This window comes from Leptosomus discolor, chromosome 13 (genome assembly GCF_034619465.1).
Source record: "Leptosomus discolor isolate bLepDis1 chromosome 13, bLepDis1.hap2, whole genome shotgun sequence".
NCBI lineage: Eukaryota > Metazoa > Chordata > Aves > Leptosomiformes > Leptosomidae > Leptosomus > Leptosomus discolor.
In genome coordinates this window covers 22,682,408-22,819,742 of record NC_141403.1, presented here as the reverse complement: position 1 = coordinate 22,819,742, position 137,335 = coordinate 22,682,408, and the positions used below count along the sequence as shown (strand labels likewise).

The window sequence follows — 137,335 nt, the reverse complement described above, 5'->3', positions numbered from 1 at the left end:
AATATAGTAATATCTGCTATTAGTATAGCTGAAAAACAGAGGAAAAAAATTAATACCTTGACAAGTTCTATTTATATAATCTTAAATGGTTTTAAATTATATTAGTTATGCCACTCGTGTATTTGAAGGCAAAATTAAGCTGATACAAAAAAAAATCTCTGCAAAAATAAAAAGCTTCCTCAGAATGACACAGTCTAATAAAGATGTCTCTTCCTTAGTCATTTAAAACATATTTAGGATTTTTCTTTTGATTTTGATAAAATATTTCATAATGGGTTTACTTAAAAAAAAAAAAATTGAGCCCATGAAGTGTGGAATGAATTTTTCACAGCAAAGCAGAAGTGGAATTATCTGCAAAAGCAGGGTCAGAACAGCTTGAAAAAAAGTCTTCATTGTCATGTGGTTCAGAGCTGTCAAAACAACTATTATATTAAACATCTAGTGACAGATCTAATTATTTTTGTGGAATTTCTCAGTCCAAAAATAATCTGTCACTGTAAACATTTTCTGCTAAACTTTTTTACAGTTATGTATTCTATTTGAGGTGTTACAGAAATGGCAATCAAAATTCATCTAAAAATTTACGGAGATTTCTCACTTTTAAAGAAGTCACCTTTCAGATAAGATTTTGCAGTTCTAAGGAAGGCAGAGTTCAGATTGTTACGTTCAGCAAAATTATGTGACAATGTTTTAAAATTCCCACAGAAATTGGCAATCCAGGAGACTCCAGGAGTGTGCCGAGGATAACTTCTTAAGCGAGGTAACCAACAGCCCTGCCAGAGGGGATGCGATACTGGACCTGTTGGTCACCAACGCAAGTGAGCTAACCAATTATGCCAAGATTGGAGGCAGCCTGGGCTGCGGTGATCATGCACTGGTGGAGTTCACAGTCCTGAGGGATATGAGGCAGACAAAGAGTAAAGTCATGATGCTGAATCTCAAGAAAGCAAATTCCAGCTCTTCAAGGAGTTAGGCAATAGGACCCCTGGGAAACTGCCCTCAGGGACAATGGCGTAGAACAGAGCTGGCAGATCTTCAAGGATGCTTCCCACAGAGCGCAAGACCTCTTGATCCCCAGGTGTAAGAAATCAGGAAAAGGAAAGCAAGAGACCATCATGGCTGGGTTGAGACCTGCTGGGCAAACTAAAGAGCAAGAAGTAAATGCACAGACAGTGGAAACAGGGACAGGTACCCTGGGAAACGCATAGGGATGCTGCCCAGTTGTGTAGGGATGGGGTCAGGAAGGCCAAGATGTGTCTGGAGCTGAACTTGGCAAGGGAGGCAAAGAATAATAACATAGGCTTCTACAGGTAAGTCAGACAGAAAAGGAAGGTCAAAGAAAGTGTAATCCTCTGATGAACACAACTGGCAAACTGGTAACAAGAGACAAGGAGAAGGCTGAGGTACTCAACAACATTTTTGCCTCAGTTTTCACTGGCAACCTCTTTTCCCACACCTCGTGAGTAGATGGACATCAAGGCAGGGACTGGGAGAGCAAAGTCTCTCCCACTGTAAGAGAAGATCAGGTTCATGACCATCTGGGGAACGTGAACTTACATAAGTCTATGGGACCTGATCGGATGCATCCCAGAGTCCTGAGGGAACTGGCTGATGTAGTCGCCAAGCCACTTTCCATGATATTTGAAAAGCCATGGCAGTCAGGTGAAGTCCCTGGCGACTGGAAATAGGAAAATATTGCACCCATTTTTAAAAAGGGTGAAAGGAGGACCCTGGGAGCTACCAACCTGTCAGTCTCACCTCTGTGCCTGCGAAGATGATGGAACAGATCCTCCTAGAAGCTGTGCTGAGGCACATGGAGGACAGGGAGGTGATTTGAGACAGCCAGCATGTCTTCACCAAGGGCAAGTCCTGCCTGACCAACCTAGTGGCCTTCTAGTCAAAGCAGTCCAAAAGGTTATTAAGTCAGAAGTGAATTTGCACATTTTTCTGGTTGATTATCGTACTAGTACAAACATCATTGTTTAAAACAAAGTACTTGAAGCATCTGTCAGTACATATCTAATACACGAGTCACAAACCAAATGTGAAAATGCATCGCTCTGCTTTATGTCAGAGAATGGGTTTAATCCATGATACCACATCATCTCAGATTCTTATAAGCAGCTTCGAAATCGAGTTGCTTCATGAAAGTGACAGTGGTCTGAGAAATACTGAACGTGTGAGTGAAATAAGAAAGAAGGAGGTACACATAAGCTTTCCACCAGACTACCCTTACAAAAGGTGTTACAGAGGTGATTCAAGCTCAAAAAACTTTCTGATACTGTTAAAGCATGCAAGCCAGCTTTAGGAAATTCACCCATGCCCAAATGTAACTGGCTCTTTTAAAACTAACATGGGGACAAGAAGAGTTTTCCTTTTTATTATTTTCCCTTGATCATGCTAGTACTGAAGAGAAAAAACCTGTTAGTTACACGTTTATGCCTGTCATTCAAGCAACTGTTGAGAGGTCTAATACAAGAGAGGTTTTGTTCTGATGGAAAACTTACTGCTTAGTGGGAATGACCTGACCACATTAATCCATAGAAAAAGCTCACAAGAATGTTTTTTTGGCAGAAGCATTAATCAATGTAACATTCTTTTTGCTCATGGAGCAGTCAGAAAAAGCATTTCTAAGCACTCCCTTCTTCTTAATCACAGTATTGATGTTCTCTTGTGTCACCCAAGGATTGTAATTAGTGCCTCAGAAAAGCAATTTTCTTGATGAGGCAATTTCCTAGTTTCCAGAAAAGTGCTCCTTTGACAAAGTAGGAGCAGCAGAGATACAGCAACACGTCCACCGTAAAGCAGAAGCACTCTAAGGAAACACATTAACCTCAGTATATACAAAAGCTGAAGCCAAGCTCAGCACTAGCAGCCAAGCTGAGCACTAGCACCACTCCAAACCTGCACGACTGCTGTGAACACAGACAATGTACGCCAAGCTTAGGCTGGAATGCCTCAGGGGCAGCGCTTTTGGTTTCCCAGCTGGCTGGCTAGAAAAGTTAACGTGGGTCATCACTGACGACTGGGATGAAGAAAGATGAAGTAAAGCAATCTCTGGGTATGGGCTGTTGTCCTAGGTTACAGTGTAAGATGTGCCCAAAAAAAGTATTCCATTACCATCTTCAGGAGCTGTTGAGACCAGGTGGGGCGGTGCTCCCTGCCTCCCCCCTCTGGACTATCTCCTGTTACTGGGCACAACAATGCCTTATCGCCTGACCCATCGGTAACTCGCTCCTGGGCTATCTCCTGTTCATGGCCCATCAAGGAACTGCCTCGCGACTCCCCATCCCAGGGTGAGATGCTCCGCCCGGGGGGAGGAGCCAAGCAGTCCATGCTAAATAAAAACTGAGATCTCCAACAGCCTAGCAGCCTTCTGCCACTGGATTCCCAGAGGAGTTTCCCCCCCCCTCACTGGAGTTCCAGAGGACAAGAGCTACCTACCTACCACTGGACCTTCGGAGGAAGACCAGACTCTTTTACCTGATCGCTGCTTCAACAGAACTACATCCATCGCTTCAGGAGGACTGCAGCCATCATCTTATCGGACTGCTACTGCCACCCTAACAGGGTGTCATGTTGTATTCCTGACTCTGCCAGTGTAAACCAGGAAGTTGTTTTTTTTTTTCCCCTGCCTTGTGTTATGTATATATATATATATATTAGTAAAGAACTGTTATTCCTATTCCCCATATCTTTGCCTGAAGGCCCGTTAATTTCAAAATTATAATAATTTGGAGGGAAGGGGGTTGCATTTTCCATCTCAAGGGAGGCTCCTGCCTTCCTCCGCAGACACCTGTCTTTCAAACCAAGACAGCTGTGTAGAGGACTACTCCAATAGAGTATCTTGGCCTTGGATCCATGTTGGCTAGCAAGTTAGCCTTGGTTTAATACACAAGGAAGAGCTCTAGTCCCTTTTCTGTCATATGTATGAAACAGATCTACATATGTTTCCAATAGAAAATGAATACCAGCTGGGAGCAGTAGTGCTATTCTTGAATACTGTAGCAATCTTAATGGGGGGAAAAATGGTATTTAAGCTATGATTTCTGTTCTTCTCCAGGAACATTATGTTCCTAATGTCAAGTCTAAACCTCCCCTGACTAATGCAGCTTTGAGCCATTCCCATGCATCCTGGCACTGGATTCCCAGGAGAAGAGCTCAGCACCTCCCTCTCCACGTCCCCTCCTCAAGAAGCTGGAGAGAGAACTGAGGTCTCGTTTTCGCCAAACTAAACAAGCCCAAATCCCTCAGCCACTCCACACAGGACACATCTGCCAACCCCTTCACCAGCTTGGTTGCCCTCTTCTGGATGCATTCAAGTACTTTCAACATCCTTCTCAAATGGTGGGGCCCAGCACCGTACACAATACTCATGGTGAGGCCGCACCAAGGCTAAATCCAGTGGGACAATCCACTCTCTTGACCGGCTGGTCATGCTGTGTTTTATGCCCCCAGGATGCGGGATGACAGAGTGCTGGAAAAGGCTGCCCAGAGAGATTGTGGAGTCTCCTTCTCTGGAGACATTCAAAACCCACCTGGACGTGTTTCTGTGTGACCTGCTCTGGGTGGTCCTGCTCTGGCAGGGGGATTGGTCTAGATGGTCTTTCCAGGTCCCTTCCAACCCCTGACATTCTGTGATTCTGTGACCATACTGCCACTGGGGAATAGAAGAGCGGTGTCTTTCATACAGCAAGGTAAGGTAATGGTTATGGGGAAAAGGGCATATATTCAAAATTAGTGCCACATACATCAGCATTAATAAACACATTCTGAGGATTAGTATATGCAGAAGGCTTGACCTGGCTGGTGAAGTGATCCTAGCTCACTCTTTCCTGAGCATACTATACCATGTCCTTCTGCAGTCCGAACTGTTGGCTCCTGTATAAAGCTCTACACACCAGGGATGACAGGCACTTGGAATGTTTTCTTGGGAATACCCTGATGGCCTTCTGCCAGGAAGGTAGGATTTCTTTTGGTGAGCTGAGAAACTAGACCTGAGAGCTGAAAGTGTGTGTATGAAAGGAGGGGAATCCTGCCATAGAATCATAGAATTACTTTGGTTGGAAAAGACCTTTAAGATCATCAGGTCCAACCATTATCCTAACACTATCAAGCCCACCACTAAACCATGTCCCTCAGCACCACATCTGTACGTCTTTTGAACACCTCCAGGGGTGGTGACTCCACCACTTCCCTGGGCAGCCTGGTCCAATGTCTAACCACTCTTTCAGGAAAGAAATTTTTCCTGATATCTAACCTAAATCTCCCCTGGCACAACATGAGGCCATTACCTCTTGTCTTCTCATTAGTTACTTGGGAGAAGAGACCAACACCAGCCTCACTACAACTTCTTTTTAGGTAGTTGCAGAGAGCAATAAGGTCTCCCCTCAGCCTCCTCTTCACTAGGCTAAACAATCCCAGTTCCCTCAGCTGCTCCACACAAGACCTGTTTCCAGACCCCTCACCAGCTTCATTGCCCTTCTCTGGACCCTCTCCAGAACCTCAACGTCTTCCAAAACTGGACACAGCACTCAGGGTGTGGTCCGACCAGTGCTGAGTACAGGGGCACGATCACCTCCCTGCTCCTGCTGGCCACCCCGTGGCTGACACAGGCCAGGATGCTGTTGGCCTTCTTGCCCACCTGGGCACACTGCTGGCTCATGTCCAGCTGGCGGTCAACCAGCACCCCCAGGTCCCTCTCTGCTGGGCAGCTCTCCAGCCACTCCTCCCCAGCCTGCAGCGCTGCTGGGGGTTGTTGTGACCCAAGGGCAGGACCTGGCACTTGGCCTTGTTGAACCTCATACAATTGACCTCAGCCCATCGATCCAGCCTGTCCAGATCCCTCTGCAGAGCCTTCCTGCCCTCCAGCAGATCAACACTCCCACTTAATTTCGTGTCTTCTGCAAACTTGCTGAGGGCGCACTCGATCCCCTCATCCAGGTCATTGATAAAGATATTAAACAAGACCGACCCCAAAACTGAGCCCTGGGGAACACTGCTTGTTACCAGTCGCCAACTGGATTTAACTCCATTTACCACAACTCTCTGGGCCAGTTTCTAACCATCCAGCCAGTTTCTAACCCAGTGAAGAGTACACCTGTCTAAGCCGTGAGCTGCCAGCTTGTCCAATGGGATGCTGTGGGAGACCGTGTCAAATGTCTCACTGAAGTCCAGGTGAACAACATCCACAGCCTTTCCCTCATCCACTAGACAGGTCACCTGATCATAGAGGGAGATCAGGTTGGTCAAACAGGACCTGCCTTTCATGAACCCATGCTGGCTGGGCTTGGTTCCTTGCACTTTCCATGTGAGCGCACCCAAGATGAACCGCTCCATAATCTTGCCCTGTACCAAGGTCAGGCTGACAGGCCTGTAGTTCCCTGGATCCTCCTTCCAGCCCTTCTTGTAGATGGGCATCACATGGGCAAGCCTCCAGTCTTCCAGGACCTCTCCCGTTAACCAGGATTGCTGATAAATGATGGAGAGTGGCTTGGCAAGTTCCTCTGCCAGCTCCCTCAGCCCTCTCAGGTGGATTTCATCCAGCCTCATAGACTTGTGAGTGTCCAATTGGCAGAGCAGGTCATTAACTACTACCTCCTGGATTATGACGGAATCCTCCTGGTCTCCATCCCTGTCCTCCAGCTCAGGGGCTAATTACCTTGACAGTATGTAGTCTGATTATGAAAGACTGAGGCAAAGAAGGCATTAAGTACTTCAACCTTTCCCTCATCCATTCCTCCAGCCATTCCAGATTCAAACATGATTTGACTTTGGTCGGTTAGCTCTTAGTTAGACCTCAGCTAGCTCCTCAGAGATTGGATTAGATGACCTCCAGAAGTCCCTTTCAACAACTTTGTCTCTGATTCTTATGCAGTATCAAACAAATGTTCACTCATCCATAGTCCCACAGTTCACAACCCAGTTACACAGATAAGAGTCAAATTTGATTTCTTTGAATGACATGTTGGGTGCAACACTGACACTTTCAGGATTTGAGATGAATGCATCAACATTTCAGAACAGCAAGTAATTAAATGGTAAATGCACACAAATGTGAAGGATCAGGTTTTGCAAATAACAGCATGCAGTAGCTCTAACAAGGGCAATGTTGGAAGGTTTTGTGTTCCACACTATTCTTGACAGAGGCATTGCAGTCCAACCAACTCATCTGTATTGGATGGAAGTGCCGGTTCTGTGTGGCCAAAGGACACGTTTTGTGAGGCAGAAGCAATACCACTCAGATCCATAACAGTATCAAATAAAATTCACTGAAAGCCTGCTCTCTTCCAGCCTTCCCTTATGTAACTGTTGAGCATAGCGGGGCATTATATTGGTAAGGAAACTTGAACCCCAGGTGTGCTTAGGATTTCAGAGTTAGAATATTGACAACTCCTTAGGTATACATAGTTTTGTTTCTAGATAGACAAAAGGACATTGCTGACCGAGCTTCACTTTATGTATTGTTTGAACATGAAATCAAATTTGTAAAGGCTCTGAAACAAAAATTTCTCCATCTTCCTGTGAAGCACAATGTCTGGGGTAAAGGTGGGGTTTCCAGTTTTACCTGCTAAAACCATGACACACGCAAATAGTGGTAGAAGACTATCTTCTGCCATTTGCTATGACAGGTATGATGACATATGCAATAGTCATTATCTTGTATCAAAGCAGGACCTGATATGAACTGATACCAGTAGATAAAGATACATCTTTTAAATATAGAGCTCCAATGCTCCAAAATTATAATCTGAAACAAATTTAATTACCATTAAAAAATACACTCCAATTTATAAAGCAAACAATGGCAAGAAACCCCAAAATTACAATCGAACAAAATTATGCAAAGCAGCAACTTTGCAATATGGACGTGTTCCTGTGTGATCTACTCTAAGTGATCCTGCCCTGGCAGGGGGGTTGGACTAGATGATCTTTTCGAGGTCCCTTCCAACCCCTAACGTTCTGTGGTTCTGTGATTCTGTGAATACATGCTGTGTGCCCCAAGACCAAACTTCTCTGATTTTCTCCTAGGGTGAATGTTGTAGCTTCCAAGACCCACTCTTCTGCTGTAGTTGAGGAGTCAGATCCAATGCCAAAAGCCAGTGTTTATATGTCACTCCATATTTCTGCTTGGTTTTGCTGAAATCGCTAATAACTAGCATTGAAGCTTCCTCTGTCTCTAGACCCATGAGGTATGAAGCTCAGAGGTCCAAAGCTCTGGGAAGCTCCTCAGAATGTGAGTAGAGCCTGAAGTAGATGTGAAGGGGAAAGAACACAAAAGCTTCTTGTGGTATGTTCAGTCCACCAACACTTCTAAAAAAATGAAAATGCAGCTGAGATTTGAAATTTAGTTATAATCTCACTGGCTTTATCAGGGATTAGAGCTCATGTGGAGCGCTATCTAAAACCTCTTGGGCTGTTCACTCTTCATCTTGCCCGAGTCTGCTGTGCTGACCACAACTTTGTATTTGTTTGTGTTTCTAACCAATGGACACCACTGCTTCCTCTCAGCTGCTGTGTGCCAGTTGTGTTGTGCACATCATTTTGCAAAAGCCTGTGATCTGCTTCAGCGTGATCTACCTCTTGGCTTGATCAATGGAGAAGCCATCAAATCTCACTCCAAACCAGAATCCTTAACAATAGCTTTCAATACTGATTTATGAGTTGAGTTTTTCCAACAGAGGTGGCTGTTCATGGCTTCTGTATGCTTTGTGTATCAACAAAGGTGACAAGGGATGACACTCCCCCCACCATTGATTTAACGGACCGTTAGCTAATTAGCTATTGCACGGGCATACCACAAAAACATTCTAATTCTGCCATTGCAGCACCTTATTTGTTAGCATATGCTTCGGACATCTGCACTATCTTTTTAACTCTCTCCAAATCCATACACAGAAAATAGTGTTTATTTAACTCCATTAAATATTTAATTCCATTACACTACAAATTGCAGAAAGCCATGTCAGGTATGGAAACATCCTAACAACAGGATGAAGTAGAAATGGTAATTTTGACTGGGATGACAGAGCTTTCAGGGAAAACTAATTCATCCAATACAAAACAGCTCAGATTAAGTTTCCTTGGTTTCTGTGTAGGAAATCAAGCTGGCTAGCATTAGTGACTACCAAATCTTCAAAAACCATTGCGCAGTAAAACAAAAGCCCAAAAGATGGCTTGAATCTTTGCATCAAAAGAATATTATAATGAGATGCTATATATTGTTATATATATAAAGTTTAAACTATAGTGTGGTTAATAATTATAACATTTCTCTATAGACTTTGACAAATATGGGCCTTTCTATTCTAAGGATGGAAATATTGGCTTATAAAGTCAATGGAAATTCTGTCATTGACTGCAGTGGGGCTAGAACTATACAAAAAGCGTCATAGTTTTCAGAGAGAGACTCAGGAGATCTACAGCTTCTGTTGCTGCTTTTAGTAATTTGTGGTCTATAAATGACATGAATTTTCAGCAGCACACTGTTCCCTTTTTAACTTTGATTTTGGAGCAGAAATGCAAATTCTCGGAATTCTTGTATGGAAAGTCTTCTCTAAATGTGCTAAATAAATGATTCTCTAAATCACTTGCCAAAGTGGTGTGATTCCACCAAAGTGAAACAATTTATTGCCAAACTTCTCATTATGATATACTATTAAAATGTTTCTATAAAGTCACATTAGCAGAACAACTTGACTTGTTTAAAAATATATGCAGTAAGTGGACACTTTTTGGAAAGTACACACAAAAATCTTCAAACAGCACTCCAAAGAGTGACAATTTAAGGCACGTGATTAATTTGCAACCTTTGTTACATAAATCTCCATATATTTGTAAAACATAATTTCTATACTTCAATAATTACCTTCACAGCTCAGAGAGACAGAATTCGTCTGAATGCAGGCAACACTTTTTTAACATTGATAGGTCATACTGCAGCACAATAAACATTGTTAAAAAGAACCTTATCCATGGAGCAAAATGTATAGAAAGGACATAAAATATTTCTGCATTTCATCTTTTTACAACCAGGTAGGCCGTAGTTACTTGTTCAATAAATAGTGACTATGGAATTCCCAACTTGCTTATCTTTGACAGAGCATGTCACAGAAATATTTTGAGACAGTTTTCAGCCAGGGAAGCAAGAACTGAACTGGCTTCACCAGAGGTAAACTGGTTTACCAACTGGTAATTCCAATCTAATTCACGCAGTAAAAAAGAAGCTGATACATACAACCAGATCCTCAGCAGCTCTAAGTCTACGTTGCTGTGATGGAAACTAGTGGTGCTTGACTGACTAAAGTGTGCTGAAGAAGCAACCAAACACTTGCACCCACAGGACATGTACTGAAATGTGAAAGCACACAGAAGGAGTACGGGGGGGCCAAAAATAGTGAGACAGGTGATGAACTCTTATAACTTGCTTTTTGTATATACCCTAGTAGACATTGGAAGCAATTGCCTTGGAAAAAAATAAGGAATTATAATCCACTATATTCTAGCAAAGAATATGTTCTCGATATAGAAATTGGCGACATTAAACATTTTTTTGGTCACATTTCAAATTGAGAAACTCTGCCAAACAAAATCCTGCCGTAGAGGCAATGATACTAGAAAGCATCTTCCAGAGGCATAAGAGCTTCAGAGATTACGCAAGCTATTCCAGGGAAAGGTCTCTTCACTGACAGAATTGTCCATCCTTCATCTGCTCAGCTACGGTGACACAACATACAGAAAATGCCTAAAGCCTTTGAAAGTAAATGGAGAGTTAAGCACTTTTTATATAGCGTCTTTCCATTTTTTCTGTTGTTAAAAATGGCATAATGTTCCTCTCTGTTCTGCAAAAACTCCTACAGCCCACAGCCCTCTCAAAAGCATACAGGATCCTGATGACTTCTCACAGAGACTGCTGTATTTGTAAACACTGTGGTGTCTATCGATCCTCTCTTGTTTAGCATAAAAGTATACAAGAACATTAAAATCTTATAACCTGTGGTTTTCAAAATTGCATACCCTTGTGTGTGCAACACTTATCTGGTGCACTGCCATCTGCTGATGACGATTTACAAATGTTTTCTTGAGGTAGCCTGTACACAAATAGATCAGGAATGCTCTAACAAGTGTGCAGAAAACACAGTGCACAGCGTGGTGGTTCTTCTGACTGCAACACAGCAATGACCCCTGTACATCAGCAATAAGAAATGGAAGTTTCATTTCAAAGCCAACACTTGATGAGCATCTTGCCAACTTTGGTGTTGGTACTTCAGCATGATGCTGTGAGACTGAAGGTTAGATTTTAGCACTTCACCTGTGCTAATATTTGGGATCAGTCATGGTCCTGTTAGATATCTATGCCAATGGCTAAAATACTTGTTCCAATTACAATATCTGGAACAACATTAATATGCTCTACTTCACCAAAATAGTATGTTCATATGTACTCAGTTCACAAAAAAAAATGTATTTGCATTATTGAATTATAAAATTAGCATCCCTACTGGTGACAGCCTTATGTCTCATGACCCTCATTAACAAGACTAGCTCTGGATGATGAACCTTGCCAATTAGAGACACAGATTTGAATCAGTGCCCAGGATGTCTGCAGCTCAGCAGCTGCTTGTGGGTTGATATCGAAAGAGTCAGTACTCCGAATCTAGTCTCTAAAGGTGTATATTATGTATCTATCTAGGTTTGTACGTGACTTTTTTCATCACATCTCTGCACTTTGCACTGGCCTAACAGCTAGTTTTAGCTGAGAGGACAAAGATAGGGAAAAGTTGTGGGCAAGAATTCTCACACATTACTCCACTCTTTTTGGGTGTCTGGGTAAATCTCAAATTTGACACTGACACAGAATCACCTAGAACCTTTTCAAAATCTGGGTAGGTAAAGTGAAACAACCACTAATTCCTATAAAGTAAAATTTACTAAATAAAGCCTCCATTGGATCCAGTCTTGAGCAATTCAGATACCTCCCTGAAAGTGACGTTTACAAATGAAGGCTCACGTACAAATGAAGGCTCATTTACAAAGGGTTTACGCTATTTCAAATAGAAATAAAGTACATATCAGGATCACAGAAGCAGCTAAGCATTCTTCCTCTATTGATGTCACAGAATCTTTGCAGTTTATACCACCGAAGATTTCAAGCCATAACTTCAGGACTGGAATCATCCAAGGCACAACACAGGCCAGAGAACTACATGCCGCCATGTCGTGTTTAACATCCATGAGAGGTGTCAGCATTTTCACTTTAATTTAGTTTAGAGTTGGCTTTCACTGATGTCTCCAGATGTCTTCAAGGTGATGTAGATCAGATTCATATGCAGCAGGTGTCTAGTGCAATCTTAACTACTATCATTTAACAGAAAACTGGGGACAAAAACAAGAAAGGAAGTTCCTAACACAAATAAGTCTATACATACACAGTAGCCAAACTACCTCTGTACAATACTTTGAACCACGAACATCCTGAGTCATTGTGGCACATAAACCACATGGCAAAACACAGGATAGCATCTGAGAGAGCATTATCCTGATCAGCTATTGAAAGTGATACATAAATTAACAAGATAATCTAACAGAGTATTTGGAAGGTGTCTTCCAAAGCAGCAGTAAAAATGACAAATATTTATACTTCTGTCTGAGTAAGGCTATTTAAAACAGAGCAGCTTAATTACGAATATGAAATTAGTTGCTTGTGACCACACAAACTAAAATTCTGAGCTAATTCTGCATGTTCTTTCATTCCAGTGCTATTGAGTCGAGGAAACGAAGGTGAAGGAAGAAAATGTCCTTCCTGGAGTCCTTGATTAAATTTCAAGATGCCAGGATTTTCCTCTTTCTGGAAAGATTTCCACCAGAGTCAGTGTCCCACAACTACTCAGTGACACAAATATTCAAGAGCAGGAAAATATTTATCTTTAGCTTGCACTTATAAAAGGCACTGATCCACTTCAATCAGAGTAGACTTAGCAGGCAAAAGGCTAACAATTGGCTTCTCCTACATTAATTTCTTACATCATAAATATTGAATTCCATTATTGAAGCAGCAAATGTAGCCTATTTCTTTAAATGTACTTATGGCATAATGGCATAATAAACCATTTCCATCCAAAAATTACAACAACTGTTTACCATTCAAAAAGATTCTTGGTTTAGCCCTCCAAAAATAATATTGATTTTTTTGTAACAGTCTACATGAAAAAATAACAAGGGGGCATATTTCCCCTTCACTGTGCACCCGTTCATTACGAATGAGAACCTAAAAATGTAAGTGCAGCAGAAAAGCTCCAGTGTTTCTGACATCATGGGATCCTACTTCCTTTCCATGTGACACCATTCTAGAGCAGATCCCATGAACCAAAGTACAGGTTACTCTCTATTTTTACAGAAGCCCTTTGTTCAAGTTATTCTCTCTCATCTTCTCCTTTCAAGTAAGTCCTGGCTCACAACTGTGTTTCCTCTTGTTCCAAGGAGTGAGGAGGGATATGGCAAGATGCTGGAAGAGATGCTAGCTTCTGAAGCTTAGGGTGTTGCAGAGGTTTTGGCCTGTGAAAAGAACGTCGGCTTTGTACGCGTCTGGCTGCAGCAGATCTGTAATTTCCTTGTACATCAAGCAACATTTTCTTCTCTTGTGGCTCCTTCATATATGAGTCTTCCAGCCCTTCAAACATAAGCAGAGAATTCTCTTCTTGTGAATTCTCTGACTTATAGCTAACTTCAGAACAATAACCTGAGTTTACTCTCTCTTTGTTATTTATATCTGTACCTGCTTCCCAGAAAAGATCAGGTACATTTGGGTCACAAGAAGGTATATACTCAGAGACAGTAGAAAGAGATATATTCCCGCTGTTTTCCAATGAAGAATAGTTTTGTGTCCAAGGCATTTGAAGACAAGATGGGAAGAAGTGGAGGGGAGTCACTGAAACACTTTGGTTTTGGTTTAGTTGGTCATCTGAAGAGGAGTATTCTGTCATTTCAACATCATGGTCCATATCACCTAGAGAGCACAATTAAATAGAAACATTTGTAATACACACTTTCTATACTAGTATACTGGCTATTGGGCTGTGCTTCTGGCTATTTTTGTGAAATGAAAGTGAGTGGTATAAGATAGCTTTTTTAATGGGGAACGGTACCTTGTCCCAGTTTCTGTCTTGAACAACCCAAAGTGAGTTTATTAAACTTCTTATCCTTGCTGAGTATCAGGCAAAACTTAGCTCAGCGTTTGTGATGAACAACTGCCTGTTTCAGAGATTTAGGATATGGAGCCATCATCTGGTCATTAAGGTGTATCTTTATCTTGAGACATTCGGTCCTGATGCTCAGTAAGGAAATCTCAGCAACTTTTGAAAGAAATTGTGCTCTTTCAGTTAAGTAGCAGCGAGTATCATCAGGGAGCCAATTTCTTATTGGCCAGAGCCTATGATCACTTTTGTGTATACTTTAGACTATGTAGAGCAACTTCGCATTTCCACCCCTGGCTTCCAGTTTACATGTTTTTTAAAAACTTTTAAGTGAAATTTCAGTATTGTTCTCCTATTAGGAGAATTTTGTTAGGGAGATAATTCAGAGGACTGTTTCAGAGAGTAATCAAGGTCTAAGCTTATGAGCTGGGGAAATCTAATTTCCCAAAACACATCTTAAGAAACACAGTAGTCAAAACCCAGTGATTAGCAAAGATATCTGCACAAGAACTTATACATACCAGTTCCTAATAACAAAGTCAATTCTAAATAAGGCAAAAGAATGGAGGAAAAGAATAAAGGTTCACAAGAAGATGTTCAGCAAGTCATATACCTATATTTTATGACAGCGTTCTCAGTGGGAAAAAAGGTGAAGGGAATTTCAATGTGGATAAGTGTCAAAGAAGGTTTCCTATTGGAATGCTGCTCATTATTCAGGTTTTAAATCAGGCTATTGGAATTTAATTCACAGTTCTTTAATTAATCCAGTGTTCATTTAAAACATCATTTAAAAAATAATCAAATATCTATTAATAAGGAACCGAGTACTAGAACCAACCACAGACCTACAGGCCACTCCAGTAAAGGAAGCGATGTGCTTCCTGTAATTGCAATCGAACTAGCACATCTACAGGGACAGAAGCCAGAAGAGAAGAAAAATGAAAATTCCTTTTCTATTTCTTTTCAAAAGGTTATGAAGTTCTTCTCAAATCAAAATCATCAACATTGAATCTTCTCCTGAGGTCTTTGTCCGAATAAAGTTTCATCAACTAACTACAGAAGTACTTTCAACTTCCCACTTTCCTGTATTTGTTGATGCACAGAGGACATAAGATCATACATTCGTGATCATGGATTCCACAAAAGCGAATTCATGATGAAACGTGACTATTGCATTTCATTGCATAATCCCCACAGTGCCCTATGTTCTATTCAGTTATGATGCCTGAACTGTGACCTGACCCACCTCATTTACAGCACTGACTGCCTTGATTATAGAAGTGAAGGCTGCTTTTTATGGCATGGAAAATTTCCACAAAGCAAGAATTAAAGGGCAACTACGATATTCATTTAAACCCAGAGTCAATTTAATTTTAAGCCTCTAACACATTAGAAGCAACAAGTTATTTATTGAATCAGAAAGCTAAGTGTTTTTTCTGGTTTCAAAATAAGGTATGGATTAAGATAAACTTACAGTTTAAGGATAAAGTTCTAACCAAAACTGGAACTCTGCTTCTCCACAGACTAGCTGTTTTGTAATTATCTCTACCTGGGCAAGGGAACTCGGATGCACTGTAGTCCAGTGCAGAGCCACAGAGGTGATGGAGGGGGTGGAACATCTCCCTCACGATGAAAGGCTGAGGGAGCTGGGTCTCTTGAGCTTGGAGAAGAGGAGACTGAGGGGTGACCTCATCAAGGTTTATAAATACGTTAAGGGCGAGTGTCAGGAGGATGGAGCCGGGCTCTTCTCGGTGATGGCCAGTGACAGGACAAGGGGCAACGGGTGCAGGCTGGAGCACAGGAGGTTCCACATGAACATAAGGAAAAACTTTTTCCTTGTGAGGGTGACAGAGCCCTGGAACAGGCTGCCCAGAGAGGTGGTGGAATGTCCTTCTCTGGAGACATTCAAACCCCACCTGGACACGTTCCTGTGTGACTTACTCCAGGTGGTCCTGCTCTGGCAGGGGGCTGGACTAGATGATCTTTCCAGGTTCCTTCCAAGCCCTAACACTCTGTGATTCTGTGATTCATTTTTAAACCCTTTCTTATGTAATTTAATGATGACATCAGCAGTGTCACTGAGAACTATTATTGTAGCTGTGGGATCATTTTCCCTTCCTGGGCACTGGATAAATAACCTGGGCAAATGCTCAGAACTGCCTCAAGGCTTCTTAGCAATAGTGCCAAAACCCATACTCTAATCATGCTGAGAATGAGAGACAGCCCAGCGCGCTGCTGGTCTAGCCCTGCTGCTACTATTGTACAGACGAATGCAGTAGAATCCAATGCGTTAAATGACTCATCTGACCCCTTATGGGCAAACCATATCTGTTGGAATCAGCAATTGGTTGTCTTTCTGGGGCTTCAGACTACTTATCTGACATCTGCAGACAATAGTGACAGTGTTACTCGGAAAGACCAATCAGTGTTTAAGAGGGTTGAATCAGAATTACCTGGTTCCTGTTAGGAAATTCAGATACAAGTTTTATCATCTAGAACTGACTAACCAAGAAACCTGGAGCCTCTTGAAAATGGGTGCACAATATTCTGGTATTTGGAATACTATTTTCTTGGCAGTTAAATTATTCAAGCCAAAACAAAAAGCAGGACTCCAAATAATCGGACAGCTCTTCTGCAGAAGGAAAATAGAAAGATGTTTTGTTATTCAAGCTGGAGGAAAATAGAAGATATTTAGTTGTACAGAAAAATCAGGAAGGGAAGAGATGCTCTGGGAGAAGAAAAATCACAAAAGTCAGTTTACTTGTCAGTAGTCAGGGTTGATAGAAAGGCTGAGTGAAAATAAAGGTGATAATATCTTTTAAAATATTACATATGTGTTGATTCTGGAAGAAAAGATCTGGGTCGGTCCTCTGGGCCGTCTGCTAGCAGGAAGGAATCTATTGATTTATTGCTGAGTCGGAATGGAGTAAGTCGTCTGAAGTTGGTTGGAGAATATGGGATCTGCACTCGGGCCCTTTGTGATGGTACCACAGTATCTTCATTATATAACCATGGTGAGAACTTCATGTAGATGCTTTGATCATCATCGGCTGAAAACACTGGGTTATCAATTCCTAAGAAAAGTTCACGAGTGACAGATACAATTAATCAAAATAATTTCTTGTTAATACACCAAGATGCTTTATAAAAGGAGAATGGCTATAATGGAAAAATATAGGCCAATACACAGACCACTATACGCAGATAGGTTGCTCTTTCTGCTTTGGTTGTTGCTAGTCATTATCGATTTCTATTAAAGAGGAAAATTGGATATTATATCCGATACAAAGTTTGTTTGGGATATCTGGAGACAAAAAAATAAAATCAATAGAAGAAGAAATCTTCTACTGAAGAAAAAGTATTTTAAGCAAAATAAAGCACAATATAAAATAACTGCAGAAAATTCAAATCAAACTCATAAAAAAACCAAAAGATGGGGGGAAAAAATGCAAAAGCATAAACTGGACAACTCTGTAAAGGAATGAGATGTGTGTGGTGTGAGGGAGCTAAAGCAGGCCACAGAACAGTCAAAACTAATTTACAGGAGCCTTTTAATATAGATGTCAAGTTTGTAGTGTTTGAACAGAAAAAGAAATTTTAAAAACTAGTCTAGGTCTGCATCTTGCCATCCACTTATTTCTGGATTGATTTCTGGATTGATTTCTGGATGTCTTTATATGTTCTCAAACATAGAATTTGGCATGGAACAGTGAAAAGGCTGTATCATCACGTCTGCCAAAAGAGTACAGACACAAGTGTTTTTCTTCACTGTCTGGACCATGTTAGATACGAAGCATACAGTGGCATGCTGAAAATTCGAACACAGAAGTCCTGAAGAGAAATACTAAATTTTAAGACTTGTAAATCATATCATGTAATTTCTGTTAGATATAGTGATATACTTTCAATCTAATATTTTGGAGACTTTCAGGGCTAGAAATCAAGTCCAGTGAATGCTCCAGGAATGCTGCAAATCTGCCCTTTTCAGTGACTTCTATGAACGTGTAAGGATCTGAGGGAGCTGTGAATTTAAGAGGAGAAATCCTGCCTGAAAGAAAAAGTATGACATTTATCACGACAAAGTGCTTCAAATGCACGTAGAAAACAGTTCCAAGGGACTAGTATTGACTGGTCTTGTAAGGTAGGACAATTCTAAAATAACATGCTCTGTTGCCAGGAATAATTAGTGCTTTTAAGTCTGCTTTAGGCAGTCATGCTCACAACTTCTATCAGTAGCAAATTTGATGCTCTCCATACCTCCAGATGTCCAAAACTTCTTATCTGTTAACATTAATACTAAGCAAATATATTTTCTAATAGAACAAAAACAAAAACAAAAAAGCAGGCTAAATTAAGAGCGTTTCTAGTATTTTTTTAAGCATTTGAGATAAAAAAAATCTCCGTAGGTAATTGATGTTTTTACCAGTAGGAGCATCTGCGAAATTTTGCTTCGTCACATTAGCCAGGAAATCAACTCCTTTGCCTAGATGCAAAGTCTCGTAATCATTATTTTCTTCTGATTCAGAAAACTCCAAATCTGGAAAAAAAAGGAAAGTCCCATTTGATTAGAGATTTGTATCAGTTCTGACAGAAAATGCTATTTCATGCTGTTTGGATGCTGGCACAGTTATCAAAGATACATCTTTAACAAGGCACTAGAAAGTGCAAAATCTAATCAACAGCTGTAGCAATGAAATGCAAATGTGAACCTATATAGAGTTTGCAGCTTAGGTACCAATTAGCCCCGGAAACTCAGCACAGATCTCCGGCTTGCGTGACGATCTGGTGCTATGACAGACAGAGATTTCACGCTCTGGCTGAGCTTTCGGTGAACAGAATGGTCTGCTTTCCTGGGACTGAGACAAACCAACGTATGATATGGCACCACTGCTCCTGCTGTGTTTTGTGTCCTAAGTGCTCACACGTTGACAAATGTCACCCTGTTACAGTGACCAATCGCATTTTCATCAGCCGACAGAGGTCAGCATTAGTATCCTGACTGTCTTCAGACCTGGTGAGGTCATTGCCACTTCTACTGCAGTACAATCAGTTTTACAACAGCTGCTAAAACACTTGTTAAACTGTCTTCCAACGAAGCTTTTTCTTTTAACTAGAGGATGACCTCTATACACAGTGTTCTTTAACAAGACAGTATTGAATGACCCCCTTACAAGTATTCAGAAAGGTCTTCCCATGCAAAAAGGTTCTAGAATATTACACTTACTCAGCCAGCCTGTATTGCCCCTGTCAGTCAAAGAAAAATAATGCTCAGGAAACGATTCAGAGAACATACATAAAGAAAAATATCTTTGCTTGGAGCTATTGAGAAAAGATGAATCCCTCTATACTTTACTTAAATTCTCTTTGAGATCAAGGGGTTGCATGCATAAACAGAGGAAAGAACACAAATAAGAGTTAGTTCAGTGGCTTTTGAACCATGTTTTGATTTTTAGGTGACACATATTCGTTTATAACTACATAACAAACATAGTAGTGTCCATCATGTCTTGCCACGACTGACATCAATGCCAAAAGATGGCTCAAACATGAGATTAAAGAACTTTGGACTTTACATGCAAAACCAACTAGGGATGCTCCCAAGGCCAGTCAGGTTCAGATTACACTTTCAAGGCTGTTACATTTTCAAGGTGTGTTAGATTTGTGCATGAAGGGTGAATCAGTGCTGCAACTAGCCCTGAACTGTGTGTTCCTTTCGAAGCTACACTCTCCTGGAGTTCTGATGTGCTTGCTTAGTGTCAACTTGGATTCAGAACCTTCTGAACAAATGGACCTTAACTCAGATCAGAATGTGATCTCAGCTACTGAATTTCATATGGCATGGTGTCCTCGGCAGACACGTGATGAAAAAGAAAAATGGTAGCAAAAGTTGCTCTGTGCAGCTTATCCAAAAGGAAGCTGAAAGTTCATCTATGTTGTAGCCACTGCATTGTTTTGATTTCAAAATTTAAATGTGGTATTTTACAAATGTGAGTGAAAAGGCCAATTAAAATTTGGTTTGTCATCCAGCTGCCTAGGAGAAGAATTTATATGTCATCAAGACACTGCACTTAAGTATGGAGCAGACCCCCACTCCAAGTTCTGAATTATGAAGAGAAGTCCCTTTCTAAAACCAGCTTCACTGTTGCATATCGGGAAATTTTTCAGTGATGCTTTACTGACAACGTAGCTGGTAAAATGCAGTTAATGAAACTGGTCTAAGAGACTTTTTACCTTTTTCTTTCAAAGTAAAGTCCTGTACTGGATTTTCTGAAGGTATTTTTCCATTTGGTATTACGCTGCTGTTTCGCTGAAAGAAAACAAACAGAGTTACCAAAACCATCATCAGATAGCAAGGGCAGCGACATCCTTTGAAATCATGACTTCCGCAGCATAACCCTGAAATCTGTTGTAATCTTTGCTTGAGGCTCAAGATGGATGTCATTAGTGTCCCCCCTGCACTCGTACTCACTACAGGAAAAGAAAGGAACTTTAGGTCTGCGTATGCTGTATGTTCCCTCTTAGTTGCATGCAAATTTTGTGGAATGCCCTTTGCTATAGTGTTACCCTGCTACACCTACCCTGCAACATCTCCCCACAGTGCTGTAGCATGGCTCAAGGTCTGTTGTTTTTCAAGTGATCAGAAATCTCTCACCCAGAAGAAGGGTCCCAAAGCATAGAGAAAAGCAGCATGTAAGAAGATGCCCCTTGAGTTATCTCATAGTTTAATCTTTTCTTGCTTAAGGCCTCAAGTTCATGAAGTTCTATAGGACAGAGAAAGATGCAGGATGTAGGACTCTTCAGAGTCCTCCCTGACCTCCCCACCCCTTAGTCTGTATAAGAGGTGGCTACATCTGGGTCCCTGTGAAAGTATTTTACCCTTTTTTGGCCCCGGTCTCGCTTGTGGATTTTATTGAGCTTCTTGGAATGGTTTATTCCTAGTTTGGTACTCTTGAAAGATTCTAAGCGCTTCCTCATTGTCCTATGGAATATCTCCTTGTCTTGTTTGTCATCTTCACTGTGCATGATCTCATGTCGACTGTACAGGTGTTTGTGCTGTGGCCAGGAAGGGAAGACAATATTCATTTACTTAGAAATACAGCTGGAGCCCTGAATCAATGCATTCAATGAGTGTCAGGCAAATGTCAACAACTCCATACAAAAGAATGAACGAAAGACTAGTCTGAAGGCATTAATGAAACCCCTATTTTTCTTTCTCTTTCTTTGCCATGAAACAGGTATAAGTCCAGGAATTTTAAGTACATGGCTGCCATTCAAAGTAAGCCTCTACCTATAAGTGTCTGAATCACTTCAGTTGATACACTCCACTTAATCCTGCTTCAGAACCTATACTGGACCCAGTTCTGCATTCCACTGGCCCCAATGAAATCAAAGGCACTGGTTCTGTTAAAGAGGCATGCTCACAAATGAGGCAGAAGATAGACAAAGAGCCTATCTTCCTCAAGGGTGCAGATTTTGCAGATGGGTTTTTCCTTTTGAGTTTCACTCCCAATTTTTGGTTCCTAATGTCTCCTAGTTTTAGATGGGAAAACAGTCCCATGCTAGCCTTCTGCTCTCACCTCCTGCCGGGGTTTGTACAGGTACTGTTGCAGGGTGTGATGAGCAACTGTATCTTCTGTGTCCCGGATGCTTTTCCTCCTCTGCTCTAAAGCTTGCATGTCAAGGCAAACTGGTCCAGCTTTTTCTCTCCTGAAGAGGAATACAATATACAAACAGCAGTTTTAAAAATCAGTAATTGCTGAAGAGGGAGAAAAAACAGGAAAATGGGGAACGAGAAGGAGAAATGAAGTTTTTTAAAAAAAAGGGAAGGCCAAAATTGTGAAAATGAGTGAGTAAATACCTCATTGAAAAAATTCCCTCATGGGAAAAGATTACTGTTTTTTGTCTTTCAGGTGGGTGTAGCATTAATTTCTCAGTTTACATGACACACTGTCTGTTTGGTGAAAGAGTCATGAAAGAGTTAAGGAAGAAGGATTTTTTTTTATCTTGCCTCTCTCCCGACTTCTTCTGGAGCAGGCACAGAAATGACATCTATCCATGTCTATAGCAGTTAGTGAACAAAAGACACATGGAACAGCCCTAATGTGGATATCTGCTTCATCTTACCAGCCTTTACTGCAAAAATTTGTTTGTGTGTAAAATGCAGCAATACAACTGTATCTATACCCATTTTACATGGGAGAAAGGATTAACTGAAGTTCCAAAAAGTAGTAAAGGAAGCCCCTCTAATTTGCGTTTTTCAAAATTTATAACACTGTTTCCATGTTCTCACATAGAATATAAACCACCCCACCCTCAATCAGTCCACATTACTTACAGTAGATAAGAGACAGAGCTTTCCACAGTACTCGGGCGTGGGGTGCTGAAATCCACATTTACCATGTTGTCTGTACTTGGAGAACGTATAAATGCCAAGGAACCTCTACGTTCTCCCTGGCCACAGAAAGAAACAAGACATACCACAGCTGTAAAAATGCAGGGCAAAACATGTATCAGAAAATGCAGATAATTTGTGAGGCTGCTGTATGCAAATGACACAAGAAGCAGGGGAGGAATTGTATTTAGGTAACAAATATTTTTTGGTTTTAAGGTTTCTTTATATTGAGCGACACTATTCCAATGAACAAAGCTAGGAGAAAAACTACTGCAGTCTTGTAAATTGATTTTGAGGAGGTGAGTGATTTCTTAGGCCTCAATCTGTTTGCAAACTGTATTCTTGCACTTTTGCAGACTAACTCTTTTCTCTTCACAGACGCTTTAGCAATGGACCTTTTACTTTGTACCACATTGCAAACCAAGTACGTAGGGATATCTATGAGGATTTGTGTGACAGAACACATCACCACACTAACAGCAGTGTTCTCAAAGACACAGCCGTTTTCTGTTCTCCACCAAACTAGAAGCAGCAGATGTTAGAAGTCTAGCAAATGGCGGTAGAAGTGTACAAGGCTATTTGAAAGACATTTATGGCATGAAGACATGAGATACTGAAGAGAGGAGATTTGCTTTCAGTTCTAAAACTAGTGCAACAGAAATTAATTGCTGGAAAAGGTGAGATTTATTCTTCACTGTTTTCCCTGATGCTTGTGTAATCTCTTGTTTAGATGAAAGCTGTTGAGTGACATCATGGTTACACAGGCTAAACCCATCTATGGTTTTGAATCACAGCACAGAGGAATCACATAGCAGGGATCTACATTTTAAACTGTAATAAAGAACACACCAAGAAAAACCATCTCCCTTGCAGAATATTGAAAGATATTTTTTTCTACATTTCTCCGACTTTAACTGTATTGTGTCCTCTTTACATTTTTACTTATGAATATAGAACAGATCAAACAGATTGTGAATTTGAAAAAAAACATTATGAAAATAGAACAGATCAAACAAATGTTTCCTTTTACTGTGGTAGCCCACATACATGTTACAGTAGTATATGTTGGATCAGATCAGTAGCATTAAGAAGTACACTCCGGCCTCTGTAGGCAGAAAACTTAAGAGAAAAACCCAGTAAATTCTGGGTCAGCATCACGCCATCCATTTTCTTAAGTGTATCTGACTTTCTTTTCAAGTTTGATGTTTCACACATACAGCATACCATATCATCAGTGGAGGAATTTTAGGCAGAAGAAGTTATGAACTGTAAGTATTTTAAGTGACTACTATTCACTTGCTCTGGATTATTTTCATTTTGCCTGGCTTAGGCTCTCCCCTCTCAAGTGTAAGGAATTTATTTAGGTTCAGAGTGAACTCTCTCAAGCTTTTGTTTACTGTACAGATGCAGCATAACAGCAGAGCTGAAAAAAAGAAAAGATTACAAAATAGTTTTTGAACTCCTCAGTTTCTTGCAAGTGAGAAGAGAGTGAGTAGCTGGGAGAGGCAGATCTTTACTCCTCCTGGAAGAAATGGCTTCAGTTTCAGACTTTAGGATTCACAACTCATGACTAATCAGACATATCAATATAACTAATTTCCACTGGAAGGAACCATGTTGCAAATCTTTTGTAGAACCTGGAGAACTTTTAATTTCTTTATCTATTATTATTGGATCAGTAGACATTTGCCAATAGAATTTGTCTGCAAGACACAATATACACAAATAGTATTTGGACCAAGGTAGCAAAAGCCATTCTCCTTGTGTTATGAACTGTACTAAGGTATAATGAAAAAAATAACTCTCCTAAAAAAAAAAAAATAATCTAACTTAATCTGACATTACTATATGGGATTCAAGACATCATTGGGTAAAGATTCTGGGGTTAAATCTGCATAACTTAGTGATCTGTAGAACCCTTTGCATCTGTTAGAGAGAATGAATCTGCTGAACAGATTTGGCAGTGAATCTGAACATGAGGCTCATGCTCATCAACATCAAAGTCAAAGTCATTATCTGACTTTCTTCCTCTGAGGTGTGACCCAGATGAGAAAGAAAATTAGTTCTTGAGCTCAAATGGTCTGGATACTGAATGGGTAATTTACAAAATCTTAAAAGTAAGTATTTGCTTCTCTTGTGAACCACTCCTCATTTTTCACACTAACATAATTTCTCTCTTTCTTCTTATTTTCTGAGTTTGAACTTTGAAATTCAGTGTTTGACAGGAAGAAGTCTGCCTCACTGTAGCTCATTTTCAATAAAAGAGATTAGTAGTAGTGGTGGTATCAGTAATCGTGTTTATTTTAATCAAAGAAATTAACCGGTATGTTACCTAGCTGTGAAAACAGTTGACCTGGATATTACAGGCATAGATAATCACTTCAAAGATGACTGTTTAAAATATTCCATTTAAAACTGTCCACTACGCTATATGAATACTGCACGTTTGTGGTGATTTGAACTAAGGTAGCCAGTTTCATACTGAAGAAGATCAGGAATTCTTACACAATGGGCCAACACTTCTCCAGTCTGGGAATGGTACTCCTGCAGAAGGCCAGTGACTTTCTGCCATTCTGTAACTTTAAAAATTTCTCCTGTTGCAAGTCTTAAATTTCTCTAATTTACGATTCTGTGATTGCATTTGATATCTGTAGCAAATCACTTTAATCCTAATTTTTGAACACTGGGTGTTATGGTTCCATTGAATTAAAGTTACCAATCCCAATTTTTTTGTATTACTGTGATCTGGCAGAATGAAATTACAGCAGTCCACTACTTTGGTCATATATCCACACCATTTGGAAGTGAGCTTCTTTAAATCAGATTTGTCATCACATCACTCTGTTTTGCAGGAGCAAGACTCTGTTGACACATTTAGAAAGACAGTAGTTTGCCTGATCCCTTTGGAATTACAGTATTTTTTCATGCAATGAATATAGAAACAAAGTTGTTCAGTAAAATGCAACAGAAAAGTACACTGATGTAGGTACAATATACGCAGTTGGGGATCAGGCATTATACCGAGAACTACAGCCACTCAAACAGGTGACAGTGAGACTCAAAACACATTTAGAAAAAAAGCAGAGCAGAAATGAAAATAGTTTTCTTTTAGACATCTCCTGCAATACATCAACTTTAGGTTATATTATAAATTAAAAAACCAACCAAACAAAACCAACCAAAAAAACAAACGATGCTATAATATGTCAACAAGTGTTGATAAGTACCTCAGCCACATAGCTAATTGCATCCTTCAAGTTGAGTTCATGGAAAACATTAAGGATCTGGTCTCTTGATTTTTGAGCAGACCTTCTCATCAGTACTTTACTGAGGAATTTCCTATCAAAATTGGTCCACCTGATAATTTAAACAAACTGTGTTAATGGCAACAAGCAATTTTAGTTTCACGGCATATTTAGTTTAGCATAAATGACATTTTTTTGAGCCAAGCCCATTTTAAAAAATGGTGAAGATAGCAATGTGAGGGATTCGGGTTTCGAAGCTTTTCAATTAGCATTTAAAGAAAGGTAAGGAAAAGCCTGCTACGGAGTTACGCACCTGTTGCAAAGCATTTAATAAGTTCACTTACCAAACACTACTACAACAAGAAGAGTGCTATCATTACAGGACTCAATTTCAGAGTCACTAGGACATTTTATATTCTGGGAGATCACATTACCTTATTTTCACACTTCTGATTATGCAGTTATATTTAATAGCTTCATTCTAAAAGTTTAATTTCCTTTCCTCCTTTGGAATGGAATCTGCTTTTCCCCAGCTGTATTATAGGACAGCCAGCCTAGAAAATCAGTTCACAACAAGAGTGCCCTTCCAAAAGCACTTGCAGAGGTCTTTATTCATGCAATCAATGTACTCTGGGGGATAGAAGTGATGTGTGTGTGTTCCGTGATCTACACTTCCCAGCTTGTCTGATAATAGGGTCTCTGCCATGTCATATTTAGGCTCCAGAAGATAAAGGCTGCTTTAGTTTCACCTACCTTCCTCAAGATTTTCTCTAAAGGGCATGAGGCAACTTTGGAGACTACTACTCAAAGCGATTCTATCCACCTTGCCCAATGGCTATTTTGAGTTTACAATTTTTTATTGTAGAATAAAAGAATAAAATCTTTTTGTTGTTAAACATTATTCACAGAATTGATAACTATTCCTTTTCTCTAGCCAGATCATCTGACAAGCCGTGTCTAAATCAGGCTGCCATACCTGAGCACATTAGTGAGGATACTAGGGGCTGCCAATTGTTGAGGAAGCAGCACTTTTAAATTCATACAGTCCAAAAGAAGCAGAATTTAAGTGGTCTTATTCAAAATACGTTAGTCATCAAACCATGCACTCAACCATGAATCTACATTAAGCTACTCCTTCTCTTGTTACTCAGGGAGATTACTTTCTGCCATCTAAGAAGTCCAACTGTACTCTGCCGCTTTAAAGATATTTAGCTCCATCTTCAAGACAGTATTTAAAAACTGGGGATGTGTTCCCTGGTATTATAGCCTGCTGAAATTCCTTCCCAAAAAGTAAACTAAAAGTTTAGACCAAAAGAAAGAGGATGTTCTATTCGGGATGCCTCATGAAAATTCTTCACTGCATCAACGAACAACGAGCTAGAGGAAAGAGACTGTCCCTATAACTGGGTACAGACACGTGCACAGTTCTGCTTAAGCTCAGATACAACCTAGTTCCAGCCTAGATGTTGTGTAAGGCTAACCCTGAGCTCATATACTCAGCTTGGCAGCAGGGGTTAGGGGAGTGCTCTCCAGGAAGCTAACATCACAAATGGCTTCTGGAGTGGAACTGACGTTGAGTCAGCATGACATTAGCAGCTCAGAACTGTGACTGTCTGCACTTATGAAGTGACGTAACTCCAGGGAGAGAACTGCCTAACCTTAAATAACATCTTAAAGATGTCCAGAGTTAATGTCCTTTTTTTCACATCCATCTAGATTATGGAATTCTGCCCATCACAATGGTAACTCTTTACATGTACTTTAAAGAAAATGGCGTCTGTAGCTTTCAGCTAATCAGCTGATTTTGCTTCTCTCAAGATGAATCAACTATAAACAGAGGGGGATGGAAATGATGCATAATTTTCACTACTGGTTTCAAACTAATAGGCTTAAACTATCCGAGTAATTTCAAAGCACCCTCTGCCATCACTTTGGGATGTTGATCACATCCTTTGTAGAAACAGGATAAACAAATAGCACAGTCATAGTTGATTTTTTTTAATGTCTCCACACACACACTCATGTGTGAGTATTACAGAGAAGGACCAACATTAACATTTTAGGTTAAATCTTGTGCAAATGGCCAGTTCTCAAATCTTGAGAGAAACTGAACCCTGGATGTGAACTGAGGTGTTTGCAAAGGCCTAATCCGAACTGTGGAAGAAAAAGAAAAGATTCCAGTTGTAGGAGACAAAAATAAACTATTTTCACATTTGCTATATATCCAGTATTTTCAGTATATGACCTTTTAAACCACATTTGACATCCTTGCTGTCCCTAAACTCACAGGCTTAATAAGTCATAATTTACAGACAAGATTTCCTAGCAGCATTTCAACATTCCAAGTCAGTTACTACTCACTTGTCTCTCAGATAATTGTGTCCTATTTGTCCAGAAATGTCTTCTATAGCAGAAAGAATGTGATCAAAGGCCTAGGAAAGTGAAAGTAGAATTAGTATCTTTATAGAAATAAAAGGCATAATTCAAAAATAGCTCAGTTTATGTCAGGTTAGACCAGATGACTACGCAGAATATTTTTATTGCTGCTAAGCAGATTTTTTTTTCCCCATTTACAGAAATAATGACTATATTCTTTTCTTCAACAGGCCTGAGCTTTCTAACCAGTTCTTTACAAATTCACTAACTATTCTTGAATTGCAAGGGTCTCAGCAAAGAGTACTTCAGCTCTCATTTTAACATTCAATTTTAAGACTCTTTATTGACTTTTTACCATCTCCATGTCTGCCCTATGGCATACATCAGCCACTATGAGTATCAGTGTTTAAATCAGTTGAAAAATTTCCCTAGTGTTTCTTTTTAGATGTTTCTAGAATCCATACTTCCCTCAAAGTAAAAGTAGGCAGCATTCTTTTGATATCTAGGGCAAAATCCCATACTGGGTATATTAGATGGCTGATAGAAATTCCGAGGGTTATAACTCCTGATTTGCTGCAGGCAGAATTTGGTATTTTTCTGTATATCGTTGTTAACATTTCACCCTGAACATGGGACTGTTCAGTGCAGAATATACAGCACGTGAGGTTTAGAACAACATGGGTGATACGGATTATTCCTGAATACAGTATTAACTACTGCCTCAGGAGACATCTGACATAGAAGTGGAGAAAATGATATTATGATTAAGTTGTCTCCCTCTTATCCTCTCTGTAGGAAGACAGTGCTCTCTCTCTCTGAATGTTGCGATTTATACAGTCCTAGGAGCACCGTGCCTCCTGAGATCACATCTGCTAGAACATTCTAGGAAGTGGTGAATCAGTACGTACAACATTAGAAAGTGTCAGATTAACATTACTGCTCTATTGACTTGTAAGGGTACAGAGCATATTTCTGTATTCCTTCATGTGGAGGAAGAATCCTGATTTTCAAATAGTAAAATATTTGAGCAGAAATGGAAATTCGGATTGCTGGGTAACAAAAGCATACTGTATTTATTCAGTAGACTGTAAAAGAATTCCTCAGAAACAAATCCTGTCTGTCTCTAAGTTACTCATTCACTTCAGGTAACCTCCAACAGATAAGATTAGAAGCTCATAGAAGAATGTGTTAAAATACTCAATGCAGGATAGAAGTGTAAATCTGAAAAGTTTATGGATTAAAGAAGGCCATGAAAGGTGTCTTATAGTCTTCTGTCCTTTAACCTATATTTGTACTGAAAATTTATGTTTTCTTTTACTGAATAAAAACTTTATAATGTGTGAAAGTGAGTTGGAAAATATCATATTTCAAAATCTTTTAAAATGTTGAAGACATGCAGGTACACTGAACTAAAACTACTACCATTAATCTGGAATTTCAGTATATAATTAACATCTGCACTGAGCAGCAGACTCCCTTTCTATGTAGCTATCTTTCTATGCAAGCTAAAAAGCCTGCTTTTGTATCTTTTCCACAAATAAAAAATATTTAAGAAGGAAAAATAAACTTACTTCCACATGCTTTGCCCTAGCGATCTTCAATCAAACCTCCTCTTTTAGATGCAGACAAAGAAGTGTATTCCAGCTGTGCTGTTTCCACAGTAGTCAGCTCCACTGAGTTCTCAAGTGAAAGACTCGAACCCTCAGTTGAGTATCCCCTCACAGGACTCAACCCAAAGACAAATTACAGCCTACAGATAACTTCTGAAACATTTGAAGGATTTTGCACTTGAAATTTGATTCTCTCCTCCCTTCCAAAAAAAAAAATTCCTCTAATATTTTTTTTCTCTTACGGTACTCTGTGAAAATCCAAAAGATAGCACAGTTTTGTTTAAAAATATCTTACTCTGCCATGAAGTTTCTCATTCAGTTTGGGCTCTCTGTGTTCAGTTTTCTTCACTTTCAGCCACTGTACCAAAGGCTTGATAGTCAGTCCCTAAGAATTGAAACATGATAAATACTTAGGAATTATTGTAGACTTTCCTCTATCTGGTCATTGTTAAAGAGAAACAGCGCATTTTTTATATGTCATATAGTGGTTCTCATACTTCAGTTGATCTCTGTCCCCTTTAGAAGACAAAATAATTCAGTACCCTCAGTTCCTGCTACAAAGTTTTGAAAAGACACCAACCAGTGGAAAAATACATCTTCTATAAGAAAAATATGGTGGCAGAAGAGTTAAAGTGTTTCCTATACCATTGAATGTGGCATTTTCTGCACGTATCAGGAGTTTGTGACCACAATTAAACTTTCTATAATAAATTTGAGAAAAAATTCCAAGCAAGTATATACTGACATATCTCCATTTAAGTTAAGGTGGAGGTTTTTTTCATCCAGAAAGTGCTGTTTTGTTTGGGTACTAAATACTTTCTTGCCCCACTGCTTACTGTTATATTTTAAAACAAGGACTTAGGCTCAGGCAGATTAGCTTAACGACTGGTTTTGCCCATAAAAAGGACTGTTCCCTATAGTTATTCACATGAGGTGAAGGATGTTTAATCAGATATTAACTTGAGCACTATTAATACCAAGCAGTTAAGACTGAACATTTTTTAGCACAGAAGAAATTGTGTTTTGTCCCTTGTGGTGCCATATGAAAACATAAAATAGGATCTTTGTTACTAAAATTACCAATTCAATTATGGTTTCAGTTCAGTGAAACAATATGCAACCTCCAGCTGAGAACTGCTTTAAGCATTCGATACTTTTGGGGGACTCCTTGTCCTTGTAAGAAGCATGCTTAAGAAGCTGAATTACCTGAAAAATAACAGTAAAAAACACAACGATGATAGTTGTGCTGACAAACAGGTTTTTCTCTCTCACTTTGTTCACATCCAGAAGTACAACCAGAGCAAAAGCAACGGCTCCACGTAGTCCACCGTACGACATCACCACCTGGTCTATTATCTCCAATTGGACCATTCTGTAGTGGTTAAGAATCCATGTCTGTAAAACCACACCTATAAAAAACAAATGCCAGCATGTCTAGAAATACCCTTGTGAAATGTCAATATCCTAAACGTGTGCAACAGAAACAGGACCATCAGTCCGCTTTCATAACAAATTCTCTATGCCATCTTCTTCTGCCCCTGTGTTGCTATGCTGCCAAGGATGGCAGGCCCACTCAGTACCTTCTCCTTTGTTTAGCCAAAGGAATCAGACGAAGTTTCCTCTGTAAGCCTCTAGCTCTTTTGAGAGCGCTGCCCTCTGGCATTGGCACTGCAGGTGAAATTCTGCTACGTGCTGACCTTTGAAATTCACAACTGAGAAAGAATGAAATTTCTAGCACCATAGTCTGTGATAGGCACAGGATCTTTTAACAGAAAGAGGAACGGATTGATTTAGGGAGTGATTGTGGTACTCTACAAATCACTAAAAATGACATGTATGTCCCTGTCTTATGGAGGGTTGTGTAGCTATGCAAACGCTGTCTTCAGGCCTACAGGTGAGATTCTGCCTGCTATAGGAGACCTAAAGCTCTAGAAATCATAAAGCCTCCCAGAGCTCCCACCATGTAGAAGGAAAAGAGCTCCACCACTCCTGAGAGGGGCTCAGCATGTGTGTCCCATTGCAGCAGGCCAGAACTGTTAATCTGTGTAAAAGAGATCATTTCTCTTTTTAAAGAACTTTGAACTTATGCGAAGGGAAGAGTGTCTTGTGTGTATCAGTGTAAGCAAGTCCTCTGGTGGAGAGAGCCCTGAAAATTAATTCATGCCATCAATCTGACTCCTCCAAGGGTGTGACAGCTGCAATTATGTAAGGCCCAATATCATCAGGTCTTCAGTAATTTATCAATGCCTAAACTCAGTTACTTTAATGGATGCATATTGTTATCGCTGAGTATTGACTATTTAATTATTGATCACACTTATTACAGGATTGTTAGCCACTCATTCCAGGAATACAACAAATGACAAAGCCAAGAAACTGAAAACTTGTTTAAACACCTCAGGCACATCAGTGGTTACTGAGAGGTGACTAAATGAACAGGCTAATTAGCTAGGGGGAGATGGGGCTAGGCCCTTCGTTCAGCCGAGGAATCTCTAGACAGAACAAGAATACAGAGTCTAGGAAAACTGCTAGCTGGATAGATGCATTACCTTTTACTTTAATTTAATTCAAGACAAACAGGTAAATAAACCCATTTAATTTATTCCCAGCTCTAAGTACATACACCAAATCACCATATGTGTTACTCTCTAGAATTACGTCACTCTGTGTCTTTTGGTTTTAGCCCCCTTGCTATTTCACAGAACAGTGAATAAATAGTAGAACTACATAGTTGGGCAAATTGTCATTGGTATTTTGAAATGTTTGCAAACTTATATAAGCCCAGTAAATTGACAGTGGGTAATCCCTAGCTTCCACAGTCTTATTTACTCAGTTTTTCACCAGTCCCTGAGAATTATTTCTTAAGCCAGAGAACCTGCAGTGTAATTCTGTATGGTCTTACATCACTGAGTGCCTCAAATCTGAAGTCAACCATAAAATTAGTTTAAGACAATCTCTTTATTACCAAATTGAAAGAACTCAAGGAAAGAGATGGCTGACAGGTCTCACAACTTTTGTTAGGCTACAAGTTAAAGAACAAAGTCCATTTCACTGGGAGATTTTGCCAATACCACGTGATGGGCCAACAAAGGTTAGCCACCGGGTGATTCATGTTAGCCGCTGGGCTAGTCATATCCTCACAGGTCACCAGAAGCGAAATCCTACTACATTTTCAGCATGTGATGAAGCTTACCAGAGAGATCTACCCTCCTAACCTGAAACCAACCATAAATTCAACTAAAATAAATGGAATATTTTAAAAGGAACAAGTCTAGAACTCAAAGTGCTTTTTTTTTTCTTCTTTTTTTTCTCTTTTTTCTTTTTTTTCTTTTTTCTTTTTTTTTGAAACAATATGTGATTGCATCAACAATACAATGCAAGGACAAGGAGAAGATCATCCCCTTACCAATAACTCTATATACTGAGATGAAGACCAGAGTCAACAGAATAAAAGCTGTATTCCAAGTCCAGATATCTGGATTTACAGCTGAAATTCCCAGGAACATGAAGATAATAGTTTCTGCTCCACTGGCCATCATTTTCATGGTATATCTGACAGTTGTAGAAGATTGTTCAGATATGTTAGCCTTGACATATTTCTGACAGCAGATACCACAAAAAGTTATCCTAGGAAAAAAAAAAGAAGCAATTATTCAGAATTTTTTTATTGTAACATTTAATATTATTTCCATCTGTCTGCCACATAGTGATAAAAACCCACCATTAATTCCTATGATAAAAAACACTCAGGAGCCATTGTGGCATCTAATCTAGGTCAAAAGAATATTTCAAACATTCATCCTGAGATGTCCCCAAGAGGTCTGAAGACAGCATTTCATTAGATCATAACAGACCTTAATTCTCTTCAGATTACCGCACTGCTTTACATGCAAAATTTTAAATCTCGATTACATTAGATATAATCTTTAACTAATGGTCTCTTTGCAGTAAGATTTTCAGATCTTGAATATACTTACTGTACCATCTACAAACATGACAAGCAAAACTGAGAAGAAAGGTATGCCAGGAATCAACGGACACTAAAAGCAGAAAGGCCACAGAGGAACTCAAGCCAAAACAGGCACGATATAGCCAAACCTTGACAGGCCATTCAAGACAGTGAGAGCAGCAATTAATGGACATTCACATAATGCCTTAGAAAAATATTGGTTTAGTTACAAAGTATAGGGGATGATGCCAATAAAAATGGACAGTTGTTAGTTATTGAAATATTATTAATCACAAAGAGGGAAGAGTCAAGTCCGTATTTTGCAAAGGAAGTTCTCACGTTGCACAGTAGGTGCTGTAAAATTTGTATTCCTTTTCAAGGCTGAATGACAGTATTTGCAAACTATAATCTACTGCAGTGTGAAGATACTAATATTCAGCATAAGCTTCATGAGTGTCATATTCTATAGCCTACCTATATAATTTAGGTCTTTCTTTTTAATGCTTTTAAAACCCATATTCCCTTCTCAGTAATAAGGAGAGACTTACGCAAGGATAGCAGAAAGAGAAAGCATCTCTGCTGTGAGGTAGGACAGGTAGGAAATGATAAACACAAATCCAGGTTCAATGATTCTCACATGCTTGGTGAAACGACTGACCAATGACAGCAGGAAGGCAAAGAAAATGCCAACCAGTGTCCCACCCAGGCTCACCACAAAGAACGACACTGAAAGACAAAACCAAACACAGGTTAAACAGCAGAAATCTAATGGTTTGAACTAGTTCTCTTCTACTGTATGGCCAACAAATCAGAGGAGATTTTGGAGGACCTGTCAAAAATTATTTCTAAAATGTGACAACACGAATTGCTTTTGAGCATTTGGTATGTGAACACCAAGTCCTGTACAAAAAACAAGGTTACTTTCTGTTAAGCCTCACCATTTTAGGCTTACTCAAAACCCACCACGTTTCTTTGAACAATTTTTCCCACATTCTGTAAACAAATGCTTTTCCAAAAGCCTGTTACAGAATATGCCAAAGTCACTGTTAAAACACTGATTCATAAGATAATGTAGTATCATGTAATGCCTGGAATAGGAAGCAGTGACTCAATTTTTAGGTAAATAACATTTCTTGATAGTCACTGGCGAAAGTTACTTGGTGGCAGTCAGTTTTAAGAAGTGAGAATGCCCACATGTAATCCCAGCTTTCCTGGAACGTAGGGAGAACATAGGCTGAAACTAAGGACATGTTATAAAATACAAAGAAAATACGTATATTGTCAAGTCTGGTGGTCTTAACAACTGAACTACACATCTGTTGAGTCTCCTCAGAAGAAAACAAATCTGATTAAGTTTCCTAAATATTCAGGAATATTCACGAATTTATTTTCTTAAGACATTTGTCTGTGCCACAGGAGTGTGGGAATACGAGTGGCAAGGGAAGGGGCTGAAAAATAAGAGTTACTGATAGCATGAAAATAATATTTTGTTTAAAAGTCTGCAATGATGTGATATGGAATTCAATTCTACGCACCTATGCCTTTGACACATTGAGTCCCCGTCACGTTCTCTTGACCTATTGTTACAAAAGATTCAAACACATTGTACAGCACCTGAAAAGAAAAGTAGACTAACTTAGTATTTGCCTCTGAATTAAGACTATTAAAATAATCTCATTATGGGCCCCAACATTATGAATTCTGAAATTCTCTATGACTGAGGAAGATTCTGTGTGGAGGTAGAAGACTTTGCAGATTCTTAAATTTTTCAAAATCGAAAAGATGCAGTGGAGGAAGAAGAAAAAACTTTGTAAAAAACCCCCAACTTTCCATTTCTTATTTCAATATGATTTCTATCTATAAGAAGCATTGTTAAATCTAGGCGTGTTTTCTAAAACACCTCTCACTCTAAAATCCAGGGGTTTTGACAGATTAATTTAGTTGCCTGTATAAGATAAATAAGATACTTGATAATAATAAGTTGCTAATAATAAGATACTGGGTTGAACATACATAAAATAAGTTGAACATAAAAGAGAAATAACTATAATAATTGTACTAAAGCTTTTTGAATAATTGACTAACAGTCATAGTGCTGAAAGCAAAGAATTCATCTTACCCATACCCATGCCTAAGGAGGTTTGTATGAGCATCATTCTTGACACGTGGCTGTCTAATCTATTCTTAATTCCTCCAGCGGTGGAGAACTTTACTATGGCTTTCTCAGCTCGCCTTGTTGCAGCTAAGCTTGTTAATTCTTATCATGTTTACCCCAGTCATGGCATACAGGTTACTTTGTTCTGTAACAGCAGTCTTTTATGTATTTACATTTAAAGAATGCTACATCATCCACTCTCTTCTGTCCTCCAGTCTTTCCTTTTTCAAGGTAAGAACTCCCGTTGTTTCGACCTTTCTTGTAGGCTGTGCTTTCTGACTATTGGTCATGTTTACTCTTCTCTTCTGGATTTTCTTCAACAAACAATCAAACTTTTTTTAGTGGCAGAGCAAGTGTTTGTGTTCATTTCACAGTAACAAAAACTCCTTTCCTTCTGAAAGCCAGTGATGTTGATATCTGAGTTCCTCAAGGGTTTATTTTGGTATTTGTTCCTGGTAATACCCCAAAAGTACTAATGAGACTGATATATAAAGGCAATTAGGTTTCTCTGGAGGCTCTAAATGACTTTTTCAAACTCATGTGAACAGTCAAGCTGCTGCCGGTGACCTTGCAGTGCCTTGCTGCCTTGGTTAAGTCACTGAGCCTGGTGAATGCGTCTTACCCTCCTTTGGAGATATGCAGGAGCAGGAATAGGAGTTAATCCAAGAAATGAATTGAAACTCTATATTGCATAGCATTTTTCTGTCATAGGGCTCCCTGGTCCCTGCCCACTAGCACTGTACTACAAAGCTATTCTAAGAAAAATTTTGTGTGAAAAGGTGTTTCAATCAAAATAAAAAAACATCGGTAGAAATCTGGGATTGTTTTAAGTCTTATTAAAGTCTATGAAGTTTTCCTTTTCTTTCTAAACGAAAAGAAAACTCCAGACCAGAAATTAACACATTACCAAAAAATCCCGACCCAAACCAGAAACTTTCTAAAATGTCCCACAATTTTTCCCCAACTGGCTCTTTGTTATGTATCTGTTTGATAAACACCTGATTGAAGCAAAAGAGAGGAAACGGGCATAAGCACTTTGGTGAGTATTCTCTGTCTCACTGTCTATGTATCTGAGATATGCATATAAATTATAGGCATAACAGAAGTATGCAGAAAATAACATGTGTATTAAAAAACAGCAGCAAAGAAAGGCTTAAAATCCCTGTCACTAATTTCAGTAAGTCATGAAAGCTCGACTTGAACAGCAAAGGCAAATAAAACACATGCATCTGAAACTTCATTTTTAAGGCTTTTATGCTTATCCAACCCAGGACTGTATATTTTTATGTGACTTACGGGCTCCAAATAGCTTTCATGCTCAAGCATTTAATCTTTGCAATACTGCATTTGTAAGCAAGACAGAGAACACCATGAGCTATCCTACACTAGCCCATGAGTGGATACACACAGGTGATACAGTACTTCATTTAAAAGGAAAAGACTCTTCAGAAGAAACTCTCTAGCATTTGAGTGTCTTCGGGATATATAATTTACCCACCACAGTTACAGCATCATTCAGAAGTGATTCTCCAAAAACAATGATGAATAGAACTTCGTTGACATGGACTTCTTCAAACACTGCCAGAACAGCTACAGGATCCACAGCGGCGATTAAGCTGCCAAACAGGAGGAAGTCCAGCAGTCCAGTATTCAGGTGGCCTTCAAAAACCAAGCAAACAAAGTATAAGCAGAGTCAGCTCTGTATTATCTATAGTAATGACAGACTGTGATATCACAGATAATGCAAAATCCTTGAAAATATGGATCCTAAGAAATCAACTGGAAGGCTTGGCACAGAAACTGCTTAGCAAGCTCTGCATTGTGTCACCTTGTATCCTACAAGGTCTGTTGGACCCAGCATTGGCCCATGTGGATCACAGCTGATTCTGGGAGTGGCACAGTCCTGTTCTTACGGCAAGGTGCTTGAGACAAGTATTTCCAGATCTAAACTGGCTTTGTATTTGTGTGCGGCATGGTTTGTCTAACTTGAGTAGATTATCTCAGGATAACAGAGAACTGACAAGATGGGAAGAGGAATATACAAGTAGTCCTGAAGTAAACGTTCCAAAACACTTCATGCCACAGGCCAAATTTGACTCTTGGTCGCTAAGAACTGCTACAGTAAGGCTTACTGCACTCAGTGCAGTTAAACACCACTTGTGACCTCCTTATCCAAGTAGAGATTCATTGATAGGTGCAGTTAAGCTGGATTATGATTCATGAGGCCACTGTTAAATTGTCTGCAAGTATACCATAAAAATAGATGAAGGACTAAACCTCATCATGTTTGTGGTGTAGCCGCTTAGGAACTTTGGCAATTATTTCAGAAGTTTTGGAACTACAAAACCCTGGTGACAAAGTAAACAGGTTTATTTAATTTTTTTTTTAATCTTCTTTTAGTTATTAATGTTATTTGGTTCACTTATGCAAAGAGACTGAGACAAGCATGACTACCATTTAAAAAGTAACAGAAAAGGGAGGGCCACAAAGATCACTTTGCTCAGTTTCCTAAACAACCCTCTTCAGGCAATTGAGAGTGGTATCCCAGTCATTTTTGCTGGGGAACAGATTTTCGAAAGGGTAAAGAACAGGAAAATTCTCTTTGTGTTCATTAATGGGTGGAGGAGGAAGCAAGGTTCATTAAGAGGTGATGAAGCCCAAAATTACATGATTAAGAGCAAAGAAGGAATACATCAAGACTTCATTCATTAGATCACAGCGCAGAGGCCCACGCTCGAAATTAATAGACAGTTGTATCAGGCATGATTTCTACAGCTGAGAGAGAAATCCATCTGATTAAGGATTTGGAAGCATGAATCAGAGAATGACAATCAGTAGCCAAAGGATCGATATTGCCTGCAAGGTACTTCCAGAACAACACTGCCACTCCTCCAGCAAGAACTCTTACAAGATAATTTTTCAAAACTCGAATGCTTAGTGCTTGGAAGGTAGCTGAAACAGAAACTAGATCTTAAATATTTTTGATACAAAACTGCATGGGCACATTTACTCAAGAGAAGAACACTTACATGGGCAGCCAGAGAGAAGAGCGGACAACATCCTGTTGTACTCGCCAATGGCCAACAATCTGGGGGAGCAGCAGGAGTATATATTCTCTTAGCTGCTGGCTGCCAATCAGAGCATCTACAGTGTTTTCCATGCAGTTTACAGGGACCTTGGTAAGGCCCTGAAAACAGAAATTCGTAGTTGGCACAGATATATAACAACTTTATTTTCAAGTGAGAAGTAGTCTCGTTCACTCTTGGGCATATTGGGCTGTGAATGAGGACTGAGTCTATTAACTTCAGCATGAGAGACAGGTTGAAGCAGTGAGCTGAAGCCTGTGCCAAAAATTCTGAGAACAACCTTGAACCTGAATCTAAGTAATGGTTTCATCAAATGTTGTCCTTCTGTGCCATGCTTAAGGAAGGAACAAACTATATGACAATAACTATCAGATATTAGCGTACAATAGAACATAAGCTTTTAAAAGAAATTGACTCACTGAGATTGCTTATCTTTTTTATATGTTACCAATTACAATCATTGATACATTCTTTGACGACCTGCAAAGCTAGTGAGTAAATATTTATTGAGAGGTTAGGACACATCTATAATTCCTACAAAGCAGTGTCAAGAGGCATAGGGTCTCTACATCAGACTTTTATTTAGCCTAATAATGCAAGTTATTTCCAAGTAATATATGACCATTGTCTCCTCCAGCTCACCAGAGTCTGGAGTGACTAGCTGCCAGTGGTGACATCTGAGCAAGGTAAGTTTGCTGGGCCCAGCTTAAGATTTCTACACATACTCAGTATGTTGTCACTATGACCTAGATTGTGCAGGAAAATCGTTTCTCAGCATTAGTCACAATCACCATTATTCCACAGAGAAGTGCTGCTTGTGTTAGTTCTCCAGCAGATAGTGAACAGTCAGGTGCAATCAGCTGGACAGATTTATTGGATACTTCTTCCCATTCTGTGAAAGCAGACTGGTATGGCTGTTAGTTAATAGTTAAGGTGCTGATATTTTAATTTCACTTCTAAAGAAGGATTTCTTTGTTATTAGCACCTTCTCTCTTTCTCTTCTGCAAATTATAATACCTGTAAAGATACTGAATGTAAACAAAGTGCTGCTTTTATGTTTATCTATGTAGGAAATCTATGTAATTCAATTTGGATTGTGCACTCTCATACTGATGGACAATACTACCTGCCCATTCAATGGTAAAGTTGGAAGTAATTTGATTTTAGTTCATCTCAGACTGTGGTGGATATACATTCCTACATTTTAATGATATTACTTTTAGCATTATTCAGTCTGATTGTAGAAAAAGAGGGGTAGAAACAAAACTATGCCATAAAACTCCAACCAGAGGCTGCTACGAACTCTTCTAGAAATTGAGTAACTCCACATTCTCCTATCTTCAGCAAGTAGTAACAACAAGGCTTTTCACAAAGTGTGGTGCTCAGATCTTGCTGACATCTTGGAGGTCAACACAGTGTGTTCAGTGGATCAGGAAGTGTGTGTCATGTAGATATTTTGAAGTCCTACTTAGCTTTTCTGGAGAATGACATAGTTTGAATCAGGGACAGGCTTCTCTGGCCTTTTCCGTAGTTGAAATTAGAATTCTAGTAGGTTATAATATGTCTTGGTGGTAAAGACAGTTCCCCACAGTATGCCAATTAACACTCACTCTAAACATTTAAATTCACCAGGCATGTCAGTTTACTGTTTGCCTTTGTTATCATCCCTATTTTTAGCTTGTAGAGCTTTTGCTTTGACCTGCTTCTCCTGTTTAACCATAAGCTCAGAATTCTAGTATATACTGTCGCTGAAAGATTTGAGTAGTGATGAAGCAGAATATGTAGCCATCGAATCCAGCTTTTACAGTTAGTTGAGAATTGTTTATGGATTGGCAGAAGAGCAAGAGATAAACGAATTTTTCACTTAAAATTTTGGGGAAAACACTTGACTTTTCCATTTCACATGTCATAAAAAGGTCAATGCTTTTTCTTTAATGATTTTTATCAACATATTTTTAAAAGTAATTATGATTCATTGTATTTCCCAGAAGAGGATGTTAATAAACTAATTTTGGTCATATTTTTTAAATTCTTCCAAGCAGCTTGGCTATTTAAAGAAAGAAATCCTTGTCCAATCTGTTGCAATAGCAATATCCCTTTGTCATCTTTTTTATTCCTGAAAACCTGTATTTCTCTATAAATGTGAAATTGTGGATGCAATATATTGTGCCTACAGGCTGAAAGCACATGAAACATCTTACCTACCTATGAAAGTCAATAGTGTATGCACCTGAGCTGTCACCTTTGTATCTTCTAAAGAAAAATTTTTACATATAAAATGTGAGTTATAGAAAGGTAAAAATCTAAAATGTAAGATAAATCTATCATAGATGTCTATATTATCAACATTTGCAGTTTCATAAGATGAGCCTCATATGAATGAGTCTGTGGTCTAGTTCTTCCAGACTGGGATTTTCAAATAAGGACAACACAGGTTTCCTTTAAAATGCATGGAACAGATATCCCAATCTTACTCTCAGTTTTAAAGAACCCAGCCCCAAATTCTGCTGTTTCCCTGTGCTGGACAATGGGAGTGGGTTTTGAGGCTGGAAAATCCTATTGCGTTATCTTCTGTAATAATCAGCTAATAGTTTAATTCTTTATTGCACAAATGTTCTCTGCAACGTCTACAACTTCTGGCATTTGAGGCACTCTTTTTATCTGGACTGAAATGGATTGCTCCGAGGCGATCTTGCATCACAGTGGCTGGAGAACAGCCCCCTGACTAGCTGTTGAGCCTGTCATACAACACGACATACCCCTTGTGGTCTTAGAGCCACTCATTCAGTCTAGGATCTCAGCGCTGGTTGCTAAGAACAGATGGGCAGAGTGCACAGGCACAGCAGCATGCTGTGGCTATACTGCTCTCAGCAGATGTGCCCTGTAAGTGCTTTCTAGAACTCACCACCCTGAGAAAATTTTGTCCTAGAAGGGCTCTTGAGCTTCTCCAGTACAGACACTAGCTAGGATGCCTGTTTCAAAACACATGCAATCTGCATAAAACATTAATTATTGTTCTTCAGGTGGCAGTGTGTTGCTCATGTGCACACCACACCAGCTGAGGAGATTAAGAATCGCTGCTCTGTGCCTCTTCTCGCAGTCCCATGCCCTTATATTGCAGTAGAATTAAGACAGGGTACGTCTTACACATGCTGCTTGGCTCTGTAAGTCTTCAGTTACAATTTCCAGCCTCAGAAGACCAGAGATGTCATGCCTATGTATTCACTCAGCAAATGTTGCCTACTTTATATATTAAAGCTGACTGAAGGAAGACAGTTCCATTTCACAGTGACCTTGAAAGCTTCTGTCACAGCAGAAAGAAACAAGCCCTTCAGAGTGTATTTTTGTCCAAGTGTCCATTAGCAGGATGAATCCTGAGCTTTACCCTGAGAGCGTTCACACACATTTAGAGCAGGGAAATATGAGACACAGGGAAATAAGAAGGTTCAAGTCCCTTCTGTGCTTGCTTCAGAGAAGATTTCTCAGATCATTCTTGAATTTGGTAAAAATATTACAAATTTCTCCTATTAAAATTGGATTTTTCTGCTGAAAAGAGTTGTTAAGTTGTAAACTATCATCCATCTAACAGCTGGCATATAGTAGCGATCACAAGTGTGTCTTCGCAGACCAAACTTACCCATTATTCCTGTCTGATAGACACCATAGAGAGATAAACCGGTTGTGGCAGCATTCCAGACTGTCCCAATGACAGCATACAGAAGGATGGAACCAAGATTTCCAAAGAACAATCTATTTGGCATAAAATATCCAGCATCCAAAACAATGGGGGGCAGCAGATAGAAGAAAAATACAGTTGGTGTAAGGGCGAAGGAGGCGATGTGATCTGCTGCCCATATAATGCCGCCAAGGAAGAGACCAAGAACAATCAGCAGAGCACTCTCTGGAACCACCCGAGTGACTTTGTGGGACAAGTGGAAAACTGCAAGGAAAGACAAAAATAGTTTGTCAGAATTGGAATGGAGAAACAATTTGAGCAACAACTGCTGTTAGCTGGCAATTTTTGCTTCACACACACTTCCTCCTTTCATTGTTATTAGACCTAAAAGCATGTATGGAATGCATGGGATATAGACAGCGTCAGAACCCAGCCACTTCTAAAATAAAATTAAAAGGTCGATTTTCAGATTTTATCCAGCATATTTCAACTTATATGAAACCATGACATTTATTTCCTTTATCGGATTATCTTCTCCATACAAGATCTACTTAGGGAAAGATAGTCTTCTGTGCAAAGCAGTAAGTGCAAGACTGGAAAGAAATGGTAGAAGTGCTGGAAATGTATGAATTTATGGTTTATTTTTGTATCTAAAAACACACATCCGACCTCCCAACATTTGTCTTTAAAAATTACCAGTGTACTAGAAGGTTTATTGGAGGATGGGAGAAGAATGCTGAAAGAAGAACTAGTTTCAAGATAACTCTCTTTACATTTCTGAAGAATATTATATGACAACGTAGCCTGCAGCAGGAGCAGAATGGACCCGATATCATGGGAGATCCCTTTTGACCTTTTCATCAAAATCTCCCTAGTAAGGATTTCAGTTAATTCAGATCTTTTTGGAGGAATGGGGGCTTTAGTGATGCCACCTTCATATACAGATATATTCACGGGAAATGGTTCTGCAACAGGCTACTTTCTTTTGTATAAACAGTGTCATAAAATCTGTATCTTACAGTAGTATGCCAAATCTATTAATGAAGATGAACAATATGTGGTATCTATTATAGAAAAACATGTAATGGTACAGTGCGGTAAGGCTGTTAAAGTAGCCAATAATTACAGGCAGAGAAAATTACAGTGCTATGAGTGAATCTAAACAGACAGAAAGATGGCAAGGCCAAGATGGAAAAAATGGACAGTTAAAGATGACAGAAACACAAGTAAGACTGCAAATATATGTGGCAACACGTATTTATAATGCACTTGTTAGGTATCAGGTAAAAGAAAAAAAAAAAAGCAGAGAGAACTGAGAGAAGTCAAGTCTACAAAGAAAGATGGAACATCAGAAAAGACTAGGTGGAAAAGGTGTTTGATAATAAGGAAGCACAGGCGTGCTAATTGACGTTCTTGGGATTTCTGGGAGGTTTTCCTTCAGATTATCTTAAATATTGATGTGTCATAGATGGTCTGAACACCGGCACTTAGTGATGCTGACCCAATAAATGGGATTTTTTTTACATAGCTTTGTGTTGAAAATATGAGTTTCACTTTAGGAAGAAAATTGCACTAAAAGCCACCAATTTTCTCCTGATTTGAGCATCAGCCTAGAACTGTGTCAAAGCTTTTACAGTGCAAGTTAGCTCAAAATTAGTTTGGACAAGAAGCCATCATTAAGAATTCCAGACTTTTAAGGTATAGTGGAAGAATCTTTCCCATGACTATGCAGAGATCTTAGACCATGTTTCTTTACTGAAGACCATTGTTTTTCCCCCCAGCCAAGTATTTGTCCTGGTCAAACATTTACTAGTTACCTTTTAGAGTGTTTTAAGGGCCCCATTCCTGAACTGTCTGTCTTCATCTTGGCTGCACCTATGCAGGCAACATTGGAAGATCACTCAACTTTATAGTAGCCCCACAATAAGATGGTTCCTACTAGTGGTATATCCTTGATGGCCTCATCAGAACAGAAAACACGGAAGGAAAAATGACAATGGCCTGCCTATACCAACAATGAGCATGAATGTAGATGTTCCTAAGTGTTTGTAGACAAGACTTGAAAACTTAGCCATGTCAGAACATAGCTTCAGAGTGGGATTAATACAACAGCGATCACACATGAAAGTGAACTGCATTCAGTGAAGACAGCTAAACCACGCCAGTTGTCTGTCATCTGTGTCATGTAATCAATAGCTGAATAATACTTCACAGAAATGAGCACTATGTTTTTTCCCAGTTAGTTTCCTCTTTTTATAACAAAATCCATTGGGCTTGCATAAAAAAAAAAAAACCAAACCCACACTAAAAAACCTGAACTAACTACTATTCCATGTGTATAAATCGTAGCATTTAACTTCTCAGAAGTCTTTCCTACTGGTCATTCTTGATTCCTTGAATTTCCAGTCAGTGAATTATCAACTAATTTATCACCTCGCAGAGTAGGGATTATCTCCTTGTCCCTGAAAACGAATGTTGCTGAGCTAGTCTTACTAACCCAAGTCTGTTTTTCCTACTGTTATGTTTGCAGATAAGCCATGACTACAAGATGTTAAAGTTAAAAATTTAAAATGAACCTGTGAAGACTTTTCAGAACCACACATTTGGAAAAAACCCGATGTCCACATAAAAATTCATATTCTGCAGAATTCTCACCTTTACAACCAAAATCAGTTTCTTGCAGTAAGTGCTGGGAAGCCAAGCTAATTTTGGTTATAACACTGTCTCCTCCTAGAAGTCGCATGTTCTCAGTGAATCAACTACATCATATCTGTCTATGTTCCCTTTAGCTCAAATCGACTGATTATCTGTGCTAGATTTTACTATTACCAGCAATAAATTCTTCCCCTCTGTTAGTTTAGGAATGCATGCTGTGGACAGGAAAGTTATTGCATGAAACGGGGTTCTAGAGAAGTCTCTTCTCTTTTTTGCATTTGGCACAAGCAAAATCTGAACACTAGATTGTATTTGTCTTAGGGTAACTGCCTAGCTAACTCTGCAGGCAGATAGCAGGCAATACGATTAGCAGAATCCTAGTGTCCACAGACACAGAAATATGTATTATCACAACTGATGAAATCCAATGAAATCGCTTTAGACTAAGATGTAATTGTAATTTAGATCAATGTTTAAGTTCATATTTGCACTTACAGTGACGGGTAATTTTTTTCTGGCTGTATGCGCAAAATACATTCAATCAAGATTGTGCATTATGAGTGGTTATTACATTTCTAGAAATTGATAGAGATAGATTAATTCCAGATTCAGTCCTTAATGTTTTTTTAACAAAACATTATCCTGAAGTTATATCCCTAATACATGCTGAGTGTGTTACAAACTGACATAATGATAGTACATTCATTTCATAAAGTTTGCCTTTACTTGCTTAGGAGAGATCCAGAAATAGTCCCAGAAAATGAATCACATCCCCATGAAAACGTAGAAGACTTAGAAGCTTTAATGACATCTAAATGTCTAGCATGACTAGGTGTTTCACCTGACTGAGGAGTATAAAGACAATCCAGCAATAATGGACAAAGAGTTTAGCTTGATTCTGTTGTGAAAGAAATGAAATATCAGGAAGGACAGCATGCAGTGCTGCTCAGATTAACTACTCTGTGAGGGATCCAGAGATGAAATTAAGTCTATTTTCACTGCTGTTAATAATGAAAAGTACATGAATACCTTTTAATAAGGAGAGAGAAAGAGCGAGAAATAAAAATTGTAGCCAGTCCACTGCATAAAAGAAATAACAGTTCACAGGGCAGTCTTGTGATTTATAAATTTTAATATTTAGCATTTAGCATTTATCTACGTAAGTCTAGGCACAGTATTAGTAAAAAAGTTAAACATATGCTTTCCATCCAGTACGTGCTAAACCTGGCTTGAAAGTGGGTTGGACTGGCTAGTGGGTAAACTGTGTTTAAATTCAAGCTGAGCATCATTGAATTAGAAGCTTTCTACAAAGTTAAGAAACAATTACGTAGTCTAAACTTCCTGTTAATTCTTTTTCTGACCCTTCCTTTGAGATCCAAGAAAAGAGACTGACATTTTGTGTGTCTTACGAAAAAGACAAAACAAATTAGCAATTTATGATTTGATGGTTGGAACTAGTCTCTTTTGACTCAAAGAAAGAAATATACTTTAAGAAGTAAGTTATTTTTGTCACCTCTTAAAAATGCAATAACTCAGGTTAAATCCTTCAGTGAAATTTACAGCATTCTGTGAACTATCTGTTGCTTTCTAAGGCCATCCACAACTGCTTTGTAACAAGTGTTTCAACAGAATAACCTTTTTCTCATTCACTAAATGAAATGAAGACAGAAAGGACTGGTAAAATAGCAAGAATAATAAATAAAAGAATAACAAAGAAGAGAGAATGTACAATTCATGGTCAAGGCACTTAATAATTGACACACACAAAAATGTTTTCTGAAGTAGGGCTTCCAGTATTTTTTTCCAAATTACCTCTGACAGCACCTGGTTTTAATGCATACTGATTTTTGCTTATCAAGCAAACCATTTCAATGACTGACTTCTAGAATTTAGTGCTTTCCAGCTGAAATGAAAAATTCAAGACAGATTTTCCAGCTTTTGAAAATACAGCGCTGCAAAAATAAAAATCTGAAACTATATATCTATATACTGTTAAAGTTTAGGATATATGTGGTCATTTCAACACTATATAAAGTGACTAATGACATTTCCATTAACTTCATTAGTGTAAAATCAAGGCCCTGAACACTGAAATAATTTTTTCAGCTAATATCACTGTCCCAGTCAATCACAAAACATACTGTATGTGCACAGTATGCAACATGCCATCCAGAAAAATCGAGAACTGACTTATAATAATGCTAGTGGTTCTCTGGTGAAGTTTCTTTTCTATGTATCTTTGGATAAAATCCAAGGAATCACAAAATAATTCAGATTGTTTAAAATTTTCCATCTCTTCTTTCAGACTTACTATTTCCATAGTTCTATGAAAGCATAGATTATAGAATTACAGAATGGTTTGGGTTGGAAGGGACCTTAAAGATCATCTAGTCCAACCCCCTGCCGTGGGCAGGGACACCTCCCACCAGAGCAGGTCGCTCCCAGCCCCATCCAGCCTGGCCTTGAGCACTGCCAGGGAGGGGGCAGCCACAGCTGCTCTGGGCAACCTGTGCCTGTGCCTCACCACCCTCACAGGGAAGAATTTCTTCCCAATATCTCATCTAAATCTCCCCCCTTTCAGTTTGAAACCGTTATCCCTCGCCCTATCACCACCCTCCCTGATCCAGAGTCCCCCCCCACCTCTCCTGCAGCCCCTTTCAGCACTGAAGGCCGCTCCAAGGTCTCCCCGGAGCCTTCTCTTCTCCAGGCTGAACACCCCCAACTCTCCCAGCCTGTCCTCACAGGGAGCTGCTCCAGCCCCCTGAGCATCTTCGTGGCCTCCTCTGGACCCGCTCGAGCAGGTCCGTGTCTGTCTTGTGCTGGTGCCCCCAGAGCTGGACGCAGCCCTGCAGGGGGGTCTGACCAGAGCAGAGGGGCAGGATCCCCTCCCTCGCCCTGCTGCCCACGCTGCTCTGGATGCAGCCCAGGAGGCCATTGGCTTTCTGGGCTGCCAGCGCACACTGCTGGGTCATGTTCAGTTTTTCACCCACCACGAGTGCTTCCAATTTGAGATCCAAGACTTGATTCTCTGTAACTGGTGAGAACTCTTGCCATTGACTAAAGTGAGAACAAAATGCCGAAAACTTTTCTTCATGATTCTTTACATTTACTTTACAGAGATGCAAATAGTAGTATCTCCAAGGCAGTATACAATCAGGTTCCTATAGCAGCACAACATAGAAGCTACTTATGAGAAGGCAAGACTAAATTCCACAAAAAGAATATTCTGCCTAAAGGGAAATCTTTCTTCTGAACATCTTCCAGCATTTCGACTCTGACTGATAAGCATGAAATTTTTGTTTCATTTCTTATCTACCTGTTCACATTCTCCTTAGCATTATAGAGGGGGAATTCTATCTAAAACTGTTTAGTTCTACCCTTTCTGCGGGGTTTTTTTCCAGTAGTGTCTTCTGCGGATGTATGTTATTACTTAAAAGAAAATGGTAAATATGAAATATATTCCAATAGCACCCAGGGAAAAAATCTGCTTTACCTTGTCTGTGTAATAGCTCAAAGTATCATCAAATACCGGTTTGTGAACTAAATTGATCAAGTGTAGCTGGGCACTATTGCAGTCCAAAAGCCTCTGGGAAGTCCCAATCCATTCCTATTATGTTGGTCTACCTGACAAGGGAATGACCACACTGTCTAAAATAGATCAAGGAGCATGCATTTTCAAGAAGGGATCATTTTGCTTTCACCACACCTAAAAGATAGGCATCTCCAGCCACTCTCTTGCCCCATATCTCCCCGTACGAGTTGTAGCCAGTCAGTGGATCACAGCTCAGGCTAACCAGCTGCATCTGCCATACCAAAAAAGAAGCAGCAGTGGTGTAGAAATGCATGCCTAACGCAAGCTCCTGGGCAGAGATTGCAGCATTCATGCTGCAGGAACTGTGTGCAGACGTTGGGGCAGAGAAGTGTATATTTTCAATCCTTTCTCCCCTCTTTCTTTTGTCTGCAAACTCCTTTAAAAAGTTATTTTAGATTCTTAGTGTTTGACAATTTTTTTTCTCATTAAGCTGTCTATGTAGGAGATGCAGATACTCTGACCTCTGAAACATCTGAAAAGCAGCTGAACAATCACTGTTTTAAAATTACTTCTAACACATGGTTTACTAACAGTCTCATATCATCCCTGAGTTTTATTATCTGCCTGTAGTGTTTACTTTGAGCCTCCCATGATACTGAGGGCAATGTATGGCAGTTCCATTCTGCACGCCACCTGGTCCAGACTAATAGTGGATGTTTCTTAAACAATGGACAGTACAAACCCCTAAGGAAACGTCACTGCTGCAATTGTTTAGAAAATGACTTAACAATAATAACCATTACTGTTTTACTTTTTTTTTTTTTTTTTTTAAGGAAGGGTAGCTCTCTTCCACTCCTGACTCATTTTGTCTTCTGTTTGATGGGCAACTTTCTTTATACTTCCACAGCTTTAATCTCAAATTTCTCAGAGCTTTTGCTCTTTGTCCTTAAGTATTTGGTGTTAATTGCTATCTATTTGGTATATTTGCTCAAGAGCATGCTCTTCTGGTAAGTTCATTTTCCGCTTACTTCTTTTACGTTTATTTATGGGCTCCCTTTACTTCTCAACAGTCCTGCCTATCTACTAGTTCTCTAATAAACTTCCTGCACTTCCTAGTCTTAATTTCGTTATACTCATGTGTCTTTCATTTTCTGCTCTATCCTTGTAACTCTTACTATTTTCACGTGATGTACCAGTTTTGCATCCCTGTGCTCTGACCTTAGTTGTAATGGATCTCTTTTTTAAGATCGCCTTCATGACTTGAGTACATCAGTTTTCTGCCCTTCCCACGTTACCAAACACAGCATTTCTTGCCTGCATAGCTGTAGGCATACCTTCCAACTAATTACAGTGGCTTATGCAGCCTGCACAGAGGATCTAGGAATTTTAACCATGACCATAAGAACTAGAAGAAGTATTTGGTTGTGTAGTCAGGCCCTCCATTATCACACCACCATGTTTAATGATCCTCATTTCAGAGGATTTTTGCTCCAGCTAAGCCTACGTGAAGGCACACCATCAGCCCTCATTGCATACTTACAGACTTCGTTTCAATTTCTGGCCTGAGCTTCTTCAGAGTTATTTTATATCAATTTTCCTTTGTGACAGTGATACAAATTTTCTTAAATAGTTCTTTTTCCTTAATGTTAAATCCTTCATTTCCCAACATATAAAAAAAATTCCTTCATTTCCCCAATATATAAACAGAGAGAAACATGCCGTCTTTTTGTTGCTTGTTTTTGGTTTGTTAAACTAAACCATTTATTTTCAGTCTTCAGCTCTCTCTGTCTGCTTTAATCTGAGTTCCCCTTTGTGGATTCAGAGTCCTCAGAAATACAGACTGCATTCTGCATCAGTCACAGTAGAAGCAGGTCCAACAGCATTAATAATTTGCTGCCAAAATCTATAGTTCAGCTACATCCTGGATTCATTATCACACTGGTGACTCACAGTCATCCTGTATTCACTTCATACAGATGTGTGCCTCTCTTCTCATTCACAACCTCATGTAGAAATTCTTGTCATTGGTCCTGGAGTGAAACCACCCTCGGTATTACTGTCTATCATCCCTTCCCCTAGTCCTCATGGTATGTTTTTTCTACTACAATAGCCAGACCTATGTGAATACTGATAACACCCAGGGAAATGTGTCATCAGAAACCTTCAGCAGGATACGTCACCTCTAGTGGCTTCCACAAATAACCTTCTTACAGTTTCATACTTTTTCTTGTGTTTTCCTTACCCGCCCAGTAACTGATCTACCCCCTGTCTTATTTACAGATGAATTTAGGCCTAAACCAAAGAAAAGAAAAAAATCTTCCATTCTGTTCTAAGAGTGGTTCTGTTGAAGCAAGGATTGGAAGCATTAGGGAATTGCTTTTCTGTCCAGGAAGTGCTTGAGAAGATTTGACATGGCTGAGGCTGATCATTATTACTTGTATTTGCCTTTCTAATCTTTATCAACGAAGTGCGCTCTGTGTTTTTTTTCCTCGCCAGGAGACTGATAGCATATTTTATAGTCCTTTAGACTCTGCTCTGTGGACCTTGCAACAATGGTATTCTGCACGTCCAATGAATTGAATTTGCCATTTTGAATTGTTTATATACAAATGGTACAAAACCCTTAAAGAAAAAAGCTTTTACCATTTTCTTCTAAACAATATTACTTAGGCAAATCTTAAATTATTTTATTAACCAGTACCTTATGTTTTTACCAAATCTAGCAAAAATTGAAACATTTGTTGGAAAAAAACTCAGAGGTATCTTATAACTGACCTAAAGATATAATATATGTGCATTGTGTAACAAGCAGTAAAAGCCATTTTTTGTATAGGTCCTTGAGTATTGTCTTAAAATATACTACATGAACATGACTATTAATAGTATTCATATTTAATCTTGGACATATTTTTCCTCAGCAAGGCACAAAGTCCTTCATATTTAACTTGTTTAGGTAAACTGGTTTGAGTTTGGTTTCATCCAGCTCAAGAAAGCTTTCTTTATTTGTCACATATGTAATGATCACCATTTACAAAGTGTACAGCATTGTAATGAGCTCATTAAACAGGAGATTTTAGGTCGCTGTTCTTTGTAGGTGAACAATTAACAAAATATGTTAGCAATTAAAAATGCAACCAACATACAGGTCAAGGTTCCCAGTTGATAGGTCATAACATAACAAGATAGCCCCAAGTCAAATTCAAAGAAGTGTGTGAGTAAGCAACTATTACCTCTAAGCACTTAGAACATAGTGAAGCTTAAACAGGCAGGTTCAGTTTATCATAATTATGCCAAATAGTTCTTTTTTGAAGGAGCAGTCCCACTGCAGTGCAAGTGTGGTAGCATCTGGCCCTGACTGAACTGAATGGCACTGAAAGAAAAATGGGAACAGTCAAAAATAATATTTCAAAATGAGAGCAAAGTACACGTTAGAAACACCTTGAAGTATAGTAGAGGATATAAAACAGGACAGTGAAAGTATCATAAAACTGCTTCATTTCCTATGCAAAGGTATTAGAATTAAGTTTGAAGGACAATCTTCTTGCCCAAGTTAATATTCCTCATAGACTGAACTCAGTTAAGGGTTACCACGAGTTTTCTGAGTTTGGGATGCTGTCAGTACATGATATTCCATACTTAATACAAATTCAAAGAAGCACAGCTGAATGGTGTTACATACTAGAGCTACCATGTATACAAAAGAATAAAAATAGCATGTTTCTGTCACAACCTCTTCCAATCACATGTAAAAGGGTCAGCAATAACTGTAAGTAGAATTAGTGGTAATTTTCTGATCAGTAAGGTAGTTTTGACTAAAATGATTGCCAGAGGTCTAAAAAAGGCCTCCCTTTGGGAATGTTTTGGATTTTGCTCATATCAATAAAGAACTGCAAAGAAATGGATTACTAGTAATACATGGAAACACTTGTTCCAGTGTCCAGTGATAAATGCATGAAGAATTATCAAAACCCGCACACAAACCAGAAACAGTTCTTCTCCTTGGTTCAGGTCCACTGCACAAAGAAGAAAAAGATGATGAAGAAGAAGTAAATTAACAAATCCTAATAGGAAGTTGAAACTCTGAAAATTTCCTTATACTATACGGACATCCTGTTCTTCCCCTGTACTGCTTCTTGCAGGGCACAGTAAGGCCTGTGGCCTATTAGGAAGGGCATGAGGGACATAACTGAAGCCTGAAGGCCTGGAGGAATAGCTACGAAGGCTGCTCCAAGTCATGGGGTAGGAAAGCACTTTTTTTCAAGCCTTGGTAGACTGCCTTGCTTCCTGCCCCCTACATTCCACCCTGGCAAGATTTTAATTAGTACAGCTGGAATAGTCTGCGATTATAGTGGAAGTATTCCTGATGACAGCAGTAAATCAAATAAGCATTAGGGTATGCAAATTTACCAGTGATGTCTACAGACCAAAAAAAAAAACAAAAAAAAAATCAAAAATCACAAATGTCAAGTAGCTCTTGCTTAAAACTGAAAACAACCTTAATTTGAGAGAAGTTAAGAAAACATACCTAGCTAGTTTCCACTGAAAGTGAATGCTACTGTCCACCCTGCAAGGCTTCAAAATTTTGCCAGTCTCATGTTGGAGGAAAGGCTCCAGTAGCTTGGTAAAAGAGCTTCACGGTGGATTACAACTCTTGTACGTAATTTCAGAAACTCAAGTATGTTGTTTATATGAGCTAGGAATCTGGTAATCTTAGATTTTCTAGAAAAGAATATTTTTAACTAACGTATTAGAAACACTTTTAAGATAAACACACCCCACCCTATTGCCCTAACGTGTCCAGAACGACAGCAGATAAAGAATAGAGTCTTTTCCTAAGATTTTTACAGGGCTGTGGAAGCTTCTTAGTGAAGGATTTGGGATTCCAAAGCTTTGTCAGGAAATGGAGAAGCAAGTAGAGCCTTTTTCCTACAAGGATGCTGGCGAAATCACTTGTCACTCACCTGTTTCTCCATACACAATTCCCCTTGTGGAGTTTTACTTAATGACAGGGTGGCTCTTTTAACATTAGTGGTGTTAGAAAGAAGTGCTCTCGGAAAGAAGAGGGCAAGGAACTTGAGAAAGGTGACATATGTGAAAGAAAGAGGCAAGGATTCTGACGTTGCAACACTTGCACACTACTCTGTTGGTTTGTTCCACAGAAGGTTAAGAAAGCAACATTTTTACCAATCAAGCCTGGGAGTTTCTGTCTTAGGCAACAGAGAGCAGAAGACACTGCATGATTCCTTGCTGAATGCACTCATTCCTGCCCACAAAGGAAGTAATTTTGCTCAGACATCTATGTACATGGTTAATTTTTCCACAGATTTAAGAAGAGCAAAGTGGAACTTAATCTTTTCTTGCAAATGGCTCTGAGATACTGCTATCATGCTTTGACATGGCTTTTGATTTTTGTCCTTACAGCTTTTTTGATCAACTAATACATTGGCTTTCACACCTTCATTATCTCATTTCAGAGGTGAAGTACACAATGATAACAGCAGGAAGAACAGTAATTTAAGTAGTGTCTTTATACTGCAAAATGTAGTACATGGAAAATAGGTTTGATGTTTCAAAACGGAGCAGGAAGGTGATGACGATACAGCTGTGTTTTCAGTTATGCATTTGTATTTTGTAGTGCATACACAGGGAAAATGAGAAAGGTTAGCATGCAAAAGGAAATTCACACGGAGATTAGTTTAAACTGATTTTCTACAGTGAAGAAAGAAAAAGGAGGGGAAAAAAACAGCTGGCTAAAACAGTGTTTGAAGTAGCCCACAACACAAACCTTTTAGTTACTGAAGATGACTGCTTCTTTCAAGAAAAAAGGAGGGAAAAACCAGACACAAATCCCTTCCTAACTAAAAACCAATATCCCAGAATGTCACACACATGGACTAAACATGACACACAGTACAAAGTCATATTGGCATAGGATTCTTTCCTTTATATACAAAAATGTCTTTTATATGGTCAGATCCCTTCTGACATGGGATAAAGATTTTGCATGTATTTCTAAAAACATCTGTGCAAAAATTATTTTTTGGAGAGCATTAAAAATTTGTTATGAATCAAATGTTACACCTGGTATACGCACAGTAGTGCCACTTTTTGTCTTCTATCACCACATTTATGTGTGCTAAACTTCAGTAGAATCATAGAATGGTTTGGGCTGGAAGGGACCTTTAAAGCCCATCTAGTCCAGCCCCCTGCAGTGAGCAGGGACATCTTTAGCTGGATCTAGTTGCTCAGAGCGACGTCCAGCCTGGCCTTGAACACTGCCAGGGAGGCGGCATCTTTCTGGGCAAACTGTGCCAGTGTTTCACCAACCTCACTATAAAAAATTCCTCGCAGGGGAGCTGCTCCAGCTCTCTGATCATCTTCATGACCCTCCTCTGGACCTGCTCAAGCAGATCCCTGTCTTTCTTGTGCTGGGGGCCCTGGAGCTGAACACAGCCCTGCAGGTGGGGTCTCACCAGAGCAGAGAAGAGGGTGAGGATCACCTCCCCTGACCTGCTGGCCAGGCCTCTTTTGATGCTGCCCAGGATAGAGTTGGCCTTCTGGGCTGCGAGCAAGCATTGCCAGGTCACGTCCAGTAAAGGGAGTTAAATTATTTACACGCAGATAAATCATATGGGAGAGAAAGCTTATAACTGAAAAAAAAAAATTATATATGTAGACGTAATTTAAAAGGATGAGTGTAGCATCTTGGCTATAGTCCAGGAAGTAGTAGTTAATGACCTGCTCTGCCATTTGGACACTCACAAGTCTATGGGGCTGGATGAAATCCACCCGAGATGGCTGAGGGAGCTGGTAGAGGAACTTGCCAAGCCACTCTCCATCATTTATCAGCAATCCTGGTTAACGGGAGAGGTCCTGGAAGACTGGAGGCTTGCCCATGTGATGCCCATCTACAAGAAGGGCTGGAAGGAGGATCCAGGGAACTACAGGCCTGTCAGCCTGACCTTGGTACAGGGCAAGATTATGGAGCGGTTCATCTTGGGTGCGCTCACATGGAAAGTGCAAGGAACCAAGCCCAGCCAGCATGGGTTCATGAAAGGCAGGTCCTGTTTGACCAACCTGATCTCCCTCTATGATCAGGTGACCTGTCTAGTGGATGAGGGAAAGGCTGTGGATGTTGTTCACCTGGACTTCAGTGAGACATTTGACACGGTCTCCCACAGCATCCCATTGGACAAGCTGGCAGCTCACGGCTTAGACAGGTGTACTCTTCACTGGGTTAGAAACTGGCTGGATGGTTAGAAACTGGCCCAGAGAGTTGTGGTAAATGGAGTTAAATCCAGTTGGCGACTGGTAACAAGCAGTGTTCCCCAGGGCTCAGTTTTGGGGTCGGTCTTGTTTAATATCTTTATCAATGACCTGGATGAGGGGATCGAGTGCGCCCTCAGCAAGTTTGCAGAAGACACGAAATTAAGTGGGAGTGTTGATCTGCTGGAGGGCAGGAAGGCTCTGCAGAGGGATCTGGACAGGCTGGATCGATGGGCTGAGGTCAATTGTATGAGGTTCAACAAGGCCAAGTGCCGGGTCCTGCCCTTGGGTCACAACAACCCCCAGCAGCGCTGCAGGCTGGGGAGGAGTGGCTGGAGAGCTGCCCAGCAGAGAGGGACCTGGGGGTGCTGGTTGACCGCCGGCTGGACATGAGCCAGCAGTGTGCCCAGGTGGGCAAGAAGGCCAACAGCATCCTGGCCTGTGTCAGCCATGGGGTGGCCAGCAGCAGCAGGGAGGGGATCGTGCCCCTGTACTCAGCACTGGTCAGACCACACCGTGAGTGCTGTGTCCAGTTTTAGGCGTCACAGTATAGGAAAGATGTTGAGGTTCTGGAGAGGGTCCAGAGAAGGGCAATGAAGCTGGTGAGGGGTCTGGAAAAAGGTCTTGTGAGGAGTGCCTGAGGGAACTGGGGTTGTTCAGCCTGGAGAAGAGGAGGCTGAGAGGAGACCTTATTGCTCTCTACAACTACGTAAAAGGAAGACATAGTAAGGCCAGTATTGGTCTCTTCTCCCACAAAACTAATGACAGGACAAGAGGTAATGGCCTCAAGTTGGGCCACAGGAGATGTAGATTGGACATAAGGAAAAATTTCTTTACTGAAAGAGTGGTCAGACATTGGACCAGGCTGCCCAGGGAGGTGGTGGAGTCATCATCCCTGGAGGTGTTCAAAATATGTACAGATATGGTGCTGAGGGACATGGTTTAGTGGTGGGCTTGGTAGTGTTAGGATAATGGCTGGACCTGATGATCTTAAAGGTCTTTTCCGACCAAAATGATTCTATGATTCTATTCTATGATTTTATCTTCATATACATTTAAATGACAGGATAGGTTCTGGAAAAAAAATGCTTGAGTGGAAAAGCATCGACCTGAGAGAAAGACCTAGCTGAACTAACACTGCTTTATATCAAGTATAAAATAAAAAATGCAGGTAGGTTAGACCTGCTTTTGTTCTAAACCAGAAAGTGTTATGAACAGCCAAACTTCATCATTTTCTGCTAATGTTTTTTTCCATTAATCTCTTGAAATCCTGTACCTGAATATACTGGTAGTCCTGATATGGAGGGGAAAAAATAAAAAAAAAGATGAACAAATGTCAAGACAAAAGCCAAGTTTCAGCTGAATTTTCCTTAAATCTATGGTTTCTCTGCTTCTTGCTATGTTCACTAGCACCTAAGTAATCATATGATATACAGGATATATGTTACTATTTTCATTTTGGTTATGAGTGTTTAGTTTGTCAGCAGCTGAATCTACTTGATGATTTATCTGTACTTCCACCATACTCTTAACTGATAAGGAGTTCCCAAAGTATGGGGCTCTTCACCATGCCTCTTTCAGCCCCAGGTATAGATACTGTGTTTTAGGCACTACAGCATGAACACTACTGTTGACTGTAATACTGCTTCATTTGACTATAATCACAAAACATTCATCAGATGAGGGCCTATAGACAAGTTTCTACTGACTTTCCACACATTGGGATCCTCTACCATATGACAGCAAACACATGCTACACCAGCCAGTGAGAGGAAAATATAGCTACAGACCATTCATCCTTACTTTTGGGTAGGTCTTTCCTGACATAAGAGCTTCAGTGCCCAAACACAAGCTGAGTTTCCACCTACAGTAGCAGGTTTATCTTGGACTGGTTTTAATCTTTACTTCTCAATCACAATGAACAGAAGGAAACTTCATACTTCCTCCTGCTGTTTTTACATCCTCATACTTTCAAACACCAAACAATTATTCAAGTGAACATGCCTTGAAAATGATGTTTTTTAGTAAGGTCAGCTATGTTGTATTCCTTAGGAAAGGATGAAGAATCAAGATGCTTTATTGAGTGCTCAAAAAGAATAGTTTTGTCTCAAAGCAAAAAGCTTTAGCTTTTCACTTAATTACCATTTTCTTCGGTACAAGTATTCAAGACATGAAAACAAGATGTACTTCTGTTTACTGAAATGCTGGGGAACGTATGGTTGCAAATAAGATTAATGCATTATGTACTAGCGAATTGCTGCTCCCCTTAACTCCACGGTAACTGCGACAGCCCTTTTTTTAAACTTATGGGAAGTGTAATAACCTCATCCTTAGATCAAAGAATGTCTGAAAATGGAATTAACTTGAGTGGGGGAAGGTGAACTACATAGCATTTATCTTTCACTGACTTCAACGCCATATTCCTCACGCTGTGAAGAAAAAAAAAAAAAGTGTTGTTTCTGAACTTGCTATGTTCTTTGTTTCTAATAAAAATTTTGGAACAGTGCAGACCTTTTTTATAAACATTGTCAAGAAGGAAGTAACAAACCCAGCCTTCTCTTTCCAGACACTTTTGCTGCATAAGCAATGTAAGTTTTCACCACTACAGGATACAAGTTTCAGGCTCTGTCACGGATGCTCTGCAACTACTTAAATAACTGGGCTGAGCGAGCTACCACCTTCCTTGTTTTACAGCCTATCTTTCATTCTTGTCTTGAATCACAAGACTGTGCTGCATGATTGTGGAACACAGAAGTAAAAGGAAAAAAATAAGGTAAATACTAAAATAGAAAAGCAGTTCAAACTGCAACTGTGGATAGCTGCACTGTACTTTTCTTCTAAACCTGTTAGGTATACTCATGAACAGATCAGCAGCAATGCAGCAACTAGCAGATATATAATCCACCTTTAAAAAGCCCAGACAAAATGAAGATTTATAGGATTATTGAGAGCAGACAGAAAGGTGACTCCCTGATTTGAAAGAATATTTAGCATAACATTGAAGAGAAAGAAGTGATGCTGACTATTCATCTTGCCTAGGAAATGCCTTGTTAGTGTGGATAAAACTAAGCCTTGCTATGCGTGTTGTTTTTACATTCTCTGTGATACACTGTGCTCTGCAGGACAACATGTAGAGCCACTCGCTGAGTCCCTCTGAGGCAGATTGCCCAAGAGAAAAAGCTATCCTCGTGAAGCTCTATAGAGCAAAGTCTAAAAAAATCTTATATTCGCAGTTGATGGTAGGAGATTATGACTAACGGACATGTTGATAGAATCTGTCAGGCAGCAGTTTACAACAAAAGCCTTTCGATGAATGGAAGATATGTTAACAGAAAACCTGTGATGATAGTTATATGTTTATCTTCTTTATGATTACAAAACAACAGAAATTAAGAAAATAAGAAACTAATACCCTTATTTGTTAGACATGGAATGTAAATATGTACATACTTTCTGCTCTTTTTCCCCTCACAATCTCATTACATCATTTTTATGCAACATACATAATAGCACTCTGATCTGTAGCTTCCATCCTGCCCTTTCTCTCACAGCACTTTCTATCCTACTTTTTTCATCAATCATCAGTGTACTGATAATTTTTTTTTGTAGACTATTTTACTCAGCTTGTTACACTAGAAAGATTGTGCATGCAGCCTAAATTAATAGACCTCACTGCACATTCCCATGAAGTAATATTATTCATTAGAGTATCAGTTCATCCTGGAGAATAGTTTGTCTAAAATGAGAGTTGGGACTCATAGTATATCAGCTAAGAGAAGGCAGAACAGTGGGTGACATGAGTGAAGGCCATTTGGATCAGAAAACTGAAGCCATTTTGATCAGAAAGCACCCAGGATAGAGCAGGACTGAACTTTACGCTGGTGCCTTGTCATTCCTTTCTTTAATTCATGATGGTATGACCATTACGACCACCATATGGCCATCATGTATTCTCCTCTCCTCTGTATATTAGCATGTGATTTTATTCCCGTTAATCAAAGAACACTGATTCCATCAAAACAGCATGCAGAAGTGTGCTTTCTTTGACCAGGTAGGATGTGGATGAAGGTCCGTCCATATATGAACACTGCTACTCCAAAGACCAGGGTCTGCAGGTCTAACTGACAGAGCAACTAATTCTGGAAACCACTTTCAGGCACAGGAAGCATAAGAAAGTCATCAGGAGTAGTCAGCATGGCTTCAGGAAGAGGAATTCATGCTTGATCCACCTGGTTAACTTGCATAATTAAATGACAGGCCTGCTAGATGAAAGAAGAGCCATGGATAGTGTCTATGTGGACTTCGTTAAGGCCTTTGACATCGTGCCCAATAAGAGTTTTGTAGCCCCTCAAGCCATTGCTGTAGGGGCTGGGCGAGCAGACAGTGAGGTAGATTGAAAACTGGCTGAGTGGCTGGGCCCTGAGGGTGGTGATCAGTGGTGCAAAGTCTAATTGGAGGCTGGTAACTGGTGGTGTACCTCAGAGGCCAGTACTGGGCCCAGTCCTGTTCAACATCTTCATTAATGATATGGATGATGGGGCAGAGTGTACTCTCAGCCAGTTTGCTGATGACACAAACCTGGGAGGGGTGGCTGACAGGTCATCCAGATGCTGCCACCCAGAGGAATCTGAACAGGCTGGAGAAATGGGCTGACAGGAACCTTGGGAAGTTCAGCAAGGAGAAGTGCAAAGTCCTGCCCTGGGGAGGAGCAACACCACGCACCAGTATATGCTGCAGGCCACTCAGCTGGAAAACAGCTTGGCAGAAAAGGTCTTGGGGGTCCCAGCAGACACCAAGTTGAACATGAGCCAGTGATGTGCCCTTGTGGCAAGGAAGGCTACTGGTATCCTGGGCTGCACTGGGCAAAGTACTGCCAAAGGGGCCGAGCGAAGTGCTCCTTCCTCTCTGCTCAGCACTGGTGAGGCCACGCTTGGAGTACTGTGTCCGTTTCTGGACTCTGTACCAGAGAGACATGGACATACTGGACAGAGTCCAGCAGAGGGCCAGGAAGTTGTTTAAGACTGGAGCATCTCACGTACCAGGAAAGTCTGAGAGAGCTGGGACTGTTTAGCCTGGAGAAGAGAAGGCTCAAGGGGGAATCTCATCAGTGTGTGTAAATACCTGAAGGGAGGGTGCTAAGAGGACAGAACCAGGCTGCTTTCAGTGGTGCCCAGTGACAGGTCCAGAGGCAATGGGCACAAACTGAAACACAAGAGGTTCCATCTGAGCATCAGGAAACACTTTTACACTGTGAGGGTGGCCGAGCATTGACAGAGGTTGCCCACACGGGTTGTGGAGTCTCCATCCTTGGAGATACTCAAAATCTCTCTGGACATGATCCTGGGCAGCCAGCTGCAGGCCACCCTGTTTGAGCAGGGAGGTTGGTTCCTTCCAACCTCAACCATTCTGTGATTCTATGCTTTTGTGAATTCTGTAGGAGAACCCCTGTCCAGCAAAATGTCAGTGATGCCTGTGTTACAGGACACTATGTGTGTATTCCTGTGTTCTTTCTCCCTAGCCATCAGCTTCAGAGACAGTTACATCACAGGAGCAGTGTATCACTGACTTTAAGCCTTAAACACAGACACTTATCACTGACTGACCCAATTTGAAAGATGATTTTTCCCCAGTTCACTACCGTCCCAAAGTCATCCCCAGAACTAAGTAGGACGGAATAGCTGAGGACCGGAGCTATTTCAGTGGAAAATCTGGCAACTTAATTCAAACAAAGTCCTATAGTAGTTTAAACCCTAGACTGTGCATCGGAACAGAAGAGTAAGCATTCAAACAGTGTTTCTTTCACTCTGGCATAAATATTGTAACCACTTAAACCACTAAATCAAACTATTAAATGAATTTGTTAAGCATATGTCTAAGCTGTCAAGGCCTGAAAATCTACAACCAGATATTCATCAGTACTGCTATTCCACTGAAGTAGGAGAACTGTAATATCTCCATACTTAGTCTTATGTATGATCACATAACAACTATACCTCAGGCACAACTGTTAGTACTGATGTACTTACATTAACAAAAAGCCATTTTATATCAACCTACATCACCTAGGCCCTGGAATACTATTAAACCACCAAAACAATGTAATAATATTCATTTTAATAAAGGAGTTTGAATGTTTTAACTATGATAAAATGGTTAACAAAAATCAGGTTTATGTTTAGACAAGTCCTTCCATCAGTTTACGATCTGTTTGTACCTGGGAGATTTTCGTTCTGAAATCTTATTGACTCAAGGCCTTACAGGTTTCTGAATATTTAACATTTTCCTCAAAGCCCAACTTTTGGAAATGAATAAATCCATAAAGCTTCCGCTTTCCACTTTTTTTTTTTTTTTCACTTTTAAAAAACTGTAATTGAAGCAGAGAAAATTGTAACTAAATGTTTTTGCAAGTCAGTCTACAATCTAAGTGGAGATTTTCTTTCTTAGTGTGTGACTACTGCTATTTTAACATTAGGGGTTGACAAAAGGCTGAGGCATTTTTTTCTTTCAATAGATAAAAGCAGAAGAACTCACCCAGGCACATATTAGTGAATCCAGAATGATGACTACTACTTTCAGTTATTGGCAGGAGAAAACTCTCCAGATCCATCTACTAGAAAACCCCGTTTTGCATAGGTCTTCCAGAATATCTTCCAGTTTTCCTCTTCCATGAATAATAAACATTAAATATTCGTGCCTTAGTTAAAAGTGTTTCCACTTGAGGTCTTGCATTCCATCTCGGTCAGCTCTTCCTTGCCAGCCTGTAGTTTCAGTATTTATGACTTTACAGTGCTTTACATAGCAGGCAATTGGGTATCAAGTCACTTCTTTCACAGGGGTGAATAGTCTGTAAGCTGTTTTACAAAAGGAATCAAAATATTACAACACAGCCAACCAGCCATGCTCTGCAGTTTACTGAGGCTGTTTTAATGTTCTGTAATTTAAAACGGGTACCACTTGTCAGCAAGTTGAAGAATGATTAGAGTCCCTAGTTCTTTGGGACACCAGTTTAATCGCACTACTGCAGAGAGATGAGAAAAATCAGAGATAATTTCCTGAAACAGCAAAAAGGATATTCAGATAAGAAATATTCTTCTCTGACTTTGGACTCAACACTTCATCTCGAAACAGAACAAGCCATACAGAAGGTACAGAAGAACTCAGTAATCCATTACCCCATTACCTCAGAGCAATTAAAACATGGTAAACAGGGAGAAAATAAGCTTTGTGTTTGAATTCAAAACATTTCTTTAAGCAAACTGGTCGTGAAACTCACGCGGCTTTTGATAGACTTCTGGTGGTATGAGTCAAAACCACTGGAAAAGCAACCTTCTTACTGCCAGATTCAAGTAATAATTCAGGATTGCCAATACCAGCTTGCCTGCTAAGCATCTCTACAAAAACAAAGGGGTCCTCCAAAGCCTTTCACTTGAAGAGCCTGTGTACACCTGAAAGGCTTTGCTGCTTGCACTTATTACCTGCAGGCCTGTGGTCTGCTCCATGGCCCCATGAGAGATTTACAGTCACTTCAGGGGTTTGTAGATCACTCTTACTATTAAGTGGCTTTAGCTCTGAAGACACTAAATCAATGGTTTCAACAATCCTAAATCTACAGCATGAAAAGGATTCCATTGTTCTACAGAGAACACCGAGCACTTTGCACACAGGTGCCTGAAAGTAATTGACTGCAGAGATCCCTTCTCAGGTATGCATGCCTGAACTGTATTCAATTCAGGGCCATGCTCAAAATGCCATTGTTTTCTTATGTAATTCACGCAAGTTGCCATTGTACATTTGCTGTTCGTCAGGGGTGTAATCTGAATCTTGTCGACTTATACTGTCCTGATATCTTCTTGCCTACTCTAAATAATTAAGACTTGAGACTTGCAAGACTTGGAGGGGGAGGGGGGAGAAAAAGAGATGTGTGTTTCAGGGAGGCAGGAGGGACAGGAGAAGGGAGTAAGGTACAAGAGTAAAATGGAAATAAAATGTGGAAATAGATATCCATTTACAGGTCATAAATCTAATAACAACATGGCTTACACAGTTATTCCTAGGACTGGAAATGTAAGCTGTTATTCTATGATGGAAATGTGCTTTTCAGCTGCCTAAAATGTTGCATACAAAAGGTATTTCCTTAGAAGGCAGAGATTTTACAGTACTTAACATTTCTAGCTCACAGGTATTCTAAACAGCATTTTGCAAGAGGAAATACAGCGTCTTAATAAATGAAGACACTCCAGTTACACATACAGCTGGCAGCACAAATTTATAGCATTTCTATGTACATTTTTTAAGACAGATAACAAAAGGCTCTATCTGGGAAGGAAATGCGTATGCCTCCCTTATAAGTCTGCCAACCCATTCCAGCTTCTACTGACTTCACAATAAAAGTAAAAGATGCATTTTTTCCCTTGTTATCTTGTTCAGGATATGGGGGAAGGTAGCCAAGTCCAGACTTCCTAGCCACAATTCAAAATCCTTTTTCATATTAGCACTTGCTAATGAAAGCAGCTTTTAACAAGCACTACAATCATGACAAGGTAGTTTAAGCTCTGCAGGGTCTGGTAGTATCCTCACCATTTGAGTCCCTGACTCCATTTTCAGTTCATACTTCCAATAAAATTCTGCTAAGTATCCTTCAACATTTCTTCCTAAAGATGTTGTTTACTGAAGAATCACCAACAGAAAATCTATTCTCACATTCACATTCGTTGCTTTTATTAAAACAATATCCTAAAATTATTTTCTCCAAGTAATTGACACTTTTCACTAGTGCTAAAATGCCAGGAGAAACTTGGGAGTCAAGTGGGCTTTTGTTTTGACAGTTTGCTCTGGAGGGAGGAGTATCGATTTCTTCAAAGAAAATATTGCCCCAGGAGTCTAAATTGGATGGGTTGTTAGACCTGCATTTCACAGCTCCTTCCCTAGCCCATCCCTAACATGCTTAAAATTCTCCACAGCAATTGTTTGTGTTAACAAAATACTCTGAAGAGGTCCTTTGTCAGAGCAGTCTGAGACAATACTAAGGGGCCTGGGCATGCAGAAACTAGAACATTTGTAGGAACCGTACCTCTGTTAGCCTAGAGATACCGAGTGCTTTACAGCTGATGTCCTCCTGAGGTCTGAAGAGCTGATGGACCCAACAAGTCCATCTGACAGAGTATCTTTTTGAGATATCGTTAGGCTAGCCTTCTCCTAAGTGTTCACTGATTTTTATTGAACCACTTCTTCCTCCTCCTCCTCCAAAGCATTGTGGCATTACTGAAGACGGGTTTACCAGCTGCCCTGGATTCAAATTTCACTCCCACTTTTAAATTTCTAATATAAAAGCCTTTAGAATTTGTGTGCAACCACGCAGACATTAAAAAAAGCTTTTGTGGCGTTCTTAGACTCAGCATAAACTATACCAACACACACAGTTGGCAAGAGGTTTGACTCGCAGATAATGAAAGGGCTATATACCCTTCCTCATTCCTGTTCATAGTTACTCTCCCACTGTTTCTTCCAGTTGCCTACCTGCTCCACATTGAGCAAGTTCAGGGAGCTAAACAGACAGAAAGACTGCTTTGTCAGCTTTTTTTAAAATTTTATTTTGGGACTAGCAATTAACCATCCTTCTGAAAAATGTTACGGCACACAAAAGGATTTAACCCACAAGTAGGAATTTCACGAGTTCCCCAACATAACCTCCAATCAAAACAGAAATACAATCTCTATCTCCTAGGATTTTAAACAAGTATAGAAGCATGCAGTGGATATCCCCCAAGTAAAAAGCATACTTGTTTTGGGGTTCTTTTGCAATAGGCACGGCCTCAGAAATATCCTCAGAAAAAATCGTTTACAATATTCAGAGCTTAAACTATTTATTCTCTTGCCCACTTCTAGCTCCTGAACTGATTATTCCTTTTCTTCTACTTGCTTCTGAAGTTGATTTCTGATCCCCTCTCACGTCTGGCTTTTTCTGTGGCAGACTTTCCTGCCACTCCTTCTATCTTCTGCATCTCTGTTTATTAAAAGATTATTTTCAGGATGTCATCTATTAAGGACATATAAAGAAGGAGGAGAGCATGTGACGAAGTGAACTTAAAAAGCATGTGCAAGGCTGGTCAGTGTGCATGTGTCTTGAATCTTAAATCAGAACTATACTGTGCAAGTACGTTGGTTACATATATTACACTCATTATCAACACAGATACAGTAGGAAATGCCCTGGTCCAGAACTGTATATACATACATGTACGTATTGGTGTTGTGGTTTGTTTTTTTTTTAATTGTTATTGGCATTGCTTTTTTCATCTGGAGAGCTGAGGTACCCGGAAGTAGACACCTAAAGTCCACTAGGAGGGTTCTCAGCTGTACCTCATGTACCTTCTTCATGTAGATAAGATGTTTTTCTGGCTTAGCTTTACACATGTAAGTAGTTTATTGGCCTTATCCCATAAGGATACTCATTTGCAGTGATAAGAGAGCCTATCAAAAGAGGAAATACAGATCATTAGCCAAAGTGGAACATTGTGTACCTTAGAATGAAGAGTTGGAACATTTCAAATGAAGAGGGTCAAATAAAATCAATTATAGTATATAAAACACTACACTGAGATGCATCAGAAATTTCACAGTAGTCACAGGCAAATTAATTTATTTCCTATAGTGCATGAAAACCACCTATATGAACACTTATTTCAGAGTTTCATTTGTCGTAGTACTTAGACTTGCTCAAGAGGTGTAAGTGTTCTTCACAGGAAAAAAAAAGCCAAAATAAAATAGCAGCTTTCTTCCCACAAAGCCTAAAACACTAGACACTTCCTCATGTATTTGGGATGCTTACGAGACATCACATACAATAGTTTATGTTGTAGAATATCTTGTCAGCATAATTTACATTCTGAATGTACACATGAACATCAAGTCCCAGAAAACCTACAGAATCTCCTGCTAAATACACGTTTCCCCAAGCCATATAATATCACGAACTAAAACTTTTTTTGAAACAAACCAAAACCCCAGTGCAACAAAAACCAAGCCAACAGAACGAAACAAAAAACCGCAAAGCCCTAAGGTTATTTTAACACAAGAGAAGACAAAGTATTCTCATACACTTTTCATCCCCAAGTGCCAATTGCAATTCCCCAAACACCCCTTGCTGACCCAATTGCCTACCATCCACCAGTAAAATAGCCCTCAACCTCTGTAGCCCTGGGGAAGCGAGCTTGCATGTGTAAGAACAGCTCCTCCCCTGCTGAAAAACCCAAGGCAAAACCAGCATTTTGACTCCACCACCTTTGCCCTCCTTCGAGCAGCAAAGCAAGAGACACAAAGGCAGGTGTTTTGTATCTTCTTCCTCAGTTCTGCTTTTTGAATAAAAAATTTCCTTGATCCAGCACGGCACTTTTGACATTCAGAATGTTCTGACAGATACCTGGTCTGCTTTCCAGAACCCTTGACATACCAAGGCAGGTAAAAGGCTGACAAGCTTTTTTTTTTTTCTAGTTCCCTTTGTCATTGACTTACATGAACACCTTCATGCTTTCTTCATTAGTATGCTGTTGAACAAAAAGTACATTTCTGCTTTTCCATATTTCATTTGTGACTGGTGGGGAAAGCAGGAGCATTCATAGGCTCTCAGTGGGATACATTGCTTCTTCAGAGACAATGTCCAGAGTAGTACAGGATTGCAATTACAAATGTGAAGGGACAAAAGAACAAATCTTGAGATCTTTGGCGAAGAAAAATGATGGAGTTGGTGACAGATACTGTCTACTAGGAAGTGAGATGCTCTATGCAGCTGTGAAAGAAGTGCAAAGAATTTAAAACCAGCAGCAACATTCAGCATCTGAACTCCAAGGAGAATTAGTGCTTTATGAAGACTTTATACTGAGGATTTAGTGGTAAAATCTTAATCCAAACTAATCTTAATCCCGGCCATTGCAATTTAACTAGAGGACAATCTAACTGTCCTGTTAGCTTCCCTTGGTTTCTGACACAGCATTGACACAGTTGTGCAGCACTAGTATTGCTCTGTACAACTGTGGCACATGTACAAAGCAGCAGAGCCTTAATAACACAGCAGGCAAATACTTACGTGCTAAACAGAATATACCTAAGTACAGCTTTTTACATCTTCCATTCTCTGTGACATTCAAAATCCATGGAATATGATCCTAGTATCCCAAATTAGTACGAGTGCAGTAGGATTTTCAGCTTATCATACCTTCTGAGTTGCGACTCACTTTAGAGATGATTTATTTAAAACTGAAAATGACATTTTCAGTGTCAGCCAAACTGGAGGTCTCTTTTTAGATCCAAAAGTAAAAGGACTGAAAATAATAGCATGAAGCAAATAAAATACATCCCAATTAAACAGTGACTTCTCTAGTTCAGCAGACAGCGTTATTAATATAAGATTGCTTTTGGAAAAGTCACAAAGTTCAGGACACGAAAGTCAGAGCACTCATATAAATTCACTTTAACTACACTGAAGTTAGAGTAAGTCCTTGCTTTTCACAATCTAACTGCCCGGTTAGATTCTGATTTCCTGAAGAAAACTCCGTGTGCCCTAAAGCTTCTGTTTTTCCAGCTGCCTCAGATGGCCTGACAACACATATTACCTTTCTCTATAAACTATGCTCTTTAACTAACTCAGCAATGCACTGCAAAGCAGAGAATGCCAAGTTCTGCCAGGGGGCTCGCTTAACGCGGCTACTAGGCGGGAGAACAGCCCTCCGTGAACCGGAGCAGGTGTCACACAAGCAGCAGGGCTCCGTATCTGATCATTTCTCTAAAAAGGTTTTCTCGGGAGCCCCCGTAACGCCAGGTTTCACGGAGTACAAGGGTTTTCACGGCCAGATGCGGGAGCCGCGTTCCCAGGCACCAACACGGAGCCGGGTAACCCGCGGGCGCGGGCGGCGGTCACGCCGCTCGGCGCCGTGTTGTGAAACCAGGACAGAGTGCGGCAGAGCCCCCAAAAACGGGCCGGCGGGCTCGGAGTGGGCTTTCCTCAGTCACCGGGCGGGGGGGGGGGGGGAAGGGGAGGCGGGAAGCGAGAGGGCGGGTGTTCACAGAGAGCTCCAGACTCACCTATTTTGGCCAAGCTGGCCACAAGTATCCAGAGCGTAATGACATAAGGGTCCTTGACGTGATCCCATTTGAAAGAGACGATGGCGAAGCTTTGCGGCTGGCTGCTATTTATAGGGCTGTCCGAGCTCCTCGGTGTCAGCGCCGCCGGGAGAGCCATCGGCCCCAGGAGGATCCCCGCTCCGGGTACCGGCCACACGCCCAAATCCTGCTTCCCCTTCCCGGGGAGATCCCGCCTCTTCGGAGGTCCTCGGGGGGCGAGGTCCTTGTCCCGCCGCGGAGCGCGGGACCGCGGTGCCCTCAGCGGGCGACGGGGGGGGAGAGGCGAGGAGGGCCGGTCCCCTGCAGTCCCGTCTGCGCCGGCCAGCTGAGGGGCCGCTTTGCGTGGGGCGGCCGAGGAGGGGCCGAGGGCTCCGTGCACGGGCAGATGCTTCGAGCCGGGGTCCCGCCGCCTGCCCGCACCTGCCTTTATCAGGCGGCTCCCGAAGGGCCAGGAGGCGGGGCTTTCCTGCCGCGGCGGCAGCGCCCCGGCAGCGGCGTGTGCCCCGGCAGCGGCGTGTGCCCCGGCAGCGGCGTGTGCCCCGGCTGGGCACCGCGCGGGAACTCCGCTGAGGGGCTGCGCCCGTCGGCCAGGCCCGGCTGCGGGCACAGAGGCGTCGGGAAGAAGCGGCCGTGAGACCCCGGCGGCGACGGCCGGGTCCGGGGCGCTGCCGCGGGCATGGCCCGGCCGGAGCCCGGGGTCTGCGCCCAGGCCGGGGCGGCGGGGCGGGAGGCCCGCGGCGCTCGGGTGGGGTGCGCGGCCCAGTGGGGTCAGCCTCCCTCCAGCGGAGCCGCTGTGCCGGCCGGTTGCCTGCCGCCGGGGAAACGCGCTCTTTTCGGCTATGCAGCTTCAAACCGCCCGAGAATCTGGCTGCTCACCGGAGACAGCGCAGGTTTCTCCAAACAGCTTTTCCTTCTGTCCGCCAGAGAGCACCGCGGGGCTCGGGGGAGCCACACCGGCGGGCAAGGGCTAGCTCCCAGCCGTCTGGGATGTGCTGTGTCAAAAACGCGTCTTTTCCTCTTCTTTTTTTTTTTTTTTTTTTTTTTCTTTTTTTTTTTTTTTTAATGGTCACAACGTGAAACCTTTCAGAACGTTCCCCCTACAGCCCTCTCTCTTGCTGGTAAAGCTTGCCTGGACGGCCCGTGCTGGGTGGTGTAGGCGGGTGGGCCCATGGCGACCATCGCCCTGCAGCGAAGCGGTGGCGAAGCAGCGTGTTCCCAGGCAGCAGATCTGAGGGCGCCTTTCCCCGCGCCGCAGCAGCCGCAGCTCCTGTCCTCTGGAGCGGGCTCTGAGGCAATCCAGCCGGCCCCATGCGTAGTCCGTTGCATCTGCGACTTTCTGCGGAAAAGCACTGCCTTTTGTGGTGTACTTCCACGAGAGATGGTTTTATCTGGAGTTCAGAAATGAACACGGTAAAGTTCTCCTTCAAAATGTTTGGAAGATTAAGAAATTATTTTTGTTATTTCAGTCACATGGGAGAAAAGTGAAGTACTTTTTCAAAGACTGACCTGCACAGACACTCTATAAATCAATTGACTGGTTAATTAAAACAATAAATTTGCATGGGATGTCACTGTTATGAAGGGTGTCTATCCTTATCACATAGTAGTCTTATTTAGCTAAGGAACTCAAGGAGCTAAGATTTCTTGGGGTAATGCACTGAAGATTCAGTTATTATTACCCCGAAACAAGCGCCGGCCTTGCATTGGACCCTCTCTTCAAATACTGAAACATCTTGGGCTTTTTATTTTGTCTGCTCCTTCATTACTTACGGGAAAGGAAATTTTGCAGGATTTTTTTAAATTAGATGGGATTGGCAACTCCTTTTAGGAAGCATAACAAACAGCAAAATATTTTCTTTCATTTAGGAAATGTTGTAGACAAAGACCTGAAGAATATTTCAGTGTCTAACAACTGGTATCCTATCTACATCATTTTAATCTTTTTGGACTATGGCTTGGGCACCCGAATGTCCTTGATAATTTGCTCCCAATTTTTTAAAGGTTCTACAAGGGGCTCTGGCCAATGTGAGAGTAAGATTTTTGGAAGGAAGCAGCTCTTCATCTGTGTAACTTGTTGCTGAGCCCTGTGGATAGTAGTCGTTCCTGACTGTTAATGTCAGTTCCATTTGCTGCCTCAAGGAGAGCAATGAACTTCAGTAGAGACAAGCAGTCAGCACTGTTGTCACAGCTTATTCCAAGTACCATCTCATCACAATTAAACATTGCAGCTGGCAAAAGGGCACCACAGCTGCCTCAGTGTCCCTTCTTATATATGTGATTATTCTTCCCAAATTAGTTCCACAAAATTGTAACTGTGGTAGAAATAAACCTTACTATTGAAAGTGTTGAAGCTAACCATGTTGTTAGGACAAACATGTCATAGATCAAGAATACCTGCAGCTGTGCTAGAAAAGTGGGAAAACCTTCTCCAGCGCATGTTTTCTACGGATAAGCAAAGGCATTTACTTCACTTGGAGGACCTGCAGCCAAGATCGTGCCTCCGATTGCCCTGAGGTAATGTTCTACTCCTGACAATAGTGACAGCAGCCACCGAGTTACAGGACAATTCTGGGTTTGCTGGTGGAGGTAAGGCAGTATTAGCCAACAAAAAATGTACCATCTTAGCACAGACAAGCTAATGTTAATAAGCTCCTCCGTTGAAAGTACAATGCCCAGCAACCTACCTTGAAGGGATGTTGTGAGAATTTTAGAATCTGTAAAGATTTTTTAAGGCCTTGGTCCAAACTGCTACAAAAGTACGTGATTTTTCTTGTCACAAAATCTTCTCAAAGCAAGGTTTACAGCACTGTTAAAATGCCAACACTGTGTTCTTGTAATGGCTCAAGGTGTATCTGTGACATTTGTCCTATCATCTGACTGCTTATAGGATTTTTTTTAGTCTGGATATCAAATGTCTGTACGTATCAGGGAATTCTTGTGTAATTCATTAACATGTTAGTACGAGACAGAGGGAACAGAGGAAGGAACTGGCATTTATGAACCTCCTGCAGGTGCATGAATACACGGTAAACCAACACTCCACTGGATAGATGTGAACTCGTGGACACTGTGCAAGAATACATTTGCATTTATATATTTATTAATAGATTCTATTTGCTTGAATGTTCTTTATGGAAGCCGTTGCGTAGTTTCCTGTGACCTCATTCTGTATCAGTAACAAAAAGCATCAGCCTGAGTACTAGTTTTGCAATAAAAACATCATATCACATAGTAGCTGTTATTTCCTGAAATATATTTCTCCAAAAATGTCACACAAGGAAGATTTCTACTTGCTGTAAAATGATAGCTTTGTGTCCTCATTCCCCCCCTCCCCACCTCAACTCAAAGAACTCCAAGGTTGTTGCTTCTGGAAATGTTTTGTAAATAATCGCTTAGAGAAAACAATTAGTATTATCTTAGACACCCTTCACATGATCTGTGTCCTGCAAAGATTACTTACTGGGGATTTTTTTAAAGCTGAGGTAAAAGACAATTTCAGTTTGAAAAAAAACCCAACATATAAACCAAAAATTTAAAAATTATATTAATTTTCTCCAAAAAGCACACACAGTATTTCAGTTGTACTAACTTAGAGGTAGAAGTTACAATTAACTTTTGATGTTAGCATTTACAACAAAAGTGTTTAAGCTGAGGTGAAATTAAGAAGTGCATTCCTGTGGAAACCACAATTTTCATAAAGGAAAATGAATAAGTCTAAGTAGTGAAGAACTGGCAAATGAACTGTAAAAAAATCTCCTGATGCAGCATAAACCATCACAAATCACTTATTCTTGTTCCTGCCTTTCCTCAGGGAAATGGACTCATTTCATACTAATGTCGATCAAACATGTAAGCAGGTAAGGGTAAGATTTTGAGGGGAGGATAGTTCCAGTGTATGTTTTTATGCCGTAATTCTGGCTGTGGACATAGCTGACTAGTGCAGTAATCGTTGTGAGTAACATTATGCTAATATAACGGCATGATGAATGCAGAACCACATGAATTTGTAGCGAATCCACTTGATTCAGCAGCTGACATTTTGCCCACTTCTCTCTTAAGTGAGATGCATGCAGCTGTGCAAGTTCGTGATGCAAGGAGCTGGACAGGTATTGCTGGACCGAGTGACATTGCAGAACGTTATGATATGACATACATGATGAACATGAACCTCTGAAATCACTTTGAGAAGCAATGCATTAATTCCGACCACACCCATTACTACCAGTTTAAGTGAACAAAATGAAGACTAGGGTGAGGATGAGTGAGTCAAAGGGGTAGGTGAAAACAGATTTCGCTGGGAAGTAGGATGGCAGAGATTAGCTGGGTTTTTCGTGACTCATTTCAAGACATCATTAAATTTAAGGACAGTAAGAGGAGGGGATTTTAACGAGATCCCTCATTTTTAGCCTCACATCTATTTGAAAATGGCAGACATGTCAGGCAGATTGTGAGATTTCTCCGTTTTGTTGCTATTGTTGCTAATTACTGGTTTTAATGAAGCCCCACATTTGTAGTAATTAGCAGCTAATCTAGTAGGAGTGGGAGGGTAAAAGTGACAAACATTAACGCCACCTATGACCTCAGTCAGGGACAGCCGCCTCCATAAGGGATTGTAGCTGTGTGAGGTCTCAGTGTAATGAGCAGCAAAAAGGGCGTGAGATAGGGAGAGAAGTTGTTACATAGCACCAAGTACCAAATACATTTTATCGTATTATGTTCAGTAAAAAAAAGTACTTTTATAAAGTGCCGTGTGTATTAAAAGGCCTCCTTCTTTAACTTCCAACTTCAATGAAAATTCTTCTCTTGTGTATTAGGACTCTCCTGGGCTTGCTACTACTCAAAGGTGACTGCAGAGATTTTCATCTGTGACCCCCTGCATTGTCCACACTTGCCCTCTTGCACTGGGCACATTTCCACGTTTTTGACGTCCCACTTGTATTCTATTTCTCTGTACTCCTGGTCTTTGCCTGCCTTCCTTTTCATGCGTGTCTTCTGTCAGTACTCACCGAAAATCCCAAGTACTGACCCCTAAGGAGCACTCAAACTGCTGTTTGTGTACAAGGTGCTTAAGCGCCCACACGGCTCTCTCTCTGTCCCTTAAAATTTCAGCTTTGTCACTTCTCACCACGCATCCTTCCAGGTGCTCACACCAGCCTGACCAATACAAATGCATAACTAGGCACAAGACACAAGTCACTACTAGTTTTCTTAGTCATAAGGGACATTGTATTTGTTGATCTTTAAAAATGAGCTGCCATTTTGCTGTGTGTTAAAAAGGCTGGGGGAAGACTGTGTCAGAACCTGTAACTACAGATTTCGGACATCGAATGCATAAAAAAAGGACATGAAAGTGCATCTCTCTGAACTGTTCCTGTGTGCAGGTATTCAGCTTTCTGTAGCTTAACCTGAGAGGGCAAGCAAGGCAAATAACTGAATTGCTTAGGGGAAAAACAAAAGACCCTTAAATAACAAAGGCAGCTAAATAGAATAGTTTCAATTTCTAGCACGATAATTTTACATTTAATTTTTGGGTTTGTATCTAGGCTCAGATGCTTCTTGATGTTAATTTTGGCTGACCTATGGAGAGGGAATCTTTCCTTTTTCCAATTCTCCATGTACCGCACCTCTCTGAAATCCACGGTTCATGCCTCCCTGGCCCAGCGTTACCTGTGCACGGTCACATTTAGAAGTCCAGGTGGTTTCGCCTAGAGTAGCTACAGAATTCAAGATGTCACCTCCAGAGCTCCACTTTTGGCCACCCCACAGGACTTGTAGTCTGTGGGTGGAGGCACCCCCCAATCCCCAAACTGCGGAAGAGGGTCTCCTCACTGCCCTTCATCGGTCTCATGCTGAGGGCTGCAGGGCTGGCAGCAGCCGCTCTCAGGTCGTGGGTCAGACTGGTTTCTATCTGCAGGTCGGGGGGTGGATGGGGATGGTTTAACCAGGAGGTGAAAACTCAGCAACAGGAGTAGATTTCCTTCCCTGTCGCAAGCCAAAGGTTACTGCAATAACCTTAACAACAATTGTCATTACATAGAAAGGAGCTTGCTTCTGAGATATTTTTAAAAGACAGTTGAGATTTTGCGAGAGCAAAATTTTGCTTTTATTTCTTCTCTTTTTTTCTTTATCTAAGTTGTGATAAACAAACAGTGAACCTTGGCTGATGCCTAACAGTAATAATGTAATAATTAGCAGTTACTCTGAACTTAAATCAGGTAAACCAAAGCATCAAATAATTAAATTATTTATGGAACAAATAAAACCTGCCAACATGATTTATGGCTTAAGGTATTGATTATGGCAATTTGATCCACGACACCCAGTCTGGATCCTTCCTCGTTGTTGATGCAGAGTTGAAAACCTACAGATATTTAAGAATGATGTGTTAGAGGTGATGGGGAGTTTTGCTGGATAATTCCAGTTTATAAACATCAAAACATTTAACCAGAACATACGTATTTTTATGAATCTTTCTGTAGGAAATATTCACATGATCAGAATGGTATTCCTGGTCAAAGCTACAGAGGAAGGAAAAAGTTCAGAGCCAATGACAATATCAATAATCTGCCTAATTCAGTGCCAAAACATTGTCTTGAATCTCATATATTTCAGGTGAATGCCCTGATATTGACCATGACTCAGAAGTTAAGATGGTCCTGATTTAATTTTGTTCTGCACTGAAGCAAAACCAATTGTTAAAATTCTGATTTTTTGAGAAAAAACCAAACAAACTGGTTTTCCAGTGGTTTAGGCTTTTAAAAATATTTATTACATTAGTAGAAAAATCTTAGCACTACCTGCAGTTACAATCAGGTTAAAAAGAACGCAGTGCATGTTTTGTGGTCAATCGGACAGTCGTGGAGTGGAACGGGAAGAGATGGTGCTTTGCTGCTGGTGTAAAAAGTGACAGAGATTCTTTGAAGCAGAAGGGCTCTCCACTTTGAATCGAGGGATCTGAGCTGGATTACTGCTTATCTCACCGAAGTTCCAAAGGCCAGGAGGTGCAGCATATACACGGCATGCACTTCCACATTACCAAAATAGGAGCCATAAACTAACCAAGATCAGTAAATGAACGTGTAAACAGGAAGAGCAATATTTTCTAAATATGCAAAGTAATTTGACACAATCATATTTAATAATTAACTACATCAATCTGCTTTGACAAATTTCTGGCATCTGGAAGCCTCTATCAGAGTTATTATTACTAAATCGTCAAGAACTCTTTTTAGAATTGCATAATATATTGAAAAAAGTAACTTTGTCTTGGTGACTTCAAAATGAAAACAAGAAAGAAATTATTAGAACATTACTTTGGAACACTACTTTCATGAAGCTGTACAAACAAAATTGTGCGGTGGATCCAGGTTTTGTCAGACTAACGTATTTTAAACTGCTGTTTCCTACAAAGTCACGCTTTCTGAAATACAGAAAAGTAAGCTGCACAGTGGCAGAGTTATTAATTTAATCTTCTATATGAAAATAAAAATCCACACAGGAAACAAGTTGTTTGGAAAACCTTTCTAAATTTTAACTGCTGTAGCCACCCTGGAGGCAGCGTTCAATATGATGACACAGGGGCGCACCACACCTTTGGGAGCTTCTGGAGAAGCTGTGCCTGGGAATAAGGATTCAATGTTATCACTTGCCCCTTGGCTGCACATTCTTACTGCTTTCCTTCCAGTTCCTTGCTGGACTTTTTGATAAGCCATTTCTGCTTTCAGTCCACTGCAGTCCTGAAGTGAGGTGCTATTAAACCAGAGGTACTTGTTCTGAAAGTTCCTCACCAGCCTAATCTTAGTTCAGAACATCAAGCTTTGTGCGCCTTAGTCTTAAAAAGTGAAGGAAAATGCATGGAAATGCAGATAATACTGAAGAGAGATAAAGGAAGGTACGACTACGAGGGCTGCCCTGGTCACTAAATCCAGTCTCCTGGGATTACAAGCATCACATTGTGTATTTCCTGCATAAATTGCCACACCTTGTCTTGAAAATGTTATCTTAAACACTTTCTACTGGTTAGGAATATTCATGTAATTTCTAGCCTAAATTTCACCTAGAAGTTCACAACCTATTTATTCTTGTGTGAGCATTGTCCTTTCCATTGTTTCTTCTTCTGATCTTTTTTAGCCTATAAAAGCAATCATACTCTCTTTCAGCATTTATTTTAACCTAAACCAGATTAACCTATGCTAGTCCGCATTTATATGACAGGCTGTCCTTTCCCTACCCACCTGAGCAGCTCTTCTTTGAAAAGAAGCTTGGATTAATCCTTCTTGAACAGAGTTCATCAGGACACACACAAGTGAGGTTTTACTAAGCCTTGTAGGCTGGCAGCAATACTTCCTCAGCACCTCTGAACCGCATGGCCTGAAACACACCAGAATGGTATTTGTTTTTAATGGCTACATCCTGGAACCTACCACAATACTCACCCTGAAATACCCCCAAGTCCTACTCTTTTCCACTGGTTTCCAATGAATGAACTTCTAGCGCACTCGTGATTGGTGTTTTGCTATTGCATAATCTTTCATTTCATAGTGTGGAATTTCATTATATTAATATTACTGAGTCCTCAGTATCATAATGTCCTTTCAATACAATCTTCCTCTGCATGGATGATGACTCCAAACTTTGCATGATCAGCAAATGCCAAAAGCATTGATGAAAATATTAAACAGGATGGACCCTAAAGCGTAACCTGGAGGTATTCCTCTTTTGACTTCCTTCCAGCCTGATTCTCTCCCACCTTTTCCAATAGTAGTTGTCTGCACAGATCATTGCAGTGTACAAACAATAGCTTAGCACCTTGACAAACAGAACGCTGAGAATGTGGTATTTCTGCATGAAGTTGTGGTAAACGTTTGCATGTCCTAAAATATGAACATCATCTCTGTACCTCTTACTCTGCTGCTTATACACGACAAACTTCCAGTTATAAAGGGTTTGAAGGCACATGTAATGCCATTGTTAGTGCATAGAATAAAAAATGAGGCAAAATTTCCTCCATGATTATTAGCTTAAAAAAATTTACATGTTTATCCTGATTTAAAATAAAATCAACTTTCATTAGGTTCATGTTTTTCGAATATTGTCTAAATAGATTTAGCTATTTTAAAATGTATTTAGTTGTCCACACATAGAGCCATCAACTCTATTTAAAATCAGGCCTTCATAAAAGGAATTTTTAAACTAAATCAGAGTTTTGGCAGTTTGGGAAAACCACACAGTCAGCAAAAGTTGCTATGCTTAGGTTGAAGAACTGTGACCAGGCTGAAGAACTGTGATTTCCTACAAAATTTTCAGATATGTGAGAAAGTTTGGAGTTGGATTCAAGATTAGGCATAAAGCTTTGTTTTGCTTCTTCAGTGAACGGAGTCTGCAGTTTCAAATGATGTGGTGAGCTTACCTAACATCTCATCATTGAGGAGCAGACGTTCTGAGAACTCATCTAACATTAAGCACCTGGCGCACCCTATCTATGAGGAAAAGCTGAGAGAGCTGGGACTGGTCAGCCTGGAGAAGCCTCAAGGGGACTCTCATCCATGTATCAAATACCTGATGGGAGGGTGCTAAGAGGACAGAACCAGGCTGCTTTCAGTGGTGCCCAGTGACAGGTCCAGAGGTAATGGGCACAAACTGAAACACAAGAGGTTCCATCTGAGCATCAGGAAACACTTTTACACTGTGAGGGTGGCTGAGCATTGGCACAGGTTGCCCATACGGGTTGTGGAGTCTCCATCCTTGGAGATACTCAAAATCTCTCTGGACATGATCCTGGGCAGCCAGCTGCAGGCCACCCTGTTTGAGCAGGGAGGTTGGACCAGGTGATCTCCAGAGGTTCCTTCCAACCTCAACATTCTGTGAGTCTGTGATCACCGGAACGGGAGAGTCTCACAGCTTTTACCTGTTTCTGCTTTTCCACTGTTGCAGCTTGCCACTTACCTTGTGCTAGCTTTAACAGCCAACCGAGCTGTCTTCATTCTCACAGCCCAGCCAAGAATACCAGAAGTTTTCTGCTGAGTTTATAAGCTGAACCTGTTCACTTAAGGTCCAATAAGCTCCACAGCTTGGACAAGGGAAGGAATTAGGGCCATCTGTCCCAGAGCAGGGAAAAGAGGAACAAGTAGACCAGACACAAGCCAAAGCATAAAAATCTTTCCCTTTTGGCAATGGTGAGCAGTTTAATTGAATTTAAGTATAAGCAAATAACCTAGGATGCTGTTACTCCACTGTGTTCCCTAATCTTCCATCTTCTCTATTATCTTCTACAAAAGAAAATTTATGGTTTTAATATTAAAAAAGTCTTTTATTAAAAAATACAGGGCTGTAATTTGATTCATTGAAAGCCCAATTTTCTTGAAATGGAGAAGTCTACTATTGATTTTTTTTTTTGCCAAAAGGTGTTTCTTTCAGGACTGTATTTGATAATGAATCAGAAACAGTAGGGCTACTATAAATTATTAAAAAAAAATTAAATAAAGCACTAAGATTTCGCCAAGGCAGCTCCCAAATTACAAACATATTCCCCGAAGTTTTCCCTTCATGAGTGTTTTTTATGATAGCACCCTTGGGAAAGCAGCATCACACTTGGGTGTCAACAAAATTCTACTTTCCCTGTGTCCCTTATCTCGTAAATGTCTTGCTTCACCTTTTCCTTCTGTGACCCCTAGAGTTATTAGGTGCTTAGCAGAGCAGGCATCAAACATTCTTGTAGGGATCCAGAGAAATTTACAGATTTACTGATACTGATATAATATTATCATTAACATTAACATTAATATTAGGGAGGAAACAGTACCTAATTATACTTTTTTTTTATACTTCTGCTTTTTACTTGTACTTCATTTAACTTTTACTGTGACAGGAGGAATTACTAAGTAGTACAGCTAATACTTTCTTTTTCAAGATTGAGTAACATAATTTTTACTACTGTTTCTGAAAACATTTTAAACTATGATCTCAACATTCCACATACTTTGCTTTTTTCTCCTCTTAAATAAATGGAAAACGTCCTTAATCTACTTTTACAGGTCCGCTTTTACTTCCTTTTTTAACTAAATGTCACCTACCTTTTTTTTTTCGAGAGACAGAGAATGCTACTTCAAGAGTGCATTATTCTGTATCTGAAGGAAACTACACAAGCTACAAGTTACTACTTCTCTATTTCCTTGTACACCAACTATGACAGTCCATATGTTGGGTCAGGCAGTAAAGTCTTGGTTTCTCCTAAGTCAGTTTGCATCACTTTGCATCATTATGTTCTGTACTAGTGACCTTGCACAACTACCCTCATCTCACCGCTCCGTGTCAGATCAGAAAATAACCATGGCCATGCTGAAGTAACGAGTACCTTCTAAAGCAGGGAAGTGAGCATACCAGACCCAGGTTGTGTAATCCGCTATAAACTGGTGCCCAGGGCAGATGTGAAGACAAGCTACATATTACAGTTCTCATTCTTCACTTAAATCAGAGATCTTGAACCTCAAGGACGACATGTTTATGATTCAACAGAAAGAATTTGGCTTTCTGGCCATGCTTGCACAGAGCTTTCAAACTGCTAAGAGACAGGATAATGTCACAATGTGTATGTTGTGTCACTTTGAGAGAGTCTTTATATATCACAGTGGCATTAAAAAGCAGACATCAAAATGTAAACAGTGTGAGATAAAAACATACCTGTGTTGTATATCAAATGATCTAATTGCATTCATTAGTTAATTTGGATCTATGTACTGCATAAGAGTACTGCATCCTTGAATACTATCGGCTGATTACCAGATTTAAGGACGAATCAAATTGCTTGTCATAACATCTCCTTATTTATACTGGTATTTATAATCTTTAGGTAAGATTGAATACTATTGATTATCAGTGGTGATAGGTTTACAAGAAATATTAGCAAACATCTCTGTTTCTCATTTTTCTCTTAAGCAAATGCCTTTTCTTTCTCTCCCATAATAAATTATGGCAGATTGAATTTTGCTCTTTTTATGTGTGAATAGGTGTATCATAATTTAGCTGATGATAATAATATGAGACACTATTAATAAAATCCTATTTCCTTTTCAGTTGCATCAATGCGAGTGTGTTTATAATGGTTTGAAGGCTGTGGGAGAGAGGAAAGAGGAAGAGGCCCAAAAGTATTTCAGTGGAAGTAAGTCATTAAAATTCTTTTGATATTTGCTAGACTATAGTCTATGGAGAAAGAAGTCAATCCCAGTTAGCTACTTCCAAGGCACCTTCAAAACCTGCAGGCTGCTCAAAATTGTAACAGGAATTGGAAACCAAAATTCAAACAAACTCTAGCAATAAATACACAGTTTCCTTCCAGGAAAAAATACCAGAGGCGTACTTATCCTGTTCTGGAGCTCCTGACTAGGCATCAGATATTGACCACTGTCAGAGAAATAGGTGACTGGTATGAATCTGGGTGACCTTTCTTATATTCTTATGATCATACCACATTTAGCTTGAGCAGTGGTGCTCATCAGTAACATATAATGTGGAACTTCGTGACCTAGAAAATAACCTAACAAAGGAAAAAGAAGCTGAACAGCGTCCATTTCTCACTATAGGGGAGGCTTCTGAAAGTTCGGGAAGTTTCTGAAATAGAATGCAGTAGTGCATGAAAAATGCAGTTTAAAAAAATATTAAAAAATCACCAGCAGAGGCTGAGTTCACACAGTATTTGGAATGTTCAGGCTCTATGTAAGCAAGAGATATTTTCATAAAATAAGTAAATATTTAAGCCTGGAGGGTTTTTAAAAAATAAAAAGACAGGATTTAGATTTACAGAACAGATCATTCAGTGATTTCATTATTTAGTTGAAATAATGTGGCACCCGTGAGCATTGATGAACCTCTTTGTTACTCCCACCTCTAATTTCTAGGATTGTAATTATGGACTGATATGATTTTTTTTTTTCTGTTCATGAGTCTTGAATTTATTATCCTACAATTTCACAGACTATTCCCTTGTGGCTGTTATCTGATAGTAAGAACAAAACGTTCTATCTTATTTCCTGTGTAAATTTTACCATGCACAATCATCATATACCCTCTTACTCACATTCCTCTTAAACCATATAATTCCTTCCACTTGTTCTTTAGATGCAAGGTTTTTTTTTCATGCTTCCCAGCTTCCTCACTGTTGTCTCATTCTGCACTCCTGCTTTGGTATGTCGGATTTGGATACAGGTTAATGTACCTTTACATTGTATACCTCACTGAAGTTGGGATGGTATTTACTTCAGCATTCTGTATTCACTGGAAAGACACAGACTCTCCATGGGGAAAATCAGAATATTCCAAAATAAAAATTAATTACTTTCTGGAGGTGCCTGTTTATGCTTTGTATATTGAAAGCAGGGTTAAGGGGGTCTACTGTCATAATTCGGCCATCTTAATGGTACTCTTACAATTAAGCAAGAAGAATGTGGACTGAAGTTACAGATAGTGAGCAAAATATTGTAAATAAGATTTGAATTTCAATTTGTGTCATTTTCCATTTTCTCTTTTTTTTTTTTTCCATTCATCATCTCTTCTCCTTTTCCTTTTTCTTTTTTTTCCTTTTTTTAAATTTCTAACATCCTTGTCACTGCTACATGCTTACCAGGGTTGTTGGTTGGTTGGTTTGTTGGTTTGTTTTGAGATGACAAAAATTATTTATATGCAGCCTGTCTTGAAGATGATACGATTTACTTAGAATTTAAAAGTGGTAGTTCAGATCCCTCCCTCTCCAGTCAAATACTTCACCTTAACAACTGACTTTCGTCACTGCTAAGTCAGTTTCTCTGAAGTTCCTCACAGTTTTATATTTCCCTGACTAATTTCTGTAGCATAATATCATTTGCATATTTTTAAGTGTTAAATTGGAAGTTATTACAACTTAAGTTTAAATACATTTGAAATTAAAGCATCTTTAGCCAGGGAGTGTTATATACATTTACTTCTCTTGAGGAGGGAGATTAAGGCTTGATTTCTACTGATTCAAAAGTTTTCAGTCAATGGCTACCAAGAAAATGGTATCAGGTGAAAACTTGTTTTCAGAAGCACTATTTGCAAAGGCTAAAATCTCTTTGCAATTTTGCAGTTATATAAAAATTACTCGTATTTTCTTTGGAACTGATGAGAGTATGATCTTATTTTAGATCAAATAAGACATTGCTTTAGTTTGCAAACTGAACTATAACCCTCAGTAAACTCTAATCTTGGCAATATAACAAATGCAACAACAACAAAGCTACTTCTGCATGTTGTTCTTCCTTATAGCTATGAGTAACTTCCCATTTATTGAACACAAAGCTTAATATAATGTCAGTCATTCTTTTCCCTCTTGGGGGTCTTTGTAAATTGTATTGCTATAGGAAATGGAATACGGTGACTACCCCACCAAAGATATTACAGAGGAGTGAGCAATACACAGCAAAAAGATCTGTTTTCTTGTAGGTTTTTTTTTTTTTGTCTCCTGCACGCTATCATTTAGAAATCATATTGTTATCTGGCATATTTGAAATGTTTTAGCAGAAATCACAAGATTCCATTCAAAAGAAAAAACTGCTACAGACCTTGACTTTCCTGTTACATCTTTTTTCCCCAGAAAACTTGCTTTATTGCACTTGATTTTGTATTGAAAATACATGTACCTTCCAACATGACCACTAAAATACTTTCTACAGAAAATACATTTTTAAAGCGGATTGATAGCTCATGGCAGACAAACAAATGGTTATTCTGCACCTGGGATTCTGAGAAGACAGACAGCAGTATTTTTACTTGTGGAATTAGGTAATCTTTTGCCTTGGATCATAGAAGTATCTAGAAATTTGGGCTTTTTTCCTTTTTTTTTTTTTTTTATTGGCATTGAATATACTCGAGAGAGGGCTTTTCTGTGGTTTTTGCCTTTTTTTTTTAATAGAGTATAGCTATCTATATATGGGAAGATTGTAAAAGGACTACAGAAGAAATTAAATATTGAGATAACAAGGAATTGAAACCTGAGAAAATGAAAAAGAATTATTTAATTCCAACAGCTAAAGAAAATTAAAACCCCCTGCAACGTAACAAGGGAAAGATCCAACATTTTTAAATCATACATGAAAGAATGAGTCTAAGTTACAGGAATTCTTTGAAATCACTAAGTGGGCTACATGAAATCAATTGATTTAGCATAGTTAAGGTAATAACCTCAAAAACTCAGCCAAAGTGAGAGTTTTTAAGGAAACATACCTTATTTTATAAGTATGAACTAGAGGTCACATTACAAACATTATGTTTTTTTGAGAAATAAAATTACATTATTTCCACAAGATGCACATCATTAAGCGATGTTTTACATTGGTTTGTGTGTCTGCACTTTGGCGTGTTCACAGGAAATAATTTGCACTTCAGATCTTGAGTATAAGGAAGAGACTTATTGGCTCATTTAACTGAATCTGTTGCAGACTTACTGGGAGTGACAGAAGACATTTTCTAGGTTCTCTAATGCAATATAACATCACAGCACCCAGCTACTACCTTGGAAGTCTCCATTTTGTGTTGCACGGTCTCAGCTTTGGTACAGGCAAAGCTCTGTTTGCAGTGAGTACAATACCTGCCTCATTAATTCATTAGCCACATTCTATATTACTGTCATTAGTGTAGTTTCAAGCCCAGACCTTTATAATTCACAACAATTTTTATCCCACTCTGATCAGGATTTCCTTGAATTCATAACAATTTAGTGATCATCATAATCCAAAAGCGTAAGTGTGAGGTTAGTTCAGAAGTTGATCTGAAAGCGGGTAACTCCTCTTGGCCAGCTGCTCTGGTATTCATTCTGGTTTGTAAAGCGATTTACTTTAGGACTTAAGGGCTGCCATCATTCTGGAGAGGAGTAATGACAAACTGCACCTTCATAACATTCATTTTGTCCTGTGTTTAAACTCAAAAATGCTAATTTTTTCTCAGCCTGACTGCTGTTTGTGACCTGATAAAACTTGCAAAATTCAACTGCAGTGAATACACCTTTGGCTTATATTTTTATTTTCTGCTTGCTTCTGAAAGGATGTACTTAGAGCAGTGCAAATTTTTCTTTTTTTTTTTTTTTTTTTTTTTCATTCAGTGGCTACATCACTAGAATTGAAGCAAAAAAAAAGTATTCGTTTGGGTGAAATCACAATAAAAGTTTGTAACAAATTTGTAAAAAGAAAATCACAGTCATTTCCAATAAACCTGAAATCCTTCACTCCAGAAAAAAAATACCTTAAAAATTATTTTCCAGTTTACTTAGCCTCAGGTTTTTGCATACACTAAAACAAATGCAAAATGTTTACTGTTTAAAAAAAATCATTTAATTATGAATTGTTCAAAACCAGTAGTTCAGACATTTTGATATTTTCATCAGTCACCAATATTTTTTTCAAGTAAAACATTTTCTAGTAAGCAGCTCAGTCCTCTTGGAATTATCATTGAACTTTAAAAATAATTCATGTTGTATTTAACTATAAATAACAAAGATGGAAATGGTCATCATATGCAAATCAATCATTGTCTTTACCATCTGAGCTGATTTATTATTAGTGCTGAAATAATTTGCCCTAAAAAGAATTTGAAAGCACAACTAATTGTTTTCTATTTTTTTTCTACCATGAGTGTTGGCTTTTCAATACTGATCTATTAATGAGAGAGATTCTGATACAAAGTCTTACCTGAGTGGGACCCAGGTTCCACTTCTGTTTTCACTAGTTTGTTTGTAAGGGGTATCCCACTGGGTCAGCGGGGTAAATAGGTCTGATGCTGGTTTCTCTGTACTGAGTTAATTTTTGGCAATCACAATTGATTAAGAATCAAAGTGTTCCAGCATTGTTCTACCAGGTATAGTAGAAAACAATGTTTTCCTATTATTAATTGTAATACACAGGACAATAAACGAAATTACACTGATCAGTAGGAACAGAAATATTTGGAAAACAAACTTACATTGTATTAATTCAGAATGTTAATCCCCTAACACACATCCCATAATTCTTCCAATTTACAGTAGGTCTCTATTCAAGTACAACTCGTTCTTCTGGTACAGTAACATATGAAGAAACAAGTGAGCTAAGGTTTAGCATGTCAGAGACTGAGGCAATTTCAAAATGTTGTTGTCTAGACTATGTCTGCTAAACCACCATCCGTACTGAAGGAGGTGTAGGGTACAGGGAGTTGTCAAATTCACTGGAAAGCAGGGTTCGCTTACTCTTGTTTACATTTGGTGTGAAAAGGTCTGACATTTTATTAGTCAGTTGTATTTTTGGAACCTGAAATTCTAAGGAAAGTGCCCCAGGTGCCCTGCAGCTGCTCAGGGAATTTAAAGTTCATGTAGCTATCAGTATTCTTCTAAGAAATTATTAATCATAATTGTCAGGAATGACAATTGCTCTGGGCAACTGCAGCAGCCTGGGTGGGAAACATCACCTGTCCCCGGGGCAGACCCAGTCTGCAGGCTGCCCAGGAGCCACAGACCCAGGAAACACACACTAACATGGCAGGATCCCCTGCAGAGGGTGATTGGACTCCCAGGACTTTCATGGCAAAGAAACAAATAAGTATTGATGTCTTGGAGCAAGAAATCCATATTTTCTGGCAAATTTTCGTTTCACTGAAAGGTTTGTTACTAACTGTAGTGTGAAAAGGATGTACCAGGGAGTAAGTAAGACAAGTCTGCGAAATTTCCCTGAGAGATCCCAGGAAACGAATATGGTGGCAGCATGCTTCTCTGCCGCTATGGGAAAGAGAACACTCTGCGGTCCTCTCTGCTAAGGATAGTGGGGATGTAAGCTTATTCTGCTTTTGCATCTCCCCAAACGCTGATCAACCATAGGGCATCACCTGCAAATGGTGACTGTCTCTGAGATATGGATGCAGATCACAACGTCATTATTTAACAATGGAATAACTACACAGTATGTATAGTAAGACCTGACAAGTCATCCTAAGGTCTTGCTGGCACTTCTAGTTTTGTCAGCCTGGATGTACATGCCTAACCGAATAGAATCATTCTTACTTTCTCACTTACCAAGTTTTAGGGAAAATTTTTAGCATGAATGGCCCCAGCATTTGCTGTCAAGATGTAACCACAGGATGCTCATTTACAGAACTTCTGATAATGAGAGAAGATACAAATGAGGGAGAGTCAGGGTCCCTGGTTTTAGGTATTCAGAGAAGCCACAGTATAAGCAGTGTGAGTAATGAAGAAAACTGGAAACACCCGAGATGAAAAACAGGGACATGGTGAGCACAGCACAAAAGAAGAGCACAGTGAGGCACGGCATGAGTTATTTTTACGTGGCACAGCAAGGAAATGTCCTGAAATGGAAAGAGATATGTGTAGTAAGCTGGGCCGAGGGCTGTGGTTCTTGCACACAGTTCATGTCTTGATGCCTCTTCATGATTTTATCTTTCTGGGAACCAGTACTCTTCTTTCTCAGATCTATGCTGATTCTTCTATCTGGAATGAATCTCTTGTCTCATAGTAGGTCAGCGATGGTAGATTCTGTAACACTAGAGGCTGAAGCTAAGAACAGAGGCAGGCACAACAGGAAGAAATCTTTTTTTGCCATTCTTTCCCTTTCACTGTAAGATTTGTTGTAGTGTTGTCCAGTTATTACAGTTCTACAGCTAAAGCAGCACATAACATCAGAATTTGATGAGGCAGGGAAACAAATTCTATTTTTTTTGTGGATATAACTTTCTCATGCGTGTAAAAGAGGAGGTGTGTATATTTGCAGATTTGTTGAACCATGCCATCACAGTAAACTCTCTTAGGACCCAAGAAATCATACTTTCTTTTTAAGGTGAAGACAAAATTATTTAAGATAAAACTAGTATTCTACTAGTAGGAAAACTAGTATACTACTACTAATATTCTACTGCAAGGAAAGTCTGCTTCAAAAGGCAATACATACAGCTTTGGTTCTTTCTTATTTTTATTAATTTTAACTTAATGTAACTCCATTAGTTTCAAGAGGGTGGATCTTCATGCTATTGTATGCGATAGGAAAACAGCCTCTTACCGAATATTCCAGTCCTTGATTTCTTACCGGTTATTAAACCACTACCATTCTGTCTTTCTCCTCTCTTTTACATCCTCCAACAGTTCTGGAGTGACACTGCAGAACTACTTTCCTCATGATATACACTGAAAAGGAATTTGCATCTGTGTCAGAGGCTGGAATTGAACCGCTTTTGCTTGCATTAGGCAATCAGGCTTTGCTGACTATGACTTCTACAGCTATGGTTCACCTGCAGCGTGGCTCAGGAGCCCATAAAGAGCAGCTATTAATGAAAGCAAGATAGTTCAGCTGTCCCATTAGCACCCTTTGTTGAATTTTGTGAAGAGTTTACTTTTATTTTGGATTTATCAGCTGGTTTAGTGTTGTTCAAACTCCTTTTAGCTGCCACTCCCAGAACAGTTCAAATTGCATACCTGAGTATCACAGCTGTCCAACGATCTGATCCTGTCAGGCAGATGTTTCTGAACAGAAAAAAATAACATGACTAAAGCATTTCTAGACAAGAACATTCCTGTTTCCTGAACAACAGGACAGCATCAATAATAAAAGGATCAAGGCAACAAAAGGAAGAATTTTATGTAATCATTAAAATTTTTAAAATTTAAACTTGCAATGAAAACAATAACTAGAAAACAGCAAAGATAATATGAATTTTTAAATTTTTTACTCATTGATCAAATAAAAAGGGGTCTTATAGCATAAACAATACTGAGTACACATACATGCTAGGCACTGTTTACCTATTCATTTCAGTCTACAGGCTTTTCATTTTAAAACTAGCTTAAAATTCCTGAGGCAAAGCCTGCAGTACGTTTTTGCTTTTCCAGAAGCAAGCTTTGTTGCTCCTGAAACTCTAATGCCCTCCTACTCAGCTCAGGGTATAGTAAAGTCAGAATTTTGAAGCATAACAGCAGATAAAGAAAGTACTGCTGCTGAGGAGATGGGAGTGCATACACGGTCTGCTACAACAGAGTCCTGAGGGAACTGGCTGATGTAGTCACCAAGCCACTCTCCACAATACTTGAAAAGTCATGGCAGTCAGGTGAAGTCCCTGGTGACTGGAGAAAGGGAAACGTTGCACCCATTTTTAAAAAGAGTAAAAAGGAGGACCCTGGGAGCTACCGACCTGTCAGCCTCACCTCTGTGCCTGGGAAGATGATGGAACAGAACCTTCTAGAAGCTGTGCTGAGGCACATGGAGGACAGGGAGGTGATTTGAGACAGCCAGCATGTCTTCACCAAGGGCAAGTCCTGCCTGACCAACCTAGTGGCCTTCTATGATGGAGTGACCACAGAAGAGGACAAGGGAAGAGCTATGGATGTCATCTGCCTGGACTTCTGTAAGGCCTTTGACACCATCCCCCACAACATCCTTCTCTCTAAACTGGAGAGAGATGGATGTGATGGGTGGACTGTTCGGTCGGTGAGGATTTGGTTGGATGGTCGCATCCAGAGAGCAGTGGTCAACAGCTCAATGTACAGATGGAAACTGGTTACAAGTGGCACCCTCAGGGGTCTGCACTGGGACCAGTGCTCTTTAGTATCTCCATCAATGACATAGATGGTAGCATGGAGTGCGCCATCACCAAGTTTGCAGATGACACCAAGTTGAGTGGTGCGGTTGACACACCCGAGGGACAGGATGCCATCCAGAGGGACCTGGACAAGCTTGAGCAGTGGGCCCATGTGAACCTCATGAGGTTCAACAAGGCCAAATGCAAGGTCCTGCACCTGAGTCAGAGCAACCCCCGGTATCAATACAGGCTGGGGGATGAAGGGATTGAGAGCAGCCCTGCTGAGAAGGACTTGGTGGACAAAAAGCTGGACATGACCCAGCAATGTGCACTCACAGCCCAGAAAGGCAATCACAACCTGGGCTGCATCAAAAGAAGTGTGGCCAGCAGGTTGAGGGAGGGGATTCTCCCCTTTTATTTCTCTCTGGCGAGACCCCACCTGCAGGGCTGTGTCCAGCTCTGGGGCCCCCAGCACAAGACAGACACCTGCTCAAGAGGACAGACTGAGAGAGTTGGACTTGTTCAGCCTGGAGAAGAGAAGGCTCTGGGGAGACCTTAGAGCGGCCTTCAGTGCTGAAAGGGGGCTTATAAGAAAGATGGGGGCAATATTTTTAGCAGGGCCTGCTGCGACAGGACAAGGAGTAATGGTTTTAAATGAAAAGAGAGGAGATTCAGACTAGATATAAAGAAGAAATTCTTTACAATGAGGGTGGTGAAACACTGGCACAGGCTGCCCAGAGAGGTGGTGGAAGCCCTATCCCTGTAAACTTTCAAGGTCAGTTTGGACGGGGCTCTGAGCAACCTGATGGAGCTAAAGATGTCCCTGCTTATGGGACTGGATGATCTTTAAGATCCCTTCCAACCCAAACCATTCTCTGATTCTATGAAATTAAAGAGCATTAAGAACCATGCACTTAAATCTTTTTCAGTGGCAATGTTCCCCCCCTCTGCCGTTGCTTTAACGCAGTAAGACCTCAAATGACCACAATCTAAGTCAGTATATCTTTTAACCTAACTTTAGATGGACATTACAGAAATATTCTAATTGGACTGAGATTTTGACTGAAATAGCTTCAAATAAAGTCATTTGGCTCCAATCAGCCTAGATGACTTAAAGCACATTGATCTTAGTGTTCTCATACACTCAAACTTTTACCTTAAAGTAATAGTGTAAAAGTGTCTTGACAGGTGTAGGTATACCTGGGGAATCTGCAGCTAGGAGTGGGAAGCATTTTCTCAAACTGTAGAAGAGATACCCAGGAATACCACTGAGTGCTTGTTCTATACATTTGCAAAAAGAAAAAGGAAAAAAGAAGTTACTGTCAGACAGACAGGACACACAACTGCTTGCTTTGGAACACCATGTAACAGTCATCTCGCTTTCAGGCTGTGGTTTTGGAGTCTGCTTGTGTCACTTGGAAAAATCTGCCCATGTTCTGCGACTCACTGGGATCAGTTTCCTACCCTGAGCCTTCACCTTGCACTGCCCCAGGGCTGCTGCTGCCACTTTCTGCCTTCTGAGGTCAAACAAACGACATCAGCCTTTCAGAACTCTCACTGTGTCCCTGCACTGTGCTCTTCAACACATCTGCTTCCAGCAGTGTTTGGTGCAGACAGCAGAACGGGGCCCTGTGCTGTATTTCACCTCTAGTGCCCATGTGTCTGACTCCTGTGAACCACTCATTAGCAAGCAAGTGGGAATCACTTGTATGGAACATATATGGTTGTCTTTATACTATGCTCATGAGGAAAAATACTTCAGTGTATTATTTCTGCAGGAACAAAAATACACAGAAACCAGACAAAACACATAACAGCATTTCTTGAAGTCAGTACCCAGACCCCTGAGGAAAGATTGGCAGATGCAATGTGTTCTTCCAGTAGGTGTTGGGAACTGGTCAGTGATTTACTGAAGGAGGACGTTAAACCATAGTGTCTTTGCTGTTAAACCGCATTGAGCTGTTATGAAGGCTCTTGTGGAGTGGGTCACTTCAAAGATTACTCACGCTTCATAGACACACACACACACTCTTCCTTGAGACAGGATCATTAACAGACAATTAACAGTTTAGTTTTGTGAGGGCTTCTGCTGGCATTTTAGGGAATCTGCAGAAACTGGTAAAAGGTATACTTGTCATTCACTCTCACCCTTTACATTTGTGGACAGACTTCCTATAAAGAACATTTGCCAAATGGGGATACTTAGTTGTTTAATAATTATTTTTACATCAAAGTGAGACAGACCAGAAAAAATGGGGATATTAGTACCCATAGCCAAGACAAAAGAATAGGAAATTGCTCTCAAGCTGCTGTAATAAACATGTGCATGGATATTAACCCATTAGGAACACATCTCTCTTCTTGCATTATCACCTACCACCATGCATAATTTAACACAGTTTAACACTTCATTACCTTCTGTATTTCAGGACACGGGAATATTGATATTTCTGATTAACCAGGGAGTCCTACTGGCCATAGCCTATCACTAACTAGGGAGAGCAAAGGGCCATTTCATGACCTTTGTCTCTTACCTGGGGATCTCTCTGAATAAACTAACTACAATAATATGCATGTGTGGAGGCTTAATAACCACTTACAGGAAGCTTTGGGCTTCTTATTTCAGTATTAATCTTATCTATTTGTATCCTGTAAGTCCCTTAATCGTTAATACAGTAAGTTATGAGGTTATCTGAAATCCTCTCCACCTTACTTCCTCAACAAAAAGACTTACAATGTGCCCCAAAGTTTAATAACTTAGCCTCGTGGAGATATGCAAACTGAAAAATATAGGATATTCCATCAGATGTTGGCCTTCATGCTGCTGCCTCCAGCGACTGTCAACTCAGGACATCCAGCAAATTGCTAGTGATACTGCAGATAATAAGATGTAGGACTTCCTAATGACTGCCCCGAGCCATCCAGTAGCCTTGAAATACAGAAATAGCAGGATAAAATGAATGCTGAAACAATTGAGAAGCCTATACATGCTTCCTTGTTTAATGCAGATCTATTTTGCACCGTAAAATTCATATAATGTAGAAATGCACCATAGAAACCTTGTAGAAAATTATGGCAAACAAGTAATATTTACTGAATACCCGAAGTAACAAACAGTACTGGTAGAATGTGTTCACAGTATTTTAGAGTTTTATTTGGCCTCATATAGAGTCAATCAAACACTCCTAGACGCATTTCCCATATATGTGATGCAGTAACAGTGCTGTATAACGGCCCTGAGATACACTACTACATGCACATTAGCAGCCAAGCTCAAATCTGAAAGTATATTGGAAAAGTCTAGAAATGAAAGCACGTTTAGCCTGCACAACCACATCCGTGCAGGAAGCAGAGCAGCATTGAAAGACCATCATCCAAATCGCGAAGGCTTGAATGAATATACAATCCCTTCGAGAATAAGCTCTCTGCAGCCCGTTCTGGCATTTTGCATCAGTTATCTGCCTCACTGAGATTCAAAGGCCAGCCCACCTCTGGGAAAGCAAAAGCAGCCACAAAAATATGCAGTGAAACTAAATGTCACCTGCAGCTTTATGAAACTAAAGCCCAAGAAGCCTCAACATTCCACCAGCAACCAAGCGCAATGATGCAAAACTGACTGAGGAATATCTGCGTACTGGTCAGCCTTTGCCTAGCACCACTCCAACGGGCGATGGGGTCCCCAAGGATGCACTCTCTCCCCTCAGTATTTCGTCTGACTGCCTGCAGTTAAGGCCAGAAATAAAAGCCTGAATCTGCTCCCAAAATGTAGACTGTACCTTTGGGCACATCCCTAGGCAAAGGTTGGTGTTTAACCTTCATTATGGAGTGGGAGTCAGAGGAGGCACTATGTCCCAGAGACACGCCTCAGGGGCACAACATATACATCGTTTCCTCATTGCTTCGAGGGGGTAATAATTTACTACTCGATCAGCAGTGTTGGCCATCATCTTGGAGCACGTCTGATGCAAGGCTTAGACTGGTTCTCCTCCATGTTTTTTGTCTCCCTCCATGCTCTGGCATGGTTGTGGATGTTGGCATTGAAGGCAGCCTGCACAGGGAATGTTAGGAAAGAGTGCATGAGAAGGTCTTTTTTCCCCAATTCCTCTTGTAAGTGCCTGGTCCAGATAAGTTGCTGGAGAACTGAGTCTCTGATGAGTTTATGTCAAAATTCTGGCCTCCACAAGACCTGACACTTCCCTTTCAATACTTGGTTCATCTTTTGTATATGCAATAGACTTACTGCTCCTTTCTAATTCATTTCTTACCTAGCTGAAGGCAAAGGGACAGAAGGCAGTATTTACTGATAGGAAAGAGTGACCAAACAAGGTCTGAAGGGAAGAAAAGCATACTTATTCTGGATGTTTTAATTATTTCAAACAAATAACCTTAAAAGCAAGACTTTATATCCTGGACTTTATTTTTATTATATATAAAAATAGTTTGTAAAATCATAGGAAAATATAATTATTGAAAAATAACAAAGAATGGTTACAAAAGTTTGCAAACTCCACTAGAATATATGAAACGGTTTGAATCCTAAAAGTCTTGCTTAACTAAGATTTTTTCCAACCTTAGCCAGACTTAGAATCTAGAAATTTGCTTTCCCTATGGTTTTTGTTTGTTTATGTGTTTGTTTCCTTGCTTGGTTTTCATTTTGGAAGTAACAAACACATAAAAATTCTCCTGGACAAAGAATGCAACAAAGAAAAAACTGCTTCGATTTTACCAAAAAAGGCAGTATATACACTTCACATTCTTCTTCTATTAAACCTGAAGTACTTCGCCTTCATTGCATTTTTTAATTTGCAATAGTCCATATGCATTGATATCTTCAAGGTAAAGGATTAAACTTATCTGAAGGAGTGAAAGCAGAACTATGATTTCTATATTGTGCTCCTGGACCAGATGGGATAGAGTTTTAGGGCAGTAAGCCTTACAGTAAAAAACTCTTTCCTATTTCCTTGGAGGAAAAGCTGACTTTAGGCTCCTCATCTATCAAGTTTTTGCTGATTGTCAGGGTCAAACTAATCTAAAGAATTGGTTTCTCTGTCTCTTTTCTGTTACAGAAAGTTTGCTGGAACTCAACATTTGCCACTAGTTGTAGACTTCCTCACTCTCCTGAACTGCCTTCTACACTAATTGTGATCTCAGATTCTTTATGGACTTGCAGAATGTGTTGCTGGGGAAAATTTGGCCCAAATAAAATGGGATCCAAAATTCTTATGCTTCTAGGCTTCACCTCAGCACTGGTTGTTTTTAAGGAACATATTTAAACCTAGTTTCTGAACTTTCTGAATACTGATCTTGTCCCATCTAGGTGTAGCTCCCTTCAAGATGTAAGATGTTGACTCATTATTACAATTGTACGTAAGGCTTTAGGCCTTCCTTGTTCCTTTTACTTATCCTTTTCCTTCTTTTTCTTGTCTCACACAGTCCTTTGATGCTTGAAAATAGCTAATGAGCTAAATAATGAGGGGTGGGCATGAAATCTAAAGTACAGTGTGGCAGTATGTGTTAAAGCTTTGACCTCACAATAAATGGAAAAATACGTGATCTGATACTATAATTTAATTTCCTTCTAAATCTATAAAAAGGAATAGCAGAAGGGAACTAACTGGTATGAATAAAAGCTGAGGTTGTTTTTTTTTATATACACATATATATGTATGTATGTATGTACATATGTATATATTTGTACCAATACAAAATACATTTTAGACTGATTAAAACTGCTGTTATCTGTCATACAGACTTCATGGCCACTGGATAACTAGTACAATTATGGCATTGCAATTGTTAAGAAAGCGAACAGTAGCCAGTAGGTGAGGACAGGCTTTGTAATTAGGTAATTTAGAACTTTTTTATTATTTTGTTTTTTTTCTGTGGGCTGTTGACCTCCATTGACAAAAATTGAAGGACACCTTTTGTTATTTATTTTCAAGAGTTTACAAACTCAGCTGAAGTGGGAGAACTTACGAGCCTGCGCATTTCCAGGGTAGAACCATTCCTGGCAAAGCACCTTCAGTCAAACCAGTTCTCGAATTTCTTAATTTCTAAAGCAAAACACGGGGACATGACCCCTTCCTGAGAGCAAAATGTACATAATACATTACCATTATTATTCATGTGCAATATAGAGTCATAGAATCACAGAATGGTTTGGGTTGGAAGGGACCTTAAAGACCATCCAGTCCCACTCCCTGCCATGGGCAGGGACACCTCCCACCGGACCAGGTTGCTCCCAGCCCCATCCAGCCTGGCCTTGAGCCCTGCCAGGGAGGGGGCAGCCACGGCTGCTCTGGGCAACCTGTGCCTGTGCCTCACCACCCTCACAGGGAAGAATTTCTTCCCAATATCTCATCTAAATCTCTCCCCTTTCAGTTTGAAACCGTTATCCCTCGCCCTATCACCACCCTCCCTGATCCAGAGTCCCTCCCCACCTCTCCTGCAGCCCCCTTTCAGCACTGAAGGCCGCTCCAAGGTCTCCCCGGAGCCTTCTCTTCTCCAGGCTGAACACCCCCAACTCTCCCAGCCTGTCCTCACAGGGAGCTGCTCCAGCCCCTGAGCATCTTCGTGGCCTCCTCTGGACCTGCTTGTAATATCTTAACTATGCTGGTATCAGTGATAAGCAAAAGTGCAAAATAGTCTGTATTTTGGTTTCAAATTCCCTTCAGGTATACATCTAGCTACCAAAAGCACAGCTGGATGAGTGGGATGTTCTTCCATTTAATTCTTTTCCTATAAGCACCTAAATCCTTTTCCCACACCAGACCTGGTGCATGGCAGAAATAATATATTAAACTTTGCCTGATCTGATAGCACACAATGGACTGTTAACCTTAAAACCAAGATTCTTCCATTAGACAAATCATCAGACCACTGTTCAAACTCCAAAATGACAGCATTTCCTCCATTCATTGGCCATCTTGAGATGAGCAGATGTCAAAATCCAACCTATTGTACTGCTTTAACGCTTCTGTCTTATAGAGGTCTATAAGGAAAAATGTGTTGTCAGGCAATAATCACTCTACTTAGGTGTTTTTTTTTAAGTTTAGATACCTGAACTGTATACTTTTGAATAATAAGTAAAATTCAACATTGAGTGTTGTGAATTGACAGAGCTTAGTGCTTTGGGAAAGTACATATAGGTATCTTAAAATATGCTATAAAAATGATTTTGAGTAGAAGAGGTTAGAACAGAGGGAGAAAAAACTGAGTAAAATTATAAATACAAGTTTGCATTTTATGCTGAATATATTTATTAGGTTGTCTGCAACAATTAACATGCTGTGTGATTAACAGTTGTCACACTGCAGGGAAGCTTTATGCCTCTGTGAAGGACTATGCTTGTGAAGCAACGGGATGGCAAATTAAAGCAGTGATAAAGGAAGCAACATCTTACAGGCAAGAGAGCTTTGTCTAATCTAAGATACTGGGCTCACACAGAAAGTGACATCAGACTGGAAGGGGCATCTCTAACATCTAAGTGTTGCAAAGATAAGATGACTTAAAAAAATTCTTTGCTAAATTTCTGTTTCTGACCTTCCAGCTGTGCTGTCCCTAAAGGGATTACCCTAGAAGCTTGCGAATTTGACCTGTAATTCCCCTGATGGAAGCAGCGGTGCTCTGCATCGTCCTATCCGGCTACCTGTCCTATCAGGACACAAGTAACCCACCAGTACACAGCAAGACTTGGTCAGGCTTGAACAGATCTGCCCAGCACATTTCAACATAAATTTATGTCCCTCTCAACATCTGTCTCCTCTTGCCCATTTGCCAGTGATTTTTCTAAAGTGAGGCCAGATGTCCCTGTGTTGTTCTTGGCTCACCTGTCACCCTCTGTTTGGATCTCTCAAATGTACAGAACAATGTACTCCGTAAATGAAACTTCATTTTACGAGCTCAGTAGGAAATAAAACTAACAAACGTGACAGGCAAGGGCTCGATCCCCTTTGTACAGACTAGTCCAACACGTGAATTGGCTAAGGCAAGGGTTATGGCTGCCGGAGACCACAAACTGTAGGTGAGAGGGGCTGCGTAATGACCTTTGGCCATTTCTGGGCACTGTGTCCCGCCTACGCGTTGCCCTTGCTTTGAGCTGATGGCGTTGCTCCCAGTGTGCATCAGGCCTTAGCACGCACTGGCTTGGCTCAACTCAGAGCAGAAGTTGTGTGAGCAGTCACACTCATCTGGGACATCATTTTCTGATCGCTACTCTGCTGGCAACGGTAGGGCTGCTCAGAGAAAGCTTCTATTCTGCACGAGCAGCCTGTGCTGATCATTCTGTAGGCAGAGCATGGATAAGACATGGCTGTGGCAATAGGGAGCATGAATGCAGTGCCTTCATCTCATTTGCTTTTAAAATAAGATATTCCAGATTGCCTTTTGGTTCAAAACTCCCATTTTGTGTGTCTCATATTCTGTACTGCAGCATCACGGCAATGCAGGCTTCACTCTGAGTAAGACCTTGTGCTGGAAATGTAGATCAGTGTTGCTGTGTGTTTTGGAACCTAATATTTCCCAGGACAGGGATGTTTGCATCCATCCTGCATGTACGCTGCACTGACTGCAGCTTGAAATGCTTACACGGATGTCTGGCAAGATGAGAGCTATACAGAAAGCTACGTAATATGACATCAGTTATCACAGGCTGAAACATAAGGCTTGCATGGTCTATGTGCTTCTCTACTTCAGACCTGCAAATGATTTTGAACAACAACAACAACATTTAAAAAAAAAAGTTCTGGAGATCATTTTTAGATACAGAACTTCAGCAGGTATTCTTCCTCTTTGCTGACAAACTGTATTTACTATTTAGCATACTCAAGCATATTATGTACTAGCTTGACTGAATTTTTAACTGAAATTGTTTGACAGCAAAGAATTTGTCATCTTAAATTTGTCCAACCATTACGACACTTATTGCAAATTTCTTTAGAAACAGAGTTTAGCAATATGTAGCCTAATGAGTCGTGGTCAAACATGGAAACAGGCTGCCTGGGGAAGTGGTGGAGTCACCATCCCTGGAGTGTTCGAAAAACGGGTGGATGTGGCACTTCGGGACATGGTTTAGTGGTGGGTTGGGTTGATGGTTGGACTTGATGATCTTAGAGGTTTTTTCAAACCTAATGATTTATGATTCTATGAGTTCATTCATACCTATTTCCATTACCAGTTGGTGTTGGTGAATGTAATACATTGCTGTATACATTAGATGTAGATCATAATGCACGTTTTTAACCAAAATACTTCAACAGTCATGTGTAACTTTCCTCCAGAAGAAAAGCTACATTCAAACTGTGCCTGTTCTTATTGACTGTAAGCCATTCTGCAGATGACTGTGTTTTATAAATTCTCAAGCACGTAAGTTAAAGAAATGAGCAATGTGCATTAGAACATGCTCGTCCCTGACATAATCCTTGTCTCTGCAGAAGTCACTGTACTTGCAGTCTACTTATGTAGCTAAATATGGCTTTATATTAAAGCAATCCAAATTAGTAATTTTTCATCATTCAAAAGGAGAGATCCCAGTTCCTCTTTTCTCCATCTTCCTTTTCTAATCAAACACTGTTTTCAGCTTTTCTTGTCTGCTTGCCCTGTGAGCTTATTCAAGCTAAACACACACACGCTTTTCCTTGGTTAGCGAATTGGTTCAGTGTACCACATGATCCAAGGAGCATTGGCAAAAGCTGGGGAGAGGGAACTACACAACTGAGAGTGGGGAGACAGAGGTCTCATCTGTAAAGGGACACCAATTTCCACATGTACACAGTCTCCATGAAAGCTTATTATTACTGAACTTATTATTGTAGGAAAAGCTCATTACTGGAGTAAGGCACTGTGTTGTTACTGATTTTAATATCACACATCACGGCTGCATAATTTTTGCATTAAAAAACCTTGTGTGGACTTGGAATAGCGTAAACTGCTTAGTTTCCTTTTACAACAAATGCCCATAGCATGCGAGTCAATCCTTGCCAGTTTATTTTGTAATGTACTTCAGGTAATCCAGAACTGTATTGGTAATTTTTCCCTAAAAAATGAGAAAAAAACTTGCACTTTATTGTGCTCATTATAAAGAGTTTAGGTGGGGAAAGTGAGAGGTAAAGAGGTTTTATTGTTAATGGGGGATCACAGTCGAAATAAATAGTCAATATAGAGCAACACAGTTAAATACAATTGCCAAAGCACCCATTGTCTCTGTTGGCTTTTTACATAAACGCACATAAAATACAACAGTTAGAAAGGTATTCAGTAAGCATGTCTCCTCAAGCATTAATAAGAAAATTTTCAGAAAGAAGCAAATTGGATAAAATGTCTCTGTTCCTTTCCATCAGATGAGTCCTTAAAGCTTAAGTACCTGTAAGGGCTTGAGGTCAAGGTCAACCCTTGGTATCTTTTAAGTGCTATATATAGTCTGAGTAGAGCACAACTACCACACTGTTTTCAGGGCAAAGAACGGAGAATAGACCTGTGCTGAACTCTGAGGAGATAAAAGGTTGCACCCTTAATAAAATTAAGGTGGGCTCTGCCCTTTCCAGGATTGTGATATCTGACTCAATGCTGTTTGTGGGGAAAAAGAATAATCACTAATTTATCAACAGTGAAATGAAGCAGTATGTTTCTTTTCAGACACATTCCAGGAAACATTTGAATTCAAGTCTGAGATTACAAGCAGACTTGGATAAGTTTTACCCTTTTAACCCATACCCCTCTGCTATATACGCTCTATAAAACAAGATGACACAATATATCAGCACTGCAATATAGAACACTTCTATGCAGCACAGGGCATGGACTTCCCAAGATACTTGTGCTGATTCAAAACTAACTAGCCAAGGGGTCAGCGCTGTGGCAACCTCAGCATGGAGCTCTGTTGCTGTGTAATTATTCCTACTGGGAAGCAGGATATGTTATTGAGAGTGGAGTCTGAGCTAATGTAATTATATTGGTTTGGGAAACAAGGCTTGTATCTCTGCATGGCACTGAGCTGACCTCTGTAGACATACCAGCTTAATCAGAACTAGCTCCAGCTTTGCTAAGTAAAGCTGCGCTCTCTGATGGAGACACATCCAAAGTTTCAGGCTTTGGACAGAATATGCTTTACAGGCAAAGTAAGATTCCATCGTATTGCACCATTATCTGGGTGAGCCTCTCTGAAGTAACGGGACATTTATTAAGCATACCATGGAAAGCATCATATTGCAAGTTCATCTCCGCTTGCTGTCTTAAGCAGTATAACCCAAACACTTAAAATAGTCTTGAAGGAGTCAGGGACTCATTAGATGTGAGAGAGGTCAGTTTACATGAATGTGTCGGGAATATACAATTATTGAGTCAGCATTGACTTACTAATAATTGAGGTAAAGCAGATAACGGGATGGGCACAGCATTTCAAAGGAATTCTCACAGTCAGCATATTACTTGATTTTGGTGAAATACATGTGTATAGTGCACTACCAGCCAGTTTGGTGATGACACACAACTGGGAGGAGTGGCTGACACACCAGAAGGCCGTGCTGCCCTTCAGCGAGACCTGGGCAGGCTGGAAAGCTGGGCAGAGGAACCTCATGAGGTTCAATGAGGGCAAGTGCAGGGTCCTGCACCTGGGGAGGAATAACCCCACGCACCAGTACAGGTTGCGGGAGAAGAACCTAGGAGTTGTGGTGGACAGCAAGTTGGCCATGAGCCAGTCATGTGCCCTTGTGGCCAAGAAGGCCAATGGCATCCTGGGGTGCATTAAGAAGGGTGTGGGCAGCAGGTCAAGGGAGGTTCTCCTCCCCCTCTACTCTGCCCTGGTGAGGCCACATCTGGAGTGCCGTGCCCAGTTCTGGGCCCCCCAGTTCAAGACGGACAGGGAACTGCTGGAGAGAGTCCAGCGGGGGGCTACTAAGATGATGAGGGGGCTGGAGCATCTCTCCTATGAGGAAAGGCTGAGAGACCTGGGGCTCTTTAGCCTGGAGACGAGAAGGCTGAGAGGGGACCTTATCAATGCTTATAAATATCTAAAGGGTGGGTGTCAAGAGGATGGGGCCAGGCTCTTCTCAGTGGTGCCCAGTGACAGAACAAGGGGCAACGGGCACAAACTGGAGCACGGGAAGTTCTGCCTCAACATGAGGAAAAACTTCTTTATTCTGAGGGTGACAGAGCACTGGAACAGGCTGCCCAGGGAGGTGGTGGAGTCTCCTTCCCTGGGGGTATTCAAAACCCTCCTGGACATGGTCCTGTGCAACCTGCTGTAGGCTAACCTGCTTTGGCAGGAAGGTGGACTAGATGATCTCCAGAGGTCCCTCTCAACCCCTGCCATTCTGTGATTCTGTAGGCACAGAACAGCCAGCTAACCCCAACACCTATTTTGTTTCTTTTCAGAAGGCATTGTCCTGCAGAAACCTTCAGTGTGGACTTTCAGCTCTATGGAACTCCAGTTTCACCATCAATATCATCATGCCCAGATATGTAAAGTGACCTGTAGGGTTTTAACCACCAGACAACAAGAGTATTTCCATGTGGAATCACGAGGTTGATACAGGATTACATCTCTTCGCTACTGTTTGGCATTGCCTCAGACTTGGTAATGAAGAATCGAACAGACAACAGAAGCACCAGCAGAGTACATACATGCAAAACCACACACCTAGATTTTGGGTCTATCGAGCACACTTACGAAATGCTACAAACAAGGAAAAATAACCTGGCAGAAACAACAGACCAGATTCAAAATCAATTAAGACATACTTAAACCCCAATAATATCATGTCTAAAGGGAAAAGCATCAACAAAGGAAAAAGGTTCCCCAGCCACTACCACACGAGCAAACACATAACTCAAGTAGGTAGCACGTCAGGTTTAAGACATCCACTAGTAGCATTTACTTAGTTATTTTTTTATGCAGTAAAAATAATGTACATGATGTTCATTATATTGTACTACATTTTAAATAATATATCTCTCAGAAGGATGCTGTTCTCTCATAATTAAACTGAACTAGAAGCAAAAGACATGAGTCACAATTACACACTAGCTATCCAGGTATTTATTTGGATTTTGCTAGAAAGTACATGAGTTACCTTCTAGTGAAGAACTAACGGTTTAGAAAGTCTTTAAGATCACCTTTCATTTTCCTAGACAAATTGCATAGTACTACTCATCAACTGACCAAAAAAGAATTTAAAGTTCTGTTTCATGAGCTAGGTTCTAGCACTATACATATGACTACTTGCAATAAATAATTAAAAAAAAAATATACAAAATCTTTCTTGCAAGTTTATATGTATATCATGACTTGTAAATGTCCTTCTATCAATGTTAAGCTCTTCTGAATAGAAACATTTACATTTTTCCCCATTCATCATCTGTACAGATCATATAATCAACTTTTAGCCAAATTCACATTATAATACATTGGAATTTACAATCCAATTAAAAATCAAAATGAAAAAATAAAAGTGATCTATAAACAATCTAGGTGTCCAAGTGATAAGTTTCTGTCTCTACCTGTGCCTATATTTTATTTAGCATAAACTACAAACTCCCTGGGATAAAGAGTGTCTGTCGTTGCCAGATCAGGTGAAGATATTTAGACCCTGGGTTTTTGCAAAACAAGAAGCTCAACAATACTCTTACTTAGGTCTTATGGCATTTTTTAATGTGCTGTGGAAATAGGTCTTAATCATTTCATTTGAAAATCAAGATACAATGAGAGAGAGTGGGTTGCCCAAACTTACTGACTACCTCAAAAACTGAGCGGAGACGGGCCCAGCCCTGCTCCCTGTCCTGGCCGTTGCTTATGAAACTGCAGGGCTCGGGGAGGGGCGGCTGCGATAGGGGGTTCCCATGATCTTGCAGTTACGTGCTGCCGGTGCAGAATTAAGTCCCTGTCGTGTCACTCCAGGCAGGACACATGACAGGTACTGTGTGACCGGGTGCGAGGACTGAAACCACATCCCTCTGCTACTCCTGTGCACCCTGGGGAAGCTAGCTAACGTGTTTTGGTAAGGTTCTATCAGCTGAAAAGCTGTGTCTAAGGAATGAAATTTGTTTTACCTTTTCTAAAAAATGGAACACTTCAGCCAGCTTTAAAAACCAGCTGCCTTTGAAGCCTGTCTTTAAGTATCAAAGCAGAGTTACTCCATTACAGCACACACCACTGGGAAAAACTAAACTGCCTGTTAAGTGACCTAGTGACAGCAGAACTGTGAGACCTTTAACAATTCCAAAAGATAAAAAGCATTTAAAAAAAGCCACCATTGTTCTCAGTGTGCATGAAGTAAACACACAAAAAAAATAAGGTCTGTAAACATAGAGAAAGGATTTCCCGCAAGTTAGGTGGGGTACTCAAAGCTTGTAACTGAATCAAATTGAGCCAAAAATGCAAGAATTCTAGGGATGTTTAAACTCTCATACAAGTGGATGTGTCTGTGTCTGTATGTGCACATGTGAATAAAATCATAAGTATTTCCTGCTTCCTAATTACTGCATATATAACAGTGCACAACAACAGTTTCCTCTTACTGATACTTATGTATTTTCTTTTTGTAAGTATTAAACTCTGCAGCAGGGACAGCCTCAGTTTTACTGTCTAAATCACTGAATGTGTTATCAATTGTCTTACTAGGAATCAGCAAATTATATTCCTGACACTAGAATGTGAGAACATATCCGTTTTAATATTTTTATCAACAGACACTGTAGTCTCCAGACTGTATCCTGTAACAATTCATACAGCTTGCGCTGAAACCCTCAGAAAAGGTTGCAGATCAGCAGAAGCTGGTCTGTGCAGACCTAGCAATGATGAAATGTAGTTCATGAGAAAGTTTTAAAATGCATTATTATTAAGCTAGTTAAACACACATGTTAAACCAGAACTAACTTGTATATTTTAGGAGGCCTTTCAGTAGATGAGAATGAGAATGTCCTGAAATACAGGATTTTGCAAGAAGACACCACAGTAGGGAAGAACCTTATTTAGCAAAGATGGCTTATACCAAACTTACCAGTTCCCTCCTCCGCAAACCTCACGCCTCCAGCTGCAGCTGAATGACAAATTTCCAGCACTGTTATTCATCAAGTCCCATTGTGGGTGAAACATTTCCATTAGGATCACAAGTTTCTACTAGGAGACATGGATCTCTTCTGCTTAGAGAGTACCAAATCAAGAAGTTCTGAAGCAAAAGCAGACATTTTATACACAGAAGTGCTCAAAAGGCTTTGTCTCTTGTGGAAGGATGGAAAAATAAGGGTCAAAACCTCAAAGGTTCTCATGAAAAAAAACCCTGATACCAGGCTTGGCCAGTCCTGTTAAGCTTATATAGTTTTTTGGATTATAATCTTGCTTATAATTAAACAAAACTAAAACTGTTACATTTCACATTCACATAAAGAAGTACAGAGACTAAATCTTTAGACTTTAATGTACTTCTCTGTGTGGCACCATTGTGAATACGTCAGACTTACAATTAAAGAAAGCAGTAGTTTATTGATCAAGCAAAAGTCCTTGGCTGCTTTTTGATTTCAAAAACTAAGTGAATTACTCATCTATTTCAAATTTTTTTTTTCCTTTTAAATAAAATAACCTTTTGTTCTACTGGTGGGGAAAAAAAAAAAAAAAAAAGCAAATCCAGAACTTTTCCTTGCTTCTGAAAGGACACAAGTTAGTGACTCGTCTTCATACCTGTCAAATCTATTATTTTCAGGAGTCAGCATTTATCCGAAAACTGTCTCAGTTGTTTCTTTGCTGACAAAAGCCCATGCCCTCACAGTTAGATTAGCTGATTAGTGAAACACCTTGTTTCACTGAGGCAAAAGCTCCTTCGTCCCACCTGTCATTTCACTAAGTCTACACTGCAACTGTTGTCAGCCAAGCTGTTCTCACTGTGTAACGTCTGCTGCGCCTGCATTCAAACCGAATGGCACCGTCCTGGAAGCCAATGTTCATCTGTGAACTATCCCAAGTGAAGTCTCTACGGTCAAGAAAAAATTGGGATCAGATAGTCTCCAGTTCCGTTTGCAAAGACTATAGGAACAAGACAGCTGCTCTAGCATAGAAATTCTCCTTTTCCTGTCCCAACCACAAGCACCTCCAGAGACCTTGACAACAATGGAAGAACAACACCATTTTAACTACTTTCCACACTGGCCTGAATGTGCCTGACCGTATTTTTAAAGAACTGTGTCACAGCAGGTGGACAGTGGATCGTAAATGACAGAACTTACACGTATATGATGTTCAATACTGATTGCTTCCATCTGCTGAAAAACGCTACAGCAGGGAGCAAGAGACAATATTGGGAATGGCGACACAGCATGGTATCCTTGACTGCCTTCCAATTGCTCAGACTATCGTCATTGGTCGTGCACCATCACACTGTGGTGTGTGTGTCCTTTCCTCATGTGAAAAAATATTAGAAGAAAACTCAGAAAAACTTTTTAAAGACTTTTGCTGCTAAAGCCTGTTCATGAAGTTTCCATACGTTGGGGCCAGTTGGATACACAGACTGACATAAATAACCCATCTTTTTATAACATAAAGCTACTCAGAGCTGCCATAAAGTGATTTCTTTTAAGGGCAAAGAACCAGAATTAATTCTTCAAATTACTATACAGGGAAACTCTGTCATGGCATTTTTGCATTTATAGCATTCCTGCATTAAGGACAGATTTTTAAGTCTGATTCAAACTAAGTAATGTTTATCACACAGTCAATCTTTGGAATATAAGGAAATTTGTCTTCCCTGGAGCAGTATATTTGTTCACATGGTCCACACTAAGTGTAAAGCTCATAGCAAAACAAGCTCAGAGGGGATCAGGATAAAAAATATGAATGATAAGATGCTGCTCAGTCAGCTCATTTTGACCAAAAAAGGCTAGGGAGCGCTCATACAAACAGCTCTACAAACAGATTTTAGAGGCTGTAACTAGGAACAGGAGCTAGCTGGCTCCTAGGAGCCAACTACTCCTGCTTGGCAGTAGTAACCCACTTGCTGAACTCAGCGGCTAAGTGATTTACACAGAATGCCCAGATTTATACACCTAAAGAAAGACTGTAATCTCCAGGACAACCAGTGCACCCCAACAAAGTTTGCATGTATTCTAAATATTCCTGCCAGGAAATCAAGATGTGCATACACCTCTGATAAAACGCTTACATAGACTGGGAAAGGTCAATCCGTTGTGGCAGCGGGTAAATTCTCAGGGCCTACCAAAGTTTATGTTCTCTTTGTGTTCCAGAAACTTGACAATATTGGTGTCAGGAAGGTCAGACATACCCGATTGTACAGAATTTGTGTGAATGGACTAGTCTGGAAGCCAAAGGTATGTCATACTTTTAGTCACGCAACAACTTAAAAGATAGAGTGTTCTCTGGAATTATGTTATTGACACTGCAATATTCATCCAGACTGGCAAGCCATGCTGCACCTAGCACTGACTGCGTTGTAGTGGAGCAGGGTCACAGCAAATCATTTTGGCATCTTGGGAAGCTTGTCAAGTCTTGCCTTGAAGCACTTTTGCATTCCATAGGGCTGTTTTGAGAAGGCACCCAGTTCGAGGCAGAGCCAGCACAACCTTTCTAACCCCTCTCTCTCCAGCTCAGAGAAGCAAAGCTTCAGCACTGTCCTGAAAGAGCAGGAGGGATCCATGTTTGCTGGGGATGCAGAAGATAACTGTATGAGAGCGGGAAGCTGATCCCTGTCCAGGAGTCAAAGCTATCTGCCTTGTCCCACTTAGAATTCTCTGCTGAGTCTGTTCTGTGGCTGCAGATATTACCTCCCATCCATGAGAAAAACCTCAAGACAGAAAAGCATGTTGACAGTGGTTATTTCATACGTTCGGGCTGTCATAATAGACACATGTGATTCTATCCAAGAAAAGTACAACAACCCAAGCTGTATCTTTTATCTATATTGATTGTTACAAAGGATTTTACATAGTTCTCATTCTCTAAATCAAAGGCAGCTGTTGACTGTACAAATGTTTGGGGTTTTTTACTCTATGTCCCAAGATTCATAAACAGAGAAAAATGTTTTTCCATTCTATGTCAGTGTTTGGTCTGCATATGGGAAGGTCACCTACAGTAATGAGACATACACAAAAGACCAAGACACAATACAGTGTCATGTCTTTAAGACTGAAAGACAAGAGATTCAGAGGAGAAAACCACGATCCTTTTGATTGCTGCTTGATGAGCTTTGCAGATGCTCAGGAGAGCAAGTAAGTGAGAATCTTGCACAAGGGAGCAGGAGAAAATCAAGCTTTGTAAGTCAGAAAGGAGGATCCAGTGGAATGATACAAATTCAAAAAATGAGGGATGTATTGTACTCATACACTGGTACTAATTTCAGCTTTTCATCAGTATACATTTTTTTCATTCTTAGGAATGCTTTGGCTCAGTGTGCTGGTATCACAGTTTAATCAGACTTGATAAGTGTTATCATATTTAGTGTTATTTTTGCTGCACATTCATGCATACTTTCTACTCCAGTTCTTGTAATAAGGTTGAAGTTTCCATGTTATTTCAGAGTCTTTGAATATGTCAGGATGATGATGATACAAAAAGGGGACCCATGACCCAAAACAGTGAGAAGTCAACTTTTTTTTTATTCAACACAGAGCAATACTAAAAAAATTAATACTATTCTTATAATTCTATATTCTATTCATAGCACTATGTACATTCAAAAGACTACCTTGCTATGGAATGCAAGAAAGTTGTTTGCCTTTGTATCATTCATTATCCTTTCCCTCTTCCCATCCTTTCTTTTTCATGGCATTAGAACTGTAAGGCAAAAAGCACAAAAAGTGAGCTTCTTCATGTGCATTGCCACTCCCCAGGTGTGAGATGAAGCATCACAGTAAAAACTGGCTGCCCTGCCAACCCCGAGAAATGAATGACCACTGACAAGCTGGTTGTTCCTGGGAGTATTGTAAAGCCACATAATGACAGTGCATCAGTGAAAAGCTGGGAGTTCGGTGCACTCTCTCATTCTCTCCAGGATATCACACACTGAGTCTCTCTTCTCTGTATGTCTGTCTTTAAAACAACCACCTGGCTATCACCCTTTCCAGGGAATTAAGAGTCAACTAGGCAGAAGGGAAGAGATGAAGCATTATGACAGGGGACACAGAGTGGGACACTTTCAGTCTACATATACTTAGAAAAATAGGGAAGCGGTAGCAGGCGGTGTGCAGGGCAGCTGAAGAGCAGTCGGGGTCAGGCAAGGTGGTAGGAAGGTGCTTCACCCATGAAACAAAGAAAGGCTGGAAAAATGTATTAGTGCCATGAAGCTCAAACCTCCTTACCCACCTGCGCTGAAGTTATATTCCACTGTATCAATTTCTATTTACTGGATTTGGCCCCATGCACGGGTTTTCTCCTCTGGTGTTCAGGTTGATTCTTCAGTGTTTTTCAGGGTCTTCTAGTTCTCCATGTCTCTGTCAGCGTTTATGAGATCCAACGTGTCTGACATTCTTGTATTTGTGTTACTGAGACTGCCGTAGCCTAGTTAGCAAGATACCTCAAACTTTTCACAGAAATAGCAGCTATGATAATTCTCAACCAAAATCTACTTACAAGGTACTTAGTAAAATCAGAATTCATCCCATGTGTTCCTTCAACTGCATAATGGTGGTTGTTTATATAACTGCAGATCAGTTAAAGTAACACAGATCATTCTGGTGAAAAAAAGTCTCCAAGCGTCTCAGTATATAACCCCAGCCAACATCATACACAGCAGATGAACCAGCAAGAGCTCTGGTTTGTGAACTCCTTATGAATGATGCATGACCACGTAAAAGTCTTCAGATCAATATTTAGACAGCACAATAACCACCTCTCTGCCATGATTCCAGGACAGAAGAGGCAGCGTGGATGAACAGACAGCCTAGAAGCAGCAAAACCTGGTAGAGGAAACAGTGGCGGGTTTTGATAGTCTTGCAATGTGACACGTTTCACAATGTAGAATATCCATACTGCTTTTGGTGCAAGCAAACTTGTAATATTATTTAAGTAAAATGCCAGCCATAAAAGCACCATTTAATGTCAGATAAATTTCAATAAAGCATTCTAATCTGGATGTAAGACATTGTAAGATGAACCAACTCAAGGTAACCCAAAACAGATCTCAAATGTAGACAAACCCTCATGACCTCAGAACCAAGCATGGTCTGAGATATATTTGTCCTTAACCTTTAGTAGCCCTGTAATAGTTTTATTAGTTTTATACTATCACATAATTCTCAGCAAACCAACAGACTCGAAAATATTCAGAAAGGATTTCATGTTCAAATATGGAAAACAGGTGACACACTTGTCCCATACGTAATTACGTGCCAGTTATGTACTAAGTACCTATATATGAACATACTGGGTTTTACTGCTTTATGTTTACCGTGTGCTGAGGTGTTAATTTATCAGCCGCTAAGCAGCTACTGACACCTATTGGAGAAATTACTAAAATACAGAAATTACATTACACTGCCAGCAAGGGATCTGGAGTACAATATCCTTCCTGGAAATAAACGCTCAGTATTTTATCACATCTACAAACTGTTACAAAAACATTATCAGGGGCTGGTAGTTCAGGCATAGATAGATTACAGGTAAGGAAGTATAATGTAACGAATTTTGCTCAGCTCCATTTCAGAACTGATGCTAGAGCTTGCTTCTAGGGTCCCAAGTAATGGTAACCAATCTCATGCCTATAGGCTGCACCATGCAGCTGTGCTGCCAGTTGCTGTGCTGCCCATCGTCTCTCCTCTTCCACTGGACCTGTGGCAGCTCTTGGCAACAACAGCACCTGCAGCAGATGTCTTTTACCATAATACAGTTCTGGTTTGTGCCATATACCATTCCCATTGAAACTTGTTCCCAGGGCCAACAATAACGAACGAGAAATGTACAGCAGCCAACCTCAGAAATGGTTCTTCTGGCCAGAGTGGACAGACTATGGCATTAGCAGAGGCTGAGGGCATGGACTAGTGACCTCAAGCTGCTGAGATACCAGATCATGGCCAGTGACCACCCACCAGCTAAACTGCGGTAACTGAATAGTGTGTGCTTTTAGCATCCCCTAAAACACATTGTGAAAGAAAATGCTATCTCAAATCCCACTCTAAGACTTGCTGAACGCCAGGAAAAGAAGATCAATCTCTCTTAAATTTAGACAGAACATGAATGCTCTACTCACCTACAAGATCCCCTTGGAGAGAAAAACATGAAAAAGGTTATTCCTAATCTTGTCTATAGGTACCTGTCTCACAAGGTGAATTATCACGTGGAGAGGTCTGTCTTGACAGACTAGAGAGTTTAGATTTCAAGATCCAATTTTGAGATGCCTCAATATAAGGTAAAGTGATGCGCACTGCTCCCAAAAAGAGTTTATGCTCCCTTCTGCCTGTAAACCGCTCATCTTCCTGTCTCCAGCGTGTCCCACATCTTCTGCTGTCTGTGGTGGATTTGGGGCATTTCTGTGAGTCTCTAACTGAGCAAAGTAACAGAAACCTGACTTAGCAAGAAAGATGTCAATTTTCTGCCTTGCTAGAGAGTTAAAATAGCTCACAGAGTCTGGCAAGTACCAGACCTGCACTAAGGAAGGGGCAGTAGCGTGTGACCTGGAACAAGGGAGGACAGAGTAAAGCATGGCAAGAGAAAAACACCGGCACGACACGCTGCCTTCAGGAGTGAGAAAGCACCTGATCAGCTCTGCCAACGGAAGAGCTTGAGATTCATAATCTGTTTTCACATAAACCTGTTGAAAAGGTTAGTCTAGAAGAGAAATATATTTTTTTACTTACAGTTCAATTTTTTAAATTAGGAAATGTGGGCAATTACTGTGAGAAAAGATTAAAGGCTGTTACGTTACACTTAATAGACATCTGTATATGAAGAATAATACACCCAGGAAGTATTTGAATAGAGAAAACTGCAAATAAGGTTGGTGGTTCTCTTTCTAAAAGTAACACTGAGTTGCTCGCTTATCAAGAGTACATCTGGACCTTGGCTGGTCACTGAGGGCAAGTTCCACAGAGGTAATTTTTGACACCTACTCTAGGGCTTGAGCAGAAGTTTGGTACTGAAGTTCAAGATAGTGACCCAACGAGCCCAAGATCCAATGGTCAAAAGAAAAAAAAAAAATCAATGAGGTATCTTAAATATGTCAGTACCTATCTCTTGCACCATAAAATTCCTTACATGGCTAAACATCACTTTCTACAGTCTAGACACATGTATAAATTGGCTTAGTTTTTAAAATTCCATTTATTTTCAAATTTTGTTTTAAGGCTGTACTATACCGACATGTAACACTTGTAAGTTGAATACTATTTTATTTCAAATGTTGAATCCAAATGTATCAATTAAAGACCTGCAGGGAAATCAGAAAATGCTCCAGACTCACTGTTCTTAACTGTATGCTCTGTAAGTTAATGAGACTGTCATCAGAAATTGGAGAAATACAGTCAGAATGTAAATTTATCCACTGAAATGCTGCAGTATCTCAAGTGTGCAGTATCCCAAGGAAATCACATACTTAATTTACTAGCTGTGTGACACTCACAAAAATTGGTTTTGTTTTGTCTATGAGTGGAAAGTTTTCAGTTGTCACCCTTACACATAAGAACCTGATTTTTAAGGGTTTCTTTCAAAACACACTTTCCATTTTCTGATCAGGTTTAACTAGGACCGTGGCTTTGTTTCAGAAAAAAACCAACAAAGTGTCCTGCCTGGAACTGACTGACTACCAACTGAAAGAAAAGAGCACCATCTATCTGCTGAGTAACCATCACTCCTTGCTATAACATTTAAGGGTATTTGGAGATTTCCTCACAAAAGTCCAATCCTGCCTGATCTTTATTCATCATCCTAATAAAAATCAGAAACACCATAAGGTAAAATACAATGGTATGAAATTATTTCATCCAATTTAATTTGCCAAACAAAAGACACTCAACACAGCATGCCTCTTAGTGTTCAGATTGCAGATTTAATGCTAGTTTATTTATAATTGTTACAAGTGCCAATTCAAGTGACATTACTATAAAAAGCAGCTCAGTTACTAGTATTCCCCCTCTTGTTTAGTAAGCATGAAAAAGGTCAAGTGTGGTTTCTTATGTTTTCAAATAAGGTTGAAAATTAGCACATTCTTTCACAAGTAATCATTTTAGGGCAGAATTATTATGTGAGAAATATTAACAGGTAATTTCAAGGAAAAGTTAATTGCTACACAAAAGTTACTAATTTAATAGGTCTGAGAGTTGAGTTATGTAGTATTACACGAATGAGTTTTAAAATACTTTGATTCATGTATATACACATATACACAGCAGTATACCACGCCTATGCTTAACTACTTTCCTTATCAGCGTTTTCTATAAAGAATAAATAGTACATAAAAAGATCAAATCAAGGTGTTTGAAAGCCAGTTTCGATACTGATTTTCCCAGACTGTATCAAAATACCAAAATACTACAACTCCACCTTGATTTTGAAAGTATATCAGAGAAGATACTCTAAAAAAAGTTGAACTTTATTTTTAATTTATTTTAATAATTAATTCAGTGAACATAATCTTCAATTATCTGAGTGAAAAGTAAAGCCTTCATTCTTTACATGTGACATGAAGGACTGGCATTTCCAAATTTCTCTCTTCAGTGATCTTGTCTGTGTAGTTTGTGAGGTGAATAACCATACACCACAACTTAGCATGTATTTTACCCACACACTTCACTGAAAGCATGTTAACAGATATGGAGGACTTTGTGTCCACACAAAGCACTCTGAGATGCATCAAAATCACTCTATACAACTGGATGTAACCTGCGCGCTGAAGAACACACTGTTTTTTCCACCAAGTATTCCACACCACAGAGGGGAAATAGAATGCTGCCTGCTCCTTGCAGAGGGCACATAAGAACACTCAGCAAAATTTTAGCACGCACAAGGAATCCACTCCAAAAGAAAACCAACAAAAGCCAGACCATGATGTCCCTCGAAAAGATTCACACCTCTCCATATTCAGAGTCCCTTACCAGGATTTCACGGTTTCACTTGTCACAGCTTCATCTTCATAGAGTATCTTGCAGCCACCCTCTATTTCAGGGACTTTTAGAGAAAACTGAACAGATCCTGGAGAAGGAAACACCAACAGAGGTGCTTTAGTGGGTTGTGAACAACGAGGTCTGGAATTCTGAATTGATTCTCCATCACACTGACACAGACAGCTGAAGACAGGCATTAAGCAGCTTCTTCCTTTCTTTAATGTTTTGAAAATCAAATAAAAAGAGCCATGGTTTTCTGGAGTCCCAAACTCTCCCCTGCATTATAGCCACTTTGCTGTAACATTAATAACAGCAGCCTTAGAAGCTAAAATCACCATGATATGATCCCCGCTGGATTTTCCAATAGCGTACAAGTGCTTGATAGGACAGGACTTGTGGCTGCAACATCAAGTGTGGTTTGTGAATCTCTTGTTCTAGTCATGTTTGTAGTAACTCATGTAACAATTTGGACTGCAACGGACATACATGGCTTAAACTTCTACCAAGGGCCATAAACACGGGCTTAAATACAGCAGTCTTGGACAGCTGTCATGCTCTGTCTCAGCCTAGCCTGAACAGTGAAGTCTGGAGCGCTGTCTCACTGTAAAGTATCAAGCACAAACCACTTTCTTTTCCCCCAGCACTGGGCTAAAATGCACTAATATAAATAGATATTAATTACAGATTCCAGCACTGTACCTCCTCTTCACGACACCCTATCTTAGACAGCATTATCGTGGGGACAGTTGTTCCCACCACGCTGAAACGAATCAAAAACCTGAAGATTATCTTTTCTCCATGTTGAGAAATGTACCATGTGCCTGATGGAAACAGTTCCTAATCTCAGTTTCAGCTAAAAAGCTCTCCTATCATTTAACTAGAGACTAAAAATGTATTGCAGCCAAAAGCAACAATAATATACTGGATTTGCATGTGTTACGTTAGTTTTTAAAAAAAAAGAGTCTTAAAATATATATTTCTCTCTTAGTGCACATATATTTTAGACTCTCACAGGGCTTAAGTGTTCTTTAGATTTCGTAACAACATACACATGAAGAAGCATATCAGAATCAATTAAAACTACCTTTTAAAAAACATGCTTTTAATTACTCACTGAAAAAGAAACATAGCTAAATCACCAAAAAATGTAATTATGTCATAACTCTGCTGTCTGCAGAGGATGCATTCCCGAAAAGTACAACAGTTAGCAGTTTGTAATTTTTTCACTCGAAGGAAATGTAAGGGGGACTCGTGCACTTCTTTAATTTCTATTCAACGTAAATATGCAGGTGCAGTACCTATGGCGTAGAGGAGGGACCACTATGAGCGTCAACTGGAGAAGATGCTGAATTTCAGCAGCTGGCTTTTTGGAACAGGTTGGTATTCCAAAAGGACTCATCTGCTTCATCTAAAAAACCGAACATTTGTAAAATATTTAGTTCTTGCTGATGAATTAAAGTCAATCAAATCAATAAAAGATCAAGGATGGAAAACATGGTAATGATGACAGTCATTGGAAGAGCATGGTGGAACTCCAAAATGATAACTAGTAAAACCATGGATAGCAAAGTGGTATATTTGTATTTCATCATAGTGTGTCAATAATTTAAAGAATTTTTATCTAGATAGCTGTTGAACACAATAAAAGTTCTACTTGCTTCTCCCTCTGTAAAATTATAGTAAAAAATAATGTATTTTCATTGGTTCTTAGAGAAAAACTCCTATTACTGAAAATCTATTTGCCGCAGAACAAAATTGGATTAATTCAAATGATATACAGTGAACTTCATCTAGTGATTCTAATTCTCAGGAAACTGAGATTTGAACAGTGATCAGAACAAACTCATCAGTATCTTGGAGAGTCACACACTGAATTTTCAAAAATTAAAAAATGGAAAAATAAAAAAATATTTTATTCCAACAGCAAATTTAGGATCAATTTTCAATCCAGTTTGAAAGACATTTTCTGATACTGTAATAACAGTAATTTCATTTTCTCATTGGTTTGTAATGAACTGCAACATCCTCAACATTAACAGACACAGTTCAATGTCTGAACTGGCACGTCATCCAACACAGGCAGCTCACCAGGTTAATTTTGCTGGTGGCTGTGCATCAGCAAACCACTTGCCACACTCCAAATGAAAACTCCTTGGGAAATCATGCATCTCAGAATAGTATGTGAGGAAACTAGTCAGAACAGCCCCTGTGAAGCTCATTTTGGTATGGCAAACGGTTACTTCCCTTTTATGACATTATGCTTTAGAGAAGCTCAGTAATCAATCACATCACACTCACTATCACTCCAAAGAGGTTCATTATTGTTAGATGCCATCAAGAAACAGCAGCAGATTACACAGATCTGTTGCATCTAGATGTTTCCATTGGGTTTCTTTCTATACAGGCATGGTAAGAGAATATAAAATCCAGTGTAGAGCACGCCTCACCATGAAACACGCACAATGAATCACGGAGAGAACAGCTGGTCACTGGCCAGCCAAGCACAAGAGAGAACACCAGGACTAGCAAAAAGACACTTGCTTATTTTTACTAGACAGTTTTGTCCTGAAAATGAGAAAAGTAAGTTTTCATTTCAGCAGAAGAGTAAATCTTGAAATTTTAATGAAGAAACTGAGTATAAGGGTTAACGTGCTGCACTCAGCATCAGGGTATCCCTTGACTACGGCCCTACATGTTAACATAAGGAAAACAAGATGTCATGCAAGCGCAAAGGCAGAAACCCCTGACAGCTGCTGGACGAAACAGAAAGAAAGGGACCCTTCCATTTTAATCTTAGGCTTTGGCTTATCTGGATGACACACACAAGTCTAATTCCTCGCTCTCTTCCCACACAGTCACACATGCATTTATGTACTACCTGTTGTCAGCACTGGGGCTCATCCGACTCCCTGGAGAGCCAGTTCAGTTTACTACACTTGCAGCATTACCATACATTTTTGAGAAGATAGCTTTTTCTAAAACTTGTACATTGGTATCATGCTAAGTATGCAACAACTGACCCAGTGTTTCATATATACTCCAAATAATCTTTCAATGCCATTAGAATGTGTATTCAAAATAACAAAGCAAGCACCTCATAGTTCACTTACCCAGATGAGAACCAAGAGCCACCAGGATCCAGAAAGAAATGAGAAGGGTACATGAACATCATATCAACTGAGAGCAAATCTGTTTAATCCGTGTTTAATATCCCTTCCGTTACTTCTGTTTCATCCATCTGGAAAGTTAACCTTGTCTTGGAATGTTTCGAACACCAAAACTGCAGTGCTGAAGTGAAGACACTTCCAGCTGGTTCCCCAGACTGCACAGCAGTAAGGCCAACAGCGCAGATGGCAGTTTAAATGTCCTTGCCTTTGCTGCCAACTACTCTGCTATAGATGTCTTTGCCTTGATTTCGGACTTGATTTCCCAGTTACCCCTGTTCTGCCCTGTGTGGGATTTGTGTCTGGTGGGGTTTTGGTTGCGGGGGTAGAGGCTATGGGGGTGGCTCCTGTGAGAAGCTGCTAGAAGCTTCCCCAGCTCCAAGTAGGACCTGCCTCTGGCCGAGGCTGCGCCATTCAGTGACAGTGGTAGTGCCTCTGCGAGAACGTATTTAAGAAGGGGGAAAAAACCAACTAAACTGCTGGGTGACCTGAAGTGGAGAGAGGAATAAGATGTGAGAGAAACAACCATGCAGACACTCAGGGCAGTGAAGAAGGAAGGGAGGATGTATGCTGGAGCAGAGATTCCCCCCCAGCCCGTGGTGAGGCGGCAGGCTGACCCCCTGCAGGCCATGGAGGTTAACGGTGGAGCAGATGCCCACCTGCAGCCCATGGAAGACCCCACACCAGCACAGGTGGCTGCACCCAAAGAAGGCCCCGAGGCAAGCCGGTGCTGGAGCAGTCCGTCGCTGGGAGGATGCAGCCCTTGGAAGGGACCGCGCTGGTAGTGTGTGAAGAGCTCTGGGAAGGACTCAACGTTGGAGAAGTTCACAGAGCACTGTCTCCCATGGGAGGGACCCCATGCTGGAGCAGGGGAGGATTGCGAGAAGTCCTCCCCCTGAAGGGGAAGGAGCAGCACAGACAAGTGATGAACTGATTGCAACGCCCATTCCCTGTCCCCCTTCACCGCTGGGGGAACGAGGTAGAGAAAACTGGGAGTAAAGTTGAGCCGGGGAAGAAGGAGGGGGTGGGAGAAGGTGTTTTTAAGATCTGGTTGTATTTCTCATTATCTCACTCAGATTTGATTGGTAACAAATTAAATTGATATTTTTCCCCAAGTTGAGCCTGTTTTGCCCGTGACAGTAACTGGTGAGCAAGCCCTCCCTGTCCTTGTCTTGCCCCAGGAGCCTTTTGCTCTATTTTCCCCTCCCCCTACCACCCAGGGGGAGAAGTGAGCACGGTGCTTTGTTGCTGGCTGGGCCTAAACCACAACATGCCCAATAATATGAGCCTTTGTTCAATATGACTGAACTTTATTTCCAGTTATCTTGATCCCCCTTTTTTTAAAAAAAAACCCTTAAACATTCTGCTTTCAAAAATGAGTTTTGACAACGTTTAGAGCTATGGACTGTTTCTTTGGCTGAACTCCGCTTGTTCTTTTTCTCTAAATTCCTTAAGACTGTAGCCCCAAGCCTTTTTCTTGATGCAGTGCTGGAAGTAAGAATTCTAACCTAGACTTATCCTATTCTTTTTTTCTTACCATTGGATTTTTACCTCCTTTGAAGAAAGAGAGATGTCTACTTTTATATGTTAATGTAGGAGAATGGGAGAGGTTTACTTACACCTATCAGCATATCTCATTACAGTATCTTATCTGCAAATAGTTGTGATTAAAATATTTCCTCTTATGCATAAACCTTTTGACATAAATTAAGTGGGAAAGATAAATTATAATAACCTGTTATTGTTCATAAGAATTTTAATGCCATAACATTCAGACTGGTAAAATTAGAAATATGCTACAGAATTTGTCTGCATTAAAATGACACAATATTAAACTTCACATTCTATTAAAAATATAAAAGTAAATTAGAATTATTCAACATACCCTATTCCCAGATCTATTCAAACCACATTATGGGTTCTCCTTCCTTATCTTCTAACATTAGTAACTATTTACTATGCTGGTGAAGCTAGTAGTCACCCATGGAAGTGCAACATTAAGGTTGCGTTTTGTCCCTGTCATGGAAGAGTGTTTTAAGTCAAATAAAGAATCACCATCAAAGATGCTAGCAAAAATGATTTTACCATGAATTTGTAAAAGCATGACTTGACAAAGTTCAGTGGCAAGCTTCACTCTATTCATTACTCCGTGGGAGAAATATAGAAAGGAAAAGTGACTTGGAGTTGGGCTGGAATGATTTTACACAAAGATTGGGAATGAAGAGGGCAAGGGAAGCCCTCTTGTCAAGTCACGAGGTTCAGAATGGACCCCCTTCCTCCCTAAACTCCTTCTCAGAGAGGAGTCTAGGTGCAGCTAGATCCAATCTTAGCCTCAGACTTGGTCAACAGTTTATGTCTAAGAGAATGTGGGCACAGTGATTTCAGTGGTATTGATTTAACATGGCATTATGGGTCCTACATAACTTTTAAGTAACAGCAACTTAAAATTTATTAACACTGTTACAGTAAATCATAAGATCAGGCTGTATGACTTTATAGCAATGCTCAATCAGTCAATAATAATTGGTTATAATTAATGCAGTGATTTACTCAATGATTCAACAAAGCTCTCTAATGAAATTGCACACACATACACACACAGAGCTATAGAGGTTAACCTACGATTAAGGTGTTTCCCTTTTGGTACCAAACAATCTTCAGGATTTTGCAAAATCTAATTATAGTGACTTACTTTTCCCTTCGTCAGCCGTTACAAGTGGATGGTCTTTCCCTTCACCAGCCTTACCAGTGGGCAGTCAGAGGCGCCCCAGCTCAAGGAGAGATGCCAAGACACAGCCTGCGGAGATCCCAGAGAGCTCCAAGGGCCCTCACTTAGGGTCAGTATTTATAGGGTCAAAAGATGACTGACTTTGGTCAGCACTCTTTTCATTGTGGCCATTACTCTTGCCAGGCACTTTTGGCACTCTTCAAAGTGGGCCATGATCCAGGCAGGAGGGGTTGTGGGTACATTTCACAGGCAGCAGGAGTTCCCGGTGCAGTTAGGGAGTGCCCGACCGCCCCAGCTTGCTGTACTTGTACCCGGGACAGGAAGGTACCAGAATGCTTCAACTCCCTGCCTCCTTAGGCAAGGTCAGAAAGGACCTGGTTGTCCCAGCTCACTATGTTTTATAATTAAACAAGAACACAATGGCTGGCGCTGATACTGCGATGTGGCCCAGGGGGGTCTGCGCCACCACAGTCACAGAACTTCACAGGGACCCTAGTGAGGAGCTGAGTCAGAAAGAGACTTTTCACATCATGGCATGTGAATCGTGACAGAACCACACCCATCCACACACTACTCTGTCTATCTGTTTGTAAAACAGCGTACTGTGAATGCAGGCCTTGGCCCAGGCAACTGAATCGAGGACAAAGATTTAAGTGGCTACAGTACCAAAACGATCTTGTCATTTGCACAGCCACAGTGATCTAGAAAAATAAATGTCCTCAGGCTGAAGTCACGTAAGACAAACTCAGGAGGTCTCAGGCTGACCACTGGTGAATGGCTGTCTTGCTCCGGCTGTACACTCGATGGTACTTAGGCTACCCTGGCTCCAGCGGGGTAGACAGCTTTGTTCTAGTTGAATCAATCACAGGAAGGTCCAGGAAACAATAAAGCTGGTACAAAGCAGTGGGTGGAACTATGTAGCTGGAAGCAGAGCAAGAAGCAAGGACACCCCTTTGCAGAAGTTGCCGTTACTAGATTGGCTCAGCTGTTCCCTTTAACTTCACCGTACCGGATTGATCTGAATTTTAAAAACAGATTTTTTTTTTTCTCCATACTTATTCTGAAAATAGATTAATGAAGCAGTCACTGACATTTATAGAAACAAGTAAACAATAAACACAATTCCTTCCCCTCTGGTATCCTCTCGAGACGACTTTTATCAACTAGGTATTTTTTCCTGTCCTTTGGAAGATTTATTAGGAGCTCATTCCACATAGGCAAATCAGTCACCAGCTGATAAGCAGCACCGCTCTCCTGTTAACTTTAATGGATCATTTAGCAAAATAAAGGTTTTTGGAATGTGTTACAAGAAAGAAAAACATCTGTAAGTACATGAGGTGCAGAACTACTCTGGGAGTGAGGAATATGAAAAGAAGTAACTCTCCACTCCTTGTAACACTCTTCCAAATCTCAGAAATTCTTTCTAAAATCTGTCAGAACAGTGCAGGCATATGCTTACAGTCCTCTCAGACCATTTCTGCACAGGGAAAAGAGGAAGCAGATAGTGCTAAGGAAAAGAATCACTCAGAAAAAGATTTAGCTAGTGCCACAGCTTGTGCAAGTGAGAAGGAAGAATCATATCACCAGGAATGGGAATGGAGATGAGAGTTTCAGTAGTGGTGAGCTATCGGATGAACTCGTCATGTCTCTTGGAAGTATACAAGTTTCAGTGCCAAGCTTTGCATCAGCTTTATCAGAACTAAAAACCTACTAGCTGCTAGACTTAAGAACAATGTCTATTCAATGGCTGAAAAACTTTTAAACTTTTTTCTGCCTTGAGAGATGAAAGCCCAAACAGCCCAATTAGTTTCCTTAAAAAAATTTACACAGTGAACTGAGTCTGTCATGAAAGAAAATGCCATGCATCTTACAGTATCATCTGCATCCCTCTCGGAAGAACTGAACATGTTAGTGAATATGAATATGTTTATTTTGCTTAAAAATCAGGTTGCAGATGACATATTTTGACTGTAGCACAAGAATTACTGGAAGCATTACTTTGAAAGCACATATGATTCTGGCTTCTCTGAAATTATAAGGACCAAAGTTGTTCTGATGGGTTGCCGCGAAACAACTTGGATTAAATGAAAGATGCTAATACATAACCAAATACTAATTTAAGAATAATTCTCAAACTACTTACAGTTATTACATTGGCAAAAAACCTATATATCGCAGACTGCAAATCTGAGCCACAGATGGCTAGCAAACAGTTCAAAGTAGCTCCTTTACTGGAGCTACTTCAACTAACCAGTTATGACAAGGAATGCTAAGGAGCAGAGACTGCTAAGGAGTCCAAATGCCTGGCTACAGGAGAAGTAGAATCAGCAGAATTTTGTGAAACTCGTATTGGGGATTCCCCTGGGAGTCACCTGCACGCCCAGCTGGGTTCCATTCTGCAGGGAAGCAGTGGGATCTCTGATAAATTACTACCCTCTTCTGGAAATTAGTTACTTACAGAGTTTCTAGATTCACCTGTGGCAAGTGCATGACAGGAATGCTGCAGTTCTTTGTCATACAAACATCTCATTTAAGTCTCTAAGGTTAGGAAGTCGTTCCACCTTTAGATCAAATTTATAGGTTTCATAAATGAACACTTATCCTGAAGTCAACTGAGGTCACTAGAGGGGCTCCCTTATTTGGCTTCAGGGAACCAGCAACCTGGAGCAACAGCTTAAAAAAAAAAAAAAAAAGCAGAAGCGACAGTCACTAAGTGTGCCGAAGAAAGTTTAGTGGCAAGTTCCTGAACAAAGAAAAGGCCAACCTTCTAACTGTGAATGAAGAATATGGGAAAATATGGGAATTTTACCATAGAGATAAGATGGAAATACACAAATAATAATTATCCAACATACAAAGAGTTCTTACAAACAAAATGGTGCGTCATCCAGGTACCTGTAACAAGATTAAAGGCAAACCAACTCCAACAGTTCCAGTATCAAAAGGGGTGATATATTAGCCGCCACTAACTGAAGAGGAGATTGTAAAAAGCAGGTTAGTAATGAATATTAATGTGACCGGTTTACTGATTTTTCACGTTTCATCAGAATTCAAACACATTTTACATTAATTACATTAGTTCACCAAAAGTTATCATCACAAGTACAAACCCTGAAAAACTGCACAAGAATGTGATTGCTGTTTATATATTCTGCTAGTTCCTGGCTCGTCATCGTATTTCTTATCATATAAGCTTTTATTAATGATATGCTTTAAACTCATTGATCTGTAAGAATCTGCGGGAACAAACATTTTTCTCTTTTTTTCTTCCTGCAGCAAAAGCCATTCCTTCCACCTTGGTTAGTAACAACATTCACCATTTAGAACACTGAGCACTTCTTATTCACCTGTTCAAAATCACAAAAAGGACAAGACATGAATAACGAATAAGTAAAAATTTGCTCTTAATATAATTTCTGCAGTTTCTAATGCTAGTTGAGTCTCAGGTAAAGCAGAGTTTGAAATGTGACAGCCCTCCATGGCTGACTTGCCACGAGCAACTCTCCACTGGACAACTCTACAGGGCCAAACCTACGTGAGGTTCACAGGAGGCGGAGGGGGGACTGCCTGTGAGTTTGTTTCTGCCGTGCCTGCGGTGTGCATTACATCAGGGGGAGGAGGAGGAGGAGGTGCACAGGCAGGGGGGCGAGCAGCAGGGGAGCCAGGGGTGAAGCAGCGGAGCTCCAGCTGCACCCCGGAGCACAGCTCTCGGCGCAGAGGGGGAAGCTGGCCATCTTTTTTGGCAGGGAGTGTTGTTTTTTAAATTGAGGGACTCACAGGCATGGCCTCCCACCATCCCAGCATGCTCTTCGGCCCTGGGCAACTGGGAACATGGAAAGCCAGCGGTCTCCACCGCCACAGCGCCTCTTCCCAGTCTGCACAATGCGCAGGGCAGTACGAGCACCAGAGCAGTCGCAAGGGCTCTCTGTGCCATGGAGGGGACCAACGCAGCACTGCGTGCCAGGGAGGACTGATGGAATCTGACAACCTGCACAGAGTTGTCCCATGAGGAGGTGTCCCATGGATAGTTGGCTGCAGAGGGTTGTCCTAGACTGGGCGGCCCATGCCCGATTTTTCATCTACCAGTACCTCCAAGTCCTTCTCAGCAGGGCTGCTCTCAATCCCTTCATCCTCCAGCCTGTATTGATACTGGGATTGTCCTGACACAGCTGCAGGTCCTTGCACTTGGCCTTGTTGAACCTCATGAGGTTCACACGGGCCCACTGCTCAAGCCTGCCAGGGTCCCTCAGTATGGCATCCTGTCCCTCTGGCGTATCAACTGCATCACTCAGCTCAGTGTCACCTGCAACCTTAGTGAAGGTGCACTCAATGCCACTGTATATAAAGGCAGAGCCAGATTCTTCTCAGTGGTATCCAGTGGATGGACAAGAGGCAAAGGGCACAAAATGAAATATGAGAAAAACAAACAAAAAACAAAAAACATTTTTATGGTGAGGGTGGGCAAACCCTGGAACAGATTGCATACAGAGGTTGTGGAGTCTCCATCCTTGGAGGTATTCAGAAAAGGGCTAGACAATATATTAAGCAACCAGCTACAGCTGACCCTGCTTTGAGCCGGCGGGGACTGGACACACGATCTCAAAAGATCCCTTCCTGCAAAAGACTGCAAAGAAACCACCCTCACACAGAGCAAGAACTGGGCTCCTAGTCTGGTACAGAGAATCTCAGACCTCAGAGGCAAGAATTGCTTATACAAACCTTAGAGCTGCTACACTTTGTATGATAATTTTATGATTACGTAGTGTCAGATATTTTTAGGTGTCCTTAATCTTCTTGTCTTTATCTTTTCAACACACATAGATAATTGTTTCCTGGAACATGAACCGACTCAGTAAAAAAATATTTTAATGACCTTGAAACTGAGGTAAGTATTTGTAGCTCTTTTAACGCCAATATCTTCAAGCCACAGATTTTTTTTTTTTTTTTAAAACATTTTATAGAACTTTTTTTGACCTTATCTAATATGTTCAAACTCTCCCTTTCTCATCTGGCCAATAAATCCTGGTTTAGTATCTTCTTAATTTTTTTCCCCTAAATTAAGATGCTTAATGAAAACTGTAGTCATTTATATTGAAAACAGTGTATCTTCTAGCTTTATTATTGTTCCATTCAGACATTGCTTTCCTATAGGCCTTCCACAGAAATTCTCAGGGGCACATTTTTCAAAAGCAAAACCAGCAGGTAAGGAATCAAACATCGGGAAAAATTACTGTCCATTAGGTCCCAATTTGCAGCAATGCCTTTGGAAATTTCCTTGCATACACTTCCATGAGAGCTGCAGACAAAGGTACCTCAAAAGTAACAACTATACCTGCACTACATTGCACATTGTTGAACCTTAAGAGGTTTACTTCTTACCAGCACAGCCAAAAAGTCACCTGGCAAGCAGTTTACCTAGATACTGCTGCCTATGCGTTTGATACACAAGGGCCTACAAGTCAGAAGAGTAACATTGAAATTCATGGAGATAAACTGGCATAAAATGGTGTAAATCTCATTACAAGAAAATTAACATATTCTTTCAACGTTTTTTTTTTTTAATGTTCAGATGAACCCAAAGCAGATCTCAGAATTCAGCAATGCCACCAAATTCTGTGCTGACACCTAATGGATAAAATGGATATTTAAATAAATATGATCTGCTTGGGAAGTGTCAACACAGCCTATGTAAAGGTACATCTGGCTTTACAAATCTCTTGCAGGTCTCTGAAGGGGTGAAAAACACATAGGGAGGGGTTCTAACTAAGCCCCTTCCCAACAACTTTTAAGGGAGCTAAGCAATCACGTGATAAGAGAGAAAGTCCTTGCATGGAAAAATAACTAGTTAAATATTAGGAAACAGCATGTAAGACTGAAACCGTCAGTTCTCCCAGTGAAGGAAGCTCATCAGTAAAGTCCTGCAGAATTCTGTGATGGGACCTATCCTACCCCATCTATATCACAAAATCACAGAGTCACAGAACGTCAGGGGTTGGAAGGGACCTCCAAAGATCATCCAGTCTAAGCCCCCTACCAGAGCAGGACCACCTGGAGTAAGTCACACAGGAACGTGTCCAGGCGGGTTTTGAATGTCTCCAGAGAAGGACATTCCACCACCTCTCTGGGCAGCCTGTTCCAGGGCTCTGTCACCCTCACAGGGAAAAAGTTCTTCCTTATGTTCATGTGGAACCTCCTGTGCTCCAGCTTGCACCTGTTGCCCCTTGTCCTGTCATTGCCCATCACCGAGAAGAGCCCGGCTCCATCCTCCTGACACTCGCCCTTTACGTATTTATAAACCTTGTTGAGGTCACCCCTCAGTCTCCTCTTCTCCAAGCTCAAGAGACCCAGCTCCCTCAGCCTTTCATCGTGAGGGAGATGTTCCACCCCCTCCATCACCTTTGTGGCTCTGCGCTGGACTCTTTCCAGCAGTTCCCCATCCTTCCTGAACTGAGGGGCCCAGAACTGGACACACTATTCCAGATGGGGTCTCACCGGGGCAGAGCAGAGGGGGAGGAGAACCTCTCTCCACCTACTGAGCACACCCCTTCCAATCCACCCCAGGATGCCACTGGCCTTCTTGGCCACGAGGGCACATTGCTGGCTCATGGGCACCCTCCTGCCCACCAGGACCCCCAGGTCCCTTTCCCCTACGCTGCTCTCTAACAGCTCAGTCCCCATATTCGTGGAAGAGGAGGTGCTAAGCAGTAAGGTGAGAAGGTCTGCTTGATATTGCATAGCAATCAAGAGTTTTTACGTAAGAGGATAAACTGTGAAGAACTACAGAAGGACCGTAAGATACTGAGTGACTGGGCAGTAAAATGGCACATAAAATTCAGTGCAGGTTAAGTGTAAAGTCATGTATGTGGAGAAAAAATAATCCTAACCATCATCACTAGTTTATTATCACTACTCAAAGAGGTCTTGAGGATATGACACATATTTCCTCAGAACTATGAGGTCAATATGCAGTCAAAAAAGCAAATCAAATGGTACTAACCCTCAGAAAAATAAAAAGAGAACAAAATAAAGACCATCATTGCACCACTTTACAGTCTTATGGTTCACCCATAGTTTGAAATTGATGTGCAGTCCTGCCTCTCTCACCTCAAAAATAATAAACTTTAAATACAAATGTTTCAAAGAAAAACAGCTAGGATGATAAAAGTTACAGAACACCTCCCATTCAAGGAATTACCAGGTTGGCTAGCTAGTGCTCTTCAGTCTGAAGGTTATCCTTCAGAAGAATAACAACTAACTGCTAACTTTCCCTTCCAATACATAAATTTTGGGTTCCATCAAACTACACAAGTAGTACCCAGTTTCACAGCCAACAGACGAGGTGATTCTTTGCACAAAAAAAAAAAAAATTTGTGTTTCTGTGAATACTTCAGAGAAGTGTTATCATATGACTGCCTGGTTCTTACTCTTCCATAGGCAGCCATTTATGACCACTGCTTTTTTCCTAAGGCAAAATTTACTGCTGTCCCAGTTTGGCTGGGATATAATCCCAGCCCAGCCGTGCTAGGCAGGCTGTTGGCAGTTTTGAGTCAGCCAGGGCAGCTGACCTGAGTTAGCTACAGGTCTAGCCCATCCCATAATGTCATGGTCATTGTAAACGGGGAAGGTTTGCTGAGGAAAGTGAGTTCCTCCTCTTCCTTCTCCTCTTCTGGCTTTTCCCCTTCTGGCTTCTCCCTGCTCCTGAGGACTGCTCTCCTGTTGACTGTGACCACCGCATAGTCATTTCTCTGAGTATAACTGTGTACACCTTTGTTGGTATTAGTGCTGTTTCATTAAATCTGTTTTCACTTCAACCCACAGGTGTCCTCTGCTTTTCCCAATTCCCCTTCCTGGCTGCTGAGGGGTCAGTGAATGACAGAGCAACTGTTATAGTTTAGCACCAGATACAGGCTAAATCTAGACAACTGCCAAAAAGACGGGTATAGGTACAGAGACAGTACATTACACATACATAAAGTAAATGTGGATTATTTCACACTCAGGAAGTAAGTATTAAATCTCTGCATGAAATGCTGCTTCTTGCATTTCCTCTTCTACTCCTCAAAAGAATGCAGAAAATCTACTGTGAGACCATCTTCCTGAGGAGGCAGCTGCAACATATTTGGAGACAAGATGCTTGGCTGGACGGACTCTTGGCCTCAAGCAGGACAGGCACTCTTAGGCTCAGAGGGCAAAAGATACTGGACACCTAGTACAGCATTAGTTCACTAGGCAGAGGAGCATAACTAGGACTATTGTTGCCCCACAGGGACTTGCAGTGGCCATGAAAGTGCATGCATCCAGCTGTAAGTAGGACCCAAAGACAGAATAACAGAGGGAGATTAACTTCTAATGGTTATGCATCATTACTGATAGCTGAGCAAGAAATTCAGTAGCTAGAGAAGAAATCAGCACTTCAGAAACAGTAGTTGTCCTGAGCCAGGGGGCAGGTGAACACAACTGACAGCCAGTTGTTTAGTAGCTAAGGTAACTGATGTTAGAATCAGGTGTTCAGATGGTAAAAATTCCGGTACTAAGCACTGTGCTTAAGTCTTTACATTGACAATATCACGAATCCATTCATTTTTGCCTTCATTTGTTTAAAGTAGAAAATCCAGCAGTTAGCACATTGTTCAGAACTGTGTATGGCTGCAAGATCACATTTCTATTAAGAAAAAAATCCCAAGGCGCTACAGTGTCTGTTTTAACATAAAGACTTCTCCATGGCCTGTATGCATTTGTTGCAGAAATCCTACAAAATGTAATACAAACAGTCCCTGAGATTATCTCCCAACTATATTTAAAGAGAAACTTCTGCAAATTGGTAGAATATCAAAGTTTTTCCTGTGCTTCCTTCACGTAATAACAAAGAATTAATTTACTCCCTTTCTTAAAAAATCTGCTTTATTTGTACAACTATGGTTACTGGAAAAAAAACACTGAAAAGAACATGGATGAAACACATCAACCCTTCAGTGTATAAGCAGAATTCAATTTGCATATGAATGTGGGAGATTTAGTTTTCTGAGTCACTCTAGTCAGGAAAAAAAAAGAACTCAGAAAAAACAAGATTCACAAGAAAAGAAGGTGGTTTTATGCAATCAGCAACTTTCAACACCTACTTTAAATCCTTTTTTTTTCCCTTTTAACTGTATTTTGTTGCAGGGACTTTTTAGAAGTTTTATAGTGGGTTTTGTTTGGTTTTAATAGTAATATAAAGGATTTGGATGTCGAAAAGATTTGGAGAAAGTAACATTTAATCTTCCCCTGGTTAATGTACAGCTGAATACACTCTGGCAACTAATTAGATTACTTTAATCTTGTGAGGGTAACTTTCATCAGACTTGTATTTCAAATTTCTGTAATGGTAGACATAGTTGACTTTTCTAGCTATGTCTAAGCAATACTAATTTTTAAAAGATTAACGATCTGAAGATTTCTTAGTCTTCATATCCATCACTATGATGAACATGAAACCATTAGACCTAGAATCACGGAATGGTTTAGGTTGGAAGGGACCTTGAAGACCATCTAGTCCAATCCCCTGCCCTGGGCAGGGACACCTCCCACCAGAGCAGGTTGCTCCCAGCCCCATCCAGCCTGGCCTTGAGCACTGCCAGGGAGGGGGCAGCCACAGCTGCTCTGGGCAACCTGTGCTAGCACCTCACCGCCCTCACAGGGAAGAATTTCTTCCCAATCTCTCATCTCAATTTCCCCCCTTTCAGTGTGAAACCGTCACCTCTCGCCCCATCACTAGCCCCCTGATCCAGAGTCCCTCCTCACCTCTCCTGCAGCCCCTTTCAGCACTGAAGGCCGCTCCAAGGTCTCCCCGGAGCCTTCTCTTCTCCAGGCTGAACACCCCCAACTCTCCCAGCCTGTCCTCACAGGGAGCTGCTCCAGCCCCTCAGCATCTTCGTGGCTTCCTCTGGACCTGCTCGAGCAGGTCCGTGTCTGTCTTGTGCTGGTGCCCCCAGAGCTGGACGCAGCCCTGCAGGGGGGTCTGACCAGAGCAGAGGGGCAGGATCCCCTCCCTCGCCCTGCTGCCCACGCTGCTCTGGATGCAGCCCAGGATACAGACAGCTATGGTGCTTGGTCATAGTTTATGAAATGAATTACAATATTAAAAAATCAAAGAATGACAGTTCATCACAATAGTCATCTGTTCTAAACTGGTAAATACAGCAGGGCCAAGGAGAGAGCTAAAGCCTATCACACTCCCTGGTACAGTTTTGAACATCACCAACTTGCACCCTCCTACAGAAGTCCAGAACACAGATCAAGGGATACCAGGGACCAGGGACCACTCTAGAGAATCCTCTGTTAGGTTTTGTTCCCTTCTCCACTACGTAGCCATCAACAAGCCTTCATGACACAACCCAATCATAAAACACATACTCTTCGTTCCAGTCTGTGAAAACACCACTCTGAAATAATAAAAATCCTGTGTTGCAGCCTATCATATACTTTGAACTAAAAAACAGACCAAAAAATTACTGTTTTGTCTTAAAGCTACGAGGGCATCACGTGGTTGGAGGTACCATGGATATGAACGTTCTATGCCACTAGGAATACAAAAGAGCCTCTGGCTGTACTTAGCAATACAGACACAATCAAAGAAACAACTTGGCTCCTCCAGCCCATCTCTCCACTCACAGATATCTGTGAAAGCTGTGCCCGCTCCAGAGAAGCCCACAGGAAATCTCCTCCATATACAACAAAATACAGAACGTTACCCAATACTCTACAACGCCTGTAAGACCTATAGATAAACACCAAAGCAGGAACTATTAATGTTCCACAGGAATGGAGCAGGCAAGACTGAGGCACTGTGTTTCCAATTTACTTAAGATAAACATTACATTACAGGTATTTCAAGTGACAAGGGTATGATCTAACTAAAGGGGATATTTAACAGAGAGGAATTAAGAGAAAAAACCACAAACCTCAGATGTTAAACACAGCGATCAATATGAATATTGCAAGTACTTTGCCCTTTGATTCTCTTTCCTTCCTTCTCGCTAACATCCCTTATTCCATAACCAGCCAAAGATAGGCTACATAGCCTGTATTTCAGGAACACCATAGTAGTAACTCACCTGCACAGGAACACACACATCCTGCCCACCTGTCCCCTTTCGCAGTACCCACACAGGCTTTACGCGTGCCAGTCCTTAAGCTAGTGCCAATGTGAAGCGGTGTTCATCGCACCTAGCTGTGGCAGCAGAGATTTGTAATGAGCTTACTTGTGCAGACCTTAAAGTGAGCAGCTCAGCTCCTGTTAAGAGTTTCTTTCCTTCTGTTTATTCTAAGAAATTCACCACTATTCAGAATCAGGCTACTTACCTGCTCTTTATCAAGAGGCTCTGAATCTGAATCATGGTTTAGTCATTAATCCAACTCTCATTAAACCAACAGAAAGACTCCCTATTGATACTAAAAGTAAATGTATCAGATTCATAGTCAAAATAATCACAGACTCACAGAATGGTGGGAGTTGGGAGGGACCTCTGGAGATCATCTGGTCCAACTCCTCCACGAAAGCAGGTTCACCTAGAGCAGGTTGTAGAGGATCACATCCAGGCGGGTTTTGAGTATCCCCAGGGAAGGAGACTCCACCACCTCCCTGGGCAGCCTGTTCCAGTGCTCTGCCATCCTTAATGGAAAGAAGTTTTTCCTCATGTTGAGGCAGAACTTCCTGTGCTCCAGTTTGTGCCCGTTGCCCCTTGTCCTGACACTGGACTCCACTGAGAAGAGCCTAGCCCCATCCTCTGACTCCCACCCTTTAGATATTTTCTAAGTGTTGAGAAGGTCCCCCCTCAGCCTTCTCTTCTCCAGGCTAAAGAGCCCCAGGTCTTTCAGCCTTTCCTCGTAGGGCAGATGCTCCAGCCCCCTCATCATCTTCACAGCCCCCTGCTGGACTCTCTCCAGCAGTTCCCTGTCCCTCTTGAGCTGGGGGGCCCAGCACTGGACGCAGCACTCCAGATGTGGCCTCACCAAGGCAGAGTAGAGGGGGAGGAGAACCTCCCTCAACCTGCTGGCCCCGCTCTTCTCCATGCACCCCAGGATGCCGTTGGCCTTCTTGGCCACAAGGGCACATGTCTGGCTCATGGTCAACTTGTTGTCTACCACCACTCCCAGGTCCTTCTCCGCAGAGCTGCTCTCCAGCAGGCCAACCCCCAGCCTGTACTGGCGTGCGGGGTTATTCCTCCCCAAGTGCAGGACCCTGCACTTGCCCTCATTGAACCTCATGAGGTTCCTCTGCCCAGCTCTCCAGCCTGTCCAGGTCTCGCTGAACGGCAGCACGGCCTTCTGGCGTGTCAGCCACTCCTCCCAGTTTTGTGTCATCACCAAACTGGCTGGGGGTGCACTCTGTCCCTTCATCCAGGTCGCTGATGAATATGTTGAATGAGACCAGACCCAGCGCTGACCCCTGGGGAACACTGCTAGTCACAGGCCTCCAACCAGACTCAGCACCACTGATCACAACCCTCTGAGCTCTGTCCTTCAGCCAGTTTTCAATCCAACTCGCTGTCCACTCGTCAATCCCACACTTCCCAAGTTTACCTATGAGGATGTGGTGGGATGCAGTGTCAAAGGCCTTACTAAGGTCAAGGTAGACCACATCCACTGCCCTCCCCTCATCCACCCAGCCAGCCATACCATCACAGAAGGCTATCAGGTTGGTCAGGCATGATTTCCCTTTGATGAATCCATGCTGACTGCTCCTGATAATTTTCTTTTCCTCCATGTGCTTGGAGATTACAGCCAGAATGAGCTGTTCCATCACCTTCCCAGGAACGGAGGTGAGGCTGACTGGCTGGTAGTTTCCTGGATCCTCCTTCTTGCCCTTTTTGAAGACTGGAGTGATGTTGGCTGTCCTCCAGTCCTCAGGCACCTCCTGTCCTCTATGACCTGTCAAAGACGATGGAGAGCAGCTTTGCAATGGCATCCACCAGCTCCCTCAGCACTCGTGGGTGCATCCCATCAGGGCTCATGGATTTGTGGGTGTCCAGTTTACCTAAAAGATCTCTAACCCAATCCTCTTTGACCAAGGGGTAGTCTTCCTTTCTTCTGACTTCTTCCCCTAAAGCCAGGGTCAGGGACTCCCGAGGGCCAGCTTTAGTAGTAAAGACTGAGGCAAAGGCACCATTCAACAACTCCACCTTCTCCATATCCTCTGTCACCAGGGCACCCGCCTCATTCAGCAATGGGCCCACAGTTTCCCTCGTCTTTCTTTTACTGCCAATGTATTTGAAGAAGCCCTTGTTGTTGTTTATGACATCTTTGGCTAGGTTTAATTCCAAGTGGGCCTCAGCTTTCCTGGTTGCATCCCTGCGTTCTCTGGCAGTGTTTCTACATCCCTCCCAAGTGACTAGCCCCTTTTTCCGTAATGCAAATATTTTGGAAAGCCAAACAGCAATAAAACCAGCTAGACAACCCACACTCCAGAGAGTCTGTCTTTGTACCAGCTTTTTACCAGGCAGGCACTACAGGCAGGGAAAACGCCACTTTCGTGTCTAAAGATGGCCACGCATTCCTTTTCTTTAGCAACATGATTACAATTTAGAGGACTTGAACAGCTACTTTATTAAACCTGAGTATAAGCTTCTGTTTTAAACCAAAACCTGGTAAAAATCGACCGGCGGCATTCCCAGCCCACAAACACAGGGCAGCTTCAAACAGCCCCACACCAGTTAAAACACCCGAGGGAGCCCAGCAAGTTAAAACGTCGGGTTTATTTCCTACGCGCTTTTCCAGAACTCAATTACTTCGCCATCAACAGTAAGCCAAGCATTTCAAGCTAAGCGTTTCCCAAGGGCGGCAGGTGAGTTCGCCTAACGGCACCGCGCCTGCCGGCCACGGCAGAAGGCGGCAGCGAAGGTCTCGCGCCGGGCGGGCGGCAGCGGCTCCCGGGAGCTGGCGGCGCCTCCAAACCCTCACGGAGGGGCCTGGGTGGGACGGGGCCCTTCACAGGCCGCCCCGCCCGACCCCCTGCAGCGCGCGGGGCCACCGCCGCCGCTCACGCCCGGCGCGCGGAGATGCCGCCGTCCCTCACGGCTGCCCCGCGCGAGGGCCCAGCCCCCACCTTCCTCCGCGTGCCCCGTGCGGGCGGAGCCGCGTGCCCCTCCTCCGCGTTCCCCTCCTCCGCGCTCCCCGCCGCAGCGCCAGCGCCCCCTCCACCCCCCCAGCCCCCCCCGCCCTGGCGCCTCCACGGTGTTGGCTCCGGCTCCGGCTCCCGTTTCGAGCGCCGCCGCCGCAGGCCGCAGCCGACCCCGTGGCTGGCTGTCCCCGAGCGCTCCAGCGGACTACCTGACGGGTCACTCCGGCGCTGCGGCACGCCTCGCCGCCGCCCGCGGCGTCACCCCCGCCTTGCTTCCGCAAGCGGCGCCGGCGGCAGCGGGTCCGCAGCAGCGGGCCTGGCGGCTCCTCCTCCCGCCCCCCGCAGCGCGGGGGACAAGAGGCCCCTCCCGCCCCCAGCCCGGAGCGCTGAGGGAGCGGCGATAGCCCCAGCCCCGGCCCTAGCGACAGCCGCCGCCGGGCGCTACGACCACGCCAGGGCAGCGCCTCCCTCGCGGCGCTGAGGTGGGGCGAGCCCCGCCCCCTGCCCAGCTCCCTGCCCCTCCCCCCCCCCGCGCGTCACGCCTCCGACGGTTCCGATTGGCTGCGAGTGGTCGGGCGGCCGGTACCCGCCTAGTGGGGCGGGGAGGAGCGGGGAGGGTCCCTTGCGGTACAGGTGAGTGCGGGGCCGCCCCGCGGAAGGGGGCGGTGGAGAGGGCGGGGCGGTGGGAGGCGGCGGCGGTTCCTGCCTCGTGGTGGCTGTGCCGCCCGCGCGCCGGGGGCGGGAGGGGCGGGCCGCCTCCGCGCCTCTGGTGGTCGGGCCTGGCCCGCCGGGCTGGGTCCCGGCCGTGGAGCCGTGGGCCCGGTCGGCCGCACCGCCGCGGGCTGGAGCCCCGCCTGGGCACCCGCTGAGGGGAGGCTGCGCTCCCTGCCCCCTCCCCCGCGGGGGTGAGTCACCGGTGACTCTGTGCCGGCGGAGCGCTGCCTCGGTTCGTGCTGGCGGGAAATGCGAGAGCCGAGCATCGCTGCAGTGCAGCAAAGGTCTAACTGGTGTCAGTTTTCCCCCGATCAACAATTCATGCGTTAATAAAGTTATTTCGTGGGTTTGTGGCAGTGTTGACGGAGGGTTGCCATCACGACAGACTTACCTACACCGCGGCAGAGAAGCCGGCACTTGTGTACTGCAGCTCTGGGAAGCACAGGGATAGCTCCTCCTGCCGTGCTTCAAAGTTACATCAAAAATTCAGCATTTTTTATATCCTTTTTCTCAAAGCCATGATCTTTAACATATTTTAACATAAGCATGCATGTTATGCCCGCTATTAATGTTGACGTTTACAATGGTTGGTCCATCCTATTAAATAACTTTATTAATATTCCTATACTACTATAATAATTGGTTATTTTACTGATCAAAATCCCTGATATACAAGTCAAGATGGGGAGGATGTGAGAGTCTTCACAGCAACATTCCCTGTTTCTATGGTTTCATCACATAAGATAACTAGCTAAGGTTGTACGATCTCACCCCTTGTACCTGTCTCCATGCCTCCTCGTGCTGTGTTCTGCACAATTTCACAACCTGTAGCATCTCTAGCTTTGGCCATCATCATAAGGTGTCTGCTGTCTCTGAGCACGAGAGAGGTTTTGTGTATTTCTTACCATAATGTAAATTGATTGAATCAGGAAATAATTAAATATAAGACATAGTTGTTCATTAAGAACAATTAATAATCAATGAAAAGTAATTATCTATTCAAAATTCAGATCTGATTCTAACAGCAGAAGAGCACTTAACTCAGGTTTGGTGGTTTTGGACCATAGATGACTGTGCTCTCCAAATACATCGTCATAAGCAGTGTTTGGTGTTTTGCCTATAAATGCAGCTAGCAAGTGCTCTGCTCAAGCAGGAGAAAAGGCAGGTGCTGTTCTGTTGGTCCAGAGTCACCAGGAAAAAAAAAAAACCCAAACCGCAAGAACACACTGATTTTTAACTACTGACAGGATCACAGAATGGTGGGGGTTGGGAAGGACCTCTGGAGATCATCTGGTCCAACTCCTCCACGAAAGCAGGTTCACCTAGAGCAGGTTGTAGAGGATCACATCCAGGCGGGTTTTGAGTATCCCCAGGGAAGGAGACTCCACCACCTCCCTGGGCAGCCTGTTCCAGTGCTCTGCCATCCTTAATGGAAAGAAGTTTTTCCTCATGTTGAGGCAGAACTTCCTGTGCTCCAGTTTGTGCCCGTTGCCCCTTGTCCTGTCACTGGACTCCACTGAGAAGAGCCTGGCCCCATCCTCTGACTCCCACCCTTTAGATATTTTCTAAGTGTTGAGAAGGTCCCCTCTCAGCCTTCTCTTCTCCAGGCTAAAGAGCCCCAGGTCTTTCAGCCTTTCCTCGTAGGGCAGATGCTCCAGCCCCCTCATCATCTTCACAGCCCCCTGCTGGACTCTCTCCAGCAGTTCCCTGTCCCTCTTGAGCTGGGGGGCCCAGCACTGGACGCAGCACTCCAGATGTGGCCTCACCAAGGCAGAGTAGAGGGGGAGGAGAACCTCCCTCAACATGCTGGCCCCGCTCTTCTCCATGCACCCCAGGATGCCGTTGGCCTTCTTGGCCACAAGGGTACATGTCTGGCTCATGATTAACTTTCTGTCCACCACCACTCCCAGGTCCTTCTCCACAGAGCTGCTCTCCAGCAGGCCAACCCCCAGCCTGTACTGGGGCGTGGGGTTATTCCTCCCCAAGTGCAGGACCCTGCACTTGCCCTCATTGAACCTCATGAGGTTCCTCTGCCCAGCTCTCCAGCCTGTCCAGGTCTCGCTGAACGGCAGCACGGCCTTCTGGCGTGTCAGCCACTCCTCCCAGTTGTGTGTCCTCAGCAAACTGGCTGGGGGGTGCACCACACACTTGCTGTGTGCACTATGCACTAGAATAGCTGCAGTTTGCTTACTGGTTGGTCTCTTGTCCTGTTGGACGTTAGGTAGCAGTTCATTTGTGTGCTCAAGGGATGTGAATCTCCACAAAATCAGAATGTGTAACTCATTGTTCAGATGTGTCTATATTACGTGGAGGTACTGCAAGAGAGAGAGAGCACCTCTTAAATATGTGATTTCTTAATAAGCTTAAGATTAACTAATAGATCGTTGATATATGGGGGTGTCTTATCTTCAGTTCATCTGTCCTCACTGCTCTTTCTCTTTTCCTCACTTCCAGTGCTATACCTTCCTACTTTGCACCATCTCTGGTTTTCATCAGCTCAGGCACTATAGCAATTCAACTTGCTAACCCAGCAAAAAGCCATTGCATAATTCTGGGTTTTGTTGGCCGTTATTCCATGAAAGTTGGTGAAATCACTGTCAGACTCGATGCAGAAAAAAACTACAGGAGGACATAGCGGGAAGGAAGGTGGATGTGGGAGAAGTCGTACTTTAAATTTCTTAACCTTAGACTGTGGAAAAAACCCCCTCAGTTTGTCTTATCTTTCTCCCTTAAGACCTGGAATTTCTGCATAGGAATTTCCATTGTTTCCCATCCCTTTGTTATCTGTTCTGAGGTAA

General features: G+C 41.2%; 1 protein-coding gene across 1 annotated transcript; it reads right to left on the bottom strand.

Moving 5' to 3' along the window:
- Window positions 1-17,018: 17,018 nt before the first annotated feature.
- On the bottom strand, window positions 17,019-132,894 carry SLC9A3 (solute carrier family 9 member A3). Its single transcript, XM_086472482.1, has 18 exons — window positions 132,757-132,894; window positions 70,380-70,586; window positions 69,212-70,058; window positions 42,643-42,945; window positions 37,418-37,578; window positions 35,300-35,378; window positions 34,313-34,490; window positions 33,222-33,442; window positions 31,022-31,224; window positions 30,111-30,200; window positions 28,191-28,261; window positions 25,812-25,941; window positions 22,528-22,643; window positions 21,770-21,899; window positions 21,069-21,245; window positions 20,424-20,499; window positions 18,616-18,729; window positions 17,019-17,266 (listed from the first exon to the last, which is right to left on the bottom strand). The coding sequence occupies exons 1-18, from the start codon at window positions 132,892-132,894 to the stop codon at window positions 17,019-17,021; spliced, it is 3,489 nt and encodes a 1,162-aa protein (XP_086328608.1).
- Between the last annotated feature and the right edge of the window lie 4,441 nt (window positions 132,895-137,335).

Coding starts and splice junctions, on each gene's coding strand:
- SLC9A3 (XM_086472482.1), bottom strand. CDS start 132,894: ATGGAGAAGGTGGAGTTGTTGAATGGTGCCTTTGCCTCAGTCTTTACT. Junction 30,201..31,021: donor TTTTTACTGTTATTTTTCAG/GTAATTCAGCTT, acceptor TTCAATTCTTAG/GGACTGACTATCAAGCCTTT. Junction 25,942..28,190: donor CACAATTATCTGAGAGACAA/GTGAGTAGTAAC, acceptor TTAAATTATCAG/GTGGACCAATTTTGATAGGA.